This window comes from Athene noctua, chromosome 5, assembly GCF_965140245.1.
Source record: "Athene noctua chromosome 5, bAthNoc1.hap1.1, whole genome shotgun sequence".
NCBI classification, from domain to species: domain Eukaryota; kingdom Metazoa; phylum Chordata; class Aves; order Strigiformes; family Strigidae; genus Athene; species Athene noctua.
In genome coordinates this window covers 33,219,132-33,362,554 of record NC_134041.1, presented here as the reverse complement: position 1 = coordinate 33,362,554, position 143,423 = coordinate 33,219,132, and the positions used below count along the sequence as shown (strand labels likewise).

The 143,423-nt window shown below is 46.7% G+C and overlaps 3 protein-coding genes across 3 annotated transcripts; 1 reads left to right on the top strand and 2 right to left on the bottom strand.

Annotated features, from left to right (window-relative positions):
* The first annotated feature begins 1,241 nt into the window (after positions 1-1,241).
* On the top strand, positions 1,242-32,823 carry NMNAT2 (nicotinamide nucleotide adenylyltransferase 2). Its single transcript, XM_074907027.1, has 11 exons — positions 1,242-1,427; positions 22,333-22,421; positions 23,141-23,208; positions 23,841-23,919; positions 25,071-25,200; positions 25,831-25,911; positions 26,027-26,071; positions 27,349-27,425; positions 29,017-29,118; positions 29,363-29,430; positions 29,560-32,823. Exons 1-11 carry the CDS (start codon positions 1,343-1,345, stop codon positions 29,660-29,662), a joined length of 927 nt encoding a protein of 308 aa, XP_074763128.1. The 5' UTR covers positions 1,242-1,342; the 3' UTR covers positions 29,663-32,823.
* Positions 32,824-34,544: 1,721 nt separating this feature from the next.
* LAMC2 (laminin subunit gamma 2) lies at positions 34,545-53,192 on the bottom strand. The gene is made up of 23 exons (XM_074907026.1): positions 53,090-53,192; positions 48,497-48,685; positions 45,916-46,045; positions 44,876-44,974; positions 44,529-44,665; positions 44,020-44,142; positions 43,703-43,892; positions 43,246-43,358; positions 42,745-42,963; positions 41,638-41,817; positions 40,890-41,123; positions 40,508-40,644; positions 40,052-40,205; positions 39,725-39,930; positions 39,368-39,447; positions 38,774-38,911; positions 37,891-38,035; positions 37,482-37,631; positions 36,841-36,955; positions 36,165-36,364; positions 35,453-35,611; positions 35,265-35,364; positions 34,545-35,069 (listed from the first exon to the last, which is right to left on the bottom strand). Exons 1-23 carry the CDS (start codon positions 53,169-53,171, stop codon positions 34,819-34,821), a joined length of 3,531 nt encoding a protein of 1,176 aa, XP_074763127.1. The 5' UTR covers positions 53,172-53,192; the 3' UTR covers positions 34,545-34,818.
* A 5,496-nt stretch (positions 53,193-58,688) lies between these two features.
* LAMC1 (laminin subunit gamma 1) lies at positions 58,689-127,556 on the bottom strand. The gene is made up of 28 exons (XM_074907025.1): positions 126,846-127,556; positions 83,578-83,882; positions 81,529-81,659; positions 79,975-80,141; positions 78,703-78,891; positions 76,566-76,683; positions 76,366-76,464; positions 76,125-76,261; positions 75,135-75,257; positions 74,858-75,047; positions 74,485-74,597; positions 72,933-73,154; positions 72,649-72,837; positions 71,031-71,276; positions 70,565-70,718; positions 69,971-70,113; positions 69,053-69,231; positions 68,743-68,899; positions 66,262-66,467; positions 65,783-65,862; positions 65,260-65,397; positions 64,920-65,064; positions 64,192-64,341; positions 63,659-63,773; positions 63,107-63,306; positions 62,711-62,869; positions 62,074-62,173; positions 58,689-61,704 (listed from the first exon to the last, which is right to left on the bottom strand). Exons 1-28 carry the CDS (start codon positions 127,249-127,251, stop codon positions 61,448-61,450), a joined length of 4,818 nt encoding a protein of 1,605 aa, XP_074763126.1. The 5' UTR covers positions 127,252-127,556; the 3' UTR covers positions 58,689-61,447.
* Between the last annotated feature and the right edge of the window lie 15,867 nt (positions 127,557-143,423).

The window sequence follows — 143,423 nt, the reverse complement described above, 5'->3', positions numbered from 1 at the left end:
TAAAAGCTCACTTTTGGCACATCCACAGCATCTATTTGATGTTTGCTTCTTTCAGACAGTGAAGTGGAGGCATTGGGTGAAGCTGAAGGCCCCCAGGCCAGTTTCCCCCATGGGGACCCAGAAACGGGGTTGTGGCCATGATGCACCAGGGCAGCTGGGAGGCCTGTGTGGGTCCCGGGCTGGGGCTGTGGATGCTGGGGCTGGGGTCTCCGGGGGCACCCAAGCAGAAATTGGGAGATAGGCAGAGTGTGGCTGGGTGTGCATTACTTATGGCTCAGCCATGGGGGTGCCAGTGTGTCACCGCTGCTTGGGAGGAGGGCACAGCCCCTGTGTCTGTGTGTGTGAAGGTATCGGTCACCTCTCCCCAGCCCTCCTCGTTGGAGGAAGCTGCATCTCTGTGTACATGTGCATGTGTGTGCATGCACATGAAGCTGTGCACATGTGAGTGCACACGTGTTTGTGCATAGACAGGGGCATGCATATGGATGCGTGCCTGTATGTACATGCGTGTGTATGTACAGCTACCTGAAAGGAAGTTGCAGAGAACTGGGGATGAATCTCTTGAACCAAGGAACAAGTGACAGGACAAGAGGGAATGGCCTTGAGCTGTACCAGGACAGGGTTAGACTGGGTATTGCGAAGCATTTCTTTTCCAGAAGGGGTTGTTGGGCTGGAATGGGCTGCCCAGGGCAGGTGGAGTCCCCATCCCTGGAGGGGTTGAAGAGTTGGGCTGACCCAGCGCTGAGGGATCTGGTGGAGTTGGGAACGGTCAGTGTGAGGTTAAGGGTTGGACTGGAGGATCTTCAAGGTCTTTTCCAACCTAGACGATTCTGTGATTCTGTATGTGCAGGTGGGTGGGTGGGCACACGTCTGTACATGTGTCTGCAGGTCTTTGTGCCCGTGGGGATGGATGCGTGCCCGTGGGGGTGTGCTCGCAAGCACACGTGTACGTGTATATATACATATAGAGAGAGATGTATCTATGCGTGTGCATACCCAAGCGCCTGGCCGCAGCCCCCAGCCCCTGGGCAGGGGGTGCCCCGCCTGCCTGCCTGTGTGTTGCGTGTGTGCTTGTGCCAGATCCGCGTGTGCAAGCGTGCGCAGCCCCCTCCCCGTGCCGGCGGGGGGGGGGGAGTGCATGTCCCAGGCCGTGCGTGGCGGGGGGCGGCCCCAGTCCCGCTCCCGCAGCCGCGGCACCGCCCCCGCTCCCTCCCTCCCTCCCTCCCTCCCGCCCTGCCTCGCTCCCTCCCTCCCGCCCTCCCGCCGCCGCCGCAGCCGCACCGAGACACAAAAAGCGGCTGGGGCCGGGCTGGGCAGGGCCGGGCAGGGCCGCGCCGGCACCATGACGGAGACCACCAAGACCCACGTTATCCTGCTGGCCTGCGGCAGCTTCAACCCCATCACCAAGGGCCACATCCAGATGTTCGGTCAGTGCCGCCGGGACCCCCGGAACCGGGGGTGGGGGGTGTTTAGGGTGCCGGTCGGGAGTGCAGACCCGCTCCCAGGGGGACGCAGCCCTGGGGGGGGCTTGGGGGACGGGGCGGGCGGGGCCGCCCCCGCCGGGCGCTGTCCGCGGCGGGCCGTGCTGAAGGAGCCGCGGGCGGAGGCCGGTCCGGGCCTCGGCCCCCGGTCACCCAGCGGCGGAGGGGCTGGCAACCAGCCCCGGGTTATGCTCCCCTGAGATAGATTCCCCCCCCCCCCCCCCCCCCTTCATCTGCACTCACCTTGTGGCGCTCCCGCCCCCACAAACCCCGGGGGTCGGTCCTGGGAAGGGCTCCCGGAGGTATTTGTACGCTGCCGCTTGCCCGTTGGGTCTGCGAGTCTGCGGTCGCTGCAGCACTTTATATCCTCCCTGACCGGGGAGGGAGGGACCGGGCCAAACAGCTAAAGCCAGGTATGGCAGAAGTGAGCAAAAATATAGGCAGTTAATTGAAATATTAGAATACCCAACCTTTAGATTGATAACAGGTCGAAGGAATCGGCAACGTTCGCATGAGATGATTGATACCACTGAGCATCCATGAGATGATCCAAATGACGGGGATGCTAGAATCACAGCTGCTCAGGCAAGGCAAGAGGGAGGGAGGGAGAGAGGGATGGAGGAAGGGCAGTCTCTGTCAAAGCCAGTCTGACATGCCATAAATACTGACGGTTCGGGCAAAGCTCAAAATGCCTGAAGATCCCTATGCAAACAGCAACTTCCCTGGGGCGGGGGAGTCCACTGAGGGTGAAGTGTCCTCTACAGACCATCAGATAAAACGGGAATAGAAAGGTCAGCTCTTCTAACATCCCTTCTTGGAGTGCAGAGAGAGGAACCATCCTTGATGTCTGATAGGAGATTTGAGGCTGGGGACCAGATGCCAAAGGTCTCATGCTACTGCTGGAGAAGCATCCCTGGGATTTCTAAAAGCTGTACATAAGTTTCTAAGTGCAAAAATAATTGAAATCAGCTTGGGGTATTTCTGTGTCAGACCTTGTTTTTGTAGATTATAATGAGTTGGGCAGCAGGCTGGAAAATGATGGTTTTCTAGATGCAAATGATCACATTGTTATTCCATTTCATAAATGCCAGAAAAATGTAGGCCTGGACACCAATATGTCTTAAACTTCAAAAAATTCCTATTCCCTAAGTCTGAAAATAATTGCAAACAACAAGGAACAAGAGGATCTTTTTAAAAATAAAAACAATAATTAAATGAAATTACAAGAACTTGGTTGATAGAAGTAACTACTAATAAAGCAGATTTCTGTAATTCACATTACTTAGTCCTAGATGATATTTTGATTAAGAAAAGTAATACTAAAATATCACCATGGCCCATATTCAGTGGACTAAAAACCAGTAACAAGATATAACTTAGAAAATAAGGATTGATGATATATTGGTATACAGTGGGTGTTTTTAGCAGATGTGATGAGAATTTTGGTTTTTTATCAGTACTGTTCAGTATCTTTATCAATGACCTGGAAGAAAAAATATAATCCCTACCATTAAAAAGTGCCAATGATCCCCAAGTGGACAGAATAGCAATTAATGATGGTGACACGTCAGTTGTGCTGCCTGACTCGTGTTGTTTGATAAAAAGGGCTTGTTCAGACAGTGAAGTCAAATGCAAAGTCATAAGTCCAGCAAGGAGAAACGTACATCAAATATAAACAACAGGCAAATGTCTTCTGCCAAACAGCAACTGTGTCAAGGACTGAGGAGTGATTGTACATAGCTCACTGAATACAAACTCTGTGCAAAGCTGTAAATAAAGCAGCAAATGCAATCCTTGTAGATATAAGCAGGGGAATATCAAGCAGAAGAAGAAAGGTCTTATTGTTTTCATGTACAGCATTAGCAAAAACCTGTCTTGGAGGAACAGTAACAAGAATTACATTAGCTCCGGAAACCAGGCTTTGTGGCAAGAGTCTAGAGAGGCTCAGTCTAGATCCATCCTTAAAGATGGTATGGAGCAGCTTGATCACAGCTTTTAAGTATCTGCTTGTGGGGGGGATATGTGATGGAGGGAAGCTCCTTTATTCAGCAGAGGAAGGATTGGTGAGGTGCCAGGAGCAGGTCTGGATCCTACACAGTCTCAAACTACAGATATGGTGTGTGGTTTTGAGTGAAGGTAATTGAGTAGTAGGAAAAAGTACTTGGGTACCTCATGGATCCTCTGTCACCTGAAGGCTGTAGATCAAGACAGACATCTTTCAGGAAGACATGTTTTGGCTCAAAAAGGATGGCTTGATGTGGAAATTTTCTGTGCGTATGTCCTGTAGAGATCGTGGAATATAAGTCTTAAAATACCTGATAGGGACAAATGAGTCTCCTACAAGGAAAGGACACAGAATTTAGTTTCTAAATCCCGGTTCTTTTTTTCTTGAGGAACACTTCCCCCCAAAGTCTAAAAGAAAAATCATGTGAAGCCACGGGAGTCTCAACCAAAATCTGTGTTACTCATTTAGCTCTGTGCTATACGAGTCCAACCAAAACAGTACTCCATCCTGTCAATGTTGTGTTTCAAACAGCTGAATTTGTGCAAAAATATTGTCTCTATCTTTCAAACAAATATTTGGGCTTTGTGAGCCTGATAGGAGGATTTTTTTGCTTAACATAGAGAGATATTTAACACATGGCACTAATTAAGCCAAAAGGAAGTATAGGATTTGCACTGGTATGCCACAGTAGACATACCATTGTATGCCAACCATCATTTCTCTGTTTGGATCTTGTCGTGTTTTATTCAGGCCAAAAGCCAACTTTTTCCTGTGGAATTTTTGCCTGAATAGGAGATGGGTTACTTATTTGGAAGTCTCTTCTAGTGGGGGAAATGTTCCCACTGGATGGTTTTTTCTACCAGTCATGTGAATTTAAGACACAGTATCATCATTATCCTTGGCCTTCCAAAAAGCTGGGATCCTTGTTACAACCCCAGGCCTGCAACTGCAACCCACTGCTGACCCTCGTGTCTGTGTGGCCCTGAACTTACAGCCACAGGGCTCCCTCCATCCACTGTCAGTTACAAGGCCAGGTCACTAGGGCTCACCAAATGAGGTTGATTCATGTCTGAGTTTAGAAAATGAATATCATACATATAAATTAATACTTAAGACATATATAATTATAAAGTATGTGAGAGATGGTGCTGTACAGCCATCCATACCAAGGGGTTGAGACAAACACCCACATAGCCCTGAAAACACTCTGAGTTATTTGTGGTATCAGATGTGCTTTTGAGATATATGTATGTTCTGAGTCACAAATTTGAGTTGTATTTTCTAGCTTTATGTGGCTATGAGAAGCAGTTTAGGATGTTAATGTCAGGGGGAAGAAAGGCAGGAGGAGAAAAGAGGGCAGAGGTTGTTTCTAAAACTTGACGTGAACATTGGTGCCCTTTAGCCTGAAATGAAACTCCATTTATATTCTAAAGAGGTACGGAGAAAGAAAAGCAGATCCATGCAAAAAGTCTTAATAATTGCAGAAAAATAAGATTCAGATCAAAGTCCTGCATTAAAGCCACTTGAAACCCCCCCCCCACACACACTGTTTGGTGCCAGGGAGCCCAGCTGCTTACCTTGACCGACACACACCCAAACTCAAACCAATTCACTTTAATTTTCTGCTGACACTTGAGAAACACTGAGCACAGGGTAGATGCTTAACCCTCCTCCCCTGCACCCAGCCCAGGAGGGGAACTTCTGAGATGTCTTTGGCCTCTCAGTGCCAAACCCCTGGGGACGCGTGGAGCGGCACGTCACCACCTCCAGTGGGATTTGCTGCCTAAAGGACATCTTCCTCCATCTTGGCCTCACCTCAGTTCACCTCCTGCTTCCTTTCCATGCAAGCAATGCCTCACAAAGGAAAAAAGTCAACGAACCAATGTCAAAAGCAAAATTTAATCTGCACAGCCCTGTTAACGCACTGAAGCCCATGCTGGTAGTCTTCCAGCTGATGAACTTGTGCTTGATTTGACAATTAAATAATTTCCCCACCTTCTCTCAGCTCAGGGAACACAAACACAACTGTGTCCTCCTCCTGCCAGGGGCTCAGAGCATGAAAACCAAAGTGCAGCCCTGCAGAGCAAAGTAGAAAGCGTGGTTTTCAATCAAAAAAACCATGATTCACTTTGAAGGTGGTTTTGGGTAAAATACTGGGGTTGAAGGCATCACTGCGCAAGGTCAGAGGCTCCAGGATTTGCGTGGTTCTCCCTCCTGGTGTTCATGTTTGGAGATGGAGCCAACAAACTGCCATATTTGGAAGGAAGATGCTGAGTGAGTTTCTCTGTAGTTCTGTGGGGGAAAGGGCTTTTACTGTCCCATGGATATGTGAGAATCAGAGGATAGTTCTGATAATTTCTGCAAACTAAAACATGAGAGATTTGGTGGGGGAACATGTAATCAGGTCGATCAAGATGCAGTGTTCTGATTAGATTTTTTTTTTCTGTTTTCTTTTTATTTATTTTTCTTAAATTGTAGAAGAAAGGACCTCTCTGTAAATGCCCATGCTCCCTATTTTGGCACATTAGACATTTTTTCTTGTCTTTTTAAAGTTCTGAAATTCCTCACAACCCAGCCTTTCACATGCAAACTTCTGGCTCAAAGGAAATGGCCTTCCTCACCAAACACAGTTTTATTTCCTCCCAGCATTAAGAGCAGCCTGACACATCATCTCAGGGTCTTGGGTCACCTGTCAAATCCAACCCTTTCTGACACATCTCTGTACCCCTTTCCCACTCTGCTCATCAGCCTTTGATTAGCAGAGATTTACTGGGGATCTCCCTGCCCTTGTGGAGGAAGGTTTCAAGCTGTCCTTCCCCTCTCCCAGCCTCACAGTGCCCATGAAGTCCAGCAACATGGACGCTGGGGGACTCTGGAATGCTCAGAGCTGCGCTGAGAGGCAGCAGTTTGGGTGACCCCAAGGAAAGGGTTGGGACATCATTATTGGACTCTGTCAGAGGCACTTGGCTGATTTTACGGATATTTTGGAAGGCACTATCAAGCATTTGATAGCAAATAGGTGATTTTAATCAAATCTGTATGTCTGCCTGAATGCTGACTGTCCCATCCCCTGTGCATTGGTTTAGGGAGTGAAAGGTTACTGCAGGTCTGTTCACGTGGAAGGAAAGGGCTTGTGAGATGTCATTCAGACGTAGCCTTCTCACAGGGTGTCTTGGCACCTTGGATGTTTTAAACCTCTTTGGCCATAGGGTTTCCCACCCACTTCACTTCAAACAGTGCCAGGACCTGGACTTGTGCAAAAAACACTGCTTGTAGATAGGGTGAATCCTGAAAGTCAACAAGTCTCCACTATTTTTCCCTTCCCCACCCTTTTTGTCTAATTAAAATTGATTTTTCCCTATATCCTATGTGCATCTGCTATATAAGAGAGTTTATATCCCAACCAACAGCTGGGTAAAAGACACTTCTGATGGAAAACAATGAAAGGTCTCTGCCATCAAAAGTAAAACTCTCCATTGCATGGCTCCTTAAGAAAATATGAGCAATTACAAATCCCAGCAGGCTGCTTTTTGATTATTCAACACAGTCCTTGTAGAGGAGCAGCACTGGGGGCTGCTGCACCATGTAAAAGGGGCTTTGAGATGAAGGCATGGAGTTTTGTAAGTAAAAAGGGTGGAAGAGGCAGGAGCTGAGGCTTTTGTTTCTGGTGGGTTGTTTTAATACCCTGAATTTCAAGAGTCACTTTTTCATATTGTTTTGAGATGACTGAACTGCAGGGCAGTTTAATGAGAGCATCGCTGCTGGGGACAGAGCTGGAAGAAATGCGTGAGCAGAATAACAACTCCCCTTTTCCCTTTTTGCTTAAATGTGGATACATCTGCAAATGACCAGAAGAAAATTTCCCCCCCACGCCAATCTAGCAAAAGCTCATCAGGAGCTTGAGAGAGGTTTTGCCTCTGCTGTCTGCAACATGAGTAAGAAGTCAAGGCCTCTGCAAGGCTGCCTCATGTTTCCATTTCATCTCCAGGCTGAAATCTGAATGCGTAATTAGCCAAAGTGATCGATGAAGCGAGAGGTGGGTAATGGGACTCAGGGAGGACAGCATGGGCAGGCAGGGCCTGACTGAGCCCGGCTTTGCTCTGCACGGCGTTGGCGGGGCTCGGGGAGCGCAGGCAGCATGGCAGCGGGAAGGATCTGACCTGGGGCAGAGCCAGCACGGACATTGCTTATAACACCTGGGGGACACGTTGGACATGGGGAGTTGTAGCACCCCTGCTCACCTCTCAGCAGCCTTTTAAGTTAATGCTGGTCAGGCTTTGCAATGCCGTAGGGGAGCTGCCACTGACACCCAGGCTGCTGAAATCACAGCAAACAGCTGAAATCTTTCACAGGTAGAAGGGGTCTGAGAGGTCAAGACATGCCCAGCCTGGCCAAGTGTTCCTGGCTCAAAGCGGTGGCAGAGAGCGAAACCAGTCAGCCCAGCCTTGTGCCACGGCAGGTGATTCACTGACATGCCAGCACTCCCGGCACTTGCCCCAAACCTGCTTAAATTGCAGTTCCTTGGTTGCTGTGCCAGGAAGGATGGAGCAGCACTGTCAGGAGTACAGCACCCCTGGCTCTTCTGGATGCCATTATATATCAGTTAATGTCACATTCCTGTCACTGCTCCCCATATAGTCTTTTTTTCATGGCTGTTTTCGCCAGCTTCCTGCATCTCAAGCATCTCATCTCCTCTTTATGACCCACAGAGAGGAGGAGTTTTCCCAAGCACCAGATTAAACTCCATCAATAACTACTCAGAGATTCTTTTAAAATATTTATAAGCTCTTAAATATTTAGCAGTATTTATTACAGTCTGTGAGACATTACATTGTCTCTATGACAATGCCACCTCCCAAAATGTGCCATGTACCTTCTCTTACTTCCACTGACTATAAACAAATCCAGCAGTGAGAAATACAGTCCTACAACCCCAGTCAAGAAAGAAACAGGGGCTCCACTTCTCTTTAAAAATGTTTGCACTCGCCAAGATGCTGACACCTCCTGCATTGTCTTCTCTGATACTTTTTAATAGCAGCCCATGTGATGCCGAGGATATCAATTAACGGAATGCTAAACTCCAGCAGTGGTAGCCCACGTGTCTTTTGTGACCTTGGACAAGTCACTTAATCTCTCCTGCCTGATGCAGTGCGGGGGGACTTGCGTCTTGGCTTTCCCTGCCAGGCTGCTGTGGGTTTGTGTCGGGTACTGCAGTGATGGGGGACACGGGTAGAAGCAGCTCGTGATTAGGCAGATCTTTGTGCGTCTGAGCAGCAGCTGGCCCAAAATAGACATCCTCACCCCTATGTGCCCTGGCCTCTGAAATCCCTTCAGGCAGCAAGGCAGAGGGGCTGCAAGGGGTCCCCCAAGCCAAGGAAGAAGACACAGAGATGTATCGGAGCAGTGGTTGATACCATGTTCCACCACTTGCGGTCAGGGGGCAAGGGGCAAGAAGAAACAGTCCAGCTATGTTGAATGTGCAGCACAAGTAATCCTGACCTTAACCCTGACTTTAACCTCCACCTGGGGCCAGGGAGCCCAAAACAGCTACGGAAAGACCTGACAACCTCTAAGACAGAAAAATCAGCCTAAGATGGAGGTAATGCCAGGACACCTCTGGATTTTGAGATGAACGTGTCCTCTCTGGCATTTATAACCCCTGAATCCAAGTGCTCCCATGGTGCCATCAGTGCCCAGGCAAGCAGGGCTGGATTTTCGGGGCACCCTGCGTGGAGAAATCTGGGCAAATTCTACAGTGCCCATCACAGCTCTGTAAAGAGACCAGGGACAGGGCACAGGTCTCATTCCCCTGGCAGCATTGCTTGCACATGTTGATGGTGTGCAGTCACACCTGCAGAAGACAACCTAAGTTGGGAGCACATTTTTTTCTCTCTCTTTCCAGCATCAACTAGTTTCCTTCAGTATACCTGAGCTGCTGGATGTAGCTTGGTCATATCAGCAGAAAACTGCTAAATCCATATTTTGGGAACAGAAAACCCTAGAGTCTTTAGAAATATATATTTTCAGAGCCATTATAGGGCTTGTCCCAGGAGGAGGTAAACTGGGATAAGTCTGTTTTGGAGCTGGAGCAGGAGACAGGCAGAGGAGCTCCCCACGGGATGGGTGGAGAGCCCCTTTTGAGCCAGGCAAGGAAGGACTTGCTCAGGCCCTGCTCCACAAAGGTTTCTACTTTCATTGAAAATCCAACAGCGTCTAATTTAGCTTAAGCCTTCCCTGAGGGGATCACGTTTTGCTAGGGCAAAGGAAGTAAGAAAATCCGGTTTTCCCAGAGAGATCTCAGGAGATGGGTTGGGGGTGCTGAAAGGCATAGCTTTGCTTCTGACGCCTTTGCGTTGTGCAAAGACATCGCATGTGCTTCTTTTGTGGGAAATGGGGTCTTGGGAATAGATTTGCAAAGAGAGAGGGTTTCACTGAGCTGTGCAGCCAGGCATGACACAGCTGTGGTAACACCCCTTTGGTGTCATCACGAGGCTGAAATCCTACCTTGGCTGCCTCTGCCACCCCATGCTGTCATCAGTAGCTCCCTGGCCTTTCTGCATCTCTGTAGATGGGGTGTTTTCTGCCTGCACAGCCCTGGTTCAGCCAGTGCAGATCCCTGCCAGGGTCAGCATCTTTGGATTCTTTGCCAACAAAGACAAGCCATGAGTCAGACTTATGGTACAGGGGTCAGGCCCATGTAGAGGCAACCCAAGACCAGCAAAGAGCTGCTGGGCAGATGCTCCCCATCTCTGCTCCGTGCAGAATTGGGAACCACAAAGTCTTCGCTCCTGGGAGGGTTGTGATCCTGCCACACATCAGCCTGAAGGAGCAGCACAACATGTGCCAGGGTGTACAAAGCACTGCCTTTGATGTGCTACAACAGCTTGGAAATGAAAACAAATGGAGTGCTTGCATGGGGAAATTAGGGCAGCGGAAAACAAACGTGGAAATCTGTTGGGGTTTTTTTTCCCCTCTTTTTTTTTTTTTTTTTAAAAGTCACTGGGTGACACCAATTTCCCAGCCTGTGGCTGGCTGAGGGGGGGACAAGGACCTCTCCAGGGATGATCATTGAGGTGCCTGTCCTACTTCAGCTGAGCCACCCACATTCTGGTGGGAGCAAAATAAGACCATGACAGGATAATGAAAATATTTGCCAGGTGCCTTTTGCTGCTACCCTTGTCCTGTTTGACTCTACCTTTGGGCCCAGGGTGATAAAAATCATTTCAAAGAGAGCAGTTGGGACTATCTGTCTGGAACAACCTCCCCTTTGCTTGCCAAACAGTTTATTTTTGCTCTTGATATTTAGACTCTTATCGAAGCCGAGATACAGCCACAGAATACCAGCTCTGGGTGAGATTCGTGCTGCAAATTGATATCACTTTACTGCAGCCAGTGCATTTACATCACTTTACACCAGCTGTAGAGCTGTTAGCCTCAAAAACCCTATAGGAGAGACAGATTTCAGCCAAAATCACTGTGACTGCTTTCTGCCCAGTCTAGCTGCAGTGATGTTCACTCACCTTGTACTCACTTTGTACTTAAACAAATTCCGGTGCTCAGAGGGGCATTTTACACCAAGCACAGGCAAATGCATGTTTTGGCACGTTTCTGTCTAAAAACCAAGGAAAATACTACACTGGAAGAGGAAATCTCACCTCCCCCCACCGTGCACCGCTCTATAGCCGTTGCTGACTTAGGGGGTGGCCAGCTAATGCACCAGCCAGGGAAAGGTATATGACCTCTCACTTTTCACTTCAATACCATGTGTACAGACACTCATCTTACATAGAGACACTAAATCCTTCTCTAAGGGCTTCTAAGCAAGGTGTTTCGGTGCTGTCCTGTGTCAGGGAGCTCAGTAAATGTCCTTCTTTATGTGAAGCCATCTTCTTCATCAATTTTTATCTGCTGAAGAGTTGTTTCTACCTGGTTATATGCTTCCCCTCACCTCGGCAGCCCCAAGACCTCTAAGATGCCCAGGCAGCAGTTCTGGGTGTCAAATACTAGATGGAAGGTGGACCTTCCTGGACTCAGCTTCCCATCCTTCAGGTGAGACCCAGAAAGGTGCTGAGTATGTTTCTCCTCTCCCTGTGTTACCAGGATGGAGATCTCTGGGCAATAAAGTCTATTGTCTCTCCTTAGAAGTGGTGAGCCTGACAACACTGTACTAATCCCCTGCCTGACAGGAAAGTAGGTCCAGTCCTACCAGATTCAAGAAGCAGCTCCCCATACTTGTCCTCATGTTGCTCCCTGATGGGCATTGCCTGCTCCCACCTGCTTCCCCACAGCAGGGTGGGATGCTCCAAGGGGAAAAGTGCTTTGGTCTGGGTTGCCTTGCCAGGGTCTTCCTCAGATGCTTCTTCTTAAGCTCTGGGACCTGGAGGATTTCTTCCCAGGCTCCTGTGTGCCTTCTCACACCCACCGCCCCTTGCAATACTCCAGTTCTGGAAAAAAAGAGGGAAAAATAGGATGTCTTCTATTTAAATTTCAATGATATCGAACAGACTGTTCCTCTACAGCTTCATCTAAGAAACTTAGATCCCCTGGGCCCTGTCTTGTTGGGGGTCTCCAACAAATGCTCTATTATTTCTGGGTCAGCTCACTGTGACTCAGTCTTTTACCTCTTTTTTTTTTTTTTTTGGTTTGTTTTAAACATCTAATTTCACTTTCCTGCCATGAAGCCATGAGTGGTCAACAGATGGTGCTAGCATGAGTCTCATTAGTCATCACTCGTGCGGCTCTCAGTGTTGGATGCTGGAGGAGGGCCTGGGTGGGCTGGGAGGTGGAAGGGTCAGGTTGCTGCAGCATCACTTCTCTGGGGCCTTTCATAGCCTCCGCTTCCACCACGAGTTTCAAGGTGTTTGGTGGCCAATGCTTTTTTGTGCTTATGAAAAGCCATTAAAACAAACGTGCAGCAGTGACTGAAGCCATTTAGCATGGAAGTCCCTTCACTGCTATGATGCCAGGATGCAACTATGAATTAACAGGGTGGGGGGAAAAATGTGTAACAGAGCAATTAACTCAGAGATGAAAATCATTAAACATTAGGGCGCTTAATGGGATTTTTCTGCCAACCAAAAATGTCCTGGGAGTCTGACTGAGATCATCTAAGAGGCACTGAGCTCCAGGCAGGAGACACTGTTTGAGTCAGTGGGACACCTGGGATCTCCCTGGTCTTGCCTTGGGAGGGGTCAACCCCATGGTGAAGAACCACTCTCTGTCTCTCCTCCTGCTTCTTCCCAGAAGAGAAATCTCCCTTGAAGAATGATCAGGGCTTGTTCTTCTAGCTGAATTCTTATCTTATCTATTCTTCCCTCCAGGAAGTCCAGGGAATGGAGGTGCTAATGGTTTCCCCAGCTCTAACCAAGGTGTGGCTGTAGGTGATGGGTGGGTGAAGACACAGGTTGGGGCAGAGAAAGTGGCCCTGGGGCAGGCAGGGGAGCTGGGCTCTGAGATGAGTATATCTCTGATGAATACATCCCTGATTTGGCATTCACAGGTTTTTATATATATATATATATATAAAATATATATATACACACACACCGCTCAATTAGACTGAGAATAACTGCTGGCTCCTTGCCCGAGTTTGGCCTGGGGTAGGAAGCAACATTTAGGTCCTGCAAGTGCTGCTAGCTTGAGAGTAATACAAAGTGTGGTGGCGTATCTGGGTCACTTTCCCCTGCAGGAGAAGGCATTTTAGAGAGCAGGAAAGTGCCTGCTTTGCCCTCAGCACCTCGTGGCCGTGTCCCGCCTCCCATCCAAGAATGTTGGAGGCCAAATTGTTCAAAATTAAAATGAGACACCCAGGAAATGATTTTGCCTTCTCCACTCGTGGCTGTGCACCCTCCTCTGCCTTGGCTCTTGGGGAAGAGCAATTTAGACTGCAAAAGCTTCTTGCCTCCCTGCTACCTCGTTTGTGTTTTCAGAGGGCTGGTGCAGAGCATGAGTGGGCTGCAGCTTCAATTGCCTGTGGAGAAAAGGGTATAAATCAGAGTTTGCTGGTGGCATTCTTCCATTAAAAGAAAAAAAAAAAAAAAAAGGAAGTCTATGCAGTGCAGATGAACCAGGTACAAAGGCAAAGCAAATACAATTTGAAATTACACCTTGAAAAATTGAACACGAGGAATATTTGATTTCATTAACATCAATTTAGGTGATGGAGCAGTGCCAGAGGAGCCAAAATGTTGTGATTAAATATACTCCATAAGAACCGCCAAAAAGAAACACCTCTTAAATAAGCACTGATTTCCTACTGGGGAAGCAGGATGCTATTTTTTCATTCAATCTGGACAAAATCATCACTTGTCATTTTTGTAGCCCTGGACTGTATCCTCTGGTTGGTCTTTCCCCACCGTCATTTCGCATGAAAGTGGTAGAACCAAAAATATTTGAAGAGCATTTGCAGGGGAAATGAGTAAAGCTGGGCTGGGGCAGCAAGGAGGTGTCACCAGTGCTTGGGAAGGGTCCAAGTGTCACCCCTGTCCCTTCCTTCCCCAACATAGAAGGCTAAGGTCAACCACCAGCCACCACAGAGGGGCTGTGCTGAGAGGCATGGAGCCAGGGAGACGTGGCTGAAAGCTCTCCGCTGCACAGGCACACTCCTGGTGGGCTAATGCACGTCTTGGCAGGGTCCATCGCTGGTAGTTTATTTATGCCAACAATGTTTAAAAGCCATGCAAGGCAGTCTGGAGCATTAAGAACAATTTATACCAGAGAAGAAATTAGCTCTTCTCTTCCAACCCAACATCCTTGCACTGGTGTTGTGGGCTGTAAAGTGCTTATAGAAAATGAAAATACCGGAGGGTGTTTTCTGTGGTCCAGCACAGTCTCTGGACATCACAGGTATTCAACAGGCAAGAAATGGGCTGGGAAGCCATGACAGAAGGCTGAGATCAGCAGCAACGACTGGGCTAGAAACCCAGAAAACCGTCAGAGAAGCAGGACTGAGACTTCTGAGACTGATGGCTTGTCAGACCAAAATGTACTCTTTCCCAGGCAAAAATCTTTGCACAAGCTGGGAGATGCAGCAGATGTGCAGATGGCTGAGCATAAGGAATACAGATCAGAAGAGGAATGCAAAGCTACTGCAGTGTCTTTGGTGTTAGCCATGTCTGCAGGGAGACTATGAACCTGGTCCTCACAAGCAGCATATTTTGCATGAAAGACACAACAAATTTTGTAAAAAAAAGGTCTTTTCTGAGAATATGGACCTGGTGGTTTGGAGGAAGCACCACATCAGAGCAGCCACAGCAGTTCAAAGCGATCCACCAAACCCAGTGTCCCATGTCCAGAAACTTAGAAGAGCGACTAGTGCCATGCTTAGGCGTGGAGCTCCGCAGCTTAGCCCCAGGCTGTGCACGGACACGCTTTCTTTGGGTTGGAAGACCCACAGACAGAAGACCCAACGGCAGAAGGAGACCTAAGGAAAGAAGGAGACCCAAGGATAGCAGAAGACTCACCATCTTTGCCCTTTCTATGCCAGCCATGACCTCCACCCCATCTCCCTACCCTTGTTTCCCAACTCCTAGTTGCTCCTCATGTGGAACCACGATGGTGATCACCCTTTGTTTCAAGATGCTGAGACCCATACCTCCTCCTACACATGCCAGGAGCACACACCATGGCAGGAGGCACTGCGACCTCAGCCTGGGGTGGGGAACAAACCACCAACATCCCTGGAGTCTCTTACAAGACCTAAAGCAGTTTTGTCTTGCCTTGTACAGAGGATGAGACTCAAGGCTCGATGAGCTAACTCGTTCAGACAAGCATGGCTACAGCTGCCTGTTGCCCTCTCCATTTAGCCACTGAACAGTATGTCATTCTAAGGTTCAATCTGTAAAAAAAAAAAGATTTAAACATAGCATCATGATTGCAGCATGGGTGCATCTAGATGATGCAAATTAATGCCACAATCTTGTGCCACCCTGAAGCCACAGTGACATCTGCCCTGAATCCTCTGCCACTGTCCCAGCAGTGAAGGTGGCTGCTCCTGCCATGGTGCCAGCCCTGCTAGCAGTACAGCTCCTCTCCGAATGGGATTTGAGATGTCGATTAAGAAAACACAATCTATTTAAAGTCTTTTGCTTTGAAGTGGCTGACTGTGAAGTCTGGCTTAGCTGATGGTTACACAAACAAGCGAGCCAGCAGAGCTGTGAGCAAGCGGGCAGAGCCATGAAGTGATCGCAGTCCTGTAAGCAAATGGACATGCTCTGCCCTGAAAACAAGTGAGAACAGACCAGTTTGGTATGTGAAGAGATGCTCTGCAAGTTGTAGGGAAGGCAGGACCAGAAGGTGGGTCTTCCTATTCCCAGCTCAGCTCTCTGTTTGCTACACCGTACTGATGCTTCATAGCCCGCATGTTTGCCCAATAATTCCCTTGCAGAGTTTTAATAGTTAATAAACATATTTTTTTCCATGCTTGTTTAAGTTCTGTTTGGTATTTCTGAGGTAAACAACAAGGTCTTGAAAAATGCAGATCCCAACTTATATATATATATATTTTTTGAGAGCAGCATCGTTTTTACAAGTTATTTTAAATAATATTGTGCAGGTTAAAAACCAAATGAACAATTTTGATGGTGACACAGAAAGCAGCAATAACCATGTCTTCCCAGCAGCACACTTGTCTGCCCTGCTGAAGCTGTTGGCCTTGCTACAGAAAGAGACAAACACTTTTTCCACGTGCAATCACAGGAATTATATGGGTTTGCTGGGATTTCCATGTGTTTGTAGGAGATGAGTGGTTTTTTCTAAGGAAAAGGTGTTTTGTTAGGGCAGGTGTTGGTGGTGAGACTTGGTGTGAGCTCCTGAGAGCCAGCGCTGAGATGATATGCCACCAGCATGGATCACATACCCTGAAGAAGTGAGTATGGTGCCATGCTCTTTAAATACAGACTTCGAGAAACTGATAGCCAGGCAAAATTATTGACTTTTGCCACCAAAAACTCAAGGCAAATTATTACCATCAGCCACCCTTCAGAACATGAAGAGGAGGTTACATGCAAGGAGTTCAGCTCATCTTAAGAGTGAACTTTATAAAGATGCCATGTGCAAAGAAGGCGGAAATGAACGGATCAGTGTTTTTAATCTTCCTTTGGCAAGAGAAGCAGAGAATAATGAAAGGATGTGTTCATTTAAAACTCAATGGCATCTTTTTTGTTAGGGATTTTCCTTTTTATTTTAATTTTCATTTCAAGTTGCATTACGATACAAAGATAGATGCTGGTCCATCAATTTTGGCTCCTCTGCACACCCCAAGCTCCGGCTCTCCTGCATGGTGGTGTGCATCAGGAAGGCTCCGCTTTGGCTTTTTCAAAAATCACGCTTTGATTTTGGCCCTCTGTGGTGACAAATGACTCCAAGTGTTTCAGTTGTCTTCTGGTGTGCTCTTCCAAGATGGTCAGGATAGCCTTCCCATGAACCTCCTCTTCTTTAGGCTCATCCAAATACATTTCTTCATTCCTTTTAATTCCTCTTCCAACATCATGGCTCAATTCTTTGATGTTTGTTTTTGCTATAAAGGTCTTTTGATGCTGTTTTCTGTAACTTATACCCTATGCAGTCCTTTTTTTTTTTTCGATCTAGAAGACGTCCAGGACATGGTTTATGTGAAGAATGCCAGAAAGAGCAGAATCAGGAAAAAATGGCTGTTTTTTTTCCTTTCCCTCTTGATTGATTAAACTTGAAGGCACCAATGGGAAGCTGGTAGCATCAATAATCACAGAGTGTTGGAGAGGGAGAAGTGCTGCTGCTACCCCCTGATTCCTATTTTTAAAAAGCAGAATGGAAAAGAAAAGGGATTTTTTGCACATTTGACTTTCTGGGCAAGTGGTTACGGAGGGCTGTCACGGCAGGCTGCAAAGGGAATCCCACCACCCACAGAGTTTGTGCTTTAATTTATGATTCTGGTTCGACCTCAAACCCCGTTGCCCATTGGAAAAAAAAACCAACAAGAATATTGTATTTTTCTGTGTGGCTCCCCCGTGGGGTGCTTCACCAGGTGCTACTTGGAGCACAGATAGTCATGGCCACACACGGGGCTGGGTTTGGTCCCTTCGCCGCCCCAGTGAAATCCACTGGTGGACAGAGATGCTGTCCACACAGTTCCCAGTGGATAGATAACAGCAAAGATTAAAAAATATGGTTCAAATCAAACTACCAGTGTTAACCCCTTCAAGCTCAGGATTTTGAGGGCAGGGAGGAAAATTTTCAGTACATCTAATTCAGGCAATTGAATTTTAATCCCTGCACTGATCAAATGACTTAAGCCTGTTTTTCTTTCTCTGGGGGCTGGCACACCCAGGGCACAAGAGCTGGGAAGGAAGCCAGGGAAAGGATTTTGGGTGAGTCTGAGGAAGAGGTTTTAATGAGGCTGGAAAATCTCCTACAAGCTGTCACGGGGGCCTGGGGCTGCTCAACACCATCAGGGGGGGGGGGGGAAAGTCCATGGCAATTATAGTTTCTTAACTGACTTTTAACTGACTCAATAGCTGAACAATATTCCCTGGTAGAAATTTCAAAATTTGGAGGAAATAAGAAATTTTGCCCAAGCAGTTCTTCAGTGACATCCCTACCTCCCTGCCCTGCTCAGTCCATCTCACCTCACTAGGCATACGAGTGCTCCTCATCCATCCCAAGCCGTTGCAAATGAGCTCTAAAATAATTTTAGGGCTGAATTTTTGCCCTGAAACAGAGCAGGCATGAGGGCATGGGAGCTGAAGAGATGCACTGCTGGGAGAACAGTCCTTTCCTAACAGCACAACCCCATTCATACCACCCAGGGGGGATCATCTGACAGGGAGACATGCAGGAAAAAGGTACCCATTGATGTATGCACATTTCCCCACTGGACCTGCCAAGCTGTGCTCTCACCTGCCAGTCATGCCAAGCTGTGACCCAGGGCTCAGCCACCACTATCACATGCTCAAACCCAACCAGTGTTACCCTCAGGGCGCTGGCAGGTATGAACAAGCCTGTGGCTAATTTTCAACCAGCAGCAGGATAACGAGCTGTTTCTGTTGCCACCAAAAGCCCAGGAACCCCAGGTCAACACAGCAGCTCCAGAAGATGCAGCAGGATCCCCTGTCTGCTCGTGTTCCTCATTGCGCCCATCATGACTGTGCTTGCATCTGGCAAACACTGACTGTTCCCCTTCTCCACTCTTTTCCTATTTCTCTTTGGGAAAGTTTCTTTTGGAGGGGAAACAGGAATGTGACTGCTTTGGCAAAGATGAGTTTGTAGAGTGACTGATGCCATGTTGAGCAGTCAGGGTGGGGAAACATCTCCCCAGAGAGCAGGAGCTAGCTTTGCTGCTTATTTCCAAGGAATTATGCAGCTATACCACTGAGGGAAGCTGGAGCCATCCCACAAAGGCTGGAGAGCTTTGTGTCAGCTTCAGTGAGTGCCAGCTGGGGCTGGGCACAAGTGGCGGCAGGAGGAAGGGGAGGAAGGCTCCCTGCAAGTGTCTCCCCACTGCTGCTGTACAGGAAGGCACCAGCCCTTTAGGCAGGCCTGCTCTCCATCCCCATGGGGAAACGCTGGTGACCAGAGCAGGGTGTCTGTTTGATATGATGCACGGTGCCATCTCAGGATGGATCCCAAAGTCACCTTAGCTTCAGAAATGCTCGTTTTCTTTGCAAAGGCAAAATATTTTCTAGATCCTCCACTTGCATACAAAAAAAAAAAAAAAAAAAGCACTTTCTAATGGCTCGTCAATCTTTTCTCCGTTTTTGCTTTTACCTTTTCTATCTTTTATTTCTTTCTACTGTCTCAATAGCTGGGATGGGCACCCTCCCCACACTCAGCAGAGGAGATAGGGCCAGTCCAGCCATGGCCACCACCATGACCTGCCCCATGCTCCCACCTCTCAGCCTCTTCCTCTTCACTATCTGCTGGGCTGCGACCCCACAGCAGTGCCGTGGTTCATGCACAGATACGGTGTGCCTGGGGGACAATGCACCCAGTGGGAGAGCAAGAATAAATGGGGTGTTTACACAGCTGCAAAAGCTTGGGCTGCAGGAGATATCGTTGCTGCGGCATGAAAAGACTTTCCATCTCTGGCGTCAGTGAGAAACCCTCTTTGCTTCTATAAAGAGCATCTTCAGGGAAGCAGAGGGCAAGAAGGTGTGTGCTCTGGGGCCAGGAGAGGAAAGACAGACTTGATGTAGGAGCCCATGAGAGTTTAGTTTAGCAATTCTTCACCAGCATTTTTATTCTCAAATATCGCCATTTGGTAATACCAGCCCAAGACTGTACATCGGCCTACAGGGACTCTGGCAGGTCTCTAAGTCTCTTGACATGGTGGGACACGGGTGACATGTGGTGTTGACACAGGGAGGGACCAGTGTAAGAGCTGTGTGGTTGCTGAGGGACCAGCTGGTGCCACGGGAAGGGGACCAGGGGAAAGCTCCAGGGATGGCACCACTGACATTTAAAAGCATGTGTCAGAGGGAGCAGTGAGAATTTGAGAGAGAAAGGGCTGAAGGCAAGGGAGCCAGGTGTGTCAGCAGATAACAGCATTGCTGTGGCAGAGCCGTGACAAAGCTGGGTGCAACCCTATGAGGCATCAGAAAAGAGATTTCTAGAAGGGGAAGACATAACTGCCATTGCCCAAAGCTGGGGCAGCCCTGCCTGCAGGCAGGGAAGGAAGCAGTATGGCTGGCTGCATCAGGACCAGCCCAGGGAAAGATGGGGAAAATAGCTGGGGGGAAAATGCCCAAAAGCAAGTAACACCTTGGGGATCAGTCGGCATCCATGGCAAGGACCATGTCGTGACCACCCCTGACACTGCTTTTGCAGTGGAGCTGCCATTTCCCAACAGGACAGCTCCATCTCTCGGCCCGAGACCACATGGGGCAGACCCCAGGAGCCCGCACGCAGGAAAGGCTCTCCCCCAGCCTGCTGAGATCACATGCTCTCAGACCAATATTTCCTCTCCTCTGCTGAGTCTTTGTCCCGTAGCAGCAGCTCCCAGCAGCTGCTGTCTGTGAGTTGGATCAAGCGGGGAGTGAGCAGGACCTGAGAAAGCAGGATACAAGTAAGGTTAGAGCAAGCAGGGAGAAAGCAGGGAGAAAGAAGTGCTAGATCTAGAAGTGGTGAACTCACCGGAAGCATCCCAGTGCCATCCCAGAGAGGAGCAGATGGGGATGAGTGTCTCGGTCCCGCTGCAGTGCTCTCCTGGTGAACACTTCAGCATTTCCCAGACAGCATCACATGAGGTGTGGCTCTTGCTGTGGGGGTGGCAGGGGATCCATCCATGCTAAGCACTCATGCATGCAGCCTATGTGTGATGGCAATTTTTATTTAGGCTGTCAACCAACAGCACGTCTTAGAATCACAGACTCACAGAATGGTTTGGGCGGGACCTTCAAAGATCTCGGGCAGGGACATCTTTCATCAGGTTGCTCAAAGCAACCTTCAACACTTCCAATGGTGGGGCATCCACAGCTTCTCTGGGCAACCTATTCCAGTGTCCCACCACCCTCATTGTAAAATAATGTCTTCCTTATATTTACTCTAGGTCTATCCTCTTTTAGTTTAAAACTGTTGCCCTTTTGTCCTGTCACTACAGGCCCTGGTAAAGTCTCTGTTTTTCTTATAAACCAACTTTATATATTGAAAGGCCACAATAAGGTTTCCCTAGTGCTTTCTCTTCTCAAGGGTCAACAACCCCAACTCTCTCGGCCTTTCTCCATAGCAGAGGCATTCCAGCTCTCAGATAATTTTCATGGCCTCTTCTGAACCCATTCTAACAGGTCTATGTCTGTCTTATACTGGGTACCCCAGAGCTGGACGTAGTGCTCCAGGCGGCGTTTCAGGAGAGTGGGAGCAGAGGGGGAGCATGCCCTCTCCGGACCTGCTGCCCACACTGCTGCTGATGCACCCAGGACATGCCTGGCTTTCTGGGCTGAGAGAGCACATTGCCGGCTCATGTCCAATTTATCACCCTCCAGTAATCCCTTCTTGGCAGGGCTGCTCTCCATCCATCCATCCATCCATCCATCCATCCATCCCTCCCCCAGTCTGTATTGACATCCTCCTGCAGGAGTTATGGCCAGCTGCCAACATGTGGGCCAGCAAAAAGTTTTCTTCTCATAAAACCATGGACTTGTCCCCATAGCTTAGTGGTGGTGGATGCAGCAGGTTTTGTTATTATCCTGTTTGTTTTAATCTTGCCCACGCATAAGGGGTCCTTGTCAGAAGTGATGCTTGAGGTGAGGAAAGCCATCTAAGGAAGCTTTTGACTGGTAGTCAGCAGCGAACCATAGCTGGTGAGGAAGGGAGAAAGTAATGGGGAGAGAAAGGGTGAATGTAGTTTATGAGCAGAAAAAAATAGAAAGGAAAGGATTTGTCTGCAGGCAGTGAATGAACCAGCTTCATACATTGCCAAGAGAGCTCAGCCTGGCTCCTCCAGGACTGCCAAAAGAGCCTGTCTCTGCTGAGCAGCTCGCATTAGTGGTGCAGGCTTTTGGCTGTCCCTCTGGTGCCGGCTTTTGGCTGTCCCTCTGGTGCCCTGGCAAGGTGGTGGAAGGTGATTTGGGGTTTAAATGTGATTTAGCTTTCGCTAAAGACCTGCCTTCTTCCACCAAATCCTCCCTCCTGCAAGGTTTGGGGGTCCCCAGGAAGGTCCATGCTCAACATCACCAAGGATGGCTCTGAATGAGATGGGCAGTAAAGACAAATCCAGCCTTTCCCTTGGTCAGCTTCCCCACATGGCGCTGACCAAGCCTGTATAAGTTGCTCCACAGGCACTGGGCAAAGCTGGTGAATGGCAGAGGGATGTTGCAGGGCTCAGTGGGTCCAGCTGAATCCCCCTGCACCCTTTCGCTTGTCCTTCTCTTTCAGAGCGTGCCCGGGATTACCTGCACAAGACCGGACGCTTCATTGTCATCGGTGGCATAGTCTCGCCTGTGCACGACTCCTACGGAAAGACGGTAGGTTGTCCCCATTTTCCCTTTCTGCTTCCTACATGAGATAGTATCTCAGAAGCCAGGGGCAAGCACTGGGTAGTGCTGCCTGCACCTGTGGTCCTTTCATGGACCTCCTCTGCCAAGGGCAGCTCCTGACCATGGGAAAGTCTCTGAGAGGAGGGAGAGGATGAAACCACTCTATCTTCAGATAAAAACTGCAGTGAGACCCTACAACCAGCTGAAGTACTAGACAGCAAAGAGAAACATTCTCACCCAAAAAAGTGGTGGTCATCTTGTTGGGTTGGGGTTTTTTTGTTTGAATGATTTCAAAGCCATTTTATTGTGGGGATGGCAATGATGCAAACAGACCTTTAAAAAGCACTTCCCGGGGCTGGGCAGAAATCCAAATTAGGAGAGGAGAGAGTTTTGTCCTTTCCTGAAAAATGGAGAAATTTCATCAAGAAACCACCATTCCTGCATCTTGTCCCACTGCAGTGCAGTGCAGAGTGTGGTGGTGCTGAGCAAACCTCACCGACCAGTATGTAATCAGGGCTGAAGCAAGGCAGGGACTCCCCTCCAGCAAACAGGAGCTCAAATAAATTTTTGTGGGCAGGAACAAGTCCTTCTGGCCTGTCTTATCTGAGCAATCCTGATGCTCTGCTGTGGGAAGGTTTGCAAGCTCAAGCTGGCCAGAGCATGACGCTTTCCTCCTGTAACCATTCCTCCATCACTCTCTCTTGCAGGGTCTGGTCTCAAGCCGGCACCGCCTGACCATGTGCCAACTAGCCGTCCAGTCGTCTGACTGGATCAGGTAAGTGGCAGAGCCCACACCTGCCGTGGCATCAGCAGCCCCTGCCCCTTCCCCAGCATTGTGATGGCAAAGTCCTGCATGCGAAGTGAAGATGCCACCAGCTGCTAGAGCTCCAGTATGGACTTTCTCCTCTCCCAGCCAAACCTTGGTTAAAAAACAGAGGCCTTTGCGAAGTATTTGTGCTTTTTTCAATTTGATTTTAGAAGTGAATCATTCAGAACTATTGAATTACCCAGTCCTTAACAAAATACCTAGAGGGACACCAGTACACCTAGAGGGAGAACCAAAAATTATTGTATCACATCCTCATTTTTACAGACAACTCTGACAATGGTCTTCCTAAAGCCTGTCACAAGACTCTTCTCTACAAGATGTCTTCTATTAATAGGATTAACGTAAACTCTAAGAAACTAACTTTCTTCAGCATTTTTCCACACATACACAAGAAAAAGAGCTATTAGGGAGAGCTGGATGGAAGGGATGGAGGAAGGATATGGTCCATGGTGGAGCAGGGGGACCAATGGTGGCTGCTCATGGCACTCTTGGCTGGCCCTGTGAAGAGGAGGTAGCATGGCCAGGAGGTTCAGGCAGTGGCCGTTGGCCAACACTGTTGCCTTGTGTGCTCCCCACAGGGTGGACCCTTGGGAGTGCTACCAGGACACCTGGCAGACCACCTGCAGCGTGCTGGAGCACCACCGCGACCTGATGAAGGTGAGGCAGCCCCAGCGCCATGGGTGCACCCAGGGTGAGGGCGTGGGGACAGCACAGGGGTGGGGTTGCTCTTGCATCAGCACATGGGCATCAACAACCAAAATATGACTGGGACAGACACAGAGAAGGCTTGCAGGAATGTGCCTGAAAACCTGACCTGGAAGAGGTGTGGGATACTTTGTCACAGCCACTTTGAGTTCTTTGCCCTGATGGTGATGGCAAATTGAGCCCTCCAGCTGGAGCCAGCAACCATTCCAGCCCCACGCACACCAGGAGGGGAGCAGAGGTGAAGGCAGAGAGAAGGCAGGGGTGGGCATAATCCAAAACATTAATGCCAACTGCTTGCTCCACCCTGAGGGGAAGAAGAGGTGGAAGGGCATCCCCACTCACCAGCTAAGCTGTATGAACCCAACAGAGCAACTCAGTGGGAAAATTCTGCATCTGGGAAGTCCCTGGGGAGCACAAAACCCAGGAGGAAAAGTCCCTCCAATGCCCAGGCAGGCCTGAGAACCAAGGAGGAAGGTGACTGCCCTTGGGCGACTGCAGTGATGGGGAGAGCAGGGCTGCTGCCAACACTGGGTTATAGTGAGCAAACCAGGGATGGGAAATGGATGAAACAGCATCATACAAACTCAGGGGCAGCCCTGACAGGAGGCACAGAAGTGGAATTAACCAGCCCAGCGGGATATCCTGTGCATTCGGGGACTGTGGTGTTGAAGGCAGAGAGCCATTGGGGATGCCTGCCTTCTCCCGCAGGGACCAGTGGAGAAGAGGGCATGTTTGTGCCCAGGGTAATGAGTAAGCTTCTGGCTTTGCACCATTGATACATCAGCTGCTGTATTTTTATTTAACCATCAGAAATTATGGGCACCTCCAAGGAATGGGGGCAATGCCTGCCTGCAGGCAGCATGGCTGCAGCAGAAAGTTAGCCCACCATCCCCAGCCTTAATCACGAGTCATTATCCACAGGGTCCTGCTAGTCCCAGGCCCACCTGCTGAGGTCAGGTGGAGTGGGGATCCTAAAGTGAGCTTGGACATACCTGTCACTAAAGACAGCCTGGGGTGCAGAGGCTTGGTATGGGGGTCATAAAGGTTTTGGGAGGTAATGGGGGTGAAGTCATTGTTCCAGCTACATCTCACTCTCATTGCAGAGAGTGACTGGCTGCATCCTCTCCAATGTCAACACACCCTCCATCACCCCTGTGATTGGCCAGCCCCAGAATGAGTCGTCGCAGACCATCTACCAGAACAACAACAATGTCTCCAACAAGCCCACCGCAGGTAGGTAACAGCGGGTGAAGGAGGGGGATGACCACCACCCCCCTCACCTCCCCGTCAGAGCTGCCAAGCATTAGGAACAGTGCTCCATCCTCTTATTTTTGGGTCAGGTCACTCATCAGGCTCCATACACCAAGCCTAGGGTTGGGTGGAGAGGTGATGGAGGAGTTAGTTAGCATCCAGCACAGCAAGGGGAGCTAAGAACAGCTTAAAATGGCTTGGAATCTCACTAGACTTCAGCTGGATGATGTCCAGCAGTGAGATCAGCTAAGAAAGGCTACCTGGTACCCATGGGGTGCATGCAAGGGATGAACTGGCAGGAGAGGGGACGTGGCTGGATCTACCACAAGCCAGCAGGTTGTGGGACATGGAGGTATTAGCTGAGGAAAAGAGGGGGCATTACTTAAATCCCATAAAAATGAACATCTTGTGATTTTTTTAGTGATTTTAACTGTCCAGCTGGTACCTTCAGGGCACAGCATAGCATTCTTGGGAGTTAAGACCACGAAAGGAGGTGGTGAGGAGATACTGAGAGCAGTTCCCACACCCACGTGCAGGACCAGGGTGGCCAAAGCACCTGTGTGGGTTGGTTGCACAGCCTCTCTCCCATTAATTTTTCTTCTTCACCTTTAGCAAAGATCCTGGGGAAGGTGGGAGAAAGCCTGAGCCGTATTTGCTGCGTCCGCCCACCCATGGAGCGCTTCACCTTTGTGGGTACGTAGAGGGAAGGTCCAGCATCACCTCTGCTTTAGCTCCAGCCCCCAGCCTTCCTCCCAGCCCCCTCTTCTCAGCGAGCTACCAACACCTCTCTCTTGCTTCCCTTTCCCAGATGAAAATGCCAACTTGGGGACGGTGATGAGATACGAGGAGATCGGTGAGTATGTAGCCCCACTCCATGTCACTTTTGCTCCTCTGGGCTAGCGCTACATAGCTTGGGAGGAGATCTGGTGGCAAGTGAAGGATGCTGAATCATCTCACCCCAATGCCAGCTAACTGGGCTCAGAGGTGAAACAGGAGCAGTGCTAAACTGGCCTGAACCCAGTTCATTGGCAGACAAGCAGCCTGAAATGAGGGAGCAGGTAGTGGGGACCTGGTTCCCAGCACTGGCACAGACCTGCCTAGCGCATCATGCCTTGAAAGTCACCCCAAGTGCTGTCAAACTTGCCCCCCCCATGGTGGTATCACCCACATACTTGCATCACCTGCAGCCCTGCAGAGCTTTGCATATGGCAGCAGGAGGGCTTTCAGCTGCCCAACCAGACACAGTGCCTGTTTCTCTAAAGCCCCTTAGGGGTTTTAGACCCACGGGGCTGCTATGCACTTGGCACCACCGTACATCACCCAGGGCTCTGCATGGGGAGCTTGCTGGTGGTTTTGAGACTCATTTCATGGGCTAGCTCACACACGGCCTGGCACAACACACATCCAAACACTGGCACCATGCAGAGCACAAAGGCTTTGACCACCTGCAAGTGCCAATCAGGGAGGCACCTACCTATGCAGCTGCCTCTTCCCACCCCTCCAGGTGGGTTTATGGCTTTCCTCTGGTGGTTGTGCAACTAAATGCATCTTTACAGGCCTGTCAGAGCAGAAAGCTTCTTCCCACATCACAACTTTCTTGCTGAGCAGTAAAGTCAAGCTGTCAGCAAGCACCAGACCAGGCCTGGGGAGAGAGAGGGTGGACATAGAAATCCTCCAAGATGAGCAAGGAAAACCTCTGGTGCTTCACCATCAGCTTTTCTAAAGCAAACACAGCCATGCCCAGGGCTCTGAGATCTCCCTATTGCCCCATGGCTAGAGACTCTGCATCACATCATGAAGTGATTGTGGGTGCCTATAGTGAGGACAAATTACTCCCTTTCCTGGGCATACCCCACCTCCAGGGCTGGACCTAGTTGAACAGCATGTAACAATGATGACAACCCATCAGCGCAATAGAGGAGCTTAAATAATTTAGGTCGAGGGTATTTGATGCTTGGCACCAGTAGGGATGTGAGAAGGACCACGGGATCTTTAGCAGGACCTGTTTTGGCAGGGAAGGTGTGTGCAGAAGAGGATCCCCCCACGCAGTACAGTGGGCTGGCAGGGTGGGGGCAGTGCATGCTCAGTCCCATTTGCTCCCACCTCTGACTTTCTATTTCTTTTCTTCAGAGCTTCGCATTTTACTGCTCTGTGGCAGTGACCTGCTGGAGTCCTTCTGCATCCCCGGTCTCTGGAACGAGGCAGACGTGAGTCACCACTGCTGGGCACCCCTCTGTGCTCCTCTTCCCCAGGGTCCTCTCCTCCTCCTCTGCTTCCCACATCCAGCACTCCTGGGAGTCGCTCAGGTCCCTTGGGATGGCAGGAGCTGTGCCCACCATCCCCACTGCCTCCTCCATCCCAACCCTGACTCTCACCTCCCCTACACATGGGCAGCCTGAGGGACAGGGTCTTCTGCTCCAGAGTCACCAACCCTACCCAGCCTCCCCCTCCACAGAACCAAGCCCAACTCCCACTCACCGTTTACGCAGAGACACCACCCAGGGTGCAAGGTAAGCCCATCCCAAAGAATCTCCAAAGGCTGTGCTCCCACTCCTCATCCCTTGGAAGGAGCCAGCATCAAGTAGATGCCAGTCCCAGCAGAGTGAGGTGTGGAGGTAGGGAATAAGATATTTACAAAAGTTAGCCAGATGTTAGAAATTAAACACATTTACAGCCAAATCAACAGCTTTCACTTAATAAAAGGCTTTTCCTGCAATGTAGGGTACCCAAGTATCCATCTTTACAAAGATCAAGAAGTAAAACCATCTTGGCCCATGAGCCAGATGATGCCTTAACACCAGCTCACAGCTGACACCAGCCCATCTCAGGACCTTCACTGCCACAACTCAAATGGTTGAAATCCACTGCCCACCTCTCTGTAACACCCCCCCACACACACCCCCAGTTAGTGAAGGACTGCAGCAGGACACCTGGCACCCTGGACACTGTGGTCCCTGTCTGAAGAAGCCATATTTTCACAGGAGGATGCCAGCCCTAGAGAGGGGGTGGGTTGCCCACCCACATGCTGTTTTCAGCAGGCAGAACGGTGCTGGCTATGGGACCTCACCTGGCTCCTCATTGAAATTGGGTGGTCAACACAAACCACCCTCTCCTTGAGCCTCTCAACCATTTTTAAATCAGTTACTACATCTTCAGTCCTAATTTTTAAAAAACAGTTAGCTGGCAGAAAGCAGCAAAATCTGAGGCAAGTCTTGGAGCCCAGCACAAAGGATGCAAAAAATTGGGTGCCAAAGCACAGGCAGAGATGGCACCAATATGACCTCATGGGCTCCTTTGGCCTGAATTTGCCAACCCAGAAGTCTTTTGGATGAGCCTGGTTTGTCTCACCCGAGATGTGAGAGCAGTGGAAACCGTCCCCATGCAGTGGATAACATGGCATTGGCACCAGCCTTGACACAAACAACCTTGGAACAACAACCCCACAAGACCTCTGTCAGGACCAATATGTCCATCCTGCTCATAAAGCCTTCCAGTGAGGCAGAGGTCACAACCCCCTTGAGCAGCCTCTTCTGCTGCCACCCTCCTTCTACTATGACAAGTCTTCCCTAAAGCCTAATCTCGATGTCTAGTAATAGGATTTAACCCTGTGCCTATTTTATCCACTGCAGACCACTCAACACGCCTTGATAATTCTGTTTCTGCCAAAATAGCCTCAAATTCACCTTCTATCTCCATTCAGACCATGGCCCAGCTTTCATAGTGCAGCAGAGTTGGCAGACAGGGGCAGGTTTTGCATGGGGCGGTTATAAAGCTCTCCCCACTTTGGGTTGCTCCTAGATGGAGGTGATTGTTGGGGAGTTTGGAATCGTAGTGGTGCCTCGGGATGGAGCAGACCCTGACCGTATCATGAACCACTCCTCCATACTCCGCAAGTACAAAGTAAGTGGATGCATGCATGGCTGGGGAAGGCTGCGAGAGGACCCGCAGCCACTCTTTACCCAGGTGAGCTCTTCTGCCACAGAGCACAAAACATCTCAAGGGCAGATGCTTGCAAGTGCTAGGTGGGATGAGAAATGGGGCCACCATGCAGCAGCCCCTGAGGCCAGTGGGTTGGGGGGGCTGGTGGAATAGACACCCACTTTCAGGCTATCCCATCACTCCTCTCTTCCTCCTTCCCCTGCAGAACAACATCCTGGTGGTGAAGGATGACTCAAACCACCCCATGTCCATCGTCAGCTCCACCAAAAGCAGGTGGGTGATGCAGGGAAACTCCCACTACGGAGTGGGGAGAGGGGTGGCCCCAGCCAGCCCCTCCATTTGCAGGGACACCTGACCCACCCAGGTGGGCTCTGACCCCTTTCTCTCCCCCCACACCCCTAGACTGGCCCTGCAGCATGGGGATGGACACGTCGTGGATTACCTCTGCCAGCCCGTCATCGACTACATCCTCAAGAGCCAGCTCTACATCAACGCCTCCGGCTAAGTGCCAGAGGCCATGCAGCGAGACAGTCCTCGTGTCCCACCTGCCTACAGCTCTCCATCACTCTTTTATCTCTCTCTCAGTCCGTGTCTCCATCTTTCTCCTCATCCCATGGCCTCCTGCCCGTGTCTGCCTCTCACCCCCGGCGCCAACGCTCCATTGTGCAGCAATGTCCAGGGAACCGCAGCACGGCCCCAAAGGGAATGGTTTGGTCTCTTTTTTGGGGGAACCACCCTCCCCCTCATATGTATGGAGGGAGGAGGGACCAGTAAAAGAGCGACGTGCTTGGTGTGCTTGAGGGGAAGTGGCTCCAGCACCCCCCTCCCAGCATGTCACTGGGAAGTGGTCCCCCCCGGGTCTGTCCTCCCAGCATGCTCAGAGCGGGGGCTTCCTCTTCTGCATCATCTTACAGTACTTATGCTCAATAAATCTAGGTGGACTTTTTTTTCTTAAATAGTTTTAGTACGAGCCTGTTGGGCCTCTCGACACAATGACCAAATGAATCCTGGTTGGCAGCAGCCAGTTGTAACCCAAATGGTTCAGTGCCCTGCTGCGGGTCAACCTCCTCAGGCCAGCAGTAGGACAATGCAGCTAACAAAATCCTCCTCCTGGCCCTGAAAAATCATGGAGAGGGCATTTCTGAAGGGCAGCAGATGGCTTGGCAAGCACTGCTGTCAAAGCATTAGGGGGGACGTCACATCTTGCTTTTCCTCAGCTGCCAGTGAACCCAAGCCACCCCCTAGGCAAGTGGAGTTGGAGGCAGTGTGGGAGGGGGCCCACAGCACCCAGCAAGGGACCTGTCATTTATGAAGCCAAGAAACAAGAGAGGAAGAAGTAGGTGGTGACCCAAGCCTCTGGTGAGAATTTGCCCCAAACCTGGCTGAGCTTTGTGGGGGCTGGGTCCATCCCCATCCTCTAGCCTCCAGATCTCCATTTCTGTCTGTAAACTCTCCCCTTCTCCCTCCACTCCTACCCCCTTCCTCTCCTTGAAGAGTTTATTAAATGCATGATGCTTTTCCCCTCCCAAACTGGCTGTGGCTACTTTGCACATCCCTTGGGACATGCCAGGCTCCTGCTCTCCTGCCTGTGACATGACCCTGGATGCCAGGGATGGAGCCTAGTGGAGATGCTCACATTAAAAGCAGGGCAGGCAACATGGAGCAAAAGAAAATTAAGTCCTGAAGAGAGGACGGTTGCTGAAGCAGGTCATTGTCCTACTGAGCACCCTTAGGGTGCAAGGACCCTGCACAGCCCCTGGGAAAGGTCACAGTCACAAGGAGGAAGGTACAGTCCTGCTTTACTCCTCACCTTTTCCTACGTCTAACCTTGTATTGCCTTGGGTATAGCCCTGCTGCCTATAGCTCCTGGACATCTGGCCACTCCCCACAAATTTGGGCTAACTAGGCTCAGGTTAGCCCACACCACCACCCTCTCCCAAAGCACGACCATTGCCCATGGTGGCTTTGTGACTTTCCTAGGGCAGTGCTATGACTAGCTGCTGGTCCCCAGCAAGGGACAGAGTTGTGCTGAGACACCTGAAGGCTGAGAGTCCTCCAGGGTGTTTCAGGAAAAGATCTGAAATTACTCTTTTTTTTTTTTTTCTTAAACGTCTGCAAAGGGTCACACACATGCTGCTCTCATGGGAGCTCCAAAGATGAGACATTGCACTAAATCTGGTGACCTGAGGAGTGCTGCTGGTATGTCTATAACAGCAAGCAGTTTTGGACAAACAAGGTAGCCTGCAGCCACAGGCTCCTTGCAGTGGGCAGGGTTTTATGAGCAGTACCTAACAACTTCTCAAGGAGGGCACAGCCCTTCCGAGAAGGGAAAGCAAGAGAGACAGAAGTCATGTGACTTGCCCAAAGGCCAGAAGAGGTCTGTCTTTCCTTACCAGGGATTTCCCTCTGCATGGAGAGGCTTGTTCAGGACCTGTCATAAATTCAGCAGCTGAACCCCTCCCTCAGCACCAGCTCTGACACCTCCAGGTGGTTGTACACATATTCTGTGAGGTGAGGAGATACAGAGGTGCCAAAGCAGAGAGGGTGGCAAGAGGGTGTGGGACTCGGAGTGCAGGGATTTTTCTTCTCCAGGGAAGTTTTCAGCCCATTCAAGCTGCTCACCAACACCCTACTGAGCTCCCTCAGCTAACATGTTGCACAGGTGCCTGTGCAGGGACATCTCATTCATGAGACACCCAACATATGCAAACCAGGAGCTAGACTCATGTCCACTTCTTGTTCTCACATGTTCACTTTTTCAGTCTCTTCTCCCTCTCCACCCCAACACAGAAGTTATTTCAGACAGCAGCCTCCTCTCCTTGCCAGATATCACCCATGTTTCTTAGCTCCAAGCTGGAGGAGAAAAAGCAATGGTAGCAACCAGCCTCCAAAACACACACACACACACACACACACACACACACACGGATTTTAACCTCCTGGGGGAGCGGTGCTTCTTTGAAGGGGGAGGAAGGACAGTGGGTTTTAACTGAGGAAAAGACACAGGGAAATAAAACAAAGGAGATGGAGAAGGATGGCAGGTGGCGTGTCCAAGAGCTATCTCAGAACCTCCCTCCCTCCCTCAGGTATGTGAGATGGGACGCAGGGCATCCCATTACAGTTAGGATGGCATGCCTTAGAGATGTAGCGTTGTGGTACGGATGATGAGTATATTCTGTCTTACTAGTCTTACCTGCACCTTTGTGTATCTGCTCAGTAAAACTCACAGTATGGGGGGGTGGGATGGGGGGTTTGTAGCAGGTTGTTCAGTTCTGGGACTGGTTTGGAAAATGTCTTTGAGTGGGTATGGAAAAAAAAAAAATCCCTGAAGATCAGTATGACCTCCAGGGAGGTGAGGACTGGGGTTTCCAGGGTGCAAGGGAGGGGTGGGAAGAAGCTCATGGGTTTTGGTCTTTGAACCTCCACTTTTAAACAGTGCAATTTGTTGAAAAAGAAATTAACTTCAAACACCTGTTGGAAAACAAAACACAAAAAAGCGGGGGGGAGGGAAAGGGGTTGAAGTTGCCATGCCACCAATTTCACCTTTGTCAAAAGTTTTGGAGCCTATTTTTTTTTCTTCTGTTGCTATATGAAAAAAACAGTCATTGACAAAAGAAAACCAAACAACTTTATCAGCAAAATGTTTAAATTATGTAATAAACAAAATAAAACAAAAATATGTTACTGGTGTCATTTCAAAAGAGCCCCAAGACCGAGTCAGCATGAAGAGTACAAGCAGCTGCACTGCTAGGAAAACCAATGGCCAAACTCACCCAAAACAGGGAGCTAGAGAAAATAAACCAGTAGGCAAGATCCAGCCAAAAGTATTAATTGTTTATTGACGTTCTCCCTTTCAAAAAACCCAACTTGTGGAAGAATAAAGTCAGGTTCATAATACTTGTCCCTATGTTATACAATGGGAGAAGAAAGACATGCCAGAGGTGAGAATACATCTCACTTAAATAAAAGTATGTGGCAGACATATTACTTTGTATAGTCTTACCAAGCAAAAGCATGGGTGCTGCTTTAACAGAGAATCAGAGCTAACAAGGGGTGAGCATGTCCCCCAAAGTGTCCTCCTCTATCTAAGACCTCTTCTTTCACCACCACACAGGTCAGGGGGTTTCAGCAGAGTTGACTTCCAGCATCTGTTTTCTCTTTTTCCCCCTGAAATGGCATCTAAAGGAAGCTGGGAGTGGTGTCAGAATGGAGCTGGACCCACAGGAAAGCTGCAGGTGGCTGACAGGAGCACTGTGGTCTTCAGCTCCTCCAAGCTCTGCTCAGATGTACAGTGGGAAACACTGCAGACAATTACTTCAGCCTCTGAAAAACATTCAGCACCATGCAGGAGGGAGGGAAAAACGGGCAGCACCAAACCAGAGGCAGAGACACATTCAAGACATTGTCAATATTTTTAAACCAATCAAATCAGGATGCGGGCAATCCAGCAGGATAAGGCCAGGCTCTCAGACAGGAGAGCTTGTGGTTGCATACCCCTGGAGGAAGCTCCTGTTCCTCTAAGAAGTGCTGCAGTGTCTTGGATGCTTGCACAGCAGGGACACCACCTCATTTTTCCAAGTCTCTGGGACACCCAGAAAGCTGCCTGCTACCAAACTGACTGGTCTTGGAAGAAAAGGTTGTGCTTGAGTGTGTAAGGGATGGTAAGGAGACCTGTGCTTGCCCGGGAGAAGCTTTGACAAGAAAACCATCCCTCAGGGGCTTTTGGACTCAAAAAGAAGTGTCGGAGAAAGAAAGGAGGCCCTCTCCTCCTGGCTGAAGGGAACAGATGGAGCAGGAAAGACTTGCCATATGAGGAGCCCCAGCAGTGTTCTCATACCCTGTTCACCTGGTATCCCCTTCTTCCTCCACCCAGCCCATCATCCAGATCTCAAAATCAGCTGGCATTTTTTTTTTTTTCCCCTTTAGCAAAATAGTAACAACCTCACGGATAAGCACCATGGAAGACCTGCAGCTTTATGAAAAGGGTCACTGGCAGTGTCTGATGCTGAATCTCCAAGCCACAGCAGAAGCCACGCCAGTGCCACCCCCAGCAAGGTGAGGACTGGGTAGGCTGGGAGGACAAAGCCACATGAAGCATCACTGGCATCACAGATCAAACCTCATCAACCTCATCTGCCACTTCACACTGCTCGCTCCCTGCCTCCTGAGATACCGAAGGTGAGGAAGAACCCACAGAGAACACAAGGAGGTGGTGGTGGTGTCAGTGTTGAATGCAAGGACAAAGACTCTAGTCCTTCTGTGTGTGCCAGACCAGGAGAGGGAATATACAGGGGACAAAGAACCTCTCAGCTGTGAACTTCAGGCTCTGAACAATGCAAACTCCCCAGGCTCTGAACCAAGCAACTCCCATCTGCACCTCAGAAATGCTGTAGGAATGGGATGTCATGCAGTCGCAACAGCACCTTCACACAACCGGACGTCTCCTTCCTCCTGTGACCGAGGGACGGACTACTTTGAAAAACCAGGGACTCTCCAGGCCAGTGTGACAATGTGAACTTCAGTCGCCACACTGAACTTGAGGGTAAGGATGAGTTCACTGCAATCAAACACAACTGGTCCTGCTGGGTTTGGGGAGGGCAGCTAGTCCAAGGTCTCCTGCCTTCACAGCCTGGCAGTTGCTGCAGCCTTTCCAGAGCTCACTCAGGGCGATTCAATGGCTTTTGTGTTGTAACAGCCTGGAGGAAGACTCTCCTGGATAGCCTCCAGGTTCTTAATATCCGCTAGGATCTCATCAATGCTGCTCTCCAGTGTCCGCACCTGGGCCTTCTGCAGCGCAGCTGTCTGCTCCAGCTCCGACATCTCATCCTTCAGCTGGTTGCTTCTGGTTTTGGCTTTGCTAAAATTAATCTCAAGCTGCTTCAGGCCATCCTCATCCACAGCACCAGGTTGGTCTGTTGCACAGGATGAAAACAAGGAAGAGGGAATGATTAATGGAAGCTGAGGACTAGATCTTTTTAGATACTTCATTTCCATCTTGCTGCCCAGCCCATTTACAGGTGTCGTCTGAGGCAGCTTCCCACACAACTCCCAACACCTCCGCCCAGACCCCAGCAATCCACACTCTACAGCAGCATCACAAAACCTACTCAACAGATGCAGCAGCTCTTCCAGGGCACTCAATGTCTCCTGCATGACCACCCCTGCCTGGACAGCCTTGGCATGGACCCTCTGAGCTTCCTCAGCTGTCTGAAGAAGGGAAGGCAGCAGCTGCAAGATGAAGTCTCACCCAAATGTCAACAGGGAAGGGGGCAAGGCAAGAGAGATGGCCACCCACCTCCTGTATCACTGCAGCATCTGCCTCTACCTCCTTGAGCTTCCTCTCAAACTCGCCATTCACTTCCTTGGCTTCACGCTGTAGGGTAGCCACTGCCTTCTCTAGGGCGAGGACACCATCAGCTGACTTGTTGGCTTCCACCTTCAGCTGTGTGATCTCCTAGAAAAGGCAAAGGGACTTCCAGGAAGGCAGAGCATGGCTGAAATCAGTCTGGATGCACCAGGGCATGGAACTGGTGGAAACTGGTTCTTTCCACAGGGACCCAAAGTTATTGCAGGTCTTTCCTGCATCCTTCATGTGCTCCCACAAGTTGCTCCAGAGAGTTGTTTCTATGATTACGGCTCAACCCCTCCTGCAGACATCAGTGAACCCCTTGGGAATTACAACACAGAGTCTGGGAATCGAACCCACCAACACCAATTCTGGGAGCTCACAGCCTGCCAGCAACTCAGACTGTGGAAATGAAAAATCCCCTTGGTCACCAAAAGGGGGCTACAGAGAGATGCCATAGAGATCCTCATGGTGCAGACATGCCCGCCAAGATCCCCATGCACCTACAGCCGTCTCTATTATCTCTGACGGATCTGCTATAAACAGAAAATCAGCCAAAAAGTCTATGCATCAGGTCCTCCATGAAGACCTGTTGGAGTTGCCAAAGGTTTTCCCTTCCAAATCCTTTTCTGCCAGCCGTAGCACAAGGGCTTGCCCTCACCTGCTGGATCCCCATGGTGATCTCCTTTGCTTTCCCTGATGCACTGGTGGCTGCCTTGGATTCGGAAGCGGCACTGCCCAGGGTCGCTTCAGCTCGATCCGTCTTCTCCCTGGCACTTGCAACCATGCTGCTGATAATTGGTAGCCTCCTCATGGCATCTTCGGCTTCCCTTTTCTTGTCATCTGCTTGCAGGTTAAACTCTGAAACAAACACATGGGGAAATGAAGCTGCACTACCTTTGCGAGATCCAACAAGGGAGGGGTGTGTTGGTTTAACCCCTGCCGGGACCGGAGACCACGTTGCCATTGCCCCTCCCCCACCCTCGGACACAAGTAGGGCACAAACCCCGGGTTAAAATAAGAAGAAATTTAATACAACAGTGTGATAAACAATCTGAACAACAACAGTAGCAATGATAACAACTATAAACAATAATAACATTGAACAAGACAAAAGATATACAGAGAAATACCGCAATGGACGCAGTCAGCCCACACCTGCTTTCCCATGACCAAAGCCACAAAGGAAAAAACTTCCCGCGCTGCCACACTGGACCTGATGTCAGCATGGTATGAATAACCCGGCTGGAGATCCCCTCCCCATCTCTGCTGGAGAAACTTAACCCTATCCTAGCTGAACCAGGAGAAGGGGAAAGGAGGGGTTTCTAGGACATTACCCCGGAGGCTCTTCAGGATCTGTTCCACTTCATAGAAGGTGGCATTGCCAGCGCTCATGGCTTGCAGGCCTGTGCTCCTGGCGAGGTTGGCTTGGGACAGCAGCTGAGTCAGCGTCTGCAACAGGCCAAAGAGATACAATGGATGGATGAAGGACACACTATGGGAGCATCAGGCAGTCCCAGAGCAGCCTGCAAGGAGCCGCACTGGCAGAGAAGACCCATCAGCCTGTTCCCAAATGCCTGCTGTTGCCCCTGAATCAAGACTACCACAACCTATCTGTCAGCAGAGGCTTGTGCTGGTGCTCCTCAACCAGCTCCAGCCATCCTGAGTCATCTTAGCATTAATCCTTCCAGAAGCAGGTCTTCAACCTGCTTCACATGGGGGAGGTGTGCAGATGAGACCCTGCACCAGCAGCTTCGCGCACACAGTGAGGTCTCCCACCAGCTCCAGAAGACCAGCCCCAAGGGACTGTGTTTCTGAGGAAGGGTGCTACCATCCTGCAGCAGGCATGCAGAGCTACACCCACTTCAGTGAGCAGGCTAGGACAGCATGTAGTAGTGGTGGTGCCACAGGCATCCCACCAAGGCTCCAGCTCACAGTGCAAATGACTCAAGCTGCAGCCCCCCAGACAATCTCTTACCACTCTCTCGCCTTCTCCCCTTTGCAGCAGCTGCTTGATTTCTTCCTCCCAGCGCCCTGTGTGGTGCTGCAGCTGCCTGTACTGTGCCATGGAGGTGTCCACCAGGCTCAGGAGAGCACTGGCATCCTGCTTCAGCCGGGTTGCCTCCCCCTGAAACACAGAGAGGCGATGACTGCCTAGGGTCCAAGCATCTCCCCAGTGCTTGCTGGGAACTACATCAAGCAGCAACAGATGCTTCTCTCTTGCTCCTTGTGCCACAGCTGGCTAAGGGAGCAAAAGGGTTGGGAGATGCATATCCAGTGGCTCTCCAGTGGAGCCCTGGGAAGGGCTGAGCTGCTGGCAGGATAGCAGGAAGGGCATAAGGGAGAACAAAAAGGATCTCCTGGTCCCACAGGCACAAAGCTCTCACCTCAAAGGACCCAATGTCAGTCTTCGTCAGGTGGGACAGAGAGCTGAGGAGCACCAGGCTGCCCTGATAAGTCTTGTCTGCCTTGGAGGCCATCCTGTCAGCCTCAGTCTTCAGGCCTCCAGCCAGCAACTTCAGCTCCTCATACCTGCACAGGTGTGAGGTTGAAGAACACAGTACAAGCCAAGCTGTCAACCCCCCACCACAGCATTAATGCTGCCTCCTACGTTGACTTGTTCACACCCTCCAAGGCCTCATGCAGATTTATCACACAGTGAAAGCTAATTGCAATCATCACCTGCATCTCAGCCCCTCTGCCAAGTGGGGTGTCTGTTGGCTCCTCACTCCCACTACAGAAATCAAAGGTCTTTCACACCAGTTGAAACCTGACAGGCTCCACGGTGGCTCTGCTAATCCCCGTCCTACCACTGTGTGTTTCCTCCAGCACAGCCCCATTCAGGTCCTTAACAGCAGTGGTGTACAAAATCCCAGCACGGTGGTGAGCTCTGGAGAGGCACCAGTCCAACCAAGAGAGCTACCCAGACAACATGGAACTAAATCTACCCTTGGGCTAAACCCAGCCCAGAATTGCATCCACACCTGGAATTCATCCCCAGGAGCCTGTTCACACACATGATGTTAAACCCCTTCCCCCAGCTGCAGGCAGGGCCCTGGGAGCATCGTGATCTGTGGAGTGGGAAGCAGATGCTCTGCAGAGCTGCTAACCCTCCATCTCCACCACTCAGATATACCAGCAACCAAAGTCCAGGCTGGTCCCTGTGTGTTTCTCAGGCAGGAGGCAGGGAAAGGGGCACCAGTGCTTGGGCAACACCTCCTCCCTCCCACGTCCCCCCGTGACACGCAGGCAAACACAGCCTCCACTCACTTCCCAAGCAGCCCTTGCAGGGAGCCGGCGGTGGCTGCCTCTCCACCAGCAGCTGCGCGTGCCAGCTCCAGTGCCTGCTGCGTGTCCTCCCACGCTGCCCTCGCAGCTTGCTTGATGGTGTTGGTGGCTTGCGAGTGGCTGCAAAGCATGAGAAAGGTTTCCCACCTGAGGTTTTCTCCACCAACATCCTTTGCCGTTGCATTCAGAAATGCTGGATAGCACACTCTCACAAAATGCAGTGTGTTTGAGAAGGGGACCTGTATTTTCGCTTGTCCCTCCTGCATTTCCCAAGGGTAAAGGGGCACGCAGCAGGGAGGCAGACGCTGCCTGTGTCAACTGAACATGGGCCAAACTCTGACCCTAAAGATGCTTCTGAAACACACCCAACACTACCCCCAAAGGCAACTGAGAACAGCTCTCAGGCAGCAAAGCCAGTTCAGCAGCTGCATCTTCCCCTGCTCCAGGGCTGGCTCAGAGTTTGTGGCAGCTGTAGGCTGGTGGCTAGGCAAGGACCCTCAGAAAGGACCTTCTGGGCACCCAGCAGGATCTCAGTCCCCCTCCCCTCTCTCTCAGTTGATGGCAAGAGTGACTCACCTGTTGGCCAGTCTCAGAGCCTCCTGGGCCAGCATCAGGAACTGATTTGAGCCCCTGGGAAGGTTTGAAACAGGAATGGTCTGAGGAGAGAGGAAGAGAGGTTTGAGTGCTCTTCCCCACCCTTCATCCAATTCAGCAATGAAAGAGGTAACCTCAGCACGTTAAACATCCACAGCCCCCCAGAGACCCCTGCTAGCACCTACCCAGGTCCCAGCCCTACAAAAAGGATCACCAGAATATCTTCCATACTCACAAAATGAATGCAATAATTGGAATATGTTAAGTTCTTGCTTTCTCCAGGGATTTTTTTTCATGCCTGGGCTAGCCTAGGAGCATGTCACACAAGGATGCTCTTACCACCCAACGCAGAGCAGTTCTACTGCGGTCCAGGTCCAGCCTGGCTGTCTCCAGCAGCCGACGGGTGTCCTCCACCTGCCTCTCGTACTGGCTCCCAAGAGATCTCAGCCTCTCCACTGTTGCCTTGATCTCATTCAAGTGGCTCTGGGAGCTCAACCCTTGCCCCTTCAGCCTGGCCACACGGCTTTCCAGAGACCTGTCAGAGGCTGGTGAGAAAGAAAGAGAAAGGCTGAAGAGACACTCGTCACTGAGCAAAAAGGCACAGGCAGCAAAACCCTCCCCTGACACAGCACAGATGGGTATCCAAGGGGATCAGGTGGGTGGTACCTTGCAGGCTCAAGGCTTCCCCGAGGATGGTCCGCAGCATCTCCTTGGTCAGCTGCATCCTCCCCTCCAGCTCCTGGTTCTCAGCCCCACCGCCAGCTTGCACCTCTGAGAACAGCAGCTCCAGCTCCACCAGCTGCTGCAAGTACAGGTCCACCTACAACCACAGCAGACCAGAACATCAGCCAGTGGGATGCCAAACCCATGGTGGAAAGACCAGGGTAGGAACCAGGTCCACAGTCCAGCCAGAGGATGGAGAGCAAAGCAAGGGCTCATTTTTGCATGGGGCACAGCCCCCCAGCAGCTCTAGGTCATTGTTTCATTATCAGTTGAATTAGCTACAAACCCAGAGTTCAGGCACAGCCTGCAAGATCACTTCTCACTCACACCAGAAGATGCCTGAGGGTAAACGTACTGCTGCACCCCTTGCCTCTCAGTGGCCCCGGGGCTGGCACTCACCTGGGCTTTCACCTGGCTGTAACAAGCTGGGCACTCACTCTCTTCACAGCTGGGACCCTCAAAGCCGGGCTTGCAGATGCAGCTCCCATCACTCCCACACTTCAGGGGCTCAGCACCAGCCAAATCGCAGCTGCAGGCTGCAGGTCAGAGCAGCACAGGTTCAAAAGGAGCCTGTCCCCATCTCACGTCTCAGCACATCCTTCCATCCATTCATCCTTTCCCCTGCTTTCCTCCCACCATTTAGCCCTGTGCTTCCATTCCTGCTCTCTGTTCCTGCTTTCCAGTCTCAGCTTTTGCAGCATTCCCCTTCCCACCAAGCCACTCCACACTCCAGAGCGGATTTTCTTACTCATCCCTAGTCCAGTCAGTGCCCAGCTCTCACCTCTGCACTTGTCGACAGGATCAGGGGCCAGGGGGTTCCCAAAGAAGCCATCTTTGCAGCGGTCACAGTAGAAGCCAGCCGTGTTGTAGATGCACTTGAGGCACTCGCCCGTCTGGCGGTCGCAGTTCCCCACAGCGTTGGGCTCTATGTTGCCATTGCACCGACACGGCTGGCAGGGCCGGGCGGTCACTGGGTCTCCAAAATAGCCATCAGCACAGTACTCACAGTTGGCCCCTGGGAAAAGAGGGACAGGCAAAACTCATGCTCTTGCCCAAAAGGCAGAGGCTGCCTCGCTCCCTCTGCCCCACAGAAATGGGGGCATTCATCCCCATCGGGACTGGCACAACAGCATTTGCACTCTCCTTGCTGCCACAGACAACACACGATGCTCTGGGCAGAGTCTGGAGAGCTTGGTGCAATGACTGACCCCCAGATGAGCCATTTCCTATTCATTTTTTTTCCTAATTTTCCACTTGTCTTCCTCCCTCCTCCATCCTTTTTCCACCCACATTATCTGTTTAGATGAGAACCTTTCCCAGGGCAGGACAACATGTGTTTGCACAGCCCTTGGGGCTGAAACACTGTTAACAGGCAGGAGCAGCAATGCCATAGGCCAGCTGGTCTGAGAAGATGGGATGATCCATCTGACTCCCATCATCCTGGCCTGCTGACACCTGTATCTTCCTGTACAGTGGGTTGAAAATGTGGGGAAAGGCAGAGCAGAAGTGACCTGGGTGAAGGCATTTACCGGCAGCTCCAGCAGGGCAGTGGTCACAGACAACCTCCTCGCCACCTGGCACCACCGAGCAGCCTTGGCCATTGCCACAGGGGCACATCCTGCAGCCATGCGGCTGCCGAGGCTCTCGGTAGAAGCCGAAGGGGCAGTTGACACTGTTGCCCACGTTTTCGTCTCCCGAGTAGCATTCACCTGAAGGAGGAAGGAAAGGGCTTAGGGCAGTTTGCTCTCACTGCCAGTGGGACACCCTCCTCCACTCCATCCCCTGGCCACTCTGTGCTGGTAGTCATGCCACCCCCCGCAGCACAAGTACCTGTGGTCCAGCACCCTCCACTGGATCCCTTGCAATCCCCATGCCTGCCCATACACGCTTCATTTCTCTGCCCATCAACCTGTCACCATGCAGGAAGGACCATGCCCTGCTCCTGCAATGCATGGAGGCTGGCCATCACCACCCAAAGGTGACTGGATCTCATTTTTCAGAGCTCATATAGCTCCCGGTGAGCATTTTGTGCCTCCTGCTCAATGCTCTGATATTTGGAAATTCCAATTCAGATTTGAAAAATACTGACAGCTTAACTTCGCATTACTTTGACTTTACATGGCAACACTGTGGGCTATTTTATCAAGACAAGTAGTATAACATGCTCACATTGCTGACATCCACTCACAGCACATAAAATCATAGAATGGTTTAGGTTGGAGGGGACCTTTAAAGGCCATCTAGTCCACCCCCCCCCTGCAATGAGCAGTGACATCTTCAAATAAATCAGGTTGCTTAGAGCCCCATTCAACCTGATGGGTTACCACACTTTCCTTTAAAACAAAAAGTCAGAAGAAAAGTTTTTCGTGTTAACCAGGCAATAGGAGATGCTTTTACTCTCTCCAGTGAGCATCATCTAAACCTAATTTGATTCAAATGCATCTTACTGGTATTTCTGACCACAGCGCTTCTAGGCTTTGGGGAGTTTTGCCTGTGATGTTCCCCACACTCCAGTTCTCCAAGTCAGTGATCTCTCCACACTCAGTGCCCCATATCCCTCCCCACATCTCAACGCAGGCAGCCACCCTGCGATCCCCTCTGCCCTACAAGCACAGCACGGTGGTGGCTTCTCTTACCGGTGTCGGGATCACAAATTCCTCCCCCCTGGCAATTGCACAGCACACAGATGCTGAAGGGCCCCAGGCCAGGGGCATCTCTGCGGTAGCCATGGGCACAGCTCTCGCAGAATTGCCCCTGGTACCCCGCCGGGCACTCGCAGCGCTCCACCCAGGGAGCTGGGACTCCAGGGACGGGCTGCGCCGACACCAGGGTGACGTTGTCAATGTAACCAGTGCCTGGAGGGAGATAGAGCTGGTCACCTGTGGGGGCCAGCAGCTCCACCTGCAAGTCCCCCAGGTTGTGTGTTTCATTACAACATGCACAGGCAGATGGATCAGAGCCAAGGTCCCCACTGTTGTCATCCTGCTCAATCTCTTAATAATTTAATTTTGTCCATTTTAGGGCACTTTTAAAAAAAATATTATTTTTTAATATAACAAAGGTGTCTCCATCTGGAGACTTGGCATCCCCAGCAACGAGAAGCCAACCTCATGTTTGCAAGCTCTCCCCCCACTTACTGTACTCCCCAAAGGTGGCTCGGATCCAGAGAGCTGTCAGGTTTCCCAGCAGCCTGCGATATTCAAAGTGATTCAGCCTCGGGCTCCACTTGCTGCTCGGCTGCTCATCCAACCTGCCAGTGGGAGGAGGGAGAAGTAGAACGGGTTTCAAGAAAATGAGATGGCTCATCATGAAAATGCAGCAGTCCTCACCCATCTCCCTCCTGAGCTCAAGGTTTTGGGGAATAACATCCACCCATGCAACTGATCCTGAGCAAAGTACTCAGCCCAACCTCAAACCGGATTTTCTACTGCCCCTCTCACAAAGTAAACTCCTCATGCAGGAGAGAAGCACCTGAGATGTATCCAGTCCAAACCAGGAAACCATTTGTCACCTCCAAGGCATCAAGCTGAATCCAGGAGCTCCTTGAAGCTGTGGCCTTTCTTGCACACCCTGCACTCCAGCATTGCCCTTTACCTGAACATGTACGTCTGGCTGATGCCACAGGGCAGGACCTTCCCCTGGGGCAAGAAGGGGGCAGTGACCCTCAGGCCATCTCCTTCCAGAACCACATCGTGCAGAGATGGCTGGCGTCCTCCTCGGTCCAGGCGGTAATCGAAGGAGAGTGTCTGACCATAGCTTAGCTGCTGGTTCCCGAGGAATTTTGCTGGGAAGGGAGGGAGAAAATTATAAGTCTTAACATCTTGCCTTCCTCCCAAAAGCTTAGTTCACAGGATCAGACCAAGCAAAAGGGACACTGTCACCTCTCCCTCCCTCACTGAACCCACCCCTACCAGGTGCCACAAAGTAAAGTGGCTCCGATCTCCTCGCTGCTATGAAGACATCCTGATGGCGTGGGGACCACTGGAGCTGGGCTGGGGAGCTGCTTTCATGGACACCTCGCCAGCCTTCGGCACCTGGAGCACCAACAAGAAGCAGACAGGTGGGACAGGGAAGGTATTTTCAGGACTCCAGCAATTTTCTCAAGCTGTGTCTTATCAAAATCCTTCAACTTCCTACCCCTTGGCCTCTGAGGGGACAGCATAGATATCCCTGTGCTAATACATCCATAAATAAACCAAGCTGGGCATAGAGATTTCCTCCCAAGTGGCAGGAAAGACATCATGAAGCAAGCCTATAATCCCCCCCAACCCTCACACCCTACTTCTGCCTACAGTCAAGCCATCCCACCCATGGCACAGGGATTCCCAGCAGGGCTGCAAACCAGGTGGCTCTTCCAGCACAACAAGAAGGGATGGCAAACATCCCCAGGAGTCATAGGGATGTGCTGCTCAGGCTTCACCTTGCTGGAAGGTGGAGGTGATGTTGTGGATGCTGTGGTTATCCGCGCTAACACACGCAGCTGAGTGCCCGTAGCAAAAGCAGGGGGAGCATCCTGCAGGGTTTCTGGCATCCAAGTTATAGAAGCTTTGCTTGCACCTGGAAAAACACAAGAAGGTGACAACACTGAAGTCCATTTTCTCCTCTTCCTGGCCAACACAACCAGCCCTCTAATGACTGCCGTGAAACACAGCCATTGCCACGGTTCAAGATCATTGCCAGTCTGGGATGGCGAAATGGACATGCGCAACTGCCAGGGAGGTGGAGGACACGCCATGCAGTGGTCCAGCACATCCTCCTGACACCCACCTCTCGCACTGCTCTCCAGTAGTGCTCGCCTTGCAGACACAGCGGCCGGAGAGGCAGCCCCCCACGCTGCCAGCCGGGTCACACTCACACTGCAGGCTCCTGCAACAGGGACAGCGGGAGCGTCTACCTGGATTTCTAGGTTAGCCTGGGAGCTCAGTGACCCCGGGTGTTATACAAGACAGCAGAGAATCCCCCAACTACCAGTCCCATCCTAGAAGGGGGAAAATAACCAGAGCAGCCATCTTTCTATGTAATCCAGCTGCAGCAGTGTGGATGCCAGGCTGAGACAGTGCCCAATGCTACTGCCCCACGACACCCTGGTGCACCAGACCCACCTATAAGAGCAAAGCAAAGCTCTGCTGAGCTTGGTAAACCCTGGCTGAGTTGCATAGACCCTGGCTGAGTTCCAACAGGCAGCAACACCACTGGGAGGCTCAGGCAGGAGGTCAGGCATAGCAGCACAGCTGCAAGAAGCCACCCCTTGCCGCCATCTTTGCATGCCAGCGGCCCCAAAGTTGCAATGGCAGGGTGAAGCAAAGAAGAAGAGGGCATAGCACTGAGGAAGCCAAACCAGAAATGCTTTGGAAGGTGTTTAAGCAGGGCTTTGTGCAAAGGAAGGGGTTGATTTTCACATCAAGGTGCATGTCTTTGCAAGAGGGAAGTCCTCATGAGAGGTGTTGACCCCAAGCAGACCCATGTGTGGGCAGGTTTTATTTGACATCAGCTAGCCTGGCTGTTGCCTGTTTGGTGCTATCTGGATAATAAAGCACACATGCCTCAGTGTGTGGGTTAAGCTCAGATTTTGATGCTATTGCATGACAGCAAACTCTGCAGGCTGGAATGGAGGTCCAGCCCCGCTCGAGCCTGCTCTCCTCCCAGCGAGGCTAGCTTAAGGCTATTGGTGTGCTGCCACGAAACAAACTGCCTCTGCCCTTGCACAGGGTGTTTTCAGCCAGCACAGGCTCTTTACAGCAGCTGGGATAGCTCTGGAGGCTGGCTCTCCAGCTGTCCCCATGACACTGATGGCCACCAGTACTTACTGCCCGCTCCTCTGGCACCCGGCCTCGGAGAGGAACTCAAAGCCCGGCTGGCACTGGTCACACTTCTTGCCCATCACACCAGGTCTGCAGCTACACCAGCCATCGCTGTTGCACTGTGGGCTGAGGGCGCCTGTGGAAAGAGGGTAAGGAGAGGTTCAGACAGGCACCTCCCTGCGCCCTCCCAGCAATGATGCTGGTAGGACAGAGGAGCAAAGCACCACACCATCATTGCAGCAGCAACCCAGCCCCAGTGACAGGTTGGGTTGATCTCTCCCCTGAGATCCCAGCACAGGGCTGAGACAGCAGGTCAGGCTGTTAAAGCTGCTCCAGCCCCCCCAGCTGACACAGGAGACTTGGAGGAGATAAATCCCAGCAGGCATTGACCAGAAGCCCAGGACAAGGATCCTCTTCCCTACCATGAACGTTATTGAGGACAGAAGATGGACTCCAGGACATACAAACCAAGCAGGGAATTTTTTCTTTTTTGCCAGATCCACTGCTAGTAGACATCCGTAGAACTTGATTTTGGTGCCTCTACAAGGATCCTATGGGGCTGAGGGCCATGTCAGGATCTTTGGTTTCTGACGTACCTCTGTGCACATGCAGGCACTGAGGGGAGAGGCAGGGGGCAGACAAGGAAATATTCACCCTCCCACGACCTTAAAGCCTGTTGCTCTGTCCTCTTGCCCCCTGTTTTTCGTGTTTAGATGGTGCTTCTAGTGATCTTGCTGTGTTGACAGGGACCAACAGGCATTTCAATGTCTACAGCACCTCAGTGCAAGATGTATGAGCTACCTACTTGCAGAGCAAGCCAAAACCTAATGAGGATGAAGGAGTCATCACTCCTTCTGTGATTACTGTGTAATCACCACAAGACCCCTGGAAAACACTGCAGAGCTGGAGAGGCTGAAGCCTCCTGTCCATCCCAAGCACTGCAGTACTTTGCATGGCCTCCTCTCCTGAAGCACACCACAAACTCAGGAATTACCCTTTCATTTCTACAATGCAATTAAATGCCTTCGTGGAGCCTGCCAAATATCGCGACACGCAGGAAGCATCAGTCTCACTCACAAAGCTGGCAAAAGCCACTGCCTCTGCACTAGGGTTCGGCTGCCATCCTGGAGATAAGAATGGCAGCTGGCAGGGGCAAGCAGGTCACCACAGGGAAGCTCCTGGTGGGCTTCAGCAGGTTCATGGCCACCTGTCAAATTCAGGGCAGAGTGGAGCAGGGTCCCTCTTGGTGAGGCAGGGATTGGAGATGTTGAGAGGAAGGCATGCCATCCAGAAAGAGCTTGACAGCCTGGAGGAGCGGGCCCATGAAGTTCAATAAAGTCAAGTGCAAAGTCCTGCACCTGGGTCAGGGCAATCCCCAATATAAGTACAGACCTGGGGATGGATGGATGGATGGATGGATGGATGGATGGATGGATGGATGGATGGATGGAATGCAGCTCTGTAGAGGAGGACTTGGGAGTATTGGTGGATGAAAAGTTGGACATGAGATTGCAATGTGCACTTGCAGCCCAGAAAGCCAGAGTCATGTTCTGGGTGCATCACCAGCAGTGTGGGCAGCAGGTCCAGGGAAGGGATGCTCTCCCTTTACACTGCTCTCCTGAGACCCCACCTGGAGCACTGTGTCCAGCTCTGGGGTCACCAGCACCAGACACGGATCTGTTAGAGCGGATCTGGAGGAGGCCACGAAAATGGTCCAAGGGCTGGAACAGCTCTGGTGTGGAGAAGGGCTGAGAGAGTTGGGGTTGTTCAGTCTGGAGAGGAGAAGGCTCTGGGGAGACCTTATTGTGGCCTTTCAATATATAAATGGGGCTCGGTATATAAAGGCAAGCTTTGCAAAGGCTTTTATTGCATCATAAAAGTAAATGGATAGTTCCCAAGTTCACAGCATTGTGCCTCAGAAGGGGAGGTGCTGCAAAGACAGAGAAACTTTTTACCAGGACTTGTAGTGACAGAACAATGGGCAAAGGTTTGAAACTGAAAGAGAGAAGGTTTAGATTGGACGTAAGGAAGAAACATTTTATGAGGAGGGTGGTGAGACATTGGAACGGGTCATCCAGAGAAGTTGTGGATGCCCCATCATTGGAAGTGTTCAGGGACAGGTTGGATAGGGCTTTGGGCAACCTGGTCTAGAGTAAGGTGGTCCTGCCCATGGGTGGGTGGGTGGAGCAAACTAGGTGATCTTTGAAAGTTTCTTCCAACCAAACCATTCTGTGAGTCTGTGATTATTTTGGGAGGCAGGTGAGTCTTGAACTGTGGATGCAGCCTGGAGATGCTGAGAGGTTTGAAACTCCCAGCACCAAGCAGTGAAGCACTCAGGAGGAGGAGGAGCTCCTACAACCTATGGTGCAACAACACAGCCCTGGGCTCTGGCACCTCCCCATATAAGCAACCCTAGCCCCACTTGCTCCTCCTGCATTGTCCTGCTCCAGTGTGTAGGGACCCAGAGCCTGAAGTTCTGTTTTGCTAACGTGCTCAGCAGGGCATAGGGACACACACGGCAGCAGGTGGTTTAAGCTCCGCACAGCCCTGACCCAACCCTGTCCCCTCCCGACAGGTGAGCACGTACCCTGGGGGTGGCAGCGGCAGGGCAAGCAGCAGTCCCCCTCCCGCTGACGGAAGAAGCCCTCCTTGCAGTGCTCGCAGTGGGCACCCTCGGTGTTGCCCAGGCAGCCGAGGCAGCGGTACCCATTCCCAGTCTCCCTCAGGAGGTGCCAGTCAAAGATGCACTGCCTGGACATCCCGTTGCAGTCGCAGACTGGGGAGAGGAGAAACACATATCAAATGATGCTTAGAGATGAAGGCACCGGCTGTGAAGCTGTAAACCCACCCTGGTGGCCAAGGAACAAGCCCGGGTGATGCAAACATCCCCTTATTGCACTGCTAGGAACAAGCCCTGTCCCCATGTCTCTGTGTCCATCAGCCACCCCTGTACCACCAGTGCCCACACCATGCTCCATACCCCCACGCTTCAGAGCAATGTCCACTTTCACTGCCAATACAGTTCAGGATGTACAAATCCAACCCCAATCCAAGCAGCCCCTCTCCACAGTGCAGCATGGCCAGGGATGTTCTCCATCCTTTCAGAAGCCTTCCAACGCAATGAGGTCTTTGAGTAAGCAAAGATGGTGAAAAAAAAAACCCAAAACAAAACCAAAAACAAACCAACCAAAAAACCTCGTCCTGAGAAAAGTATGGGGAATCTTACTGTTGACTTCAGGGAAAAGGGAAGGATCCCTGAGGTTATGCTTTGCCTCACCCAGCCTCTGACTAGGAGTGAACCCAGGAGGAAAAGCTCAGCCAACTTCCACCAGGTCCTTACATCGAGGTCTGCAGTGCAAGTGTCCTCCTGGCCAAGCATAGGGGTGATCAAGAGTAGTTTGTGACCAGAGAAGCTTGGCAGAAGCATGCCAGCCAAGAGACAGATTAAGAAAAAAGGTCTGGGCAGGATTACACAGATCATCTCACCCCACCCTCCTCAGGAAGAAAAGCTGTAGCTGCCCACATTGATGCATGACAGATGCCAGGAGGGACAGGCGTGAGATTTTGCATCCCACTACAGCCAGGACAGACTGGAGAGCAGAGCAACAGGTATCTCACCAGACACGCCTGCTCCAACACTCTTCTTCATTGCCTTGCCCAAGCCTTCTCTTGAAGCCACCTCTCATATACTTGTCAAGCCCCCAGTGACCAGTACTAGAGCATTTAAGCCCGAGGACCGTTATTTCAGGTGAGTTGCTCAGCACCACTGAGGAGAGCAGACACGTTTGAGAGGATGGTTGGTAAAGACAAACAAGAAAAAAACACTGTGAGGGAAAAAGCAGGGTCCGCAGGGGTGCAGAGCCTGCTGACGAGCTGCTCCACACCACTCTGATGATGCCACAGGATCCTCAACCTCCCTCTGAGAAACTCTGCTCACTGCTGACCTCCTTGGGACACGAGACTCGGCCCAGCTGCCCACCCCCAGCTCAGGTCCCCTCTGACAGCACAGGGAGGTGGAGGAAATCCAAAAACAAGCAGGAACCTGCAGCATGGATGCAAACAGCGGGTCGTACTTGACACATGTGGAGGCTCCTCCTCCCCTGCGTTCTTCTGGCACAGTTTAGCCCGAGGAGACAAGGTCCCTGTCCTCCACATCTGCGATTGCCAGGACCAAGCCGAGCCTCCTGCGCTCGCTGCCCAAGCACACAACACCCAGCGCTCACACCTGGGCACCGCCCGCCACCCTTGCACACACCCATTAACACCCGCATACCAGACAGAGGCACTCAGCAAGCGGCAGCCAAGACTGCCACCGCCAAGGGGAAAGATGACCTCATGCACCAGCAAACAGGGAGAGAGATTTTTTTCCAGCTTGGGCAAACACAGTTCTTCCCTTGCAGCCTGGCTGCCAGGAGACCGAGAGCCAGCTGCAGGTTTTCTGCCACCCCAGCCTGCTGGGAGGGGACCTGGGGGTGCAGAAGTCCTGCCTTTGATCATATGAGAAAGCATCTAGAGTCTCAGTGGACATCACCAGGGACCAAAGGGCAGAAACAAAATAAACAATCCACCAAGAGCAGCAGCGCAGGACGTTCTCAAAGTGTTCACGCTCACCTTCACTGCTTGGGGTCAATCCCACCCCCCATCCCTCCCCACTAAAGCTAAATAATATCTTAAGCTAGAATATCACACTAAAGAGTACCTCAAGTTGGAAGGGGCCCACAAGGATCATCAAGTTAAACTCCACCAATGCATCATCCTACATCTATGTAATTTCGAGGATTTATTGGGTTGCTAAATTACAGGCATGAGCACCATTCCCCCAGGGAACAAAAACCTTTTTTCAGGTCTTGCTGCACGTTAAGGGCCAGGTCTCCAGTGCTGACACTGATTCAGGTCTCACTAATCCGAAGCCATTTAAGATGCTGTTCCATGTTATTGCCACCACCTCACTAGTGTAGCTGTTCCTGTTGCTGGTTGTCTTCTGGAAACCTGAGTGTTCAGGTGGGTTTAATCTTTAACAAAAGTGAGGCACCAGAGTTGCTAACGAGATGAAGCATTCAGGAGCTGCTGGAAGATGAGGACCAACTGAGGACAAGATCATTTTTGTATCCAGGTGCCCTGAGGCTCTGCCCTGAGATCAGCCAGTTCTCAGACAGCTGTGGAGAACAGGCTCCACAGAGGAGAACCTTTACAGCTGTATTTCTTCAGCACTATGTCGAGATGAGGGAGGTCAGTGGCACACATCCAGCAGGACCTCATTCCCCCAGCTCACGCCCAGGAGAATAAAGCATGAAAAATGTTTTCTTGCTGTGCTGAGATAAATTCCCACATCAGAAAGGCTTGGAGAAGGAGACAAGCAGCTTCAGACCTCCTCTTAAACTGTCATCTTAAATTCACAAAACCAGAAAATGACGTTGGCCCTGGGTCTGCGAGGAGCAGATCCTATAGCCCTGTGTATATGGTCTGCCAAGACTGCTGCTTTCATCAAGAGACCAACAGAGCTTTGCAAGCAACGAAGCCTCCCTGACAACACAAGCCACTCCCTGCTTCTTGCTTTTGGGACAGTGACCCAGAAGGCTGTCCCATCTGCTACCCCAAGGCCTGGGTTTCCCCATCGCCCAACCCTGCAGCTTTCTCACTGCAGGAGGACCTGCCCATGTCTCCTGGGGCTCCATCAGCATCAGCAGGGAAAGACCAAACACCAGGAGCCAAGAGCTGCTGTTTGGTGTCTTCTCCTTCCCAACACACCAAGTTGGACACCTCATTGGCATGTGGAATTCTGATCTCCACACCTCAATTCTCCCCCAGACCCTGGGAGATCCTTTCAGCCATCATGTGCAGGCACACACCACCAAGGCTAACACACGCTTGGGCAAGGCTCTGCACAGCACCCTGACATTTGCTGCTCGACCAGATCATACGTGAACCCAATTTGACTCAAGCAGTTCATTTGCAAGCAAAACAGGATTATGTGGGCTAATTACAAGCACACTTCTAGCACCAGGACTGGAGGAGTAACAGCATGGGAAACTAATTTACACCACTAGTCCAACTCAGAAAGTCTACTGCAGCAGAAAGGCATGGCTGGTTAGACTCTTGCTTTTAACATACGTGCAGAAATAAGTTCAAGAGTCCATGGAAAAGCAACAGTTGCCTACATGCTGCCAGGAAGGCGAGGGTGAAAGAATCTACATCAGGATTTTAAAACTTGCATGCAATTAAGGCTGCTGTAATAATTATCCAAGTAACATGTAAAGCAAATCAGGTCTTTTTTTAAAAAAAACCCAAACAAACAAAAACAAACAAACAACACCACCTACTTACTTCCCCTATCATGTTGCACTGCACTTAAAGGAAAACTTATAAAAGACCAACTTCAAGCCCAGTGAGCATATTTCAGAACACCAGTACTGCAGACAAAAAAAAAAAAAAAAAAAAAATCACTCCGTATTTACAAAATATGTGTGAAAACCTGATTTTGACCAAACACACCCATCTCCATGCTATACACCGATATGACTGAAACCCTGATATTGAATTACTACTGGGCTGAATGTGTTTAAATATCTCTGCATTGCACTCACAGCTACAATTGCACATGCAAGAGGATCCTCTCTGTTTTTTTAAAGCTTGCCATCAGTCTATGTACTGCGGGAGACTCACTGCCTCCCACAGGGTGCAGCGGGGCCATGGGCACCTTATAAGCCCCATGGACTCACACAAAACACAGACACCACACACGTTGCTACAGCAAACTGTATCCTGGATGTTTGCAGCTCTTCCTCAGGCTTGGGGAAGGGCTTGGGTTACAGCACCAACAGGCAGATCTGCCACCCGCTCCCTGGGTGATGCTCGTGCTCACGCCCGAATCCCACCCAAGCAGCAAGGCTTTAGACAGAAAGCAGTGAAGTATCTGCACGTAAATAAATTATTTAAAGGGGATGCCAGTAAAAAGCAAAGTCTAAATGATCATGGGATATTTAACCCCAGAGGAAACAAAGAGAAGCACCTACAGATCCAATTTTAATCCCACAGGCGGGAGGGGAGCGTGCCCTGCGGCACCCAGCCATCTCCCAGTTACCAGCACCCTCCAGCACTGGGGCAGGGCTGCGAGCAAAGCCACCGGTGGGATCACACGTCAGTGCGAGAGCAGGAGCGGCCGACCTTCCCGAAGCCTCACCTCCTCCTCCGCTGGTGCTCAAGGCTGCGGGCAGGAGAGACGCCACGAAGCAGCAGAAGGGCAGGAGCCAGCACCCAGCCATTTCTTGTGCCAGGGAGCACAAGGCGTCTGTTCCAGCAGACGACGACGGGCCTGGCGACCGGCTGCCTATTGCTTTTTTTTCGGGTGGTTTTTATCGGCAGCTCCACCTGAGTCACTCCCAACAGGAAGAGCGCGTGTGCCGTGGGCTGACTCACCCTGAGCAAGGAGCGCCCAGAGCAGGCAGGCGCCCGCCCCATCGGCAGGACGCAGCACCCCAAGGACCTCCTGCCTGCACCCTCCTCGGGGTGCTAGCTCATGGGGAAGAATAAGAGGTAGCTGCAGCCCCGGCAGACACCCCTCCTGCCCATCCCACCTCGCTGTGCTGCCTCCACGGGCAGGGCACCGCTGCGGGCTGGGGAGAGTCGGGCTGCCCGGGCACGCAGGAGGCTTGCAGGGAGCTAAATGAAACACGATGAGCTCACGGGAAGCTCAGCCCACAAGAGCAGGGCTCAAAACCAGCCAGAAGAGGTGACTAGTGGGACTCACAGCCAAGGGCTGCTGGGGATGCCAGAAAGACCCCGAGGACACACACTTAGAAAGCAGATTTATCGGGATTTACCAGACAAGTGTCAGGTTCAGGAAATCCAGACCTAGAAATGGGGCACAGGCAGGGAATTATCACACACATTTGTCTGCTTTTGCTTCTGAGATAGAAACAGTGGTTATATAGGTCCTTGGCTTGTCCTAGTACAACCACTTTTTTTTTTTTTTTTTGCTAGAAAGAGGATGAGAAGTGGACACAGAGAAGGGAAAAGTCTTTCCTGAGGTTGCTGATGGAGCTGGGATGAGGATGCCAAGCTCTGCAGCCCACAATCTGTTAGCATTTTGGTTTCAGGGGTAGCAAATGAGCCACACAGAGACACAAAGGCCAATTACACCTTGCTCCTCACCTTTGCCTTGGAGGAGGACATGGCCACTTCTACAGGGGAAGAAAAAAATCTGGAGACAGATCTCCTAGTCCTGCGTACACCAGGATAAGTGAAACACCAGCACATCCACCTGACCTGCAAAAGCAGCTCACCAGAGGGTCACAAGGAAGGATGGGCCCTTGTGCTGCATCACAGCACCTCCCCTACTTACTATCACGGGACACTTACTGTCATAAGCGACCACAAGTGGTCCGTGAGCATCTTCAGATGGAATGAAGACACCCAACAAATTTTCCCTCACTCTAAGACACAAGTTGCCTTTTAGGTCACCTTTGACATTAGGGACCAAAGCTAAACCCAATGGTGCTGACACGCTGCTCAATTCAGAGTTAACAAACCTGAGGTGATTAACATTCAGGTTCTCATTTGAGCTTCTTACACTGCCCAACAGCCTCCAGACACTCATGCACCTGGAGCTGACTCAGAGGGCTTTCCTCTGCGGCTCCTGGTGATCTCATGGGTGCAACCAGCCCAAATTCACCACATTTTTGAACCTCCCTTTGCCAAGCTTACCAGCCTCCGCTGACTGAGATAACTCTCTTCTATAAATGGACTGTTTCCTCTGGATTCCACACACTGGATCTTAACATAGTTCACAACAAGGAACCCAGCTTCACAAATGCACTGGGGGTTTTGGCACCCAAGGTTGTTTTATCTGAATTTTAGATAAATAAATTATTTTTTTAAGAAGTAGACAAAACCACTTATGATGTTCCCACAGATATGGCAGTTCTTAGGGTCTACTTATTGGTCTAACAAAACACACTTAATCCCTTACACTCTAAAGTACATCACTTGCCCCAAACACCTCTGCTGTGTCCTTCCTGCTGACACCCCTCTGCTCAGGAAACTGAGCAGCAACCTTAGACCCTGCCCAGCCCAAGTCCTTGGCTGATTTCTGTTTTGGAAGACTAGCTCTCACCATCAAGAAGCTTTTCCCTTATCTGGCCCCTCCGTGTTAGCCCTTCTAACTCATCATTATCACCCCACCTCTTCCTTCACTTCTGCAAACAAGGCACGGACACAGCTCTCTCTCCAGTCATTCCTGCATATTTACTTAGGTTACTCTTACCTCGTCATCCTCCACCATCCTTCAAGATCACATGAATGTGTGCTATGAGACTAACAAAAATATATTTTCTGGGGCCCTGATTTTCTAAACATACCAGATCTGGAACAAACTGATGCCCTCCACCCTCCACAGAGCAAATGTTGCTCATTGCAACAACAGCACCAGTTAGAAAAGGTCTCATATAAACACGGTTAACAGAAATGTTACCTTTTTGCGTGAGCAGAAGTGTAAGATGGGAGGCATGATAAGTAGTGGTGCTCATCAGGCACTGCAATGAAACAGTATTTCTTCACTAGAGAGCCCAGGTCTTTTAATCTGCAACCCAAGAAGAGTCCTTCTGAAGATGTCCTATGCTTACTCTTCATAACAGAGCTAAGAAAGCTGCTACTGCAGGGAGATCACCACAGCGAGTGGCAAATTTATCAGCCTGGCCACTTCAAAGATAGCCTAAACCCACATAATAATCTGAACTTTACTGATGGTTGCCAGTGGCAAGTGATGGATGTGTGAAAGCCCTGAAGTAATAGTTTTATCGACATAACTAAGGGAGAAAACCCATTTTGGTGGCTCATGACAGATAAACAGCACCAGGATGTTGTACATGTCCTTGCAGACCAGCTCATCCCTGGCATCCCAAGCCTCCCTCCACAAGGGACCTTCTGAGCTGCAACATCCTCCTGCAAATCAGGTCTTAGGCTGCTTCTACAGGCTGCCTCACTTCTCCTTCAGTGGCTTATCTTGAGCTATTTTCTGTTTGCTTGCCCACTCTCCTTGCCTCCACGCACCCACTCACCACCGGCTTCTTTGAGCCTGAGGAGCTTCTCCTCCAGTCTAGCAGTAGACCTTTATCCTGCCTCTTGGGACTTCCTCGCCATGGAAAATCAGGGATCCTGCCACAACGATATCACCAAACATACAGCACAGCTATAAAGCCTGGACTTGTCTCCCCTCTGCCAGATGGGTGCCCTGGGCTTCTCAAAGCAGGTTTAGGGCCAGCACGTCAAGCCACCTTCCCTGTGCCAGTGTAGAGGTGGTTCCCTGATATAGTGCCATTCCCAGACAGAGAATCTGGTTTATAACCCAGGATTTAAAAGCATGGTGATATTAGCAGTTGATTCTTTAAAAAAATAAAACAAAACCAACCACAACACACACACACGTATATGTGTGTGTGCATATGTCCTCCTTGCTCAGGAACACATGGGCTTCCTGCAGGAGACATCACCTGCTGGCACATTTTGGGTTTGCAGCTGGTTTTGGTGGGTCTAGAGGCACAGGTAGGCAGCTGGGGCAGCCCTTGCCTAGGGGTGGCAAAACTCCTGGTGCCAACCAGGGCCAGCTGGAGCAGAGGAGATGATTTGGGCAGAGGCAGACAAGGGAGCAGGCAGGGGTCACAGCAGCAGTGAGCAAGCAGGGCAGGGCAGGGGCGGTGGCACAGCAAGGAAGTGCAGTAGTGTCTGGCCTTGCCTCACCTGTGCCCTGCCCGTCCCAGCAAGGGGTGAGACAGACAGACATTCTGAGATGAGGGAAGGCAGCAGTATCATCTTGTCCCCCCACGTTCCCCTCTCTGCCCCCATGCCCTGCAGCCGTAGCTGCTGGGCTTCACTGGGGACCTCCACAGGATTTTTTTGCATAGCATTCCTGATGTTTCTCAGACAAGGACACACTGAAGTTATCAGCCCAGCAGTTAACTAGAAAGATTAACTAAACACAGTCCAAGATGTCAGAGCTGTAGCTGGGGAGCACAGGACACTGCCAGCTCAGTGTGACAGCTGTATATCCTCTTCTCCTTCCCCAGATCCCTGTGGACATGCTAGAGCTGCCTCCTCCAGGCAGGCGCTCCCAGCACTTGCTCACTCCGGACAATACCTCTTCCTCCCCAGAAGTGGGAGAGAACCTGGCTCAGCAGTCCCATAAGGTCAGGTTCTCCAAACTTCAGCCTCCCCAGAGAAGCCCATGAAGTCCCCAACCCCCCCTCCTCAAGCAGTGCTCTCATGCTGCTGGGAGAAGCACGCCAATGATATTACCATTCTGTTCAAGTCATGCCCACGGCCACCCGCTCACCAAGCCCCACCATCAGTCTCTCACTTCTCCAGGGAGCACAGTAGTGGATGGAGCCTGAACTTGGACGGTGAGAAAAACTGCAAGGAATTGGGAGGAGAAAAAAAGCCACCAGAGCACAGCTTGGTGACTCCTCAGCAAGGTCCCTCCTTTTCCACCTTGAGGTCAAGCTCAGCCCACACCGAGCAGAGAACAACCAAGGAGGGTGTTTATACCTGGACTCCAAAATCTCAATAAAATTTTGGTGACCTGGAAGCAGTTCTCATGCTCCCTTGGGTCTGCTCCTCCCTGCAGCAGATAGTAGCACATGGCCATTCAATTCCTGTTTCAGGCCACATCACACATGTGTTTCAGAGACAGCATAAATTTAAGAAGCCAATACCTTCAACCATACTTTGCATTTTTCCCAGGCTTCAGGACAAGTACTGATGCTGTGTGACCTGAAGATAAACTAAAGGACATAGACTTGCTGCCTAAGCTGAGTATTTTAGCCTGAATATGGTAGGAGGCTCCTCATCAAGCTACAACCCATGCAAGGTCAGCACCGTCCCACTGCTCAGTTGTGCTCCCCAGCTGCTACCTACAGTCCCACTGAAACATCAGCCATTAATAGCTGGGATTTCCTCAACAGCAATGCTGGGAAAAAAAAAAAAAAAAAGACATTTTAGAAAATAAATGCATTAGTGGCAATCATAGTTGAAGAACAAGAAGCTGAAGCTAGACAAACTGAAATACAAAAAAAAAAAAAAAGACCTATTGAGAAGGATTAGCTCTGATGCAAGTTAATGAGACATGCATTTTCCTCTGCTGAGAAAAATAAATTCCGATCTGCAGCTGTAGAATGGGGGTGACTGCAGAACTGCTCAGTCTGTTATCACAGTGATCTGTCCCAACATTAAAAACTTCCTTAATTCAGGAGTAAAAATGTATCCCGGGCTCTGGCAGACAGGACCCATGGAACAACAGACTATGGCAGTTCCCAGTAGAGAAATTTCAGCTTCTTTATTTAGGGTTTTTGCTTGCCAAGAACCCCAACCTTTTCTGTGTGTTCAGCTGAAAGCAGAAAGGATTTTACCCTTATATTGTCAAGAAATATTCCCCCAAATCTCCAGGGCTTTCCAGGAGGACAGTGCAGCTCCAATAGCATCACCACCACCACCAGAATAATTTTTTAAGGCCTGGAAAACTAGCAGCACAACATTTACTGTAGCCATGCTAGTGGAGCAACAGACATGGGGAAAAACCATGATCACCATGGCCATCTGCAGCCTACCCCATGAATTTCCAAATTACTTTTCCCTTTCTTCCACCCCAATACAGCTCATATGATTAATTAATTGCAAGGTGAATCTCACAGCTGAAACACATCCCAATCAATACCACCACCATGCCCACTCCCCCCCCCCTCCCCCCCAAAAAAAGCAATACTCAAAAGAATGCCAAGAATGCCAAGGTATAAGGGGTTACAAATATTCAGACTTTATTATAAATAAGAAATACTGTTTTATACATAAAAACTGCAAGTGTTGCATTTTGTTCACCACCCCAGACAGCAAGACCACAGATTAAGGCAAAAAGCTGGAGTGAAGGCACATACTGAGGGGGCCACAGTCAGGAATAAGGTGATGAAGGGACTGTCACACATTGCCCGTGACATCCAGCACTCCACCAGCAGCTGTCACATCATCACATTATGTAAAGAAATAACTGGACTTATACAATGAATAATGGCTGTAATGCAGTAGTGATTAAGAGATTGCTTATAAAGATTTTTTTTTATTTAAAAATAAAATTCTGTTAAAAACAGCTTAAGGAAAAAAAAGAGGAGGAAAGCAGGAAACCTTAGGCCTGAGGTCAGCCAGGGCATGCGTGCATCTTCACATCCGCTCTTCTCACAGCCTTGGCAGAGAGGTGACGCGGTTACAGCCAGCCATCTGACCAGAGCAGCTGGCCAAGACAACCACCCCAACGGCCCACACGCGTGAGCCAGCACAGGTAAGCTCTCCTCTGGATATTAAGTATGCTTGCAGGCAGGGGGAAACCCCAAGCTGGTAAATTGTGAGAATTTCTACAAGAAGGGGTACAAGAGAGATGCAGGGTTTGCCGAGAACACCCCTGCCCAGCAGTGCCACACCCAGGGGCATGCCAAGCCTCCCACAGCAGTACCAAGCTGTCCCCAAGTCCAGCTCTCCCACTACCTCTACACCAGGTCCGGTCACCCACCAGTGCTACAGCTCCTCACAGTCCCGCTGCAAAACCCCGGCCCTGGCTCTCTCCTCCCGGCACATCCCCGGGGATGGGGGACATGGAGTGGGGAGCTGCCAACGCCACGCGTCAGGGCTGGCTTTGGAGGGAGGGCTAGAAAGCGACCACCCAAAAGGCAATGCGGCTACTGCTGATGCCTACATGGGTGCAAAGGATATGGGAGAGGGAAGAAAGCACGAGCCCAGCTAGGAGAAATGCTGAGCTCCAAGGGAATAATAAGAGAAGCGCCACACACTGCACGTGCCCCGACGGCTGTAAGGGAAAGCACATAGAGGAGGCCAGGCTGTGCCACTCTGGAAATATGGCTGAGTATATTTACACACACATACGCACACACGAGAGACTTCCTCACACTATAATCATGATAAAAAAACAGAAAAAAAAAAAATATCACATTCACACAAAAAATATAAATTTGAAATAATTAATAGCACCAGTGTGTGTCAGATAATAATTTCTTCCCCGCTACGCAAACGTACAAAGTTGCATAGTGTTTAAGGATAGATATATACTGGATCTCAAGGAAAGGGGGAGGGGCGCCAGGCTGGAGCAAGGAGGAAGCTGCAGAGGATGCTCTTGTATCAGAGGAGGGCCGGAGGAGGGGCGGGGGGCTCCCCACAGCTCCCACCCAGCACCAGTAAGCAGCTGGGAGGCGCGACCTGGGCAGGGAGCCATGGCGGTGTGAAATGCAGACCTGCCACCCGAGCCTGGCCTGAAGTCCCTGTGCCATGGTGGCTTTACAGTGACCATGAGACCAGTAGGCAAAAAGAAAGGAGGGCACCAGTAAGCTCCAGCTCTTTCTGCCAGCTTAAAAACACGCAAGAGGCAAGAGCAATGCTAGAAGATATAAAAATGCCACTGTCCTCCTTCAGGAAAAAGATGGGGAGAAAGACCTTTACATTTCCATTTACATGCCCCTTCCTTCCCCATTCAAAGACATTCAGTGTTGAAGGCAAGTGCTGCCATCAGCGCTCTTTGGATGGCAGTTCCCCTCTTCAGAAAGATTTTCCCTGCCTGAAGCAACTAATCCATCGATCAGACATTCACAGCCTAAAAACACCCCAGATCTTCTGTCAATTCAGTAGCAACACCTACGGATGGGAAGGATGGGAACGCAGCTCATGGCTTCCATACTTCCCGGCCTGGACTACCCGGCAGGCAGCTGCTTACAGACCAGACCCAAAACTTCTCCACAAACCAGGAGTGGGGTTGGCAAGACCTTTTGCTCCACCAGTAAAGACCTACCGCTCCACCAGAATCCCATCTTCCCAAAGAGCTCCTCTCAGAGGCTGCATTTTTCTCCGAGTGATGCATCATCACAGAGAGCATTTCAGAAAGAGGCTTCAGCTATTTTGTCAAAGGCTACCAACGCTGTCAGATTGGCCACTAGTTAATGATAAAAAAAATATGTTCACAGGGTTAGAAGTCGGGAAGAGGGATCTGAATGAGTGCAGCTATACTGGCCATTACAGTAATACTTTGGTAGCCATCCCCTTCCTTCATAGGGAGAGAGAGCTCCAGGACCGAGGATTTTACAGTTGAGGAGGAGAGAAAAAAGGAGAGAAAGAAGGGTTAGTTTTGCTTTGCTGTACACAGCTCACATGGTTATTTCTGAACCACAGTATAAAGAATCCAGAGCATCTCTCATCCTTGCGCTAATCAAAGGGAAACTGTGTCTGAGAAAGGGGCAAAGGCAGAGTGCTCAGGAAGACAATTTATATAAAAAAACCCTTTGATGCCCAAAGACGGATATTTAATTTGCTTCTCTTTAAAAAAAAAAACAAAAAAAACAAAAAAAACTTTCAGCTTATCCTGATTTGAAAAGAAAACAGTGGCTGTGAGGAGCGAAGAGTTGGGGATTTGAAAAAGGTAATGTGTGTTAAGGCACTCCATAGCCAAACCACCGCTCCACCGCTCACCAGAGGAATACCCCTCACCCCCAGCACACCCTTAGGGTTTCTCTATGGACGGGGTGTTGAAACAGCCAGACGGCAAGGTCTTCTTGATGTCCTCCAGGTTGCTAATGTCCTTCAGGATCTCTTCAATGTCCCTGTTGTAGGCCTGTATCGCATCATCTTGCTTCCTGGCTTCTCTCTCAAGGAAAGACACTTTCTGGTCCAGGTCGCTACCTTTCATCTGGTCTTTGGCACTGTTCAGGGTACCCTCAATTTCATTCAGTTTGTTCAAGTCCACTGTCTCCAATTGCCCTGAAAAAGCCAGAAACAAATAGCAAAGTCCATTAAAAAACCTTTGATGCTCTGATTTTGAGTGCTTACAAAGGCCTCCATCTGGCCATCTGTGCATTAGAAACAGCGTTTAAAACAGGACCGACCAAATGGGCTACACCTTCAGCACCTCAAACATGGTCCTCAAATTACAGAAAAACAGTACTGAACATTGCATAATGAGCTCTGAGGCTACCCCAGGAAAGAAAAAACCAACAAAGTCCTCATTGAAAACAAACAAACCCCGTTTCTAGAAGTCAACAGACCCATTTGATTCCTCGCAGGGCACCAGCAGGGAAGCCACATCAGGAGAACACTCAAAGGTGTATGGCCCATTAAGGACAGTCTTACCTAACTGATCCAGCAGCTCATTAATGACAGCGAGCAAGCTGTTCACAGAGTTTTTTGCTTTTCTTGCGTTGTCTTCTGCCTCCTGGGCAGCCTGTGAGGCCTGCAGGGTATAAAAAATGAGAGTACAAAAAAGGCTGTAGAGATTATGGAACCGTTGCCTCTCATTCACGGGTCTGCCCAAGCTGTCAGTCACACACGTCCCTGGCCTGTCTCTCCAGGGTAACACTCCTGCACTGAGATCTTTCTCACAGTGCTGGCAAAGACTGACAACTGTCAAGTCATCAGCTTTCTGATTATTTCCGCATGGGGATCCCTGATAACAGAGCAGGATTTTGCAGGAAAATTCAGACCAGAGTCAACGGGCTACAGTCAGGTTTCAGTTAAAATAAAAGGGAAGCGTTGCATTAAGAAAACAGGCTCTCAAAATCCAGCAGGAAAACTATGCTAGTGCCACCAGAGGAGCTCCTTTACTCGTCTCATGTTTTCAATCCCACCTAAAACTTGAAGATTGAATACTGGCTGAACCCAGCACTGTCTTTGCAAGAGGACAGTGGGGGGAAAAAAAAAGCCTGTGTTGCCAGGACAGCAGGGAGAAGGCAGCTTCTTGCCACTGCTGCCACCAGCCAGCACTACTTACCATCCCTGCCATCATCATGTCCTGCTCAGCATCATCTTGCTTCCGTTTCAGCTCTTTTTCTGCATCCTGTAGTTGCTTCATCATGTCATCCACTTCTCTGGCCAGCCCCGTCACATCAGCAAAAGTCTTGTCAGCTTCAGCCTTGGTAGCAGCAGCACTCTACAGCCAACAAGGGGAACAGAATGGAAAAAAGGTGGTGACTGTGCAGAACTTCCTTCAGTCCTTTTCATCAAAATGCACCAATTTTCTATCACACCATGTTTTGCATTCCTTAGTGGGGAGAAGGCTCACCAGGAAAGAGCAGAAGGCTCACCAGGAAATACTGGAACAGAGGAGTTTACGCAGTTACACACCAATACCTGAGGGAGGGTGGCTTCAAAACTGCAGGGAACTCACCTTCTGAACAGAACCAGCGATTTTCTCAGCATCATCTGCTCTAGTCTTGGCTTCGCGGGCATCAGTGGCAGCATTGCCAAGCGCCAGCTCTGCCTGGTGTGTCTTATTGTTGGCTTCAGCAATGATCTGCGTAATGGCAGGAATCTTTTTCAGTGCCTCCTCAGCTGCTGTCTTGTTATCATTCACCCGCTTATCAAAATCTAAGAAAGGGCAAAACAGATTCTTATCGCTTGCTCCAGAAGAGCCTTGGGGTGCTTCTGTGACCAAGCTACCCAGGCTTTGCCACCTTGTGACATGAGAGGGACAAAGAACAAAGGGGGGTGTGTGTTGCAACTCTCCCTATTACACATCTTCTGACACTAAATAAGGAACTTAAAGAGAAGGAGATTTCTAGTCACTGAACACATTTCTTTCTATAAAGAAAAAGGTCAAGAGAACCCACTCAATACTCAGGTACTGGCAACAGGATGGCCCATTTAACCAAGACACTCTACTGCCAAGTGACTTGTCACTCAGGAATTGAAGGATTCAATGCAAGTGCTTTCTCTTTACCCTTCAGGTTGCCGAGAATGGTATTAGCCTCCTGTAGTGTGCCACTGCCCTTCCGAGCAGCTTCTTCAGCCAGGGCTTTCGCTGCATCTGCTCGAGCCAAGAGCTGGTCTGCTGTCTAAGGAGACAAAATGCATCAACATATTGTTACCTTTTGAAGGATGACCACCTAGGTGCATCAAAAAGCATTGCTCAAAAAGCAATTGATCAAAAAGCCTGAAACACCAACGTCGTACAGAGCAGTGTTGATCCCTGAGTGGCAATGCTTCCTCTGAAACCAGGTGAATTCAGGTACTTTTGGCATACTGTTCTGAATACAAAGACAACACCACATCCCCTGTTCTCCCATACAGCCCCAATGCCATTGCTTTTACCAGCTTTTTGCATCTGCTTTCCAGGACCATTCTTCCGTATTCTTGTAAGTAACAAGCAGGCCAAGATAAGACTGATTAAGACCGGATCTTTCATATCTGGCCAGTTACTTGTTTCCCTTTGTTTTTTCTAGGGAATAAAATCCCACACAAAACAGAACTGACCTGCTGCTCTGTCCTGCCTTTCTCCAAGAGGTTCTTTACTTCAAGCTCCTTTCCTTTCATGTCTTCTCTCAAGTCCTCATAATCTTTTAGCTTCCTGGCAATCAGGTGATCTAACTCCTCTGCTTCCTTCTTGATCTTATTTGCTTCATTCTGCAGGTGGAAATCAGGAACAAACACAGATTCCTGACACTGAAGAATTTCTGAACAGGTGGCAAAACATGGTATAGTTTCTAATGGTCGAACAGGCAGAAGCTATGACAGGTTCCCACCCCTTACAACTACAGTTGTAACTTTGAGCCTTTAAAGCTCTGAATACCACAAGGGTCAGTGCAAACAAAGGACAGAGGTTGCAAGCAGTTTTGTGTGCAAGAAAGTCTACTGCACTACAGAAGAGGGAGCAGTTTTTCAAGCTTCAGAAGGAACTGAAAATTTTGCCCTTCTCTGTTCAAGCCGAGATGTTTGGCAAACATTTCATTCAGGTTTTTTTTTGTCCTTCAGAGACTGGGGGAGGTGGCGGTTTATGTATGTAGTTTCCTGCATGCAAGCCTCCTTCATAAAAGCTGAAATGCACCAGTCTGGATTATGACTAGATGGACAAAAATTCCACAGACTGTTCTTATGCAATTAGAACATTAGCAACCTAGCACACTGCTATAATTCCCGTCCTCACTGATCTTTAGAAAACACTGCGCAGGACGCTTCCCACACAGGACGCTTCCCACACGTACCTCCAGCCCTGTGGAATCCACAGTCGGCAGACTGGTGAGATTAGCGTAGATCTGCAGGGCTTTGTTTCCAGCTTCCTCTGCCTCTGCAAGCACCTTGTTGGCCTGCTTCTCTAGGTCTCGAGAAATGGTCCTTGCTTGATTATACCTAAAAAAAATCCCAAGAATACAGTTACATTACAATTTTTTTCTGTAGAACTGAACTTACTATAGAGTAGGGAGGATAAGAAATGGAAAGACAACCCCCATAAAACCCAAAGCGTGCAATGCTACAGGATACATCTTAATTTTAAGCACTGATCTAAAGCCAGAAAATACAACTAACTGTCTGTTACTGACTCACTTCTGGTTGAGCTCATCAATGTCATTTGCAGTCTGGTTTTCTCGAGCCAGGGTCTTCAGCAGCAGTTGATATGCTTCTGTGGAAGTATCATTTGCTGCCTTGGCTATGCGAACAATCTCATCAGCTTCTTTTTTGTGTCTGGACAAGATTACAAGAGAAAAAAATATGTCATTAGAATGGTTTCTAGCCTCAATTTCAGATTTTATTCCCTCTTCCAAATTTTATTCTCTCTTATTTCTCCTTCCTTCACCCACATTTGCATACGGAAGATGCTGTTTGAGACCATCTCTGCAACCAAGGCCTCACTCCAGCAGCACCATGAGATCAGCTGAAAGGCACCACTATAGCTGTACATCCCTCATTCACAGGTCTAGGGTTTGCCCCCCGTGATACACAGGCATGCACCCACATTGCCAGTCTCTCACTCAAAGGGTGCGTGTTTCGTAGCAAGCAAATTAAATTAAGTTTTGCTTCCCCCTTGTGGGAAAGAGCAGGGCCCTCATGTGACCTGTGAGAAGCCTACCTTTCAGCCAGTTTGCGGGCCTCTTCTGCCAAGAGGGTCATGTTGTTAGGGTCCCCACTTGACTCCGGAGGTGTAATGGACTGGGGGAAAAAAAGGAAAAAATCTTAAAGTTCTTTTTTCATCTTTTATTCGTCTGTGCTTTAGATATTTATTGTCATGATTTAAATGCTTAGAGATGTGTCTAACCTACTTCCGACTTCTCTGTATTTTTTTTCTTAAGCCCATGCAGTTTCCACCACTGGTTATGCCTTAAACAAAGGGGCGGGTATTTATGCTGATATTTAACTAGCGGTTCTTACAATTTATGACAGACACTGGTGATCCATCTTTATTTCCCATGATCTTGGACAGGGGAGAAGATACTTCCATAGCAACTTTGCTATATGAGAGAGAGAACAAGCAGAGAAACACCCGAGAGGGCAGGGAAAGGAAAGGCCCTCTCCTCCCCTAACCATGTGGGACCTTGGCAGCACACTCACCACGTTGGCAGCTGACATCTTTGCTTTCTCAAGCATGTTGGAAGCTAAGCTGATCAGATCCTCTGTGTCCTCCACCCGCACCCGGGCTTGCTCTGCCAGGTTCTCTGTCTCCTGCACCGTGCCCTGGATGTTCCTCAATCTGTTGAGCTGACTTGTTAGCGTGCTGTTGATGTCTTTGAGACGATCCATCAGGCCCTGATCTACGTCTAAAACACAAGATATGAGAAAGAGGAAGCAAAATTAATTACAGCAGGAAGAGAAGCCGAAGCAGCAGCTTACCACTGTAGGCAACATGTTGGTAGGTTAATCCCTTATTGAAAGGGGACTAGCAAAGCTGCTTCATAAATCAGTCAGCTTGAGATCAAAGTAATCATCAGAATGTGCACCACATATGAGAAATGAAAAGTCATTAACGACTAATAATACAGAGTCTGTTGGAACAGACTCTGATGGGGAATTTTGTGTTCAGAATCATGTTTCATCTGTATCATTGACTTAAAAAAAGACAATAAAGCTGCTCCTCAAGAGGTATGAAATACTAGCTTTATGATTTGCTTCAACTTAACTCCTAGAAGGTAAATTGGAGATGAAGGAATAGTGGGGCTTGCCATTATTCCCTGCTTTGGGCAATGGTGGCTACTCCTGAGCCAGACACAGTCTCCATGTGCAGAATATCAAACCCACCCCAAACTGCCCCCCAAAGTGAAGGGATGACAAAAGCTGGCAGGATAGAGCCTTGGTTTTCCAATCTGCAGGACCTCTGAGCCCCAGACTTCTCCAAATCTTTGGACCACCAGGGAACTCCCACAACAGCATCTTAATAATGGAGCCATAAAAGCACAAATATGTGCCTCATGACCAGGGGCAATTACTTTTGAAAAGCTGAGTACAAGCAGAAGTCTACAGGCCTCCAAAATCAAGATTCTTGCCAAATATATTGCCGTGACCTTGCAGCACATCTTAAGTATTGAACATGAACATTTGAGACATTTTAAAAACATACCACAAACTATTTAACAAGTAGAAAAACACAAGTAAGTGCTACAGGTTGGCAGAGATTTTTGCAAGGTAGTTTTTGTTGCATTTAACTTGCCTCTTAGTTATGAAACATCAACAAAGCTGGTGAAGGGTCTAGAGCACAAATCCTGTGAGGAGCAGCTGGGGGAACTGGGGTTGTTTAGCCTGGAGAAGGGAAGGCTGAGGGGAGACCTCATTGCCCTCTACAACTCCCTGAAAGGAGGTTGTAGTGAGGTGGGTCTCAATCTCTTCTCCCAAGCCACAAGTGATATGACAAGAGAAATAGGCTCAAGTTGCACCAGGGGAGGTTTAGACTGTGTATTAGGAAAGATTTCTTCACCCAAAGGGTTGTCAAGCACTGAAAGAGGCTGCCTGGGGAAGTGGTGGAGTCACCATCTCTGGAGGTATGTAGAAGATGTGTAGATGGTTTAGTGGTGGACTTGGCAGTGCTCGGTTAATGGTTCAACTTGGTGATCTTAAAGATCTTTTCCAACTTAAATGATTTTATGGTAGTAAGAGGTGGAAATAAAGATGAAAAATGCCACCACAAGCCCCAGTCCATTCCCTCACCTTTCTCCAATCCCCACCCTCCTATCCCGCTACATGGGACTATTATCTAGGCATGGATGCCAAGCAGGCAGCATAAAGCTACCTCAGCTAAAACTAGGAAGAGCTTCAGTGATCATTCCCAGTGGAAGGAATTTTCCCAAGCAAACACAAGTGTTAGATGCACATCGGCTTTTTCTCAGCTTCATGCAAAAGGAAGATATTTTTCCAAAAAGTGGTTTGAAATCACTGAACCAATTCCCAGGGGAACATCTTTCACTGCAAAGTCAATAGTTTCCTTCAAGCTGCTCTTCTCCAACACACACACTGGCTTATAAGTTAAAAAGATCCTAAGGACAAATCACTGCTCACAGACATCCTATGGTAGAGGTGACTCTGAAAGAATCAATTTGAAGCAGAGTTTTAATAGGTAAATAGCTACAGGCCACCACAACAGCGATTTTCAGAACATTATATACTTTATGGTGGGATAATTAAGCTTGCCAGCAGGATTTTGAAGCCTTCATTCTGATGACATCCCAACAAGAACTGCTTTATGCCAAGACGTCTTGAGCAAATTTATAAGCGTAAGTATATTGGAAAGTCTTCTGCTTTAACAAGATAAAACCCCTCCTTTGCATCTGGAGAAAAGGGTAACACATAAACCACTTGCATCTGTACAGAGCTAGAGGCAGATCTTTGCATGTACAACAGAGACCACTGGGAGAACAGTAGGGATAAAAGCACAGCCACCGCTGTTTTGATAACAACATACACTGTCTCAGCGCCATCTGAAATAGCTGTCTGTCCTGGTGCACAGCATGGGCTTGAAATAAAACACACTGTGTCCAAAGGAAACTGGAACATCAGGCAAAGAGCTCATTTCATGTTGGTCCATGTCTGATCGGGTCAACTCACCTTTGCTGTTTTGAGCTTCCCGGAGCAATTCCGTAACATCTCTTTCTGTCTGCTTCAACCTCTCTTCAAAAGCTTGATCAGTTACAGTTTCTTCTCCTGTACCCAGATTTGCTATAATATTTTCCAGCTCCTGCAGCCTCTCTCGTTGCTCTGCCACCTACACAAGAGTGACAGAGCACAGCTACAACACGGAGCAAAGAAGCTCTCTGCTTTCAGCAAACAACAGCCATCCAGGGGCATAAAAGCCACAGCACAAACAGGCAAGTGCCACTGTCTCCAGCAGTACCAACAGTGGTGTCTGTGGCCTTACCTTATCTTTCACTAATCTGTAACAGGCCGGACACTCTTGGCAGCCTGGCCACGAGCGGTTATAGAAATAGTTCTCTTCACACTGGTCGCAGCGGCTCCCCACAAAGCCTTCCTTGCACTCGCAGTGACCGTTCTCCCGGCACTGCAGGGAGCGTGAACCCTCGGGATCACAGTCACAGGCTGCGGGGAAGTTAAACCTCAGTCAGGCTGGAGGAGAGGCAGAAATACCCTCAAACCCACAGGGCAAGAGCATACCCTCAATACTCTTAAAACATCTGCAGGAGCACCAGGGGACAAACTGACAGCTGGAGCCCCGCTCCACAGCAGGGCACTTCTATGCACAGCAGGGCACTCTGGCTGCAACATTCATTGCATGTGTTCACAGTGCTGTTACTGCCTCTCCCACAAAGCATTATATTTTTCTATTATAATTTCCTACCCCATTTCATTGTAACCAACAGCACTTAATTTTTCTGCTCTTTACAGGCAGCAATATCAAAGAGGAAAAGTTTGGATCATCGTCTTTCCATCGTGTTTACAAGATCTGTTGCTTCTCAAGACAGAATTTGTATATTCAGGCTATTTGCAGAGTAGCTGTGCAAAGATTTAAGATTAGAAAACAGGTCTGCTACAGGATAAGATTCAGAGAATGTATTTACAGTGAAGAGAAGTGGGTATCTAATAAGCTGGAGTTCTTCCTACCCCCTATTAAAAAAAAAAATAATCAAAGTTCAAGGGGATAAGCTATTGTACAGAAATCAAATTTCACCACGTGGGGTGTGGACATAAAAGTGCCAACTTCTGCTGCGACAAAGAGCAAGGTGGAGAAAGTACCCTCCCAGAGACAGGAGGAAAGCAAAGGCAAGGCTGGCTGTGCCACACCCTTCCTGTCTGCCTCACTCCAGCCTCTCAGACTTACGTTTACAGCCTTCGGAGCTGAAGCCAAAGTGGTTGACCTCGCATCTGTCGCACTGCTGGCCAGCAACGCCGGGCTGGCACTCACACTGCCCGGTGTGGATGTCGCACTGGCCGTTGGTGGAGCCCAGCGCACTGCAGCTGCACCTGAAGGAGGAAGCCACATGTCGTGTGGTGACACAGAAGGGGGGAACGGGGGAAGCACTCCTCTGAAGGAGCCCTAACGAGCACAGCTCAATGCCTCCGTTTGCCAAAAGTCACTTTTCTTGCTGCGCAGATGCAGGAGGCGAGACACAGAGCCTCTGAACCACACATGGTCACTTGGTGTTTATACTAAAAAAAGGAACCCACCAGCCCCTGCTACCAACAGTCACAGAGTCATGTGGCACTTTTCTATTTAAAACCCCGATTTAGAGCTATTTATAAGTCAGGCTTTTTGTACAGCCTTCATAGCTGCTCCCTGACTGCTGCTCTTCCCCACCCATAGCAGCACTGAGGCACACCAGTTACATGTGACAAACATCACATTCCCACACAAGGTAAGCACAGACACCCCCCCAGAATTAGGCTCTTTGCCCTGAGCCAAGGCAAAAGTCACCTCTCACAGCCACGTCCGCTCTGGAGGTTGAAGAAGCCAGGCTCACAGGAACTGCAGTCCCTCCCGGTGACATGAGACAGGCACTCGCACTGCCCCGTCACTTGATTGCAACTCGTCTGCTGATTCACAGTGCCGTAGGGATTGCAGTGACAAGCTGCAAAAAAAAAGTGATGGAGAAACATGCAGAAAGTTACCAGTCCCTTGTGGTGTTGGTACTCTGCTAGCTGGTCCCTAAACAGGCCTGGATCCAAAACATGCGGCAGTCCAGCCCCTGCATCACCCAATGGTTTTGCCTCTATGGCAGTAAGCACCTACAAATACAAGCATTTTAGCAACCTAGAACCACCAAACCAGGATAAAAGATGGGCATGAACAACAGCCTGATGTTGTGTCCTAACAACACATCAGGGAACAGTAGCTCCTGGGGACAAAACCATTTTTAAATGCAAGAGGAACCGTCTCCCACCTCTGCACTTGTCGACAGGATCAGGGGCCAGGGGGTTCCCAAAGAAGCCGTCTTTGCAGCGGTCACAGTAGAAGCCAGCCGTGTTGTAGATGCACTTGAGGCACTCGCCCGTCTGGCGGTCGCAGTTGCCCACAGCATTGGGATCGATGTTGTCGTTGCACTGGCAGAGGCGGCAAGGCCTCACAGCACCATTTTCACCCAGCGGGTCTCCGAAATAGGCATCGTCACACAGCTCGCACCTCTTGCCTGGGACACGACAGAAACACATGTGCTGCAGCAGAAAGCCCTTGGCTCAGGTCTCACCAAGACCTTCTTTGCAGCCCCTTCTGAAAAGGAAATTCTCCACCTTCCTTCCCTTTCATCCTTCCATTGAGGCCAGAAAGGGGCACACCACCACACGCAAATCCCTCCACATCTCTAAATTTAAGCTGCTTTTTCACTGGAACTGCATTATTAATTATTTCCGCTCCTTCTTTCCCTCCTACCCCTTTAAGCCAAACCTATCTGTTGCAATTTGTTGTTAATTTAAGAGTCCAAGCGGGTAGAGCTCTGTGGGGCATCACTACTCCAGGAAGCCCCTCTGCCAACAAAATCTGTTAACCCTCCACAGGCAGCCACTGAAGCATCCAACTTGGCAGCTCCCTACACTTAAGCAGATTTGACCTCCCCCAGCCAGCTATAAGCTCTATTTCTTGAGCAGTTCTTGCACACACAAACCCTCTTTTCCCTCACATCCCAAAAAGGCAAGCAGGAGACAGGAGCTCTCTATCACACAGTACATATGAGCTTATAGTGACACCTGAGCTGCAGGGAACCCAGACCCCTCGACTTCACTTTGGTTCACGAAGCAGTGGCACTCACAGGAACCCCCATGAGCTGTCTCTGTGCTTGGTACAGGGCTTTTCTAAGCATTTCAAGCATTCAGGTACTCTGTACTTCGGACTCTGCCATGCCAAGCATAAAATCAGCAGAGAAGCATGGAAGCTGCCAACCATCTTAAGGCTTCCTTGCTGTTGCAGGCAGAACAAAAGGATCTGCTTAACAATGAAGGTACAGGCTCGCACTTCATGGTTTATTGCTAAGAAAACATGATCTGTACCCATTCACATATTCCTCTTTAAAACTACTGACCATAAATTTGGTCTTGTATTTTTTTGGGCAACGTTTGTGAGTCACTGCAGCCTTTCTGCTTCTCCTAGGAAGGGCACTGTCTCTCCCCAGCAAGCATCCTGCAGTGCCTCTCTGGCTGGCAAAACTGCATCTTCTAATTTTATTTCAGTCTGACCCACCTTCCTGGTTCTTTTATATCTATCCTATTTCTGCCCAGCACCATGCAATTAACAGAGCTCTATTAGAAGCTTGCACAACTCACCTACATAGCATACAGATTAACCCTGTTTCCTTTTTGTTCTTGAGACACAGGCACAAAGAACAAGGGTAGCCCTGAGCCTCACACAGGACAGAAAATAAGGCTGAGAAAGGGAGAAGGACTTGAAGCAGAAGACACAGCAGCTTTCAGTGCTGCTCACTACGGGTCAGAGCCCCCAGACTGGCAGAAGACTCATTTCTACAGGCATATAGGGTGTAGAAAAAAAAGACTTTTCATGTAGAAACATACCTGTAGTGCCAGCCTGGCAGCTGGTGCACACAACCTCCTTCGTGCGGGGCACAATGGCACAGCTCGAACTGCCTGGGCATGGGCAGGGCTGGCAGTCTGAGGCCATGCCCACTGTCGCATCTCCGTAATACCCATCACTGCACTTCTCACAGTGAGACCCCGCCGTGTTATCCCTGCAATTGCACACACCTGGAATAGAGGGGAACGTGGTTTTTGCTTCATCATCCAACCCAGAAAGAACCACCACCCTCCCCACTGCTCCCTGCTTTACCAGCCCCTCTTACCTGTCTCGGGCTCACATGTCTCACTGTGCCCGTTGCAGGCACAAGGCACACAGGGGCTGTAGGGCCCGAGGCTTGGTGTCTCTCGCCGGTACCCGGAGGAACAGTGCTCACAAAACTGCCCTTCATATCCTGCCGGACAGGAGCAGCTCTCCACCCAGGCTGCAGGCACACCAGGTCCAGGACGAGCGCTTGTGATGGTAACATCATCCAGGTGGCCGGCACCTGGAAAGCAGCAAGAGGGGAAATGCTTTGTAACCACAAAGGCTCTGATTACCACTTCACCAAACACACATCTGAATGCTACAAGAGACAGGCAGGTGGACGCTTGCCACTGGTAAGGTGAATCAGGCAGGAAAATCCTCTAGGAAGGTTTAGAAAGATGAGAGACGATGCAGTATAGCTCTCAAAGGACATGCACAGGGCAGGGAAGTTGAGAGTAACAATACAGAGGAGGATCCTGAGAACAGCACATGAGCAACTACAGTCAAAATAAGTCACATTCTATATGCATACGTTTTCCATTTCCAAATCAAATACCAGAACCAATTCCTGTCTTTCTAGGGAGGACAGACCATCTCTCTAGCAATTTTAATACACTGTCTCTTAACACAGAGTCTGTAAACTGTGCCTCAGGGCAAACACTTCAGCTATTTCTCTCAATCCATTCCTTCATCTGGCATTTGAGCACTCACCCCCGCCTCCTCCCTGCCCCTTCCCTGGAGCAGAACAGAGGCCAGACACAACATGGCTGGATTGTGACTTACAGCAGTGTGTTCGTACTACCACAGCAGCTCCAGAGCACCCAGCAGAGCCCCAGCTCCTGCATATTAGCAGCAGCTACAGCACCCAGGGGATGGCTTGTTCCACACCCTTCCTCCCCTGCATTTCACAACCCCACATTCCTCTTTATGAGCCACCTCTACTGAAGACACTTGCAGCCTTCCCACCTACCCCAAATGCAAATTCATCCTTTGATCTTTCTGCAAAAATTCTTTACACAACAATACCCAAGGACCCAGGTGGTTTTGCTCCCAATTCATGCCTCGTTTTTATAAACCCTCATTACAAGGAACCTGAGTGAAAGTTCAGCACACCCAGTGCTTTTGAGACCTTGTCCTTCCCATCTGTCAGGCCAAAGCAAGACCAGGAATCAGGTACGTAACCATCCCCAGTGTAGTAGAAACTGAGGCCAAATATTGTAAAGTCCCTGCATGTTTCCTACCATGTCCTTTAGGACTCTGCTATGTATTTCTACTGATTTGGAAGACACTGGCTATGCAACGCAGAAAATCCTTCATGTTTAAAAGCAAAGAATCAGCAGGTGATGTGTTCGCAGCTGCCAGACTCTCAAAAGGCAGCACCTTTCTTCCCCATGTCCTCTTCAGGAGGCCTGGGAGAAGCTGTTACACAGGAAGGCCAGGTGAAAAGCAACTGGTGCAGGCTTTGCTTAATAAGCTGCCACAGCTATTTATGACTGGGCCCTAAAATAAAGACGAGCACTAAATGAATGAGTCTGCCCCTCTCTTTTGCAACATTCTGCTCAGTGACTTACTCTTCTCACTGTATGTCCCACGGATCTTGATAGAAGTCAAGTTGTGGAGAAGCTTCTGGAAGTCAAATGCCGTAAGACCAGGCCTCCAAGGATAATCCGTAGCCTCATGGAGCCTAGGGAGAAGAGCCATGCATCATCAGCAAAGTGTTCAGATGCTAACAGCTGTGCCCTTTTAAAGCACCCTTTCCAACAGCGGTATTCTATTGCAACATAATTCACATACACTTACGCAATGCTGCTAGACAGCAAGCTTCAAATTAGCCCGATAAGACCGCTCTTTTAAGCTAAAATAAATGCTGTTTATTTTCTCAAGAGCTCAGGCACCACACGCTAGGTCCCAGCTGCTCCCACTGTGTCTGGAGAGTCCTCTCACCTGAAGGTGTAGATCAGCACGTTCTCACTAGGGTAAGGGTTGCCCTGGGCAATGAGCGGCACTGACACTCGCAGCCCAGCCCCTTCCAGCACCAGGTCCTCTGCAGAGAGGCGTGTGTCCCGTCTGTCCACACGGAAGGAGAAGGTCAGATTTTGCCCGTAACTCAAAACCTGGTTGCCCAAGAACTTGCCTGAAAAGGGAAGAAATCCTTACAGTTAGGTGACAGAACAGAAAGGGCACAAGCAGCACAGAAAGCCTCACTTCTTGAATGACCTACGTGGTGCAACAAAATACATGGGGAAGTAGCTGTCAGAGATAACAGAGATATCCTGGGTCTCCGCACTCCACTGGAGTAAGACTTCTGAGCCATCGCGCTGCTCAGCACGCCACTCATCCTCTCCTGAAAAATCAAACATGCAACAATTAATACCCCTTGAAGACACAGTTCTGCACACAATTCTCATGTCATGCTGCACACTGCTCATACATAACTCATCTATAGTCTGTAGACTGGCACTCCAGAAAGTAGCACACAGATAGCAAACATCATCCTTCCAGTTTAAGCCCCTAACTCAAGTGCTAACTTGAACCCTCTGAACTTTGAACCCTGTGATAACTACTGCTTCAGAATCATCCTTTCTAAAGTGCCTAAGCAGGGATGGGAAAACCTGAAGTCCCCTACGACTTGATGAGAGTTTCAGCCTTTGTATGAACTGTTCTCCAGTGGAATTTTAATTAAAAAGACATTATTTTCAAACCATGCAGCATGAAAAAATGCATACACAGGAAACTGACTGTATGGAGAGAAAAAAAAAAATAAAAGATGTCTCCTGAGCTTACAGACCCATCAGAAACACAACTGTGTTTTACTCAGAGACATGTAAACCCTAGATCTAAAACGATTATAATCTTCGCAATCAGAAACTCCTGATTTGGTTCTAAAACTGAGGAAATGCTCCCTTACACCTCTCTCAAGCTGTAAAAGGTTTATATTTGCAATTCCCACTTGTACCTGCATGGTGTACATTAGTGCTGGGTGCCTAAGGCCAGAGCTGTGAATTCATTCCTCCCTAGCTGAACAATCAAGCTGATGACATGGAAGCTCCCAGTAACTTCAGAAGTAAGTCAGCACTTCCAAAAAGAGGGATCTTGGACCTGCCTGCCCAAGGTTTGCAGTCTTGCGCAGAAAGGAAGGCGCAGGTTTTTTAATCGCTTCTGTACTGAGTCTACAGCCTAATCTGAGATACAAAGGAAGGTTCAATTTTACCAAACTGGAAGCTGGAGGTGATGCTGTGGATACTGTAGCCAATGGCGTTGGAGCAGACCGAAGAGTGTCCAAAACAGAAGCAGGGGGTACAGCCCCTTGGATTGGAGGAATCCAGATGGAAAAATCCAGGTTTGCATCTGAATATGTGAAAGAAATAATTCATTTCCCTGACACGCTTAACCCCGGCCATCGCTCGAATGTTTCTCATTCTTGAAACAAAGCCACAGAAAGAAAAACTCACCTCTCACAGTGGAAGCCTTCAACATTGTCCTTGCATGTACACCGTCCTGTCTCGACGTTACATTCACCTGTGCTGCCAGCCAGATTGCAAGAGCAGGGCCTGAAAGAGTCAGTAGAGAAGATAACTCATTTAGAGGCATACAGAGAATGCTTTGCAAAGACACTGAAGTTTTTCTTCTAGGAGAGCAGCAGCCCTCTTACCTGCACCCAGCTTCAGAGAGGGAGTGAAAACCTGGCTGGCACCAGTCACACTTGTCACCCATCACGCCCGGCTTGCAGCTGCACTGGCCGTAGCTATCGCACTGCGTGCTGAGGGAGCCTGTGGAGAGAGCACAACAGGCACCTCAGCAGAACCATCTGGCTCTGCTAGCCTGCAGCTTTTGAAACTTTACAAAACAGGCAAGAAATATGGGAAAAGAAAGTGGGAAGCATAGCTTCAAGCTGATGTGCCAGCTAACCTAAAGACTGCCTGTAGTTCACAGGGATTTCTCCCCTAGCAGCTCTAGGGATGAATCATTATCTAGTCTTCCAAACTATATTCAGCTTTTAAGTACTCTTACCACCTAACCTTTTTATATATAAATTTAACTTCAAATTGCATTCTCGTCCTTATTCCTGTTTTGTCCTCAATGTTGCCTTTGCACGCCTCAAATTCCATGCCTGTTTTACCCTGTGATGCACCATTTCTGAGATTTTATTCCCCAAATCCCTTGTGTCCTCCCTAATCACCATCTCCCCTTTGCCAGGGGATATCCTGACCTCTTCCCTTCATGTCCCAATTTCCTCCCTGAATTCCCGAATCGCTTTAAAAGACTAAACCACCTCCTCAAAGTCAAGCTGTATGTGCCACTATTAACCCTAACAAACTCTTCAGCAAAACTCTCATTTTTGGTAGGACGTCCTCCTCAGTGCTGCTCTGTTCAAGCAGACTTGCACAAAAAGCAGCAGCAGGTTTCTTTAATCCATGGCATACAAAATGCCTGCTCCTAAGCATAAGTGTAGCTAGCAGCCTAGGAGTTGTCAGCACTGTAAGAGTTAACTACCGGGAGAAAAGTATTTTAATATACAGAAATAGCGGCTGCTTTCCACTTCAATCCACACCAGAAGATTATAGCAAAGTGAAGAGTTATAAGATGATTAGGCTGGACAGGTTAGAAGAACTCACAAAACCTTTACCATATACAGCCAAAGTTCAAATCCCTTTTCCTAAATAATCGTGAGACTGCAAAAAACAGTACTCGGACAAGAAGTAGCAATCTAAACCTATCCAGTGGCTTCATATATGCCCTGGGTGCCAGTGTGCCATGGGACACAAGCTGATGGCTAATTATAAAGCCCTCTGAAATTTGTCCTTAAAGATCTGAGAGGTCAACTCCCTGCTTCTTCTCGACCATCTCAGCTGACACCAATCCTCACCTCTCTTAAAATAAGGTCTGACATGAGGACCTGGGAGAGCAGATGGAGGAAGAAAGAGGCCTTTCTTGGTCAAAAATTTCACAACTGTACAAGTCTCCAACTAAATTAGATAGGAGACATACCCTGGCAGACCTCTTGCTGGCTGCTTTTAGGGCATGCTGCAAGCAATTACTTATTACAGCTACTCTATTTTGGAACATCACATCATATCTTACTATCTGTTACCCTTTTGTCTCCTTCCCGCTTATTTGCTGTGGGCTGGTGTAGCTATGGGATCGCTCCATACAGGTCAAGGGGCTCCCTTGATAAAAATTTGTTCTCCTGCCAGAATTTTTTTCCCTTTCTTGATTTGTTCGGGGTGGTTTTTTGTTTGGTTGTTTGGGGTTTTTTTAAAGAAGTTTACATATTTTGAGTTTGTTCCTCACCCCATCGCTTTTTGTGTTTAAGGTTTCACTGGTTTGTATTTATAGTGCTTGGATACTCAGTAGGAGAAACTGATGCAGCTGAAGTTCACTACAATTTTTCACTACGAACAACTTCCAGAAATATCCACTCACATCATCTTGTTTATTAAGAATTTAAATGAGCTCTTTAATACTGGGAGCATCCAGGGTTACAAATACACAGTGGAGAGGTAGAAGGAAAAAAAAATTTCTATTTCAGAACACATTTGAAGGAGTAAATGCTGCAGAGGTGAACCATCTGCCCTTGCCACCCCAATAACAATTAGATCCAAGGATAATTTAAACCAAAATATAACCCAATAAACATTTCCTACACAGGGAAGAAAAAGAAAGAGAAGAAAAACAAATGAAAACCCCTCTTTTTTTAACCCTGTAGTTTGCTATTAGCAGCACAACAGAGAGAATTAGTTTTCATGCATAGAAGTCTGCAAGCAGAAGTGTTTGCTGCCACTACTTACCAACTGGGTTGCAGCTGCAGGGCAGACATCCCTCCTCGTTCCCTAAGCGATAGAAGCTGTCCCTGCACCTTTCGCAGTGGGCACCATCGGTGTTATCCGAGCAGCCTGTGCAGTGGCCGCCGTGGCCCGTCGAGCGGTACAGCTCAGGGTCAAAGTAGCACTCCTGCGACCTCCCGTTGCAGTCGCAAGCTGCCAAGACAAGGGTACCATCGGTGAACAGTCACAAAACCCACTACACAAAGCTCGATACTAACCTGTAGGGGAGCTGAAGTGGGAGCCTTTAACCATCCCAAGACCTATGCACAGATACCTTAAGGCATTTGCACATCAGTGAGAAGAAAAAGGGGCAAGCATGTTTTTGCTGTGGTTGAACACAAGGCTGTAATGATAAAATGGGCTCCTCAAGACCACTCTTATCTACCTCCAGAGGAAAACCAGCATTTTCTAACCTATTCCCTTCCACTTTGGGCTGCCATTTGCATCTGAAATGCCACCCTTCCATGCAGCAACATTGATCTCAAGTCATTGAGCCAAGCATGAGAAAGTAACAGTGAGGCAGACTCCATGCTGTAAGGAGAGTTTCTCCTCTGGATTTCAAAACCCCTCTGCCTAGGGCACAGGAGACCTGGGTTTCAGCGGCCTGTTGAGGGAAGCCACAGGTCTTGACCAGACAGCTGGGACCTATCACAGCAGTCAGACTGGAAGAAAGCTTTTCTGTTTGAAAAAGCTCACCATAAAGTAAACTACCAGGAGCTGTAGTCTGCAACACAAAACCAAGGAAAATAAATTGGCATTCAGTCACAGAGATCAACATTTGCAGTTCAAAACTGTTACAACAGCTTCAAAATTGGATAGTCAACAAGCAACTGTAAAAACCAGTAACAAAAATACAAGAGGAAGTCAGCAGATGCTAAATGAGGAGCTTTTTAAAGGGCAATTATACTCCAGCAGACTAAATATATGGTTTTTCTCTGTATGTCCCATACAGTACAATCCTGTACATTTTTACAGCATACCTCTTTCCTAAAGGTCACTCCCATTTTTCTCCAGGAAGGAGATGCCCCTTTCTAGGGACCTACCAGAAAGCTCCTACAGGATAGGAATGACCAGCAGTCCCACAAAATTTCTGCAGAAAAACATCAGAACTGTGCTTAACACTGGCTAACTGCAACTGCGACAACTTAAAACCATGCAGGGCCAGCTTCTGGATGCCAACAGAGGCAGGGGACCTAACCTGTGAGTGATTTTCCCCCCAAGTGTGGCTGTACGTACATAAGCATTCATTGGCACTCTCTGCTGTTGCTCTCCTCCACGGACGGTCATTGAAGAAAGGGAGACACTTTTCACAGTCAACTCCGAAGGTGTTGTGTTTGCAGTTGCAGACCAGCTTCCCAAACTCATTCTTCACACACTCACTCGCATGCCCATTACATTTACATCTGGTTAACGAGAGACAAGGAACAGGTATTTAAACTCCAGGGATCCAGGTCACTCACAAAGCAATGCTGAAAACAAAGCTCAGATCTGAAAATCTCAGACGAGACAAATTCAAAGGTAGATGGTCATAACAAAATTGAGAATATGGCTGCAACTGCTCAGTCTGAAGGAGAGGAGGCTCCAGGGAGACCTTACTGAGGTCTTTCAATATCTGAAGGGGGTTTACAATAGATGGAGGGAGACTTTTTACCAGGGCCTGTAGTGACAGGACATGGGACAATGATTTTAAACTGAAAGAGGGTAGGCTTAGATTGGACTTGAGGAAGGAATGTTTTACAATTAGACTGGTGAGGCACTGGCACAGGTTGCCCAGAGAAGTCACGGATGCCCCACCACTGGAAGTGTTCAAGACCAGGCTGGATAGGGCTTTCAAGTTGGGCTAGTGGAAGGTATCCCTGCCCACTAGCTGTGGGGGCTGGGGGGTGGACTGGATGATCTTCAAAGGTCTCTTCCAACCCAAACCATTCTGTGAAACAAACAGGTGTAGCATGCTTGAGGTAGGCCTTTAGAAACACAAGAATGTTAGCCTACTCTGCAGTCTGACATCACAACAGAATAAGTAGGAGATTCTGTTGGCTTTAGGTTAGTATATTCTCCACAGCTTCTCTCTCATGAGAGTCCAGGAAAAGGCATGCATGCTGGCCATGTGCTTGTATCAGTAAGAAATTAAATAGCACAAAAGGGACTAATACAGAAACCCAGGGACCTCCACAGCCTGGTGGTGCAGCCAGTGCAAATCCCCATGCTGTCAAATCCCCATCTCAGGACTGCTCTCTGCAAATAGTACAAAACACTGGGCTCAGCTCCATTTATCAAAACATTTTATCGTCAACAACTTAAGATTCAACCATACACTCTGGCAAAAGGAAGAGTCTTGTACAACGCTTCAGATTTTCATAGGAGATACCTCCCAAAATTTATGTGAAGCAGAGATGCCGTTATTTTCTACTTACTGTTAATCTAGCCAGAGAACAATTAATAACACGTTAAAAAACACACAAAGCACAGGGTAGGAAAAAGTTGGGTTTTTTCTTTTGTTTTATATTTTTGTCACCCTTTTCACTCTTCACCCTTCACCCTCCCAAATCATTTCATCAAGGAAGAAAAAAAAAAATATTCAACCTCTGTTTGCCCTGAAATTATAGCTACAAGAGGTTATACACAGTATTTGCAAGCTTCATAAGTTTCATTTTACTGCATTTTTGGTTTAGGACAGTCAAAAGATCCGTGCTTAATGGTACCATGTGAGTATAATCAATATCTTTAAAGCACTCTAGTAAATCCTGACCAAAAGCTTTAAATAACTATAGAGGTTTATTTTCTACTTACCTACCACCCACAGCAAAATCAGAAATTGCATAGTAATAAGACTTGAGAACTTTTGGGTCATTGAAAACTTCATCTCCAAATGTGTTCAGACGGTTGAGGGTCACTCTAATATCTGTAGCCGTCACCCATTCCTAGAGCAGACAGAAATCCCATCAGATTAAATATCAAACATCCCCCTCAAGCATGTACTAGTGCTGTGTCATTAGCAGTTGTATTCACAAAGTCATTCAGCAATCAACAAGTTCCTTATTTTCCACTCTGCACCTCAGAAGCTCACCCATCCCTGCCCAAGAGGCCTCACAACACATCCTCCTGGTTTGGACATGTTTTTGGGACCCTACTCCTCTCTGGGCACCCTTTCCAAAGCCTCTTCACATCTTGACTGCTCTCAACCGGGAAGCAGTGGGTAACCTCTCCAGCAAAAAGTGCAGTGCAGGCAATTATGCAAGCTCACTAATTGTGCATATCTATCTGACCACAATTTTCGTGCAAAGTCATACAGCACAAACAGGAAAAGCTTTAGGGTACGCTCGTCTGCAGACATACACCGCCAGAGGAAAAGACAGACAGACGAATGAGGCTGGGGGAGGCTGAGGAAGGAAAACAGACAGGCGGATCTGACTTACAACACAAGAGCTTTTCATAATATTTACACAGCATCTTCACCACAGTCCCCTACCCTCCTCTAGCAACGGCCAGCAAATGTAGCCTGTCTCCAAATTTCACACCACCTTCAGACAGTGACTGTCATTAGTACCTCCTTGTTTTTATTACAGCTTCTGCAATGCCATTTTCCTTCAAACACCATAAAAAAGAACATAAGAAAAACATTCCTGCTTAGCCATTTTGCCAGTACTATATGATTTACAAACACTGCATAAACACATGGAAGTGCTGAGCACAAAATACACATTTATTACAGTTCTGAAAAGCAATGCCAGAAGTTTGCACATGTTTTAGGAAACTGGAGGTCAGGTCTCTCTAATCCTTACACAGTGAAGTTCATCAGAAAATTACACACCATATCACTAACTTGACATCTCTCCATTCACCTTAACGATTAAACCCTGTTTTCTGCAAGGGGCAGCTACACCAACACGGTGGTCAAACTGGTTCTTTTCCATTTCAAGAGTTCCTCCCCCTTTCTCATTAATCTCTACTTTTGTTTGCAGAAGCAAGCCCCACCAGATTCTGCTCTTCCTGCCCACTGGCTGGGGATCAGAGACAGGTGAGCCCCAATCTTTCTGGGTGTTCACATCTCAGTCTCTCCTGCTACTCTAAGAGAGATGAGGGAAGACATGGTGATCCCAGCTCCAAAAGGAAGGGATGAGCCCTGATGGGGCAAACCCCACAGCTTTAGCTCCCTGCTGCAATATATGCTGGAGAAGTCATCAAGCAGAATACAGAAAGTGGCAAGTAAACTTGATACACTGGTGCTCCCAGTATGCTCCTGACCGCTGTCCAACTGGCACTGTGAATGCTAACAATAAAAAACCCCAACCGAACCCCCTCGCAAGCTGCCTGTAAGAGAAAACAAATACTGTGGATAAAACCAACCTCCCCTGCCCCAACAGACATGTAAGAGAACAGGTTAGGGTTTCCAATAACCCTTTATTTGTTATGAAGAATCTGACACTTCTTAATTTTTTTGTGCTCCAAATATACATGCAGATGCCTCAAATACTCGTGTGACTTAGACTTTACCTTCCTTTGTCCTTACACCTCAAACAGCAACAAAATGCCCACAGCTGCTTTCTAAGCAGGCAGAGATCTGCATTCATCCTCCTCTAAAGATTTCCATAATGCCAAATAACAAATCACCCTTAACACCATGGATTTTGCTTTCTGTACCATAGACTAACAATAGAACCGAGTTCAATTCTTCCTTTAGAAGTGTCTCTTTGGATTGTCCATCCCAGCTTACCTGTGCAAGGGCCTTTCAGTATGTAAAGGACTACATTCAGTATGTAGTGCAGCCCGCAGTCAGCACAAAGCCATCATCCATAACAGCCTCAGCTCAGACCACCTGACTTGGTCCTGCTCACATACCTGTAGCACAGGGCTGTTGTCAAAGTTATAAGCACTGGGACGCCCCTCCAGTGTTGAGAATGCCACGTTGCCTCCAGTGAGGGGGGAGATGTCACTGAACTCGTCCGTGCAGAGCGCCTGCTGCTCATCCTCCCCAGTCCGAATAAAGCCACGATTGACTTTGTGATAGGTGCTCTCACAGGAGCCACTGTAATACTGGTAGGGCACCCATGGGCCATCTTCCCTGGTGCGCTTGTAGATTGCAAAGCTTTCAGGCCGACTGGTGTGAAACTTCAAACGCACGTATGTGATGTCAAAGGCCTTTCCTGCAGATTAGAGGATAAAGAGATGAGACCCAAACATCTTAAAACAGAAAGAAAGAGTGGCATTGCAATTCTCTCTTTGGAAGAGACACCTCCTCTAGTACTACCCAGCAGGATGAGCAGTGTCCAGTAGCACCAGAAGTAGCTCTTCCAGTCTTATGTACTGTATCTCCTGACAAAGACAAGGTGAAGGAACCAAAAGCAGAAGTCGAGGGCAGGCTGAGACAAATACACAGACCTACAGATTTCTGTGCAGCCAAACACACATCCCATAAGCGCAATTCTCTCTCTTTCTCAGACATCACCAACAGCATCCTTACCCCAACAGGTGACAGACTACATAAAACCCACAGACAGTTTGTGTGTATCTAAGGCCAGGTCCAAGTGAACCATATCATTCAATAATATTTCTTTCAGATACATGTATAGGAGAAACAGTATTAACCAGAGAGGTAAGGGTCACACTGTATTTTGAACCTCTGCTTCCTCCCTAGATAGACAATAACCCAAACTCTTTCTACTACTCATAAAGCCTTTCCTCCAGCACTGAACTACTGAGTACACCCTCTTCTACTCATTCCCTGGGAAAGACAAAAGAAGGTTTAAATTTCCCAGACCATATGATTAAAGTCACCAAGACACTTTTCAGATCAAAGTGAAGTGATTTACAAACTAGCCATGTTCTCCCTCTCCTAGGAGGATAAATGTCAACCCACCTCCCTGCCCTGTGTTCTTAATAGGTTTTTGGTGATCAACAGACCGTCCTCCCCCATGGATTCCTCTCCAGTGACTAGAGCATCTACCCCTGTGCACACAAACCAACTGCCCAGGGAACTCACACCCCTAAGGAAACCCATTAAGGGAAAAGGGCTGTAGCACACTTTTACCACCTTCCTCCACCGTCCTGGCCAGCCGAGGGGCACGTTCCCAGGAGGCAGCATACAGCTGTGTGCTGGCTGTTCTTGTTCCACCTCAGCCAGCAGACTATGTACCATCAGAACACCCTGAAGCACGTAGAGAACTTACTAAAACTACATGAGGTTTGTCTGGAACAAAACTTTGGGTGTTTAGTCCCTGCCATGCTCTTTTATGCTCCCGCCACCTCCAAGAAAAACACTGCTCTAAGCAGAGCAGTGCTCTAAGCTGTCACTGGTCCCTTCGTTGAACAAAAACAAAAGCTACTATAAGAGTTTCAACTGATTGAGAAACAGTTTTTTTCTGCCTGTAGAAGTCACACAGATTTAACCTCAACTTGAAAAATTAACTCCATCATGTTAAATTTTAACATGAAGCTTTGCACCTGCTGAACAGTGGCTCACTTCACAAGTTAAAGCAGATCAGAGGCACCAGGCAACAAGAACAGCGTGCCTCTCAAAGCACACACACAAAACCTGGTGGCAATGAATGAGGTCATGAACCCAGGTTCTCGCTCACCAGCCACCTACTAGTCAGACCAGGACCAGTCTACATTAGGCATGTCACACCCATGGCCTTGCACAAGGGAGGAGCCTTTGTCCTTTCTGGCTGCTGGAAACAATGAAGTAGCAGAAGCATGGCAAAGGGTCCTGAAATCAACATAGCAGTAAAAAAAAAAAAAAAAAAAAAAGGCAAGACATACAGCACCTGAAAAACTAACACTTACATGTCCCAAGGATAAAAAAGGACCAATCTTGTGTTTAAAGCCAAAGAAAGCTGCTGATACCCCAACCTACTAAAAAAAAGTACTGTGTGTGACAATGCGAGACAGCTGGGGCATTGTGCAGATACAAATCCCCTTAATACTTCCCACAAAGTACCCTTTCCTATTTCTATCATGCATGACGTTACGGGTGACCTAACAAGATGGAAGCTAGACATTCACAATCTGTGACTCTTGCCCAATACCAGCTCAGTGTTGGTTTGAGGTAAAGTTATTTAATGAGATGTTATACACAGAAGACAAGAGAGAAACAATCACATTATTAATGCCAAACTGCTTCTGTGAGGATCTAGAAACTCCAAAGGATCAGCAGTTAACAGCATAACACAGCTTAGATGTACTCTCCCCTTGCTGCCCATTACAAGAGATTAATTCTGTTTCCATTTACCTGGAAGTACTTTTCTTATGAATCTCAATGCAAGAAAAGCAGACATCACATGTACAAATCAGTCCCTCCCAGGCTTCCCATTTCTCCCACTACACTGTCTCTTCTCAATAAGAGAGCTCCTCACTGAAGACAAAGTACGCTTCAGAGGCGAAGAGCATGCACATGCAGAAAATCAAGGTGAGCACACCAGTCACAAGCCAATAGGCTGGGCACGCACAGATATCTTCTTCAGGTCCATGACAAACAAATCCAGGATATACTCCCCAACTTTTCCAGCTAAAGGTAAGGAGTCCCAGAAGCAAATGCCTCATCGTTCTTCTGCATGAAAACCTTAGTACATGTGTTGACCTGCAACTTGCCAGCCTGAGAACTTCACCAACACCTTGGATGGGCAGCAGCTAAAACCAGACCTACCATCATGGTTTTATCACTAATAAAACTGCCATCAGCTTAATGAAAAAGTTCTCTTTGAATCCAGGTGCTAAAATAAAGCAAACTACAAGGCTCAAAGTCTGCCCTGGTGGGATTTCTTTAGGCAATTTTCATCACAAATGGACAGCAGGCAAGAGCAGCCATTCCATGAGTCAAGAGGGGGAAAAAAAAAAGCCAGAGGCAACAGCACGAAGATCATTCAATTAAATTGTGTCAATTGAATTGTCAAGAATAGCCTGCTACTTTGACTTGGGATGGTTAGTTTTCTTCTACTAGTACTGCATTCCTCTAGCATGAAGCAAAACCCCTGCATTCAGGCTTCATCAAGATGATTTTGGGGAGGAAACACTTTGAAAGCATCCTGGGAATGAAGGGGGGCCAGGCATGTGCTCTCACTCTACACACACACACACAATTTTCTGCTGTAGAAGAAAGGCCAGGTCACAGCCTGCATGTTCCAAAAAAAATAACTATTTTTTTTCCCTCTCCACTACAACTGGATTATGGTCCCTGTTTCCCAACAAGGTCTCCTACAGTTCCTTGCAAAAATTCCAGCTCAGCTAAAGGCACAACACGTGCAAACTGTGCTCTGGGCAACACATTTTTCCATAGAAATCCCTTGTGCTAAATGGAAAGGGCCCTCCCTTTTTCATCTTCAGTTTTACACGGTGAGCCAACAGAAACTCATTCAAAACTCTCCTGACCAAGCAACCCAGGTGAAAAAGACATTTATTTCAGCTGGCAGTGTAACTACTTGAGAAATCCTGTTAATGGCATTAAACAGGAATGCAGTTAATGCACACAGAGCAGCTATGCACTAGCACCTTATCAGCTTGCTGTGGTTAAATACTGCTGGAACAATAGAGTTTACCCAAGACCAGCTGACACAGTATTGAAATGCGTTTCCCCACTGTTCATACTGAACGCAAAAGCTGTGCTTCGCAGCCTGGCAACTAGCAGGGTGCTTCAAGGTTGCAGAGCATTTTTCTAGCAAAGGTAAGCTGCCTAGATTGCCTTCCAGTATTGCAGGGCTCAAACATATACTACTATTATGCTGAGAAATGACAACAGCAATAACCAGGTGCAAGGCAGTTTTAAAAGGTCTCATTTGAAAGACAAAAAGTCATTGTTCTCCTGTTCCTAGAAGCTGGTAATTATTTTGATCTCAGTTTGTCTTAGAGGTGTCTGATAGTGTCGAGTATCATATTTCCATCTGCATATTAAGAAGTAGCAGTTTCTTTTTGTGGGAAGAACTCTAGATGTTTATTATAAAAACCTGTCAGTAGAAAGACAACATGTAGTAATTCATAACCATGAGCTCAACACTTCAGAAGCACAACCTGACATGTCTAAAGCATACACAGCTCAAAATCATGAGTGCACATTTTAAAACTGCATCTTTTCAGAGGCATGAAGCTGTTTGCCACCAAGTGACGAGGTGACAAAATAATCAGTCCTTTTTGGTAATTCCGGCTGATGTAGGAAACCCCACAATATCTTTCTCTAAAGTAAGCAAGAACACGTATAAGCCTTCAAGACAGTGTTGCAATTACAGATTCAACGAAGCGAACAAGTCTGGGTGCCTGCAGAGGCAGCAGCAGTAGCTTTGGAAACATTCAGCATTGTTGAAGGCAGGGGATGCTTCCCCCAACAACCTGCTCACATCATCAGGCTGACCACAGCTGCCAGATATCATGAGCAATCAAAACCCTTTCCTCAGCAGGGTTATCACTCAATTCTGTATCTCGAGGTCCATAAGGAAATGTGCCATGCTGAAAACCAGACTGGAAAAATGTAAGCAGATGCTATTTAGATCTTTAGAAACTCCTCCCTTTTCCCCCAAGTTAGAAATTCATCCCTACACACAAAAGGCCTCCTTGTATTCAGACCCCTCAGAATGGATAGATAATTTACATCAGGAAAACGTCCAGCCAGCTGGCACACAGACTACAAGCACTGAATTGTGAGCAGATGCCTGGATGAGATAAGCCCAGATGACACTCGCCTCCTTCATTATCAGTCCACCCGCATCCCCTGCACACAGGAAGAAGCCACATTACCTCTTTTGCACTCTCTGCCATCCCTTAGTGCATCCTCCCAGCAGTGAACTTTAAAATACAACTGCTGAGTCTTGCTGCACAGGGAAAAAAAAAAAAAAAAAATCCACCCAAGATAACTATACCGGGCAAAGAACCAAGACTTTGCAGATTTGTTTTCAGCAAAATTCACTGAGCAGTAATTAAATGGTTAAACTTTGCTCTCTTTCTCTGTTGGTTGGCTCCTGTTTCACACAGCTACCTGCTGACAAGCTATTTCTAAGTAAAGGTTAAAAGGATTGAAAACAAGCCAGTAAAAAAATACAGCCAACTTATTTCTTTTTGATTGGATTTCATTTTCATTTTGCAGTGACAGGACAAAGAGCAAGCAACTACCACTGGCATTTCATTTTGCTCTCATTTGACCCGCTTTCCCATCATTCCCAGGAAGAAAGGCCAGCTTTCCCAGTTTACTAGACTGGAACATGCCATTTGCCCATCTTGTCCTTACTCCTACCTCAACTCTGCCCTTCTTGAACCATCAAATGTCCCCACAACCTAGCACAATGCTGGACCAGCAGTAAGCAGACAGACTTACTCTGCTGCTTCAAGACATGAATGCTCATTTGCTCCTCTCATAAATAAAGAGCTACCAGCCATAACAGGAGGCAGCATCTTACAGTCTTACACTATCACAATGTACAGAGGGTAGCACAGATACTGGAACCTCACATAAGCAGCGAATTGTGAGGGACGGAAATGTTGATGGCAGTAGACAGAGGCCAGTGAGTTCACAAGATCTTATTCAAGACCAATCATTGCTTCTTGAGTCAACCAACCACTCCAAGTTCTCAGCTACTGCAGTATTTTGTTCAGCTTCCCATGCTAGAAACCCTCCTGGAGGCTTCATTCCTGGAGCACAGGGGCTGCAGATGAGGGGAATATTTAAGGAGAACAAATTATCCTATCCCATGGAACAGGACAGGATCTCAGGATCTTCCAGCATACAGATGGACAACAAGAGCAAGACAATGTTTATAAGGAGGGGAGAAAAGTGAGAAACATCCTGAGCAACTTGCTCTTTTGGAATAAAAAAGTTTTATTAAACAACAACAGTCCAACACCTGCAAGACACATAAGTAGTAAATTATGTTGCCTGCATCACAAGCACATGAAAAAGCCAAACTTATGACAGAAAACAAGAAATAACTGTTGTTCTAGAGTGAGTGTCCTTTACAACTACACCCTAGCTTTTCTGGGAAAATTTGTGGAGGAGGAGGAGGAAGACGAAAGCACTGGTATTGTGCAAGAAAATGGAATATCCAGCATCTGAAGAAAGAAAATAAGGATTTCCATTTTCTGATGATCTTCACTGGAGAAATAACTCCATGCAGGGGCACAGATGACAGCTCTCAAACGCTGAGTGATAGCCCTTATGGGAACACAAACTAGTAATAATAAACCTCAGGTTTATTTTCTTGTCCTCACCTAAAGTACCTGGAAATTCAGGCATTTATGTCATGAACAAGAAACACCTGAAGGATTTTAACACAATCCCATCATAAACCACACTCCATCAAACCAAAGATTTTAGCATGTGGAGCTCCACCACAGATGGGCATCTCTGCTTTAAGAAAGCCCAGAGATATAAACACGGGTTGCTTTTTCAAGATGCCTGTACTAGGACAGGGATGGAGGAAGGAAACAGGTTTGGGACACTGGGGGAATGAGCACAGCCCTGAGCATGCTGGAACGAAGGTGAACTCCCACCACCCCATTAGATCATGCATTCTTCCAGCGCTCCCGAACAAAGGCACCATTGACTTGGGAGCGTGGGCGGCTCCGGACAGCAAAAGGCTGCCCAGTAAATTATTGCATGATAATCCAACATTGATAAGTCATCAAGGCTGCTTGTTCCAGTCATGTTTCCAAAAGGGGGAGGAGGGGAAACTTATTTTCCCCTTCATGGGCTGAAGGCAGCCTCCTGAGAAAGGAATGATCAAATAAAAAGATGCCTAAGTCAGTGTAAAAGTCAGAAAACGCCTAATAATTCAGTACAGCTTGCTGCCTTATTTGTACAGCTTTGATGCAAAGATGTTAAGTCTGTTTCCCAAAACGGCCAGCTGTGTTTATTCACTAGAGACTGGAAAGATCCCATGTACAACACAAAAGTCCTATCTGCACAGGAAGCCTCAAACTCCTTTTTCAGCACAAACGATAAAAGCTCATTCTAAAAAGGCACTTTACACTTGGCAAGCACAACCAGATCACAGATGATCAAGGACACCACGGGCCATGCTGGCGAGGGCTCCATTTCATTCACGGATTGCAAAGCTACCTCCTGCCACAACTGTCAGCACCAAGATGAGCAGGATCTGGGTTACAGAGGGCTGGGATCTTTGGAAAGTTCATCTGCTTGTATCAAACATCCAGAAGCTGCTCCCTGGCCTGTACACAACAGGTATGGGTGAAACCAAGTCACTCCCTCAACTGAAGGAGCACAAAAAAAAGTGGGGGTTTACTCTCCCAAAATGGGGGTTTTACCCAAGAAAACAAAAATTGATCTAACGAGTTTACTTATCCAGGAAAGACAAGAAAAGCACCCTTCATTCTCAGCAGAAGAATGCACAGCAGTTAGCAAAAAATCATAATTTCATCACTGTAATTTTATCACTGATAGTCCATAATGGCAACACCAACAGTGACTTCAAAAACAACAGCCAGTGGTAATTTCCACACATTCCAAATCACTGTGGGACCATGCAACTTTACATTTTCCACAGGAGGTTTCCTCATGTTGGAGATACAACTATCATTCAGTAAAAACTGAAGCAAGCAACCACCAGCACAGCTGCTGGAAGATCAGAGCTGGTGGCAGCAGCAAACCAGAGGACATTCACCAAAATGCTTTCAATTAAACTGTACAGTGTGATACTTCTCATCCTTGGCAACACAGCTATTACAAACATTTCTTGTTTAAGACCACATCTCCAAAGGAATCACAGAGCCACAAATATTACCCGCTTTCAAATCATTCTTACAGCATTCAACTTAAAGTGACAAACTAAAGAGCAAATCACACTTTGATAATTTCCCCTCAGATATTTTCATCTTACAGTAGAAGGTGCAGGAGGGAGTATTCCTGATGTTCGGCTCCAACTGTATCTTTTCAGAGGTGATGTGGAGATGCAACAATGACTGGAAAAAAAAAAGTCTTAAAACTTACTTTCAAACTACAAAAGTTTAAATAGCTAAGCAAAAATGAAGTTGCATCTTCTTTAAATATATTTGGCCAAATGCCAAACACATGACTTCTTGTAAAAAGAAAATAAATTTATTGGATTGAGGTGCAGTACCTTGCAAACAAGTTTAATATCAGATGATATCTGGTGAGAATCACTAAGTTATTTACTTACAGGACAACTAGATTTTACTGACTTGGGACAAAAAAAAAAACATCAAGTAAAAAGCATTTTGCAAATGGGTTAGTTAGTGTAGGAACGTTAAAAGATTTTCCTGAGGTCTGTTTTCCTTCTGCATGCCCTCCCAGGAGCCTGACCCTCCAGCACCTTGACACTCTTCCCTTGCTCTTAGCATGCAGACTTTGGAGTAGTACACCCAAAAAATCGAAGTATATGCAAGGCTTCAGTCTGAGAAGTTCAGCAAACCCAAATGACCAGTCAAAAACATCCCAACCAAAGGCAGCATCGAAGTTATTTTGGATGGCATGCGGGTGAGACACCAGATGCCCCTGGCTCCAGTCCCAGCACTCCTGAGGGGAGGCACACCAGCTCTCACTGAAGTGCTGCCTCTCAGCCTAGCTCAATGGCTCCGTTGTTCATGATCATCACCCACTAGCTTCTATTAAATGATATTTATGAAGCCCTTTACCCTGCCTGTTGACAGGCCCTGCTTTTCCCACACACCCCCTCTCCACCTCCACACGTGCTTGTAGCCCGGAACAGCTCTGAAGTCTGGCTTCGCTCCTATCTGAATCAGATATCAATAACACCACACAGCTCACGTTATTAAGCCTAATTATGAACAAATTAAGTGACAGGAGTGCTCTGAGCAGCAGGAAGTTCAGCAGTTTTGGGAGCAGGATGACCTTCCAGACTAGCTCCCACACTGCTGGCTGTACAACCACAGAGAGGCCAGAAACGCTCCTTACACAAAACACTGAATTCTCTGGAAATTTGATGGTTTAATCTCCCTCCTGCCCCTGCCCTTCCACCTCCCACTCAGCAGCCACAGATTTTTTTTTTCAAACACGGGCCATAATTTAACACAGCAGCTATTTGGAAATAATACTGTTGCTATTAGCATCCCTCACCTGTCACTGAAGACAAGACAGCTTTCTTTTTTCAAGTATTTAAGGAGTTTTGCATTCTTCAATAAACATTTAAGAAAACTAACTTCTAGCACATATGAAAAGCAGCATTTAATGTTGCACAGAGCTTGCATGCCTCCTGTGTCCCCATCTCCTACTGAGAAGTCTCCCCCTCCTTCCAACTGACTCCGGCTATGGATTTTAAGTAGCTGTTTGCATGCCTTCACACTATCTTTTAATGCATTTTCAGTCAATTACAGGCTTAGGCACAAGCTACCATTATTTATGAAACACAAATTGCAGCAATATCCATACAGACCATTTTCAACCACCCACCCACACAACAGTTTTACTTTCTCAGCCTATTAAGCCAGGGAAGGAATTGGGATAAACAGACTGGACAAAACCATTGCTGGAGCGAGGCCATTTCCAAAACAAAGCTTGCCACTGAGTTATGTTTCAAATATGTTTTGGAAAGTCAGAAGCAAAGTTCTTCCAAATTTTTCTTGAAGCAGAGAAGGAACTGCACTCAGTTCTCAACTCAGAAGTAACAGCCAGCATGTGCCTTCAACTCTGCCTCTGGAGAATAAACTGCACAAACTGCAAACACTCATGGAACTTGCAAAGGTTTATTAAACACAATCGTGCAAGTTCATATTCATCCTCACATTCTGTCTGGAAACACGAAGGACAAGAAACTACTAAATGCAGTGATTATTTCTAAGGAAAGAGTTTAGCAGAAAACCACACATACTCAAGACAGAAGCATGGCTTAGTGTGAGCAGTCTCCAACAGTCCCCCCGCAGGCAACTCCATAAGATTACTTTGAAACACTGTGAACAAAGAAAAATGAAACTGGATGCTCTTTGCTGACCCTTCAAAGATAATACTAACTCCAGGTTTATCAATACTTCCAGCTGCAAAATCTGAAGCCCTTGGTTTAATTCACAGACTAGAACAGAGTCAAATCTACTTTCTGTCAGGCTCCAAAGCACCTCAGTGTATCCACACCAAACCTAGATTTGTAAAGTTCTCTGTAGATCAAAACTCCTTCCACCCAGGGTAAAGTGTGCCCATCCAGGTACAGAGAAAACTCTGAAAAAGCAAAAAAAATAGATACAGTCACAGTCTCTCCTTACCACTTTATGTAAGAGAGATTTCCAGACTGAGAGAACATTATTTTGCTGTTACTTTGTAAAGGAAGGAATTGAAAGAAAGTGCCAACATAGTTGCTGAAGTGGGACCGAGCACCACCTAGAATACTACCGAGACACTAAACCTCAAATGAGTTTCCTACAAAGCAGGTTTTTCTACAACAGTTCCAGTGGAAACAAAAAAAATAAAACTTTTTTTAAAAGACTTTCCCTGAGAATTTTTAATTTGTTGATCTTATCTACTGGTCTTGAAACATGGGCATCTACATCTTGAAACATACATTATAGTATCAAGCTAAATGTCAGTGCCTGGTTCCCAGTGGCGGGAATGGAACTGAACCCTAACAATTCTGGGTGTGCAATTAATTCACTTCATTAGCCATAGAGAGGTGAGGCAGTTGTTCTGTTAACAGACTAAGTCTGATGGAAAAGGAAAAAAAAAAAAAATTATGCAAAGAAATACATTTTATTCCCAGATGGTCAGAGTGCATGGTGCTTAAGAACTCAGACCTGCATTTAAGTTAAAAAAGTGTGGATTAGGAACAGCTGCGGAAACACTTACAGCACAACGTCTGGACAAAGCAACAGAAAACCCACTCACTCCACCAAGAAGTAGGTTCATCAGCCCCTAGGATGTTACAGAGAACATTTCCAGTGAGGTCACTGTGGAAGAGGACCCCCACAAGCAGCCTTCTAGCAAGCATCTAAGAAACATCTTGCACATCAGAAGAGAAACCTCCTGTCCCCAAGCTCCACACTGAGAGGCACATGCTACAACTTGTTAGATCACACCACATCCTTCCCAGTCACACACAGGTTCTTCGGCAGCATAAGAATACCTCAATATTTCCTTAGATAAGAGCACTGCCTGAAAGAGGGTGACTGTACAGAAAATTAATCATTTGCACTGAATGCCAAACAATGATATTTTCTTCAGGCATGCTACACCACTGTGAAGCCTAAATAAACTCTACCAGAAAGCATTTTTCTCAGGAGAGAGTATTAAAAAATCAATTTTCTGAGTAGTACTGCTAAGGCAGTGACACTCCTTTAAAAATGTTAAATGCATAGTTGACAAAAGCCTTTTTTGAAGCTAAAAGATAACTCTCATAACTCATTAACGTAAACTACCACACATTAAAACTTCAAGTAATTTATTGACCATCAGTGACAGCCCATGAAGTAGGAGTCAAGTTATTTCTTCCTCCCTCTGCTTTCAGGGTCTTCAGTATGTATGCTGACCCTTCTGGCAGTATTTGGGGGGGTGAGAGGGGGGAAGAGAGAAGAAACAGCCACTTAAAGCCATCTGCAAAGCTGCTGCCTTTGTGAAGCCTGAAATAATACAGCACTCTCAAGACTTTGTTTTACGTTTAGGAATAGGTCAAACCCCAACCATCCTACCTGATACGGACACCCCAAGAGAGCTGATGAGCATCACACTCTTCAACCTACCACTGAGTTACAGCAACAAGGGCTTGGCTTCTCCAAAAGCTCAGACTTTCAAGACCCCATAGTATTCCTGTATCTGTCTCCGTTGGCTAGATAGGTAACTTGTTCATAGGTCAAGGGAAGCCACCACCACACAATCCCGAATGTTAATCTTTGCAGATATAAGCATTAATAAAACATCAAGGTGCATGTAAAGGATCAAAGTCTGGGCAAAGCATGTACAACTCAAGGAAAAAAGAAAGCTACTTTGGTTGGAAAATATAATCATTTGAGAAACCTACACAGCCTAACTATGATTTCATTTTCTGCAGGAGGTATGCAGCCTACCTTCGTCAAAACATTAAAAGCCCTTGAACTCTGCTGCACCTCATTCAGGAGGACATGCTTCTTACCTCTGCCCTCTTAAAACCTGTCATGACTCCTTCCTGAACAACGATTCAGCTAAAGCAATCAATACATTTATCAAACCAAGAAAGATTTGTATGACTCAGTGCAACAGAACAGAGAAAAATCCTAAAGTACCAAATGACACAACTTCTGGAGGCTTGCTTCCTTGATGGCCTGATAATTATTTCTAAAAATCTACCATTTCCTAGTAAACTTCTGATATCAAATGGATACGTTAGTCCTTATCTTTAAAGCAATTAATAGGGCCAGTCATAGTCAAAAAAAACCCCACTTGATCTTAAACCCTCAACAGCAGCACACATCAGCCAGACACAGCAGTTCTTAGCTTTAAAAACACAGAATTTAGAGACAAAAACATTTTATCAAAGGAGGTTCATCAGTTGCATGAGACTCTGAAAGGAGAAAATAAGTCAAGCCTAGGATCTGTCCACATTAAGTAAACGCTGCAAATGCACTGGAGCACTGGAGAAGGATCTTCATCAAAACCCCTTAAATCCCACACTGCCGTCTACCTTCAAACCCACTCAAACTTTTCCCTATAAAATTTCACACAATTCAAAGTGAAAAACGTTGCTCTATAGTGGTATTAAGTTTGAAAGTAAGAGTTGCTAAAAAATAAAAGCTTACCAAGGACTTCAACAGTGGTCTTAAACTCAAGGTGTTTTGTTACCATAGAGCAGCAGATGAACACAAAACAGGCAGAAAGACAAGTCTGTTGAGATCTGCTTAGGTGAAGCAGGACATTTAAAGCCACTGCACCCAGAGTCCCATACAATTCTTGATGTGGTTAAAACAAAAAAAGTGGGACAAAAGGACCCCTGTGAGCAGAGGAATTACGAACACACATCTTCCTATAATGCAAGCCTCTTGGTTCAGTTTTGGAAAGGAAGTCTTGCATCTTCTGAACTCCTTGACATGAATATCTTCAGAGATGCATCTGATTGCAGAAGCCAAAAGACTACAACAGGTGAAGATGTATGCTTGAAACCTGATTCCCTCTTTGGTCGACCTTTTTCATGACACTAACAAGAACTGTCATTATTGTGGAGAGCTTCCTCCTTCTACCCACCCAAGCAGGAAAAGAGCAAAGGGTTCAGAAACTATGTGGGACATGACAGGGCACAGACCAAATTCTCAGGTGAGGTTTAGTTCCATAGGACAATGCATTCCAGCAAGAGAAACACAACAGCCTCTTCCTTGCAAAGAGGAAATGAATAACCATGCCTTCCTGAGTCACTGTAAGAAATTCCACAAGCCTCTCATGACACTGTCAGAAAAAAGCTTTAACATACAAAGTCAATGGAGCAGCATCACATATAACAGCCTCTCTCTGGATGAGCAAATGGATGGTGACAACCTTCTTGGACGTCTCACTCCTCCAAAGACTTGAAAAGCATTTTTAATGAAGAGTTGCATTACCAGTTAAAAAAGAATACCTGAAGTACTTCAATTGCATGGACAATTTACACACACACTCAGGCTTCCTTTCACCAAGGTCTGATGACTCTATATTTTGCTATAGATTATTTACATTACTATGAAAAATTTTTTCTGAAAAAACCCTTTCATGAAATATATATTGTATTTCTTTTAAAGTCAGAAAAAGTAAGTTTTAAACTCATTCAACATTTCCACTACCAGCATGTTAACTCAGATACTCACTGAATTTTCTCAACTCAGTAAAAACCAAATACACACATTTATAGTTTAATTTCAGGTCTCCTTACACAAGCTGATGAAAAGTGCTGCTATAAAAAGAAAAATCTATGCACCCATGATTAGACACACCTGATTACACAGAGATGACAAGAAAAGAGCCTTAAATCAATATCAACAATACTGTAATCACTTCCAGATCACACTGGGCTACTTCTGCAAGTACTTGAGCTTTTTATCTAGATTACTCTTTGCAAAGCTAAGGATAGCAGTAAAAAGTTATTTTTCAGTTGATTAAAAACAAACAATGCACATCTCTTAACAGGCACATAAAGAAATCCAGATCTGTGCTGCTGATTTCTGAAACACAGTAATGATGGTGGTAAAGACACCAAAAGAAGCTGATAGTGCTGACAACTTGGGAGGGGTGGTGATGGGGGGGGTCCTGGAATAGCTGATTTTGCTGAGGATAAGGAAGCAGCTTTCCCTACACTTCAAAGTGCAGTATTACTCCACTGGTAAAATACTGCTAGAGTAAGCAGAGCTTGCTTTGGATAAGACCTGGGAAAAGACCCTCAGGTGGTTTTAGGCTGAACTCATGCTTAACAAGAGCAGTTTCCTTCTTCCTCCTAGTCTTTCTTTATCTAGACCCCTTAAGTATTGAAGGTAGGTAAATGTGAGCAGAAAAAAAACACTAAAACTTTGCAAGTGTGCAGCTAAAAACTGTGTACACGCCAAAGTAGCTTTTAGAGGCAAAAGTCACTGCTACAGAAGTAGCCACTACACTGATCAGATACTGCCTCATTTTCTTCAAGTAGTAATGAGTCCATCATCTAACCAGACGAGTTATTTTTTCTTTTAGTTTATGTTGTAGAAAGACAAGGTAGTTGGACACAATGGCTTTTTAAGGGCATTTCAATCTCCCAGGAACATTAAGTACAGAAATTATTCACTGCTTCATTAACCAAGTAACCATACAGTAATGGCCTTCAAATTTAAACCACATTGACTAACATGAGCATATCCTCCCCCAGACTCGCTGGTTGAAGAGTAATCTATTTTCCCTCCACTCATTCTCCCACCAGCTCATGGGAAAACAAAGCCAGGCAATTCCCAGCCTTTTCATGGACATACCAATATGCATAAGATGAACTTCAGCAAATAAAGATGTGAGCACAAAAATGCAGAAGAAAATCGCTGTGCCGTCTAGTGGCAGTCATATATTACATTGCAATTCAAAAAATATCTTTTTTTTAATCAATTCTTCTCAAGATTCAACTGCTTCCCTCCAAATACAGAGCTCTCACATTTCAAGGTCCCTCTGACACATTTTTACAGCTGAAAAAGGTGGTTACTCATGTATTTGCTAAGCAAAGTTTCCCTAAATATTTTTAGCTCTAAAACAAGCATAAAGCTGCACCAAGTCTATTTGCATAGGATAGTCTCTACATAGGGTTTAAATGAGCACTAACCTAAAAGTCCTGGTTATGAGATCTTTGAGTTTATACTCCAGGCCTGGATGGATGCTCAGCACCAGCACACATAAAACTTTGAGCTCTCTCTTTTCCCACACTGCTTTAAACCCCTTTAAAAGCAGCTAATTCACTCAGTTCCCACTTCCCAGTTTAACAATGAAGTGCTACAACAGCTCCCGAGATAATCTCTCAGTCCTAATACCCACCATTAACTACAAATCTTTGTCTAAATGGGGGGGAAGGGGAATTAAACATCTCCCAACCAAAGTCAAGGTATTAAAAGATTTTTCAAGGAATCCCTCTTTCTTTAGTGATTCTGTATGTATGTTATCTTCAACAGCATGGATACTACTTTATGCTTCAATTTCAACTCAAAATTAAAATTCCAAGTTTGTTTTCCAAAACAAGGTATCAGCACACCCTCTACAAGGTGTTTTTAAGACTTCTTCCCTCTCCCAAGCTGCATAACTATACACATCTTCTGTATCAGCATTACTCCCAGTAACTGACCAAATACTCAAAAAAGACAGAAAAGCATTAATACTTGCACTACAGCTGAAATCCTCTGGCACTTAACCATAGACTGGAGGAGAGATGATCACCTCACAATGGGACCTGCACAGCTTTGGGGATGCTGGATAGGGGTTTTGTTTCATGTCAGTGTTTATCCTTACAAAAATGCTCAGATAAACCACCACTGTTGCTCAAGACAGTCACCATTCCCCTCTCCCAAAGGGCAAGCATTAGGAAAGGAAGAGGAAATTAAGAAAGCTCAGATCTATGGTGAAGCCGCAGAGGGGAAGCACATGGTGTCCTGCATCCAGCTGAGCAGGCAAGCCTGAGGAAGGGCTGTGTGCTCCACGAGGACCGCCAGATCCACACAGAACAGATACGCCACATCTGCTCCCTTTTGATCGCTCAGAGTCTGGACAGCCCAACCCAGCACAAACTGTACTAACATTTTTGGTTTTCCTCCTGTTTACCCCTTAAAACTTGCAGCTGCAGCAGGAAGCCTCTCCTCCTCCTCATCACAGAAGCCCCACTGGGCCACGAGTTGTGGAACAGCACGTAGAGCAAGTCCAGCTCCTCCACCCCCACACGCTGGATGCCCACACGTCTGCATTCCGCATTGACAGCTGATCCCACCCCACCGAGCCGTCAGTTCCAAAGCTGCCCATGCAAGGGCCCAGGGCCCATCCTGGAAGCAGGGGACCAACTACCAAGTGCCATCAGTGACAGATAAGCACACCTGTGCCTCAAAAGAGCCTACCTGGGGATTAAATGAAACAGATGTCAGCACCAAGGACATGCCCCATCCCTCTCCTGCCCACAAGAAGCATCTGCTGCTTCTCTCTTCTTGCTCCAGCTTGCAGGTCCCCTTGCCAAGCATGCAGGGAGCTGCAGCCATTTTAAAATCACACATAAATGGAAGACTTTTGTATTCATTTGTGCACTTAGTATTTAAAATTTATTACAGCATTATCCAACAGTAAATTAAAGCATTGGTGTTGCTGGCTTAACAGTTCAAATTTCTCAGTGTTATAAAAATTTGTTCCTTTTATTAAGTATTGAGGTTACCACTCACCCCATCCCAATTTCAGAAAAGGGTAGGGAGGGGTTTAAAGACTCTCTATAGACACATATTCGCTCAAAAATCAATCCAAAGAGCTTTAATTGATATTCAGAATAAATTAAAATTTTGAATAATCTACAGAAGCGGCTCATGATGAATGAGATTATTTTGCATTATTTTGCACCTGGTACTCCTGCTAAATGCTGCTAGAGCCCAGCAACCTCAGTAGTGGGGCAGCAGTGATATCCCACTTCATTCACTACAATATTGCCAACACCATCCTGCAGCAGCACTGTCTACACTACAGCAAACGATGCTGTTTCCCACACCAACTTTTCCATCTCTAAAATTTTTTCCTCCTCCTTCAAGTTCTTGAATTTTAAGCCATGCTGTCAGCCCCTCCTCTTTTCTCCAATAGCTTCTTAAATTCAATTGCCAATTCCAACCAGAGAGGTCTTAAGAGTCACTGAGTTCATTCAAGGTTTATGGAGGAGTCACAGTGATCACAACTTAGTACACATTGGGTATGCCTGTTCTCATTTGGTTATATCTTCCATTACTAAAAGGAAAACAGATATGTAATTAATCCCACCTGCCAGTGGGGAGACACCGAACAGCACAGCTGTTTTTCCTAGATTTAATTCATATCTCATCCATGTAAGTGAATAGCTCAAACATTTCCCTTCCAGTGTGCAATACTAAATAATATCCATGGTGTATTTTATCTGCGGAGGTGCTACTGAATAACCTGATCTTGCTGCAGCCTTTTGATATTCCTCAGAAACCACGTAACCAACTTCATTAGCACTAGCCTTGGTAGCGGTATCATCTGAAAATACTACCTCTTCACTTTTTTTAAAGATTAAATACCACAGATTGCCAACAGAGGTTCTTGAGAAATCCTATTTCTAACCTCTGATGAAAAGTGACTGCACTTGTTTTTCCCTCTTTACCACAAGCAAATCCTGGAGTGTAAAAGCCTTCCACCAAGCCTACCCCGTACCCTAGAAAATGCACTCATAATTTTTGTTTAATCCCAGAATGCACCTTAGACATTTTCTTTCTTTGACTGAAAAAGGACAAGTTGAGTGTGGGAGCATTACTGCACTGATCTGACCTATACCCTGCTCCCAAGTCCAACATGGCCATGAGCCTCTTCCCTCCCTCTCTCCCAGAAATCACCAAAATACCCTCATGACTGCAAATGAGGAATAGGAACAGGGAGGTTTTTTTCTTTCATTTTAAAAGACCTTAAGACCATTGAAACAACTGCAGAGCTTGAAGCATTTATCAGTAGCTCAAGCACCTGACAGCTAAGCTCTTGTGCTAACACCTTGCCCCCACTTTGAGGCAGCAATGCTGTTTTCTCCAGACCACAGCTGTCCTAAACTCATTAGAGAAACAGTGAGCACCCTCCCTTGGTAACATTGACATCTGGCAGAATATACCACCTAAAACTCAGCAACCAAGACCAGAAAATTGCTTTTGTGTCACTTGCTCTACCAAGGTCAAACTTCCAGCCAGGCAGTCAAAGTGACCCAACATCATGCCTGGTTGGGCTCCTCCCAACGCTTCCAGTGAAGTGTGGCAGAAACCCACTTAACTGATACCATCAACCCTTTATAAGTTCAACATCACCAGCTATAAACAAAATATCAGTAAAAACAAGGATGCTGCCCTGGAAAGGGAAGCTAGCACATGGTGAGCTCCTCCCAAGGATATAAGGAGGCAGATGAAACCACATCCAGAGTTCATTCCCACCCCAACAGCTCACATTGTTGCAAGCTCCAAAAAGGCAGATGGGCTTTAAGCAGAAACAGCTGGGGTGACCCTGCCCTGGGTAGGGAGGGCTGCAGTACCAGCTCAGGGTGCTGCCCCAGAAGAGGTGGGCTCAAAGATAAGCAGCAACCCATGCCTGACTGAACTCCTCCTCCACTCCTCATCCTACTCTTCCTCCTCTAACTCAGAAGCTAGGAGCAAGTTTTCTAAACCATTGGTCCCAAATGTTCAAACCACAGCAGATCAGACATATGTTTATATGTATTTACACATTTTGTTTACAGAAGTCTCTGGAATTAATAAGAAATCATTTCATCTGTCCACAGGGGGTGGAGGCAGGGGAGAAAATATTAAATTCAGAAATAAACACCATCTGTTCCTCCTGACTGTCCCTGCCTACCCTTCCAGCTCAGATAAGCTTTTTGAACCAGGCTTAAGCGATGCAGAGTGGAGAGCTGCCTTCTGTGTCACCCTCACCTTCACACACACACAGAAAGTAACAGCTTGTTTGGCAATAACCCTGGCACAAAGCACTGTGAATGAGAGCACCACACACATCCCATCTGCAGAGGTCAGTGGACAAAACAGGCACACACATGCAGCTGTCCAATTTTCTCATTTGTGAGCTTGAGATGTCGCAATCTGTGCAACCTCTGCATGTGCTGATGACCATCCCTTGTGACATAGCTGGTGGGATTGCAGCTTTCTGTGACACCCGAACTGATGCAGAACTGCAAGTACTGCATGGGGAAACTCTTACTGCTATAGTTTAAAAAAAATAAACAACCACAAAAACCTCAGTTGTACGTTAGATCTATTCTTGTTTTTCCATACGTTGACATCCTGAACTGTGAAAGAATGAAACAAATAAATCTAGCAGTCTTCAGATCTTGAATATAACCAGACTGTATCTATTAGGTTAGGAGGGAACAAGACAAAAAGAAAGGATATGCCAATTTATATGCAAATCCACAGGCACCTGGTGCACTCATGTAACCTCTCCAGCCTACTTTTCTTGAGATTTATTTCTGCTACAATTTCTGCTTTACAAAGCAGTAGAAAAACCCAAATTCAGTGATCAGTTAGTAAAAAACATACCAGGGAAGATGTGGTGGGGAGAGAGCTTCACAACTATCTGAAGGGGAAAGTTCATTTGAGGGTGTTTTCCTACCCACCTCCTTTTACTTTCAACCATTTAAAAACTTCAAAGCTCTAAAGAAAGACTTAAAAGTAAGACTTTTTAGGCACCACAGGACAGCTGAGGGCTTGTCCCAAGATCCTGTAGCAGGATGCAAGAGCTGTTCCATTACAACAACTCATGAGAGGCCAACATCATATATTCTTAACACTCAGCTGTATGAAACTCATCTTGCACTTTAGTCTCTACCACATGTCAGCAGCAGTGCCTTGCTCTAGGGCCCAAACACCACTCCCATCTTTCACACTTTGGTTTAATAACTCATTGGGGAGAACAGAACAATTCACACCTTTCACTTATTGTTGCAGTTATTGCAACTGAGGTTTGCAGAGCACCCAAAGAGAGGGACACTTGTTCTTTCTTAAGGTGGCTTTGTAATCCCATCAGTTAGGTGTTTGCTTCTTGAAGGAAAGTATGAAGTTCTGCAGAAAACATAAATTAACAAGAAAGTCTACAGGTAGAGAAGCACCAAGTCCACAGACCTTCAATGGCACATCCCACCAAAAGGAACATCAGGGGCAACAAGACATCCCTTGATCCTACCAGCACCCTGTTTACACGACCACTGAGAGAGATGTTCCCAACCTGCCAGCTACAGAGAGCTCACCAATTCAGTTTATCCTTTTTCTTCTTTCTTAGTGCTTTTTCTTAAGGCAGTATCTCCATGTTAAATGATTGTAAGCATCCAAAATAGCGTACTCTGAGAAGTTACCTTGTAATTGATGCTTAACAACCGGGGCTCACCAGCCTGATTTGTGATCACTACCTAGAAAATTGGGATTGCCATGATCAAGAAACCATACAAATCCCAAGATGCACAACTGCACTGGAGAAATCCTCAACATAAACACCAATGCAGTGAGTTACTGTATCATTGCATGAAGAAACCAAGAGGACTTTAAAGTTTTCAAAGCCAGACTGGGCAAAGCCCTGAGTAACCTGGTCTGAATTCAACATCAATCCGCTCCAAACAGGTCTCTGGACTAGAAGATAACATGACGTGCCTTCCAACCTCACTTCTTCTATGAACAGAAGCATAATGGGATTAAAGCCCAGGCTATAGACAAATAGACACCTAAATATCCATGACCAACCTCCCATGATAGTCAATGGCACCCAAGTCAAAGCAGTGAAGAGACTGGAGAGCAATCACACTAACATTAGCAGAAACCAAGACAGTCAGGTGAAGAGCTCTCAAGATTCACTGACCAAAAGCTACACCTAAGGTCCACATGGGCAGCCACCACTGGGAGGGGACCTAGCCCAAGTAAAACAGCCAGAGCATGTTACAGCTGCAGACCCACGTGCTTTGCTGCTGCAGCCTTCGATACAGACGACTGACTTCTCGATACACACAGGAGTCCAAAAGGGCTTAGAAGCACACAGAGAGGTTTCCTCATTTGGGCTGTTTTCCTTCCTAGCATAGATTTGTTCAAGTCTGATTTTTACACAAATTATCTGAAACGAACAGGACTGCTGCTGAGCACCGCAGATGTAAACAGATGCTGCAATCCTCTGCGCACTGGCTCCACGCCCCTTGGCTAAACAGATCCAAACCTACACCCGCAGAAAGTCTGCGCATAGCAGACAAGGCAGAGGCAAAGGCAGAAGCTAACCCCAGACCTCACAGGGAATGTGCAGGGTAATGTCACTGGTTCTCTCTGCAAACAGCATCAAGCTTTCTGTAGGAAAATTACTAAGAAATCAGAAACCCTTTTAAGGTAATGGTGAAAGCTGGGGTGGCGTGTGTGTGTGTGTGTGTCGTGCAAGAGTTAACTTCTAAAATAAGTGTATTTTTAAAATCTGAAGGACTAAATAAATTGAAATTCTTTTCCACCACCTGCACAAGACAGGAGCAGAAAAACACCCTGCTCTGTACCAATACCACAGCACTGGCAGCACACAGCACCCTAATCCTGCTTGAAACAGTTCAATGAATCAACAGCCAAGGAAAAGTTTGGTTACAAGACAGGAGGCATACCTACCAGATATACACAACACCATACCCCACCAGCAGTGGCAAGGGAACTCGGCAATGAGCGTATTTAAAGGCATTATTAATAGAGCCAAAGGGAAGACAGTTCTGTTTCATAGCAACCTCCAAGGTTTTGAAGTTTGTTTCTGTTCTTCTTTTGGGACAGAAACAAAATGTCCCTGACATTTTTCAGGAACAAAACTGTAATGAGTTATCAGAGTTTGAGATCACCACCTTGCCCCTTTTCAGGGGCATCACTGCATGAGTAGGCTGGGTAGAGGTACAAAACCATTCACACTCAGGAAAAATAATCTGTCATCTTCCCTAACAGTTCATTTTGGATGAAGAACTTGAAACTCTGCCTCTGCAATCCAGGCCTGCGCTTTAAAAAAATAAATACATTAAAATGTTATCAGGCTACAGTGTCCAGACCAACTTCTCTTCCTAAAGCTTTAAAGCCAGAAGCATTCCTGGTGACATACTGCTTTAAGTAAGAATGCTTATTTTGGCAAAACTTCATTTAGCTGAGAGTACTCTGCTCTTCTCCAGAGGTTAGGAAGGAAGCATCTAGCTGAGAGCCTCCAGCTATCTCTGCTCTCTGAAGAAAAAAAATAAAAAATCCGTTTCAGAGCAAACAGTACTGCAAATGAAGCTACATGCACCACCTTCAGAGGAATAAAGAAGTCTACACTCAAAGCCAATGCCACCACAGCAGGCCTGAACACTGAAAGCCCTCTGAGGCAGCTCCTCCTGGCACAAGACCATGTGGAGCAGCACAAGGGCATCGCTTTGCAGCAGCTCCACACACAGCAAAGCCCCCCAGCAGAAGGATTTGGGCTTTTCTTTCCCAGGACATAGCTGCCTGCCACTCCCAGCCCCACCAAGGTATCATGAAATTCTCTCCTACGCAGACCAAGCATATCTGAGGGTCAAAGGCCATTTTGATGTCGAGTTACTAGACAGTCCTAAAGGCATCCCTTGCCCCAGCTCCTGCTAGGAGCTAAAACCCAAACTGACCTGTAGATTTTTTCCTCCTAAAGGTTCACACATGGACAAGAATGTCTCCAGGTTTCAGGTAGACACAGGGAGGGCAAAAAGGAGAAGAGGGCCACAGAGCTGCAATGCTGTGTGAAAGGACCAGCCAGGAATCGCCACCACCTCATCTTCCCTCCAATCTCAGGGGGATTCCTGGTTCCTCAGGCCACAAGGAAAATCCCAGCATTCACAAAGGGCCTGCCCCAGCAGTACCTGCTGGGCACAGGGTGCCCTGCCTATGCTTCTGGCACCAAACACATCAGTCCTGTTTCTCTGCAAGGCAGATAAATCCAGGCAACAACCATAAGTTGGACTCAATGTCTCCACACCATAACCAACACCTCTGTGCATTCTCCCACTTCTCCATCTGGCCATTAAACTTTAGAGCAGGGACAGGCAATGAATCTGTAGGTCAGTTCCTAATATAGAAGATTTATTTTTATAATTACCTTCAAAGAGGGGTTCATAGACTATTTGCTTATATTCTGTTCCCTCTCATGCAACCTTTGGTTGCATCACATCAGAACTGCAGGTGGGATAATCTGAATTATTGCTTACTACTTATTAATATCACAGTTTTATAATCCAGCACAGCATTTCGAAACTTTCATTCACCTCAAAGGCAGCAGGCCTCAATCAGAAAGGCACACCAACAATCAGCACCTGGCAATTTCTACCTCTACAAACCCTCATTTCAAGGGGCTGTGCTGCACTTAGGAAACCTAAACAGAAAAAAAAAAAATCAGAAGGAACTAAATCCTGGTTTGATGTTTTTATGGGCTGTTGGTCCAGCAAGAAGAGGGGGGAAAAAAATTTCCAGTGCTTTATTGTTGCATGTTCACAGGCAGGACACTTCTGAATGGATGTGAATATTTTCAAAACCAGGAGACAAATCAAAAATTGCATGGAGGTGGACAGGCAAGACCCCTGTAGATCAGTGCAAGAGCACTTTACTTGTAAAGAGCAGGACAAATATTTGAAAGTTAAGATGAATAAACAGGAAAGCTGTAGACCCCAGAAACAACAGGATTAGACAGGTTCTTTTCTGGGTTTTACCATTAATTGTTTCCCAGTGCTTTTGGAGAGAAGTTTATGTGCTTAAGAAATCCTCCTGAAAAGTATATTAGCATCCAACAGTGCAATGGAGTATCACAGAACAGCTGGGCTGGAAAGCAGACCCTTGGTGCACTTACCCCACAAGTCTGAGTGCCATAACCCACCAGCCAATGTAAGATAGACAGACACCAGCAAGACGGGACCATTCCAGAGACTGATTTGGTAATTTTATTCCTGCTAACACAAGCCAGCACTTCTTATGTCATTATGACTAAAGTGAACCTAGTTTGGGGGGTTTGGATGGTTTTTTTTCAGGTGTGTATCATGGTGCTGGCAGCAGCCAGAAGATGACACCTTGGGAAAGCCCAGGAACAAGCAAAGTGTGTAAGAGACCTCTTGCAGCGCACTTTAGCTTCCAACACTGTACCACTGGGGCACCAAGCCACAGACTGGGTTTTCCACCCACCATCCACTTGTAGTGTGGACCTGCCTTGAGGTTTCAGGCTAGTCCGGTACCATTTCAACCCTTTTCATGTACATGACAAATTCACATAAGTACCCTTGAAAAAATCTTGTGCTGGAGCATCCCAGGTTGCTCGTGTCTGCACCACGTGCTGCCTCTGACACACATCCACGGGAAGCACTAACCTGGCTGACCACCAGGTAACCTACAGGCCTGGGGGGTCCCGCAGTTTGCTGTGCTGAGCATTCCCTCTAGTCAGCAGCATTTGATTTTGGGAGTAACACTGGTAAACAAAAGAGGAAGTAATGAAGAACAGCTTGGCTTTTCTTACTGCTTTTGTATGAGAGGTCACATCATTTGACAACACAGTTGTTAAGGTCCAGACACTAGCAGCCAGGTAAAGACCACTAATCTCTTGGTCCGCCCTTTTTTTTTTCCTTAAATAAACAGTTTGACTAGCTATAATACCAGAGGGATTTTTTTTTTTTAAGGTGTGATTTCTTTAACCGCAAAATAATTATATGCAAAATGCTGGAAAGAAACACAGAAAAACCCTGGATTTCTTTCATAGATTTTCATCACTTCCTACAATTTCACATCCTGCACAGTTGTGCCTCTACTGCACACCAAAAGCAAAGAACAACTGTGTGGAGATTCCCAAGTTGGTACAAAGCCACAAGAAGGAAGCAGCTCTGAAATACAGGGGTTTGGCAGAAAACAATGAGAAACCACAAAGAGGAAAGGAAGCCTCACACACGAGAGGCAAGACAAGCATGACACTGAAAACCAAGTAGCAGCAACAGCTCAGCCACTTTGAGTCTTGATTTCATCCATGACAGTGGAAGAGGCAGTGAAGCATACAAGAGCAGTGAAAGTAAAAAAGAAAAAGAAAGAAAAAAGAATGAAACTAAGAACCTTTTTCCCGCAACAGCTATGGAGCTAAAGCTTTCTGTACCAACCTGACAAGAAAGTTCCCAGGGAAAAAGCAAGCTGCCAGCTATATTCCCAAATTTAGCACAGAAATATTATGAAATATTCACTGTCATAGGTCACAAGTTACAGCCATAAGGATAAACAGAAACTTTTTTTAAAAAGGCTTACAGAAGCATGCTACTCATTTGAACTCCAAAAAAACCTCAGAGTGTAACAGCATTTTCTCACAAAAAAAAAAATCTATAGTCTCTATTATTTTTTTGAAATGAAAATTCAAATTATTAAAAATAATTGAAAATTATTTGAATAATTTTGTAATTTGAAAACTACTACTCTTCTTCCAATAAAATCCTCCAGAAATATTAAAATAATTTGCCAATATTTACAATTAATTTCTGAGGATGGAAAGGATGTATGTACTCGCTCTGAACACATTTTAGCTGTGCACCATGTGAAGCCAGGGAGGGGCTTCCCCACCATGCTTCAGCCCCAGCACTGCCACATACCTACCATGCCTAAGAAAACAATGAACTTCTGCACATTTGAAATAAAGGCACCACCACTAAGTGACATGAAGTAACCTAGTTGTTTGGGGTTTTTTTTGTTTTTTTTTTGTTTTTTTTTTTATAAACCCTTTTTAGGATCTCTTTATATTACTATAACAGTCTGTTGCACAAGTTGCAAAGCTCTACAGAGATGAGCATCCTCTCGATGACGTATGATCTGATTTGGAGATCGTTCCAAGTCTGGGTGAGGAAGCACCATTAACTGCTCCTTATCAAAACATACATTCCCCTGCTGAGTCGGGACTTGAAAATTAGATGATTTAGATGATCCTACTAAATCTGAGAGAATTCTAATCATGCAAGGGGGAGGGAGAAATCTGTGCAATGCATAGGAAGAAAGAAGGGAATAATCACTACATTGTGCAAACCTGAACTTCGGCAAAACCCTCCCCTATTCCTACCATTTTAGGAAAACTAAAAAAACAAAACCAAAACCACAACCGAAAACCACCACACTCCCCCCAAAAAACCCAGAGCTTTTTATCTTTCCCTTACATTTTGTCCTACGTCCCAGTTTCCCACAGAACCGCAGTTCCGCACAAGTTAGAGATGACTTCCACAGCTGCACAAGAGGCAGTTGGATACCTGGCAAGCGTTGCACTGGCTTGAGATAAGCCTGTGTATCTGCTAACACAACCAACAACGGCACAATAAAATCTGTGTGGTCACCATTAGATTTCCATGATGACAAAACACAGATACCAATAGCTGACTGCTGCTATAAAGAAGCCAACTTGAGACAAGAGACTCAGGAAATTGCTCTCCATCTTTTCATGCATTATTTACATTTGGAAGCTCATCTCTGAAACCACGATGGCCAGAGATGCTCGCAGTTTAGGTTTATATTTGGGGACACAGCTCCATAGTTACAGAATCCCACCAAGTAAAGGTCCTGCGTGCCTTTGCCTTCTCTTCAGAAAGCCTGTCTTTGGTTTGGGACAAGCTTGACAAAGTTAGGGGTCCTAAAAAAAAAAAAAAAAAAAAAAAAAAAATCTTGTTTTTCACAGTGGTTACTGCCATTTGGGAGAGGGAAACTGCAGAAGCTTACTTATTTGCTGCATGGTACATATCAGTACAGTGTCATTATTTCCTTTGTATCATCACTTGTATTTTATTCCCTTCTATATACAGTCTTGCATACACTGTGATGAGACAAAGAAAAAGAGATTTTTAGTAGAGGACAGAGTTGTAGCAAAAGCAAACATTTTTTTCAGGTTCTTTCACCAACTAGCCTTGCAGTTGGTGCCTCTAAATTACAAATTTTTCAGGAATTCCAAACTCAGTCTATTATTTGCAATAATCACACTATTTAGTGAATGGTAGCACACTAAAAAACTAATTTATCCAAAAGACAGTCTCTTCTTAGCTCAGAAAAGCAGCTCCTCAGTGTGGGGTCAAGAGGACATCAGAAAAACACCTTCCAAACCTGGTGCTTCTTAAAATAAAAGGCATGCTTCAGCTTCCAGTGAACCCCTCCAACACAATAGCCCTACCTCAAGCACTTCTATTTTTAACATTTTCCAGACATGCAAAGGACAAATATTTAATAAACTTAAAAGCAGCATAACTAAAATAGGTAGTTGAACAACACTTTTTTTCCGAGCCAGCCTGATTAACACGAGCACAAGCTGTAACCTTAGGCAGCCCAAATGTGTTGCAGAGATTACTGAATTACCAACATATACCAGCCTCAGAGACAGGAAACATGCCAAAAACTGATGTCTGATCACCTGGGAGCACGACAACACATGACGGAGTTGAATCTGATGTAAAGGTTGACACACAATATGCTTCTGTGATGGAGTGTCACCTGCTATGACTGCCATGGAGAAGAGGTGCTATAAAGTTGACATGAAACAGCTCGTTATTGGATGTATCTGACCCCTCTGATTTTATTTAGGATGCCAAGGACCACACTGTAAACTGAGTACCCACTGAGAGCCTTAAAAACCCCTGGACTCTGTACACATGTGCATGCTATCTTTAGCCAAACAAGCCTTTGCCTGCCTTGCTGGCAGGATTTGGCTTGTGCTCCGGCTGAAGTCACCCTGCTCCAAAACAGTCGCAGACTTGCTGTACTGGAAGGAAACTATGCATTTAGCATCAAAAATAAAATGACCTGGAGGTTTTTCAGTCTCTCTCCCAGCAAAAAGGAAGGAAGGAAGTGCTGAGCACTCCAAAACCCCCAGCAGGACTCTGCAGCTTAATGTACCCCAGTGATTTCACGCTACTTTTGAAACCAAACCCATTTTGGCCAGCTTTCAAGCACTATCTGGGGAGGAGAGAGCTAATTATTCATCACCTTTCCCTCAAATGGGAGTGGAGGGAGGGGGAAGGTTGAAGCTGCACTACAAAACCATGCCTACACACGCAAAGGAGCTTTGTGGGATGCTGGAAGAGCATCTGTCCCCATGCTCTGCTTTCAGGCATCACTACACATACATGCCTTGCAGGGATAAAGACCTTGGTGCATGCTCTGCCCAAGCACCCCCACAACCTGAACACCCCACCAGTGATAACCGTACCTCTTCCCAACACATCAGACACAACTCCGGGCCGGCAGATAGGCTGGTTCCTTCCAGCAAGAGTCGCTTGGGCAGGAACTGCTGCATACCCATGCAAAAATTTATCGCTCTAGGGGTTTTCTTGCTCATCTTTATCTCTGTGTGAGCAGGACATACACTAAAGGGAAACCTCTGTAAGAAAAGCCCTCAGGTATGCTAAACTCGTTTTCCATTTCTCCAGGCACTCGCAGATTAAGCAAGTAGGCGAAAGTTGCATAAAACCCCCCATCATTCCTTAGAACTAATGAATACAGTTCATTCGCAGAACCAAAGAGCCGAGTTTTTTTGTTCCCACAAATACAAGGCATAACCATTTTTATATCTATATTCTACAGATATTTATGACCACTCACTGGTTGACTCTGCTGGCAGAGCAACTCTACAGCTCTGTACAGGTGGCAGATGACCTGCAGGAAAACCTCCTCCTAGGAAACACATATGCCAACTTTTCATCTTTTAGAAAGCTTTTTAACAAAAGAAATGCTGACGCAACATCAGCCAGGCCAATAATTCTGCAGGAACTATTTCTAGTAATTAACACAAATCTCTAAGACACTTCAGCTTCCTTCCCTCCTTTGGAGAATGTTTAACTCTTAGATATGCAATGAATATCAGCAGCAGTCCTTTATGGGCTCTATCTCCTCCATCAGTACAGGAACTCCAAGTCTATAAAGAAAAAAGCAAGTCATGGTGTTATTAATTCTAAAATGAGTAAGCCTATAAATTTAACTGCATTGGGATGCACCATCTCAATCTTCAGCACCATTTATGAAAATCAGATTTAGTTCACATTGATTTTAATAATTCTTTGTGATTAAAAGCTTTAAGACAGACAAACAAGCGGACTGTTTATCAAGTGATTTTTCCACTATAGGTCAATCTGCTGCCCTTGAATCTGCTTCCAGGATAGTCAAGCAGCTGCATAAATATAAGCTTGCCCACTTATTTTGACGGGTTATTAATTTTAAAAAACAAAGACAAAAGTCTGCTAAAACAAGCTAGGACAACTGAATCTCCAAATAAAGACATTTTGCATGAAGCAAAAAACTGAATTCTTGTAGTTTTAAGTTAAACTTTCTTCTCTATGAAAACCCTCCACCAGAAATGCTCTCTAATCTCTCTCACAATCTTTTTCTCATGTTTCTTACTTCAACTAATGAGCTGCATCTGTGTACAAGGCACAGAAGTGGAAATTTCAGATTGCACATTTTCTTCCGTTTATAAAAGTCTGAGCTTTCAAAGCTCACCGCAGCTTCCCATAATCCAAAGTCCTCACTCTGAGGTCATCTTTTCACAAAGGTCCCTCTAAAAAAAAGTTTAAGGCTGTTCTCAAAACTGGCTGCAATGGGTCTAAGTCTGTCCCCCATCCCGTGCCTCCTTCCCCCAGCCCGCACTTAACGTGGTCCCAGGCACACCCCAGTATCTCCAAGGCCACTAAAAGGTTATCTTTCCATCAAATTAGCCCCTGGGCCTTAAGCAAGCAAGCTGATACAACCAGCCAAGGGCTACATGATTCCTTGCCCGCAGCTGCAGGTAAGTGGGCAAGACTGAGAGAATACAATGTACCTTGAGAGACCACGAAGTCGTACCTTCATTCCTCCCTCACACACAAAACGCTTCTGCCTTGTAATCTGTTGTCACAGCAACTGAACACAAAACACGGAACTGTCAGCATGAAAGCCTTGGGGCTGGTGGTAGAGGAAAGAGGGGAAGCAGCAGATAGGCGAGAAAATTTGCCTAGAAATACACGGTATTTGAGTATTTGAGCACCTCATGACTAATGCCCCTTCATCAAGGTCAGAACAGAAAGCCCAAGCTTCCTACAGCTTATCCTTATGGTTTATACTTCATTTGGAGAATCATAGAACAGTTTGGGTTGGAAGGGATCTTTAAATGTCATCTAGTCCAACCCCCTTGCAATGAGCAGAGGCATCTTCAACTAGATCAGGCTGCCTGACCCCGAATGTTTCTGGGGGTGGGGCACCTACCACCTCTCTGGGCAACCTGTGCCAGTGTTTCACCATCCTCATCACAAAAATTTTTTTCTTATATGGAATCTCAATCCACCCTCCTTTAGTTTAAAACCATTACCCCTTGTCCTACTGCAACAGGCTCTACTAAAAAGTCTGTCCCTGTATTTCTTATAAGGCTCCTTTAAGTATTGAAAGGAAGAAGTTTAATGATAATTGGGTTGGTTTATATTTTACCTTGGTAACATTCTTCAAAGAAACAAAGTAGCAGGTGTCCTTTTGGCACATTAGATGGAAGATGCTCTAGGTATACCTTATTAATCCATTTTTAATTGCTGAATCAGACAATCCGTAATCTTTTCCAACAGGATAAGAATCCTCCCCTGCAAGTATCTTTAAACATGCCTTTCTCAAGGATGAGAAAAAACCCAAACCTAAACACACATACCTAGGAGTTACACACTCTTTTAAGTACAAATGCTTGTTTATGCTTCAAAGCAAGTCTCTTCTACTAGAAGTTAATTAATTCATCATTAACTATGATAGAAAGAGTATGACATTCCACTCCACAATACACAAAACCATCACCACTTGTCCCAGAGGCTCTTGTCTTCCCCATCTTATCTCATATCTCAGCAGGCAGATGCAAGAATAAAGAAGTGGTCTTTGCATCTACCTCCAGAAGCAGGACAGTCAGAAGGCCACCACGGATTTATTTTATTTGTTTTTTTTAAAACCACAATGAAGCTGTCCTTATTTTAGACCTGGCAAGACACCTTGTAGTACCAACCAAAGCAATTGCCATTTTTTTTTCCCCAGGGTAGCCAAGCATCATGTAATTCAATGAGTAACTGCTACATATAAACCACCTTTCACAGCCTCCACGCTTACTTTCCAACCAAAACCTTCTGTAATCCACTATCTTTTCTGCTGAGTTACCTGTGCTGATAGCTGGCTTTAAAACAACAGCAGGAGAAAAGCAAAAGCTGAGAAGATTTCAACTCATGTTTTAAGATAAGCTTCCCTCAAGCGACCAGCACAGCTACCTGAACAAAGCAAACGTTACTGCAGACCACATACAGCTACAGGAGCACACGCTCCGTTTGCGTTTTGAACTATTACCAGCAAATTTCTTAAGCAAGCTTGAACACGCGTCACTCCTTAGAGGGGGGGTGATAAAGAAAGTTTTCCTCTGTTATGCTAATTACGCACAGAGAGCAAAGACGTGAACCGAACACACCACATTTTCACATCCTCCACGGGTCCAATGGCAACACCAACTCAATTTCTTGAGGTTTTTTCCAGCCTGTCTCTTGTGGTTCTCCCAAAGCCGAGGCAGGAGCAGAGGAGGCAGCGGGGATGCTGAGCACGCAGGGATGCCCAGACCAAGCAGCTGTGCGTTTGCAGGAAGGACAAAAGCCAGCGGGGCTGCCAGCGCTGCTGTGAATTTCAAAGACTCATGCAATTTAGGCAGGCACAGTTTAAACTTTCTGGTACACAGTGCTAATGACGCAGATAAACGACTCCAAACTCTATTCCTTTTGCTGAACAACCTCTCTCCCACAACCTCTCTCTATACCCTGTATAAGCACTCAATACCACTCCCACAATGGGATCACCCTTTCAAAACACATTTCATTTGCTCCCACTGTTTTCAAGTTAATGCCGACTTTTCAAGGGTGGCAGCAATTAAAAAAAAAAAAAAAAAAAGCAGTATTTGGGGGACAGAAAGGGTGGGAGACAGGGTCCCTCCCATCTGCCAGAGCAGCATGTTAATTTTCTACCACACATTTCACAAAAGAACATGCCACAGCCCTAGAGTTGCAAAACAGACTGTATGGATGACATGAAAAAGTCGATTACTTCGGAGACAAGTTAATGAGGAGACATATCTTGTAGGAGGTTTTGAAACAGGAAGCACTGAGCTTCCTACAAACATTTTTAGCTTCTTCCATGTAATAGCTAGTGACACCACCCAGGCAAAGATCAGTGTCAACAACCCAGACAACGTGATTGTAACTGCACATCCAAATCCTTGTTAATTAACCATTAATTTGGTGAATAAGAAAGTACAAAGAGATGGGAGCTGACTACTTCAAGTGCACCAGAAAATCAGTCCAGTTCCTTCCCTGACACAAATAAGAGCTTTAGAAGGGCTGTAACCAAAGCTCTCAACCTCTGCTGATGACCGCAGTACTTGTGAGCGTCCTGTGCCACAGCTGCATCACAGCTCCTCTGGGCAATTTTCAGACACCATGGATAGGTGCTATGAATTAGGAGCAAAACCCGATTTGGCATCAAAAAAACCCTAGGATTGCTGCTACTGCCATGTTTTTGCTTGTAATTGCAGAGAATCAATGCACAGAAAGGCAACAAACCTGACTGAGAATTTTCTGATGTCCTTCCACAGTGCCCCTTCAGAGCCACAGACAAGCACATTCCTAGATACTCCTAAAATCAGCAGAAAATTAATTCAAAGTCTTTCAAGAGTACCTCCTGGATAATTTTAATGAAATTGTGCGCTCCCCACCCACATAAAGACTGGTAGCAGTCTGCCAGGGAATGGAGAGTGCCAGCCAAGGGGTACCCCAAGCTCAGGATCTTCCAAGCAGTTACTGGCTTCTCCTGACTCAGCTCCTGCATCTCACAAGGAATGAAGTACAGAAAAATTAGGCTACAAGGAAATCTGTGGCAGAGAAAATATACCTGACGTTGACCAAATTCTGTAACTGCTATCCCTGCCCGCTTACCAGGGAGAGACGAGCAATACAATCTCACCCTGCAGATGAGGTCGAACCATGGCTGAACGAGCCAGATGCTCGTTCATTACCTATACTGGTGACTTCTAGCAACCTTTTCTTCACACAATAGACTTGACTCTCCAATTTAAAGAAATTTAATTGTGGAAAAGGAAAAAAAGTGTTGTTTATTCCCGCCTTTCTGGAATACTAACAGACAAGAATAACTAAGGTCACTTGCAAGAGAACCATGGTTTCAGAGCTGTCATAATTGTTTCTAGAGGTATCTACCATGATTTGAATTATCAGTCCTTTATGAAAACCAGAAGCTTCCCTTCCTAACCAGAAGTCAGGGATTCTGGCACCACAACCACCTATCAGCAATGTTTTCAGGCAAAATTGCCAAAAAGAAATGGGCAGCATTAAATACACTCTCTTGTCATAGTTACGATAAAAGTAAAAAAGGCCTTTGTTTCATTAAAGTTTTATGAAGCTCTTGGAAAAGCTCATCTCTGTATCATTACTTCAAAAATAATCAGTACTTTGTTCTGTAAGGAACTTGGGTTTAGCTGTCGCAACGGTGGAGGCACAGGGGATGGCCGGCCCTGCTCACACCCCTGCAACTGGGAACCGCCAGTGGGAAGAAGGGTGTGAGAAAGGGGCAGCACAGACGTACAGATGTATGCAAAGTCACTCTGCTTAGAAAGTAGAAGAGTGGTGACTCGTGTAATGCTGGTAATCTAATCAGCTAACTCATGCCTGCAGAGCACATATGGAGGGGACCAAAGAGCCATCCCAGTCTTGAGCACCCCTCCCAGCTCCCACCAGCAATCCCAGATGAGGGGGGGGCCGGGGACAGAGCAGGCAGGGAGGCAAAGTAGGGAGAAAACTAGATTTCATTAAACACACACCACACAGTGATGGCGGGATGTCACTTTAGAGTTCCCGTTTCATCCTGGCAGCAGCAGCAGTTCTTGCAGCAGCTGCCACATCCCCGCAGCGCCAAACCTCTTTACTCTTGTGCTTTGTATTTTTTCTTTGTAACCCTGCTGGGAAACAGCAGCAAAAAAACATTCATTTTTAAAGACAAAATGGCTTCAACTCAGGAAAACTTTTAACTGTCCTTTGATGAGGGGCCTCCTCCCACCCCAAATCCTAACCCATGCAAAGGGGAAACTACAGAGGAATACTAAACATTTAACAATTTTGAATTTGCATTGTCCGTCTCACCTGAGCATCACCAGAGTCTGACCAAAATGAAAACTGCCAGCCTCTTAATCTGAAGACATGTATAAATCAGCCAGGACAGGAGGGCAGGCTGAGAGGCTACTGCTAGGACCAGAAGTGCAGAGAGATCTCAGTTGAACACCCCTATCTTGGGGAGGGGGGAACAGCCCCAAACTGCACAGCACAGGAACAGCTCAGTAACAGGAAAATGAGAACAGGAGGGAGGTGAAGCCAGGCAGGCCACAAGGAGTTTCATAAAGGAGAAGAAAGGGAGAGGGGCCAGAAAGCACACAAAGCAAAAAAGAAGTCTGCAAGCTTAGAGCAACCATGGCCTTAAACATCAGTTTCTTAACTTGTTCATCAAGCAGCTGATTCAGTGTTGAGAAATCGTTTGTCCTATGTTACTTCAGCCAGGCTGGTGGGACCCACGAGACCCATGAGGGCAGCTAGCAAAAGTGGAGGAAAGTAGCTGGAAGGAAAGCATCAGCTGCTGTAACAAAAGAAAAGCAGGTTGCTGCGCCAAGCCCTGCACCCTGAACTGCCACAGCCAGGAGGCAGGGCAGAGGGAGACACGCCAGATCCCCACAAATAAACCATATTTTTTCAGAAGCTGGGAGGCAAGGGCAGCAGGCAGGGTAGCCTCTCCATGGCTGCTCCCCAGGGACGAGCCTCACAAGCTGCCAGGAAGAAAATCCCACTGCAAAATCCCACCGGATGGGAGCATGTAAAGGACTGCACATGAAAGGACTATAAATAATCATCATAATCAGAAGCAGACCACAGAAGTCCTAGGACAGGAACATTTTCTTTTTAGTCAGTCAGTCAGTCCGTCCCATTTAACACTGTGATACCAAGAAGAATCTGATGGTAGTTCTTCCAGACAGGACTGATTTTCCATTCCACTAATCTCAGTAAGAGATACTCCCAACACAAACTGTGCCTTTCAGAGCATGTAGCTTATACTCCACAACCTTGTAAGTACAGCATAACCAAGTACCAAGAAACAGCCCATTTATCCCTCTTGAAGAGGTCCAATTTAAGCACCATTTGCTTAAACACTCTGAGAAACTATCTTCAAAGAACATTAGAAAGATTCTCTTTCCTGAAATATACAGGGAAGGCAAAGAAAAAAAAACAAAAACAAAAAAATCTGTTCAGGAGCCTTGATATTTTCACCCCACAGAAACCAAACCAAACCAAAAAAAAACAGTCCAAGTGCAACATGCTACACAAGCAGCAGCTCACTGAGGTGGGAACAAGGTCTTTTCTGATCTTGAGTAGGTTGAGCTATAAAACAGACCTTGAAAAATAACTTGCAAGATGAAAGCAGTATGCTTAGAACTGAGCTGGTGCCAACCCCAAACTCCACAGTGTTCCCCAGGCCCTGGAGCACCCAAGGGAATGAGCATTTCAGGCAATCCACTGGCAAGCCAAGGGCTACCACACGCAGTCAGCCACTGCACACTTGAACACACACATGCTGGGGAAGAACAACCCCTGTTACCAAGCAGGTTTTGATGTTTGGTAGGTTTGGAGACTTTTTTAAGAGACTGCTCAGACATAGCTGATCTTTCCATTACAAAGGGTTGAGAGCAATGTCTTCCTCCTTGCCACTTCCTTCTCCCCCCGCATTGGTAGGGGGCCAGCTGCTACTCCTGAAGCCATTTAACAATTCTGCACCCTGATCTTCCACAGGAGCACCTCAAGCCCCTGAGGATGACTTAAGTAATTACCTTGTCCTCCTGTAAAACACAGGACCTACTACAAAGCCAAGTCAGATAAGCAGTTCTCCAAGCACACCAAAGTCTGTAACAGAGATGAGAAAAATCACAGAAAGCTGACCCAAAAGCCTACAAACCTTCGGTCTTTGCATCATCTCTACAACGCCTTAAAATCTTCCCCTTCCCCCACAAAAACCAACAAACCCCCAAACCAACCGTGCAAATAAGCCCTCAAGCTATCTGGAAGTCTACCTCCCATTTACAAGACGGTACTAGCTTAGCTACCAACGGGAAAAAAAAAAATAAAAAAAATCCAGTAATAGTTTTTGGATACTATTTCTAAAAGAGGGAATTTTGAAATTCTCCATTACCGAACACAGCTGTGTTGTGTCAGAACTGCAGGCATGATTACCACTGGAAACAGCTCTTTGATGACTATCACACTGGAATATCTAAAACAAGTAGAAGCATGGAAACAAGAAGTGTTTTGCCACCCAGTTTCAAAACAAAATCCTGAAAGATCACTGAATAATATATGAGGGGGTTGGTTGGGGTTTGGGGTTTTTTTTTGGTAAAAGATCTCTCAAGTAGGGCTAGACTGGTATGAAAAAGATTAAAGACAGTCTTTTTGTTTGTTTGGGGTTTTTTTTAAATTTAAATAATACTACCTTGTCATTTCAGATCCTTTTTACAGTTGATGAGTTTTCACAATTTTCCAAGCTTCTACATCAGAAAAATTCTGAGAAATCATCATGTTTTACCTCAAAAGTACCTAACACACCCCACAAAGGCTAACAGCAGCTTGCACCTGCAGTATGTCAAGCTATGAAAGGCAGCCTCCCAGCTCAGTATTCCCAGTCCTGTTTGACAACTGTACATGTCTACCAGTAGCAGCTCTGAAATCTCACAGCACAGTTGCTTCATAAGCAGCTGTCCTGAACCTCTCATCAATGCTGATGTGACAGTCAACATCACCATCCTACCAGCACACTGCTAAAAACATGACGTTACTCAAGGGACGCTACAGACAGCAAGAGCAACCCCAAGTACATCCTTTGCAAACAGCTCAGCATTAAGAGGTTGTCTTAATATTGCAAAGAGTTTTAAACACAGCTAAGTGATGCCATAGGTCCTCAACACAAGCATCTGCATTCATCCCTCACTTAAAGCCTGTAGAGCTTGATTTGACACACACAGGTCTACTCTGTCCTGGGGGTGGGAAAACCCAACATACTCTTGTTTGTGTGGCAGGACAGCAGACCTAGCAAGATTTCTGCAATTTATCAGGAAACGATGAAACTCATTTTCTGATCAAAATACACTGTGGTAGTCACCAATAAGCAAGATTTTGTGGTTAAGAGATGCATAAAAGCAGGCTGAAACTGTTTTTGGGCAAGAGCTTACAAGAGGAGCGACAGCCCCAGGCTGAGCTTCCAAAGGTTATTATGAACCAGAGGCAGTGACATTAGATGCGATTAATTCAGTTTAACACGCCAGACCTCGTACCCCAGCTAACCCACAGGTAGAAAACAGAGCCAGACAGCGAGCCTGCACGAAATCACTCAGCACAACTCACCGGCAGCAGTAAATGATGAATTAGGGCCCTGAGGACACAAGCGGGAGGTCTCAGTCTGACAAAGGCTGTATGATTAAGGACAACGCTCACAGTCCTGTTTTCAAGAATTACAGTGAAGTAGAGAACTGGGTTTCCTATCCCATCCATATGCACTGCAAAATATGTTCTCTACATGTTGTTTGCAGAGCAATCGCTCTTTTCGTTTCCATGGGAAATTGCAGCTTGGGATTTGCAGTTGCAGACTCAGAGGCCAGGAGAGCCTCCCAAAGCCTCAGGCTATAAAAGAAATGCCACCTAATATTACTGAATAAACCAGAAATTTTTCAGCAAGCTAACAATTCTGAGCAGCAAACAGTTTCTAAGGTTTAAACCTAGAAAAGCAACTATCTGACTGTGTCAAAACCAGCAATTAATCCTCCTAGCAACTCTGGGCAAGCACCACAAATAGAGCTGTTTTTGCAGCAAAATACCACACAATCCATGCTCTCTCTGTCCCCCAAAATAAGTGCTCTGCCACGTATAGTATTCCCAAAGGCATCACACAGTGGCATCAGCATGCCAGGACAGACACAGGACAGAGGAGTTGGAGAAAACCTGGGAATTTAAAGGGTATGCAGGAAGCGATAAAGAGCTTTAAAACTACTTTATATAACTGCACTGAACAACTGCTGGCCATTAAAAGCCATGATCTCTTAACTACTCATGTTGAAACCTGCAAAATGTAAACCAAGCCTTTGCGAGACCAACTAAAATAGAGTCCCCCCAGGGCTCTGCAAATACCACGGCAAAGCCACTGCGGCGTGGGGCTGGCCCGGGCTTTCCGACACAGCGCGTAACACCAGCCTAAGTGCCGGAAACGCTCTCCCGATGTGTTCATTACCATTATTCAGAGTTTTTAAATTGCAGCTACGCTACACAAAACTTCACATGCCCACGTCCTGCTTGCTCGCTGTTGGTTTCATGGTGGTTCCCTAGGAAGGCAACGAACCACAGCCTCGTAAAGTTTTAATAGGATAATCAGCAAACTAAGGGCATCGCTCTGCTGCGCTAAATAAAACAAAGCAACTGATTGCATCCCAGTGGCGTAAACTACGTACTTAAATTAAGGCACATTTTACAGCCCTCCCTATGAAAAAAAAAAAGTCGCTCTTCTCACAAAAAAACCCCATAATCTCATCTGCTACAAATGGCAAATCAAGCTGAGGCTGAACCTAAGAACTGGCATCTTGCCTAAGTTTCCTTGTAATGACTTCAAATGGCAGTCATACCCCAAACTACGCATCACAGACAAAGTATATATAACCAAGCATCATCGCTCGCCTCAAAGCCAAATAAAGGACTGAGCAGTTACAAAAGGGGGAGGTGAAGGAGACAGGCAATCCATTTCTCCTAACAACTGACAGCTTCTACAAGTTTATTTTATACATACAAGATACCATCCGGCTTGGTGACACAGGTTTCTAGGCTGGTCTGCAGTGGGGATTTCAGAAGAACTCAAAAGCAGGAACACCCGGCTCTAACCACAGTCCATGCCCACCAACACAGCCAAAGTGTTTTTAACAAAGGCAACCATCAATTTCCTTTTTCTTCTTGAAAGGCAGGCTAGCAGAGGGCTGCCTTCCAGCACCAAACTCCATCTCCTCTTCCCAGGCAATGAGAGAAATGGTGGGAATCGGTCTTTCCTGCCTACCAGATAGTCCTGAACTCACAGCTGAGGCCACCGGCATCATGAGTCAAGCACATCTCCTGGGCACCGTTCCTGCCAAGATGCAGCGGGGAGTCACCGGCACTGGGAAAGCCAGACTGGGCTGCTCCTAGCTTGCAGGCTGTTGATAAAAGCACAGCTGCTGCCTTACCACCACGAAACAGTCACCAGCGTGCTGAGGACGCTGCCTCTTTGTCCGAGGAACAAAACACCAGGATCACGATAGCTGAAATCGAGCAGATCTGGGCAGAGTGTGAAAGTAGTGGGGAAAAATGAGAGGTGGCTCTAGCAAGAGTGGTTGGGAAGGGAATGTGGAGGGACATTTAAAGTGCATTTAAAAAGCGTAGAAACTGTAGAAACAACAGAAAGCACACAGAAAGAGCTCCAGAATAAATGAGAACCTGCTCTGAAAAAAGACAAGCCTTTGCCCAGCAACACCACCCAGCACCAGAAATACTCCAGGCATATCTATGCTATTCCTTTTCCTCTTCTTCCAGTGTTCAAAGGAGCATCTTTTAACACATGGCTTTGTTTTGGTGCATTAGGGGTCTAAATAGCAAAGTTGTGCTAAAATGTATGCACACAAAGCACTGGGGAGATGCCAGAACTGTCCCAATGTTCCCAGCAGAAGTGAACGGGACAGACTGTAAAAATAATATCATGATCTTGCTTCAAAAAAAGCAGACAACTAACCACATACTGTAATGCCTCAGCTTCCATCTTTCATTTAAAAGCCAGCACTGCTGCCCCAGAGTCCTTATTCCTGGAATACATGGGAACATGGGAGAAGGGCAGTGTTGGGGGAAAAAAAAACAAAAAAAAAGACCAGTTGGGTCAAATCTAAATTAGAAATAATTCAGTGCGAGGAACTGGAAAATGGGGGAAGCAAAGGGATACTTTTGAGGAAAGGGGAAGAAGGGACCCAGCAGTGCTCCCCCCTCCTCTCGCCCACTAACCTAATTATCCAGACACCACCCTGTGAACAGGTTAAACTCCCCCCCCCCCCCCCTTCCTTCTCCTGGTTTACAGCTGCAAACTCATGCCTCCAAGTCTCTTGGGGGAGAGGACTCTTACTTGGGGGTCTTAAGACCCTCTAATGCAAAGCAAAAGAGCTTTTATAACTCCAGATGCTCCTTGTGCGGGGATCGGTAATTACCCCAATTCCCTTCTCCCCAGGGAGCACCCTAACTTCTGGGCACAGATCTCCTTTCCCAACATTCCCAAGATTCAAGCCTTTAATTCAGTAATAGTGATCTGCACTGTGTTTTATTGTTATCAGGCTCTTTGCTAGCATCTAGTCCCAAAACTAAAGGTTTTTACACTTGTTTTGAACTTTGAATCGTGAAAAGATTCAGAGAAACCCACATTCATGCATTGGCAACAGACCCACAGTTCTTACTGACCTCTTGCAGGCTCCTCCAAAACATTACACTCATCTACACAGACCAGACATTGCTGGATGGTAATTAAGACATCCCAAACTGCCAACAACTCAGCACAGGGTGGCATTTGCATGCTGAAAGCCCAAGGCTGATGCTGCCGATCCTGAACAGTGCAAAGCAGCAGTACCCATTCAGGATACCAGTGCTTTTAAAAATAAAGGCGACTGCAGCATCAAACAAGGACATGGGTTTGAGCACACAGCCTAATCCTCAAAGATCATACAAAACTAACCCGCATAAAAGGCCTTTGTGTCCCAGAAGGCGTTTATGTCCTACCTAGTACAAAACCACTTGTCAAGCTCTTTGCTTCTTCTCTTACTGATGTCAATAATTAAGTGACTCGCAGACCATGGTGTGCCGTGGGGAACAGCCTGCAGGCACACACAATCCAAACGTGGCACCCAACAGCTCCCGCAAACAAAGATGGTTTGAAGACTTCACAAAAGTAGAGCAGAGCAACGCTGCCAAGGAGTTTGGGGCATCTGAGACTAAAATGGCACTCTGTGGTACATGACAAGTTCAACCTGCAGTGAACTCGGCAACGCATACAAAGCCATACGGGAGCATATGCTGCTAGCGCAGCATGTGCACGGATAGCTTAATGCTTTGCTGTAAGTCTTCTTAAAACAAACCCCACCACCACTTGTTACTGTGCCTGTAACAAACCCCCGATTCTTAAAAGGCTTTATGCTACCAATACCCCACCCAAAAACCTAACTGGAAAAAAACACCACACACACACACCCCTCAAATATCTGAAAGTCAGCCAGGCAACTTGTGCTTAAAAGTTGTACTCTAGCCTAAAAATATGCCAGAGTAAACTCACAAAGCTGCAAGAGCCTGTGAACAAACCTGAAACTCAAGTGACTGACAATGATTACGCTGCAATGCTACAGTATTTTAAAGATGCAGTTGTTTTCAAAGAAACGTGCACATTTCTTCAAAGCCCAGGACACAGCACGCTGTTTGATCCTGCATGTTGGTAAAAATAACACTTTTCAAAGAACACCCATGTACATACAAGTGCTGAGTCAAGGACAGCAGCAATACAGACGTGCCAGTAAACTAAGTTTTACTTTGATAATGAAGAGTGATGATGGTTTCTATTTAAAAAGCAGAGATCAAATCTTATCTTGCTGTTTGTTCCATGGGTCCCGAATAAAAAAATTCCCAATGTATTAAAAAAATAAAAAAGAAGATAGAGAGGCCTTAGTAACCATCTCCCCTTACCGGAACGATTACATACACTTACATGCTATATTTATTCTGAAACGCCTAACACAAAGAAACACCTCAGGGCAGTGAGATGCTCCCAGCTGCTGGGGCAGACAGACACAGTCAGGAGGTGAGTCCTGGGACAGGACTTTGCATCATCCTCTCCATCTCATGAACACAGGTGGGAGCTTTCACGCAACCTGCTCTCAGGTCATGCAACTCATGGAATCCAAGATCCCGCTCCCCGACCACTAATGTAACTTTTCCTCTGAATTACACCAACACACAAGATGCATTATTGATGCTAAAACTTAAGGTTCAACAGCAGGTCTTGAACAAAGACCATTAATGGTTACGCTGTTGAATAGAAACCACGAACGTCTACACTGAGGCTTTTGTTAATTTGTACTTTATTTAATGTCATGAGGATATAAGCTGCGGTTTTAACCTTCAGTCGGCTGGCCTGTCTTCCAGTTATAAACAATCACCCTTCCTCCATGTCATGACAGCTTCAATAACGGAATGAACTGAGGACATGAAAAGCTTGTCCACAAACAAAAGCGAGGGCTGAAATACTGGATCCCAAAGGAATCTATGGGAACACCAGAATTAACCAGAAACTTCGTCCTCTCCTTTTTTCAACTCGATGTCACAGGTTCTGCAGCAAGGCTGACTGCTCGCAGACAAACCCCGTATTTAAGGGACGGCGCTGCCCCTGCCGAGGAGGACACAGAGCCCGTGTGCCTTCGCACATACACACGTACAGACACACATGCTTGTGTTCCTGCGGAGCTTCACACTTTTCAAACCCATCTCTCTCCCACCCGAACTTGTCGCCTGGAAGACTCCGGGGCACGATCCCGCCGTGCCCCACATCCCCACCAACTCTTCCTCGCCTCACGAATCAGCGGCGCAAAGCCCTCACAAGATTTTTGCTTTGCCTCCCGCGCAGGAGGCCAAAAAAAATCAGCTTCCTAAAGCACGGCGAGGATCCTTCGGAGACCGCGCCGGCAGCCCAGGGGCGAGGAGCTTCCGCTCCCGCCCCTCAGGACCAACCCCTGGGGTGAACCGCCCCCCCCAGCGCTCACAACCGGGACGTCGCAGCGCGCGTCTGCCCGGGGCGCAACGAGCGCAGGTTCGCAAGGCCGAGGGGAGGGGAAGGGAGGCGAGAAGAGGGGAGGGGAGGCGGGGGGCGGCCCTTACCCAGGTGCAGGGTGAGGTTGACTGCGGCGGGGTGCTGCACGCCGGCCAGCATGGTGCGGCTCTGCCACCAGGTGGCATCGGCCGGGCTGTTGTAGTCGGTGAGGAAGGCGGCGCCGTGGCTCAGGTGGGGCTGGGCGGCGTCGCAGAGGTGGCAGGACTGGGTGACGCCGGTGACGCCGGTCTGCACGCAGTACTCCTCGGCCGGCGCCCCGCACGTGTGGGTGGCCAGCACCGTGGCGTTGAAGGCGGCGTTGACGAACTCGGGCATGCAGCGCTGCGGCCGGCCGCTCCGCTCCTCCCGGCACTCGTCCATGGCGCCGCCGCACCGCCCCGGCAGCCACAGCCACAGCACCGACAGACACAGCGCCAGAAACAGCGCCCGGCGCTGCCCGCCGCCGCCCGCCATGGCGCTCGGGCCGTGCGGCGGAGGGGCTGGCCGAGCGGCGCCGGCCGGCCGAGGGGAGGGGACGGGGCGGGGAGGGCTCGCTCGCTCTCTACCTGCTCCTGCCGCCGCCGCTCCGCGCCTGGACGCGGGCTGGGCTGGGCTGCGCTACGCTGGGACGGGACGGGCCCGGCCCGGGCGGGGCTGCCGGCGCGGGGCAGGCCGGGAGCGGAGTCCCGCCGGGAGAGCGGGCGCGGGAGCCTCCCCCTCCCCCGGAATGCGCCGGCTTAAAGGGGCGATGGCGGCGATGGGGCCCGCCCTACCGGCAATGCTCGCTTCTCGCCTCCCGCTCCGCCGCGGGCGGCTCAGCTGCCGGTAGCCCCACAGCGAGGGCGACGGGCTGCGGCAGGGCTGCCGGGGCGAACGGGGCCGTCGGGGCTCCTTCACGGCAGCCGTGGCGTTGTCTGTCGAAGGCGGGAATGCCGCCTCACTCCCCCCTCCCCCATGGCGCCGGGCCCGGTCACCGCCTCTGCCCCGTCAGAACCCAGCAGAAGCCACACGTTTCTTTCTTGTAAAGGCTTTTCATAGAGGAGGGAAAGAAATAAATTAAGTTTCTCGAGAAATGCGGGAAAACGGATTGTGCTTTACCAGCTGGACCCTTCTGAACGCCGTTGGTCTTGCGCAGGCCTGAAACCGGGTCTGAGGGGGACCCGTGTCCCACCTCAGCTTTCATTTTAATGAACTTCTGGATATTTTCATATCTAAATCCAGATCTCTGAGCTGCTTAGAGTCGTAGACTCTGTCAGCCGTGGCCCAAGGCCGGGTTACAATTTTTTAGCTATTAGCATAAGATCTCCCTATGACTTTTCAGGTTGCGAAATTGCATGAAGATTAATTGTGTAAAATCCGGGATTCATGTAAAGCCCAACCAGCTTTTATAGGAGAAAGTGCCTCCAGAAGCCTGCACAGGAAACGGGAAGCTACTCATCGAGATAGAAATTGATAAGAGAGTCAAGGAAAGGCTTTGTAAACTTGGTGCTGGTTATATTCTGAGAAAGCCTGAATGCAGCCTATGGCTGAAAAAGCAGAAAAAGTGCAGTCTGTTCTGGGGAAAAGATGCACTTCCTTGTTTGAAAGTAAACACACCTATCCCATAGAAGCCAACCACTGGCTTCATGCATTAAGAACCTGTGTCAGAACAAGGTCCACACAGCATGTACTCATAAGGAAGCCTCGAAATTTTCCTGCTGCTGTTAGATTTTATTACTACATTTGGTGCAGTGATTCCTCCTTTTGCCTCCCCAACAGAGTATTAACCTTGCCGAGATGAGGTAGACTCTGTGCCGAGAGTCCCCCAGACAGCCACAGCACCAGCAGAAGGGACGCTGGTGTGTTACAGTCACGGCTGCATCGCTATTGTTCAGGCTGAAATTACACATCTCCAGTGGAAAGTTGGATTTCCGCTGCTTCCCCCCCTTTTCCTCAGTTTCTGAAAACAAGCTGGCTGCTGTGAAAGCAATGCTGAGCCGGTGCCATCAAGGCAGAAGCTCTGGAAATGGCACAGTGGTGGAGCCACTCAGATTCAGTGGGCAGCCTGGCTGATGTGCTTTCTTTTTAATGTCTTTGCTGTTGAAATACTCTATCAAAGCATTGCAGCATATTCCCCATAGACCCATTTCCTTTCTGACATAGAAACACACTCCTCATGTAAAACAACTACATCTTAAAAACACAGAACCCAGATAACTTCTCTAACTTTGCAGTGCTTACAGGGGTGAATAATAGTAGAAGTGCCTTGGTCCATAAATTCTTACGACTGGGAACTCCCACAAAGTGGAGTGAGTCATCCTGTGCAGCAGGAGTGGCCTGAAAGGAAGGAAGGACTGCTTGATAGACAGGATGGGCACAACAACAAAACTTTCAGTAAACCATCTGTAAAATAAGAATAATATTTGTGGATAAGGTTTGTGACTGATAGGCTTAGAAAGTGTGAGCATAACGAAATGATGGTGGAAAAATGCCGCTTCAAAATCAGGTGCCAGTCTTTAAGCACTTCCTGCCCCAAATTGTGCTAATCACAATAATACCAAGTCTCAAGAGAATTTGCTTGCTATTTAATAAAGAGGTGGTCAGGGAAGAATTTAAATTTATAAAGTTAGCTGTAAAAATCAACACGTTATTACTTCAATTCTTTTTTGAAGTGGGCCAATCAGGTAAAATGAATGAGAACAAGTGGGGAGAGAGTAAGAACAAAGAGAAGAAATGTAGAAAAGGAAAAGCAACATAAAAACCTGAGAGGAAAGAACCTTTATAAAAGCAACTCTTACAGGAAATTCTATCAGCTTTCAGAAGGCCAGAACTCCTGAGGCTGGTAGTCTCACTCTTCAGATAGACCTCTTTTAGAAAAATTAGAAAAAGAAAAGCAGTATTTTCTTTCCTTTTGATCAAAAAACAACTTGCAACTATGTAGTGCATGCCCACAAGCAATTTGAAATAACAAGAGCACAGTTAGCCTCTGACCTTCTACAGCAGCTCAAATCAAACACTAACACACCTATGCACTGTTTGAGGCATCTGAGGTTTATGAGGTCCAGAATGTTTTTAATAAGCATCATGGGGCAGCAAGAACTTTAATTTTCAGTCTTCCCTTACTGATTTAGCATCAGCATTTGTTCACAGACAAAATTTGAGTATGTGCACCAAGAAAAACTGCTCAGAAGTTTCAGATGGTGATAGCGAAGTTTTGTCACTCTATGGGTGTCAATTATTAAAACAGGTTGGTAAAAGTAACCCCCACAGGGAAAAAAACCCACATTTGCTAACAAAAGTAAATAGATAGCTTGAGGATCCCCAAATGAAAACTGCTGTACAACCAAACTTTTCATTACCAGTACACATATGTCAGTTTATGCTAAAAAATGAAGGACAGAAAAGTCCTGTTCTCACCATCAGCCTTGTAGAGTTATCAGCCACCGGAGGATCAACCTTATGAAATGTCAGTTGTCACAATCTGGCCGGTTTGGGCAACCTAAGAAGAAGTTTCCAGCAGTTTCCTGCCCTGCCCTTGTTCACTCAGGGGCTTCCGTGGGTCCCACCACTTTTCTTGCTGGCCACAATCAAAACAGTGGTCATCACAGCAGACATCCACTCCTCAGCCACCAAATAACAAAAAACACTTAAAAGAAAGCGAGTCAGCAGATGCGCCAAAGAGTCGGTGTAAAAGAGTTAAAATTCAGAAAGACTGAGTGACAAAATTCAGATGCTTTTGCAGGTGGATGTGAAAAGAAACCACACTGCAGTCTCTAGTAGTGTGTTGGGGAACACAGGAAAAAAAACCCTGCTCTGAACCATTTCTTTTTATGAAGATAAAAGGACTAATGCTACAAAGGCATAAGAAATGCACTTCTGTATTAAATATGGTTTAAAACCATCCTGTTTAGAAAAGTTCTTTCACAATCAAGCGTAGGCATGCAGAGAATGTGAATTAGTTTGGTAAATGTCTGGGGTACCTACCATCAATAAAAGTACAGAATAGATCAGAGAACCATACTAGTTACCAAATATACCTATCATGATTTTATGGAAGCAGAAAGTTATTGTAGTCTTAGAAATACAACTGAAAAAGTGAGCTACTAGTCATGAAAACAGAAGGTGTTTCCTTAAAAAGTTTATATAAGTTTGACTTCCTTAGTCACTCTTTTGCAGATTATCCTAAATAAACATGTACAGCAACTATGGGAAAGTAACTAAAAAAGTATCTCTAAACTGTTCATGAGAGGTAATCTCTTACAAGTTTCTGCAAACCAAGCAGAAGTGAAAGATGTAAGATGATTATTGTATCTCTTTTCTGAGGTGGGTCTGGGATGTATGCTCATTTTCTCTCCTTAGTACTGTAATGTTGGGAAGAAATATGATAAACCAAAAACAAGATATGAAAGGACTTTGCAGCTTTTCATCTTCCTTGTGGATTCAAACGTAGCCCATCCTTGTAACCAAAAATCATTTTGGTTAATGGACATCTGGTGATGTATATGAAATGAATTTGGAATCTCTGATTCCTAGCAGATAAGATTTTTATCTTTTATCTTTACTCCCTCTTTTTATTCTGTGGTGTAGTCCTGTGCTGAATTTAAGCAACCATATCTTGCAGCCTACTTTAGACCATGCTGTCAGACTGTAAAATATATAATCCCATAAAAATATCGCCATGTATTTTTTCAAGTTCTGATGCCCATGTTGTGACATTTTGCTGGATTTGCTCAATCTTCTTTTAATTTTGCTGGAATTCTATTATTGAACAATTCACTGTAGATGTAGGTATGAGCTTTTTTCCATAATTTCTTCCATCCATTGGCCCTGTTGGAGTAGTTTTACACCAGCATGAAGCCTGTGTGTTATTTTCAATTACTGTAATGGCAGAATTGTATGTTTGATTCTCCACTTGAATCTGTCTGACTGAGTGCATGGAGCACCAAATATCTTTGGATAAACTTCGGTTTTCAATTACAAAGTGTGGTCTAACATCAGAAGGACCTGAGCCAGTCCTAACCATACTTTCTTCCCCTCTCCAAGAGCTCCATTCGCCTGCCCAACGCCACCACAAACAGCTGCCTCCACAGAGCCTGCCGATGAGGACACTGGGAAAGGGACATGCATGAATGGGTGCATTCAGCCTTGAAACATCCAGTGGACTTCTTGGAGATGAGACATTCCTCAGCACTTCTCTTCTTCCCTTCTAGCACTTCCATTCTCAGTCAGTACACCAGCAGTGCACTGCACAGATGAAAGTGTGCCAGAGGAATTGATTAGGTTTATTTCTGCATGGTATTACACCGACAGCATAGAGACACTAAATTCACCAAGAATAGCCTCAGGCTCAGTGCCACCTTCATCCTTGCACTACAGGGTCCACTGATGGATGCTCTGCCACCAAAAAATTCCAGCAATATTTAGGTTTCCAACATGCTGATGTCCCTGTAAAGAGCAGGACTTGTTTACCCAGATCCATTTGCATAATGTCTGGGTCCTGTTCTTCACCAACTTGCATAGCTATGCAAATCCTTCACATGCATGAGCTGGGGCTGTTTACGCTAACTGTAAAACATTCCCAGTAGAACTATCTTCCAAGCCTGATAAAATGCCATCCCAGAAACTAGTGCGTGTGTTGGGGGTGGTCATGGGTATCTCACCATGAAGGGTGTTGTGACCACAGAGAGGTTGTTTAACAAATATACTTCCTGACTTTCCCGCAGAATTCCAAGGATTGTTTTCAACAGAAGTTTGGATAACTTCTTTTGTCCAGTGCCAATAGGGCTGAAATTTTCTTCCCAGTTAGTCTTTAACTATCATTTATGGTCACAATGTCTTTTTTTCATAGCACAGTCTGCCAATCAGTCTTGCTATGATCTTATTGTTTTATTAATAGTAAATTGTGTTGCTGTTTTATCATTTGTAAAACCCTTATTTTCTTCATACAAGTTGTCTGTAGAGAGCAACCTTAATTCAAATGTATCCCTCATTATAAGAGCTGACCTTTGAAAGACTGATGTTCTTTAAGCATAATTTTCATTAACTTTGCTTTGCTTTTCAAAAACAAAAAAGTACTCTAAGAATCTCCATCTTCTTTCAGATCTTTCTTTTTTCCTGTAAAAACCTATAATGGTTTGTTTGCTGTATGCTTTTAACCTGCTGTATGCTTTCTCAGCTATTGAACTCATGCTTTAAGACTTGCAGAAAAATTGATGTGTAGTTCGGGTGATGCAGTGTAGGTAGCATTTTTGTATGGTCATATATAAAAGGGGGAACTAATGATTTCCTTCAGCTCTACAGTTTGATTGCTGTAGATTGTTAGCCCTGTTTTAGCCATTTCTAGCCATAACAACCCAAACTAGACAGGTTAGGTGCAGAAAATAACTGGAAAGAAAACAAAAGGGATACTGGCTTGCCTCACCAAGCAGTGGGGAGGGTTGTTTAAATAACTATGGAAAAAAGTCCTAGCAGACTTGAATCCACTTGGACCGCTTCAAGAAGGAAACCTTGTCACAGGAAATACATGATTCCCAATCATCCAAGGTCAGATCAAACATCTAATGGAGGGGACATTCAAGAAAACATTCGTCAGGTTGGACGGGACTCTGAGCAACCCAATCTAGTTGAAGATGTCCCTTTTTATTGCAGGGGTGTTGGACTAGGTGGTCTTTAAAGGTCCCTTCCAACCCAAACCATTCTATGATTCTGTGACAGTCGACTGAGAAGTCTTTCAGATGACAGATTTTTGATGAGCAGAGCTCATGTTTCTCCTGCTAAACAAATAGTTTGTCTTGACAAGCAAGCTGCAGTTTGATTTGTTGTTATGCTGGAAGAGTTAAACCTGGATGCCCAGTGGGAGGATGGCAACATTACCATGTAATTTTGGGATCTGGAGATTGCCTCATCTCCCCAGCTGCTTGTTCCTCCCCCTAAAGCTCCTCAGAAACTTGTCTCTGCTCCCTCAAGGAACTGAGTTGAGGTGGAGCTGCTTCCGCATCACATGACTTGGAGCATACAGTGGGTAGTGAGGAGCTACAAGGGGTCTGACCTACAGAGCTGCCTTTGGGATACATACCCATGCCTGTTCCTGGCATCTGTCAACATGGCCCTTCTCTAGCCGTGGCACCCCCCACCTCACTACATTTTCCCCTTCATTGCCTGTCTCTGTTGATGGTCAGGCAATGACCAGTTGAGAGGACAGAAGAGACATTCTCTGTACTCAAAGCCCCCTTTGCCACCAAAGACTAAATAGACAAAAGAAGCAATTCAGGGAAAATCAGTTCAGCCCCTGTAGCCAAGAAGAAAAAAAAAAAAAAAAAAATACTTGGAATGAACAGAATCTTCTGAAAATATAGCTATTAAACTCTACAAAGTCTCTGCAAAGCTACAAAACATACATGAACTACAGTCTTCAGAGGTTTGTAACTCAGCCATCTTCAGGTAGATGTTTGCAAGAACACTAAAAGCTTATTTTTCACATCAAGACCATTCCCCTATCAAACATCAATCCCTTGATCTACCATTCAGAAAGAACAGAGTGCCACTGTGAAATATATTCCTTGGCTTTTATATAAATTGCACCCTATAATATTCCCTAACCTTTTTGTTTGATCCAGATTACTCTTAGCTGAAAATGAACATTAAAACTCAACAACCATAAGGATAAAGAAACACATGCCATTTCAGTGGGGAAAAAAAGGGTCAGTTTTGCAAAATTTCAAACATCAGGAAAGTCAAGGTTGAAAATGCCGCATGTTTGACAATGCTACCAACTTTCTTTACAGTAAAATAAGGAATGCTAATTTTGTTTTAGCAGAAAAGAGGGCATGCTCTAGCGGTTTGGCCTTCCTACCAGCATCCCCACTGTAATGCTGACTTTTTTTGTGTTCCCTAGCAGAGCACTGAAACACCATATCCTCATACCTTCCTGACTATAAAAACATCTAATACCCATCCATTAACACATCACTCTGCCTGCTAAGTGCTCTTGGGCAAATCAAATCAAACTTGTCATCCTCCAGGGTCTGTCACATCTATTGAGACCAAACTTTTCCAGGATGTCTCTACCTCCATTTGAGTAGTAGTAGCCAGAAGATGGACCATCTCAGTGAGATAACACAGTACCATTACTGTCTTAATATTACTTTACGTTTCATCTTTTTCTTTCTCTGACTCTGGACTGTCAGGATTTATGACTTCTCTCTCACACAATTGCTAAACCTTCTGTTGTAGAAATAAATAAATAGTGGGTAGATAAATGTCTATTCAGCTTCTGAAGACTACCTGCAACTCCTGCTGCAAAGAGCTGGGAGAAATGCCAGCACTCTGATATCCTATCCTTCCTTCCCTTTCCCTTGAGTCAGCAAAAGATTCTCCAAAGACGCAGAAGGCTGGAAATTGTGGGAAAGAGGATACAGTCTGCAGAGGCTAGAGGTTGTGGCGAGTGCAGTGTCTACCCTACCAAGTCCCCAGCTAAAGAAGAGGGCAAATTTCTTGCGAGTGTTAAGTCTTTTGATCTTGCAGTCATAAGAGGGACTGGGAAGAATATAAATGTGCAAGACCGTTCCCTGGTTGTTCTGTTATCCATAGGTATCACTGGACTGGAAGATACCTTAATTTTGCAGGAACTAGGAATTAATCCTGATCCATAAGGCAGAGTGTTGGAACCTCATTCATTGGGAGCAACTGAATTCCCGTTTCCTTCTGTGTCCATAATTTTTTTAATAATAAGAGAATTTATCCTCCTAGCTTGAGGCATGCAAAATGTTGTGTAAACACACTGCTACTTATGGATTATCAAAGCAAATAGAAAAATTAAGATTGTTAGGGAAGAAAATTACATTTTTAAACTCATCTGTGGGTACCATAAACAATGGAAAAATGTCTAAAATGCCTTATATATAGACTGTTTTCTGCTAAATGTCTCCTTTTTTTTTGCTGTTTGAAGGACCAGTAGCAAGCTTCCTAAGGAGGAGATTTGAAAATGCATTAAAATATGAACTCAGTAGGCAGGAAAACCCATAGTTTTCATAGCTGCAAGATGCATTTTGCTTGCTGGGAACCTCATCATACTATCCACACTTTCATCCCTGACACCCAGTTCATGGAAATATCAGAAAGACAAAGTCAAGTGTTCAGAAAAATACAGTGATTATGGAGGGAGGGGAAATTCTAACACCTGTATTGTGTTCTTTTATTTGTCAGGTCTTTAAAGAATAGGACATCTGTAGTCTCATCGACTGATATTAATTTCTGCCATTTTGGAGCTCAGGCAAACTATTACATCAGGGAATTTGATTACATTAAAAGCATTTATCTGAGTAGATCAACTGCAACATTTAACTGACAGTTCATTTTTGATACATTACCTCCAGCTATAAGCATGATATTTTAAAATCATATGAAGAAGTTAAAATCAAGCTTTAGCATGCTGATTTATTAAACAGTGAATTGTAATTGCTTGTGATGGGGTGAACTTACAGTAAGCACCAGGAGAGGATACAGGGCACAGGCCACATATTTATGTGATGGTAATGTCAATCCCTCCTGCTTCTGTTTTCTTGCAAAGACTCAGATACCTATCAGTGAAAGGCTGATGTATTTTAATTAACACTGAAATGACATTAGAGATTTAAATACTAGAGCATGCTTCTCAAAAGTTATTTCTTATATGATTTTAAATCACAGAATGCTCTTGAAAATAGCACCTCATTGTGACTGCCTGGTGTTTTTTTAACCTAGAATGTAGTTTTTGTTGGTTTGCTCCTTGGCTTGAGTCATTCTCAAAACACATTTCACACCTTCCCATCAGCCACTGGCTTGTGACAACCAAGTTTTTGCCACCTGAACTGTTTAGCTTCAAAGGTTAAGAAAACAAAATGGGTCCAGACCATAAATATTTTTATATAGTAATACATTCCTAGCACACCATTTTCATCAATTCTTCAGTGCAGCTCACAAAGCTCTAAATTTTATCTGAAATTTTATACATGTTTGTTCACTCCCACATTATCCTGTACTTAAAATGAAGAAATGTCCCTAGATATGCATATTAGTAGGGAAGGCTGACTTACTGAATGTTATTGATTTATCAGACACCACCAGATACCATTTTAATGAATTTTATACCCTTGTTTGAGGGTTTTACAAACCCACAGACATATTCAGCCTCTTTAATTTTGTGGAACCACCCATGTTTCTTCTTATATAAAGTTGGTTGCATAATGGACAAATTGGATTTAATGAGTTTTGCCAGATGGGTATCCCTCATCAGTACTCCCCTCCCATTCATTTATTCAAATATAAACGTAATTCCTCACACTGTACCTGAAAGCATGGTAAACTTCCAGATAATCAGAGTTCTTTTCAGCTTGCCTTAATTTGGGAAAATATTTCAAGCTGTTTTCTTTGGGATTTGGGCCCACCTTGTGTTTATGTCTTAAAGCCATTCCTTGGCCTGCCTGGATGTGAGGCTGTAAGTCCCAAAGTAGCCAAGCTGCAGGAGACTTTCCTGTTTGGTTAATATATAGAAGAAGCCAGGCTTGAAAACTCTTACTAGTATTTGCCTCATCTCCAGCTCAGCTGTGGACAAGTACAGGTGCCCACAGTTTTACCAAATTCCATCTCTCAGGACAAGAGGCAATAACAACTATTCACTCACTGGAAGCCACATGGCCAGGTCCCTGTTTAGCAACATCTGGATTTCCAAACAGATAAAAAAGAATGCATAATGCTTCCAAAACAGATGGCACATAACTTCATTAGTCCCCTGAAGTGTCCAGCAGACAGTTAGCATTTTTCTCATACTGAATGCAAGTACTCATGGTCACGTTCCCTTCCAGGTCGCAGTTGGGACAGCAGATGTTCTCCCAGTGTGTTAGTCTCCTCTCATCCTGTGGTTGGGATTGCCGATTTATTCAGGTTCCAGAGTATAAACAGAAGTTATCTCAATGAAGCAATTGTTCACCCCACTACAAGTTACATGAGATAATTTTGCAGGCTTCTGTTGGATTCCTGCTTCAGGGGAGCTAAAATGTGAAGGGGTGAGGAGCAGACCCAGTGACACAAAACAAGAGGTGCTTGCAGGTGCTCTTGGTGAGGATGATTCCTGCTGTCCTGCATAGCTGGAAGGGCAATGGAAAAAAGACTTCATACTCACTGTTAGGTCAATAACATGCCATTAATTTTTTTTTATATATGTTTGGGCCATTTAGGGACTTGACAATGATAGTTCTCTATAAACTGATTTGTGAGATCAACAACAGGCAAGGTCAATGTTCTTTGGTAGATAAGATATATACAGGTTTATCCTGAGACATTACAAAGCAATTTTAGTAGGGTTGTAATAGAAAGAAAAAAAATGATGAAAAGTGTTGATAACAGCTGATATTGTCTGTCTGAATATCTTGAGTAACAAAAACACGGTATGTGTTGTAGAATATAGCACTTAGAAAAGGGAAAAAAAGATGAGCTGACAGATGGTCCATGCTGAAGACAGTGCCATGCTTACCACCCTTGTGCTGTCTGGAACTGGACAGGAGGATTTCCAGTCTTCACAACAAGGACAGATAGACAGTTGTCTATTTTGTTGTTGTCCCAGCCGGAACCATAATCCTCTCTCAAACCATGGTGCTATGTAGTGCCATCAAGTCTTTTCCAAGCATGCTGTGGTTTCCCTAGCTGCACACCATAACTTCTTTCATTTTTCACAGTTCCTGGAGCTTGTGGAGTTGGAATTCCCCAATAAATGACTAGTTTGAAGAAAGGTTACCAGGGATGGCACAGAACAAGCACCCTTGTTGGGTATGTGCAGTCCTGGATCCATCAAGAGACAGAACCAACCTTTGTACCAGTCTGAAAATAGTGAGATATCACCTGGTTAATACAACAGCAAAGCAGCCAGGTAGTCTCTGTAGGCAGAGGGTGCCAGCGATGCAATGCACAAATACCTTTTGGAAAAAATTATGATGAAAGAAGCCAACTGGCTTGGGGTTTGTGAGACTAAACCAGAGCATTTCATCACTAGTTCAGATTTAATTACACCTTCTGTGGGAACACTTGTTGAGATAACTTCTCTGTCTCTCTGTCTCATGTACCCTTGATGCTATCTGTGATGATATGTACCCTGATGGTCTTTGAAAACTCACGTTAAAATCAGTAGGCTAATGACCTATATAGTGTAGTTAGTATAACAGAATTTCAACAAGGGTCTCTCTCAGAAAAGTTAGTTATCTTTCCATGGGATAACATGAGCATTACTAAGCACAGTGTGTTGTGATTAGAGATTTTTTTTATTCTTAGAAAGACAACGAATGTTCTCTTTTAAGACTTCTGTTATATAAACACTTTCAGCTCAAGATTAAGTTCCCAGCCTTCTCTTGGACAAGCTGACAAGGATGAAGTCTTTTTGTTAGACCTATTTTTGGCCTTGGATACTTTGCAATCACTTTGAACTCTCTCCAAATTTTTGACACTGTAAAAATGCTGAATGTGAGAACTGGGTACATTTGAGAAGTAATCTTTCCATTAGCACATGCAGACATAATCTAAAAGTTTTTATACACACATGCCTTCGCAAACACCATGTGTTCACATATTTTTGTTCGCTTATTTACAGGATTTTTAAGTCCTCCTCAGAGATAGCCTTCTACATAGTCAGCTGTGCAGATCTGGTTTTACTAAACTTGCTTTCCTGACAAAGATCATTTACTTGAAACAAAACAAACCAGACCTGAGTCGATATTTACGTTGCAATAACTTCTCCTTCCTTGGTCTCTTTTGGTGCTTCTCCACTCAGAGTTTGAAGGTCAGCCTTTACCAAGGCTGAACCTGGAAATCTTCAGTCTCAAAACAAAGGCTCTGTCGAAGCTGGAAGCAACTCAAAATGTTATATAGTGTGGGAAAGCTAAGTAAACTACTTGCATTGTTTAAACAACTTTGAATGAGACGATGAGGAAAGGAATCATCCCTTAAAATGTAAATTCAGAAACCAGCATTAGGGACAGCTTAAATACGCTTTTGTTGCCCACTTGTAGATGTTGGTTACTATAGCTACCTTGATGTGGCCATTATTTTTAATGGGTATGGCACACAGACTCAGAAATATTCTGCCTGGAAAGAATTACAGGAAGATAAGATGCTGTTCTCACAAGCACTGGTTTTTGGTTTAATATTATAGGCCATTTATTTAAGCAGCTTTGTGAGTTGAATCACACAGCTACATCTATCTCTCCAGTGTGTGTGATGCTAATGTCAAGAGGTACGGACATATGTAGCCTTTTGTCTAAATGAGGTTGCTTGCAAACCGTCTCAGAGTTCATTGTGTCAGCTCAAATCCTCCCTATCTTTTGCTGAACCATTTTCCTCTCATTTTGAAAGTATACCAAGAGAACTGGTTGATCATGTTCTGGAGGAAGTGGAGCTTTGTGCATCATTGCTGGAAGCCTGGCCTGGAGAGTGTCAGGGTGATGATGTATTTGAACTGCCCACATGTTGGAAGTTGTGAGGCATTTAGCTTTTTGCTCTATTTTGCCATTCACAGATGATACAACATGAACTGAGGAGATATATCCATATTTTAAAGCACACCTTGTTTTGATAACAGTATAAGAGGAATCACATAGAAAACTTGAATCTAAAATGCAGTAAGACTGAACATGTATTTTTGAGTAAATCCACATCACATTGCTAGGAAGCTTGTCTGGCTGAGTTGACCTTGCGTAGAAAAGTTTATCAGCTTCTAGCCGCCCCATCCTTGTCTCTACAGAAATCCCTGGTACTTGGTCTCCTCACCCAAGCTATGTGTCCTTCTCCTTTATTCCTATGGCTTCCTGAGGCATTGTTCTTTGTTGCTTTACTGTTCTCAGTGCATGGCATTATTTAAGGCTATAGCGTTACTGTTTCAGTGAATGGCATTAAGGCTATAGCAATTCATCTCGAAAGCTGACAGGACATTTTAAAACATCTTTCTGGACAAAAACGTCAAGTAGGCAACATTGGTATGGATCCTGATGACTCATGTAATTGAGAACCACGTGGGGAGATAAAGATGTTGCAATATTGTCTTTGTTCCCGGTGATAAATTTAAAGTGACACTTCTAAAGCCATCAGTTTGAATCCCAGAGATTTTTCTCTGGAAAAAAAATTAAGACTCAGCTGTTTGAAACTTTGTCAAGTAAATGCAGTTTGGAACACTAATAGACAAAACTCCTTCTGAGTTTTGAAAAATTTAGTCTTGGACTTTGTCCTGAGTGAGGGAAGAAAAAGAAATCTTATACTGAAGCTCCTGAGAGTCTGCAAACATGAAAATGCTTTCACAATTAGCTGTTGATTTGTTTTGCTTTGTTTTTGGTGTCTCACCCTTAGAATAAAGATTATCGAATGGCAGTCTGCAATTTGTAAGCAGACTTTTCTCCTAATGGTTTGACTTTGTTTTTTCTCACTTTATATATTATAACCTGCTTCAAAAATTGCAAAGACCCTTAACAGCAGAGCAGGTGAGGGCCATACGAGTGTGCAATTAGAGGAACCTGGTGACCGTGACATTCGTTTGCACAGTGGGTTTCATATCTGTTGAAGTTTTTCTTGTTAATAGTATTAAAAGTATCAAATACATAAATTGTCTTCTGGATGTTAGGAGATGATCATGTTATTGCCAAGAGTGAGCACGCAGGATCTGCTTCCAAACACATACAATAACTGCTTGTTTTTCAGCCAGCACAAGATTGCCGCCTTCAGTTTTATTAATATGTGAGACAATTGCTGCTGTTTCGGGGGCTATTTACTATGAGTTTTGGGAACAAACTGGCATTGAAGCTAGAGTCTAGCTCTGTTCTCCCACTGTCTGATGATGATGATGATCCTTCTTTTAGCAGCCATTAGCATATGCAAAGGAACGTATTTCTGTATGATTTCTCTTAATTTACATAAAAACAAGATCATCTTGCATCTTCAGCTTCTAACTAATATCCATGTCCTCCTAGAGATGCTTTGTGAACCCTTACCACTGTAACCACGTGAACACAAGTGCTCCTATGAAACACCAGAAGAGCTCTTTGGAAGCTGACTTCTGTGACAGCTGCTGCATCAGAGATGCTCCCAAGGCTGATGGTGTCTCCTGGGCTGGAAAAGTTGGAAATTCCTTAGCGAGCTCTTCGCCAGGCACTTTTTCACTCCACTGTGGGAAGGATTGGTGCAGAATGAAGATGCTGAGCCACTGGTGATTATTTTGGGTCTGTTCTTTTTGGTCAGCATGCCTTAACCCATCTGTTATTTCATTACCCTTGCTCATCTTCATCTTTACCAGCATAGCAGAGCTGCCTGGCTTCTTATGGGCTAATATGAGTGCATCTCTCTGACCAGAGTGCACCAGGACAACTGGCCTCTACAGCCAAGCTGTGGTATTTTTTTTAAGTGCTCTTCTCTTCCTCTAATTTTGTGGCAGACTGCTGCCTTGCCCAAACGATGAGTGAAGCCAGACTCTGTTCCAGAAGTGTTGCTGAGTCTCTGGCCAGTCCTGCAAGCAGCCTGCCAGCTCCACTAGCCAAGCCAAATGTCCACATTAGCCCTAAGGGAAGAGGAGAAGCCATTTTATGGCAGCTGTAAGAGGTCACACAGTAAACACCAGTGCTACTGCTCATCTGTTGTCCCAACTGATTCAAGGAGTTTGGTGTGCCCATGAGCAAGCGGTTCAAAGCTCTCTCCTGGCTCTTCAAGATTCAGGTTACAAACTAGAGAATTAGCAAAACTTAGTTGATTAATTTGAGTTTGTTCTAGCTAGTTTGAGACGGGTCATTCAAATGAGATGGTTCTCAAGACCTATAACAGGTGAAAACTTTTGTCTTAAAATACACATTCTGCTTCCCTGCATAGATCTGTGCAAGGTCTGGGGCTTCTTGGCTTTGTTTGTTTATAAGTATAGGGGCATTCCAAGAGGTTATAAATATCTAAAAGTCTAACACTGTTTCACAGTCAGGGAGGGACTATAAATCTTCTAAGTTGGCTTCTCCTAAGAACACAATCAAGCAGTTTCCATTCTTGTGATTAGTTTTTGTATTATGAGTTTAGGAGCCCTTTCCTTCTGCTTGCACAGTTGTTTTTGCAATGTGTTTGCATGTTCTTGTTTCCTTCAGCCTTATCTCTCTGCAGGGATGTATTCAGGAGATGCCTTGAAACATCCAATAATGCTACTGATCTCAAATTCCTTTCTTTGAGAAAGTTTTGCTTATTTTGTATACTACTCATCATATTCTGCAGAAGACCAGGTAAGTTTTATTGTCCTGGAATGCTTCCTACTCTTCTTCTTCCCCTGCATAAATGACAGTCATGCCAGAATTTTGTCTCATCTGATTATATTTTTTGCAATCTTTCCATATTAGGAAAATTATTTTCAAGCTTTTATGTGTCAGGTTAAAAAAAAAAAAAAAAAGACAACCTTTTCCTGCTCTCCGTTGCTGCTGTATCCACTTACATACCATAAAGTGAAGATATCCTTTACTTCTTCAGTGACTTCATTTGGAGGGGCTGGGATGGTGATGAAAGTTGTGACAAATATTCAGATCTGGTTGAGGAACTATTTGTGCTACAGCAGGTCATCATTTTAGAAAAACATCTGGAAACATAAAATCATGTGTATGGAATTGATTCATTATCGAAGTAGTGTTAAAGAA

Coding starts and splice junctions, on each gene's coding strand:
- LAMC1 (XM_074907025.1), bottom strand. CDS start 127,251: ATGGCGGGCGGCGGCGGGCAGCGCCGGGCGCTGTTTCTGGCGCTGTGT. Junction 73,155..74,484: donor TGGGACATACAGTGAGAAGA/GTAAGTCACTGA, acceptor GCTGCTTTCCAG/GTGCCGGCCACCTGGATGAT. Junction 70,719..71,030: donor TCCTGTCGACAAGTGCAGAG/GTGGGAGACGGT, acceptor TTTTTTTTGCAG/CTTGTCACTGCAATCCCTAC.
- LAMC2 (XM_074907026.1), bottom strand. CDS start 53,171: ATGGCTGGGTGCTGGCTCCTGCCCTTCTGCTGCTTCGTGGCGTCTCTC. Junction 40,645..40,889: donor TCCTGTCGACAAGTGCAGAG/GTGAGAGCTGGG, acceptor TCTGACCTGCAG/CCTGCAGCTGCGATTTGGCT. Junction 35,612..36,164: donor TCACCATGGGGATCCAGCAG/GTGAGGGCAAGC, acceptor TGCCTTTTCTAG/GAGATCACACAGCTGAAGGT.
- NMNAT2 (XM_074907027.1), top strand. CDS start 1,343: ATGACGGAGACCACCAAGACCCACGTTATCCTGCTGGCCTGCGGCAGC. Junction 25,201..25,830: donor CTCCAACAAGCCCACCGCAG/GTAGGTAACAGC, acceptor CTTCACCTTTAG/CAAAGATCCTGGGGAAGGTG. Junction 25,912..26,026: donor GGAGCGCTTCACCTTTGTGG/GTACGTAGAGGG, acceptor TCCCTTTCCCAG/ATGAAAATGCCAACTTGGGG.